The following is a 144,179-nucleotide window of genomic DNA, read 5'->3' as shown; positions in this document are numbered from 1 at the left end:
TAAATTTCCTTGTAAATTAATAATAAAAAAAACTCTAGTTAATATATCATTGTTTCAGGGTGGCGTGAGTGTCCTTTTCTCTGTATGATAGCCTGGCTATCACACATAGGTATATTATGAATTTAAACTATAAAGAAGAAAAAAAGGCTAGATCTTAGGGAGAACCTCTTAGCAACCTGCCAGCCAGTTTACCCTGTGACATTTTGTGAGGACATCTATGATTCAGCATCTACCTGCTCTCAAGCATCCTAACGATCATGGGGAAAATACATGTAACTGAGAATCCATGCACCTAATCCACCTTTTAACTTGGAAGAGAAGAGGGAACAAAGGCAAGGGTTGCTGCTTCCAAAAGCATTTATTTAGATGTACTAAGCAGGGGGGAGCAATTAGGAAAAGAGGAATTATGTGTATGTACTTGGATTTGGCTGCAGTTTGCAGCTTTTCACATATATCTTTCTTGAGGGTTCAAGCATAAGGAAGCAGTCTCATCATTTCAGTTGCTTTCGGTTTGCTTTTTTATTTGTTCTTCCTTCAAAGGCTTTAGCAAAAGCAAGTTAAACAAAGAAACTTTGATCAAAGAAGCTTTATCTCAGATTAAAATGTAATTGCTTATAGCAGTTGCTACTAAGGATTTTGTCTTCTAGAAATTTCACAGTCCTTGAAAAAAAAAGATAGAAAAGTAGATTTCACAAGTAGAATTTATTTATTCCACAGAATGCAAGGTATATTAGGACAATTAGCAATGTGATGTGTTAGGGATGAGCATTAAAGAAGGTCGATATTAATTTAACTTATGGAACTAAAAGAAAACTAAAATGTACTGAATTTGTTATTTTGATCCTAAAACAAATGTAATTTATCAAAAGAATATATTAATATAACATTTTAGACTTTGATTTTAAAACCTTAGTATACATGATTATATAATTTCAACAGAGCCTCCTCTTAAATGAATGATTGTGTTGAAATCAATAATGTCTAGAAACAGCAGTCAGCAAGGTAGAAATTGTGGCATAGTTGTCATTGCCTGTACATGGAAAACCACTAAAATGCTGAATCTAAACTTGCAGAAAGTGTAACAGTCGTTTGTCAGAAATACCAGAGATAATACTGGAGCAGATACATCAGTGAAGACACTGAATCATACAGTGTTTAACAAAATTCCTGATTATAAGATTCTCATAACTGCAAAGTTGTCTCAAGAGCCCATTACTAAGGAGTTTTAATTCTTTTGTGTGTAAATTTTTAGGAAATGTTATATCATCAACATTTTGAGGCTGATATTAAAGACTGAATTAAAAAATCTGTCAGAGCCCTGGATGGTGTGACTCAGTGGTTGAGCCTGCAAACCAAAGCATTGCCGGTTTGATTTCCAGTCAGGGCACATGCCTGGGTTGCAGGCCAGGTCGAGAGGCAACCACACATTGATGTTTCTCTCCCTGTCTTTCTTCTTCCGTTCCCCACTCTCTAAAAACAAATAAATAAAATATTTTTTAAAAATTGTCAGAAAAATTGCAGGCTGATTATATAAAAACTTTAGGAACAACTAAACCAATGTACTCTGATTATAGTTTCCTTATATGCATGTATAATACAATTGATAAAAATAAAACCATATTTCTAAGTCTACAGAAACTTTGCAGCATAAAATATGAGATATGAATCTAAGTAAAAATAAGCATTGAATTGTAGTTTAGTTAGCAACATTGTTTCTAGAGGTAACACTAAATCTTAGAGTAAATTATACTTTAGAGTCAATGAAATGCAATATATTCTTTAAAGCGATAGGTTTCTACCTGAAGAATGATCAAGTTACCTTTAGAAACTATAATATCAAGGGCATGCATTGGGTGGTAATGACGAGATCTAGTTGTGACACTAACTTTCTGGGAGACATTATGTGGCAAAGAAATTTTGCTTTATTTTGCTGGTCACAAATGTAAAAATGAAAACAATTGGTATGAAATAAATTATCTGGCCGACATGATTGTTTAAATTAACTTAGTGTCCCAAACATGTTTATGAACTTTTTGCATGCCTCCTTATATGCAAACAATAATTCACATGCACATTGTGACATAGTAGTTCTTTTACCAAACATGGAGCAGTGAAACTCAAAACAGCAAATTTCAAACTGTCTACAAAAAGCTCAGATATAATATCAACTCTTAAATCAAGGAAACTATCTTTTCAGGGGCCAGACATAATATGATCCTTCTGGAAAACCTAGAAAAACAAAGTAAACCATTTGTTTCTTTGATGATAGAAAAATAATAATTATTATAATTAAACAGAAATTATGAGTAAAGTGTCATTTTCTCTGTACCACAGATAAGGTAGCATCCTAGTTATTCCCTGTCACCTACTTCTGCCTTATTGTGGTCATTGCCTGCATTATATTAGTATTTTATATTTTTATTTATTATGACCTTTTCTCAAAAGAGAGCATAATCTATATGAGAGCAAGAGATAGGTCAAGTTCTTTTACTACTGGGCTTTTGTCTCCTAGGAAGTTCATGATATACAGGAAGTTTTTAATAAAAATACCTGTATAATGAGTGAATATATTAGGTGTTTGGAAAAATCTTTAGATAGAAACACCAAGTACTACATAAATGCAATATGTTGTTGAGAATGAGACACAGGATGGCATGAACCTTATTCTATATTTAAGAATAAACAGCTTTAAGTGTATGTGTGTATTTGCTTTGAGGCAAGTACTCTTATCTGTGATGTCCAAGGAGAGAGGTATTTTCAGTCTACAGGGTAAGGCAAGAGTTAAAAAAATCAAACTTGATTTTTCTTCTGTTCTCTGGCTTTTCTTGTTTTCCATTTCTTCCTGAGATAGTTTAAGAAAAATTTTAATGCCATCTATTTTATGACATAGAGCAATTCTGTGATGGCTTTAAGAAGAATTTTGAGAATAATTTTTGTGTCATACTGAAACTTAAATTACTCTGTTTTCTTTTAAATTGCTATGGTTATGTATTTCTATCATAAACTCTCAAAAATGAGGTTTCTTTAACTTTGCAATTTTACCTTCTGCTTAAACTATGAGTAAATGTTTCAAATAAGTGTTAAGTAAAATTACTTATCTATTTGCTAAACAATTTAAACAAGTTACTGTTTAATGTTTTTCTTTAGATCTTAGTATTATCCATAAGTGAGATAATTACTTATAATTTTATATTCCTTTGTGTTTGTATTACACATTTGACCTTAGGCTATAATAAATAATTTTGTAAAAAGCATTTAGTGGATAAATAATATAATATATGGACATATAGAGAAACTAACCAATCTTAAAAATGTTTTCTTTTTTGCAATAAGCACTGGCAAGTATATTTCACATCTAGAAATGTATCTAATTACAATTACAGAATTAATTAATTTTTAAATTATCAGTCACTTTCATATGTTTTCATTCATTATGCACTCCCATGCAGAGAGAACATTAATGCATTCCTGTTAATTAATCTTTAGAATTTAAAAAATTTAACATCTCAAGGTCTTAGAGTATTACTTCCACTATGATGAAAATTAATATAATGAAGCATCTTCTACAATGATTTAACAAAAGTTGAACACTTTCTTACCTGGCTCTCTCTAAAAGTCAAAACTTTTCAGGCCATAATAATAATACTAACTACAATGAGCATTTTTGTTAAATTTTAATCTTTTACTTGTATTATTGATTTTAGAGAGGGGGAGGGAGAGAGAGAGAGGAGAGAGAGAGAGAGAGAGAGAGAGAGAGAGACATCAAAATGAGAGAGAAACATCAATTGGTTTCCACCCTGAATGGAAATCCAACCTACAACCTAAATATGTGTAGTGACCCAGAATCAAACCCACAACCTTTTGGTTAGGGGTAACTATCCAACTAACTGAGCCACTCTGACCAGGGCACAATAAACACTTTTTGTCCTAACTAATCACTAATCACTAGTTTAACTGTGTGTAACTAAAGCACCAAATATTCTACACATACTACATCATTTAATTTCAAAACAATCCTATGAGGCAGATAATATTTCAGAGTCCAGGAAAAGCAATATGGAGAGGTATGTTGGAAAAGCCTACAGTTCTACAGTTGTGTGTTTCTTTTTTATTTTTACTCTGAACACTTCGTAAACTTCTGGTTGCTGACTATGTGGGGGATTTGCCTTACACATGCAATTCTCCACACACCAGCTGGTTGTCTTACAACTCAATTCTGACACTCTCTACCTGGAGACAGCTTAAGGGCTCAGTCTCAAAAGACTGCTCCCACCGTACTTCAGATGTCAAGTGCAAGTAATAGGTCCTCAGGTTACACACAACTCTATCTGAATTAGCTACAAATTGGAAGTTCCCATTACCCCCTCCTTGGTTTCCATTAATTTGTTAAATAGACGTACAGAACTCAATAAAACCCTTCCTGTGTGTTTATCAGGTTACAAAGAATATGAAGTAAACAGCCAGATTAAGAGGTACTTAGGATAAGGTGTTGGAGGGTCCCAAGCACGGGGAATTCTGTTCCTGTGGAATTGGAGTGCATCATTGTCTTTGTACATAGATATGTACATCAACCTGGAAACTCCTGGAAGTTCCTACCTTTGGGATTTTAAGGAGGCTTCCTCACATAAGCTCAATCAATTTGTAACTCCATTCCTAGACCCTCTTTCCTCTCTGGATGATTGGGGGAGGGGCTGAAATTTCCAAGCTTATAATCATGACTCAGCCTTTCTGGAAATTAGCCCTCATCCAGGAGGCCACAAAAAGCCACTTCAGTAAAACAAGAGTGCTCCTTGTGATTTTTTTGGTATTTTTTTTCCATTGTCAATTACCTCCATTAAACCTCTTTCTTCCTTGCATCACCACAATGTTGTCCATGTCAAGTCCTTTTACCTTCTTGCTTGATCCTTCTATCCCCTAAATTCCACCCTCCATAGCTGTTATCCTGCTCTCTATCTATGAGTCTGTCTCTATTTTGCTCATTAGTTCAGTTTGTTCATCAGATTCCACATATAAATGAAGTCATATGGTATTTGTCTTTCTCTGACTGGCTTATTTCACTTAACATAATGTTCTCCAGGTCCATCTGTACTATTGCAAAGGGTAAAATTTTCTTCTTTTTCACAGCCAAGAAGTATTCCATTATGTAAATGCCCTGTAGTGGTTTTATCCACTCATCTGTTGATGGACACTTGGGCTGTTCCGTATCTTCAGTAAATATTGCAAAGAGCATAGGGGTACTTAACTTAATCACAGAGATAACAACATCAGGTTGTACTCAGCAGCCTGGATTCAGTTCCTCAGGGTGGGGCAGAGTGATTCTTGTGGGTGGGGGACTATTGCTTCCCCTTCAAGCAGATGCCATGAGTGGAGTGATCTGCCTGAAAAAGATGGCTTCTGCAGTATGGGACATGACTCAGCACAGGGTTCCTGGTAGCTCTTTCTTCAATTCTCTCCCCAGAGCCATCAGCCCAAAACCCTCCTCACACATCTATAATGTACTCTGCCCTCCCTCTGCTGGAGTACAAGGTAAGGGACTGCAAACAAAATTTTGTGCATTGGCCTTTTAAGAAGTTGTCTGCATCTCTCGCCATCTCTCCATGGTGGACAGAAACTCCACTGCTTTTCGCAGCCAGATGTTATTTGGGTTCTTGTTTCTGGTGCTGTGGGCTGGGGATCTCAGCTTGGAGTTTAGACCCCACACTTCTCTGGGAGAACAATCTGGCCTTTGAAATATCTCTCTGGATCTTTAGCTGCCACCCGTGTGATCCCAGCCATCCTTCTCATGCCTCCTCTGCACTTTGTACCAGTCTCCTTGTGGTGAAGTGGTTTCTTCCATATGTTCTTGTTTATAAAGCTTCACTCCAGCTGGTGTTCTTGGTTATTCAGGATGATTTTTCTTTATTTTAGTTGTATTTCAATTTGGTCCTAGATGGAGGTTAGTGTAGCTTCTGCTTACTTCACTGCTATCTTGTCAATCTGCTCCTTGTATTCTTACAGTGTAGAAATTTACAAAGGTTTTAAGAGCTTTGTGCCAGAAACAGGAAGTAGAAACTCATATATATTTTTATATTATTTCACAACATAAAGGGACTTGCCTCAGATTAAAGAGCTTTAAACAGAGTACAAGTTGTCTCCAACTCCCAAATATTGACCATGGTGCTATAAAGAAATGTTATGGGGTAATTAATTATTTTACATGGTGCAACTTTGTTAGTAACACAGAAGCTTGATTACAGTAGAATGTGGTTGATGAATACTGTTGCTTTGGTTATCTCTAACAGTTCTGTATCTCAGACCTCTGACTTGAAAGGATTTAAACTAAGCTATATTTGAGAAAATATCCCTAGTAGTTAATATACTATCATGGTAGCAAAAATATATAAGCTACTATGATAGGATATCTGTTAATTAAATGAGATCTCCAATATTTCTTCCTCTGTTATTCTAAGTAAAATATCACATTGTGTCTTTAACACATTATAATCTAGCTTTAAACTTTTAGCACAGATGGGTTTTTCCTTTGACTCTTTTTATTTTTGGTAATCATTAGTCATTTGCTGTACAATTTATCAAACTATGTAAATATATTTGAATGTAAGCTCATTCAATGTATGCAAACCATATTCATGCTTTTTTACATTTCTAGAAAAATTTTATTTGAGCCAGAGGATATGCCTTGAAGATCTCAACAGGCTTTGAAAATGATTTCTAGAATGACAGTTTGTAGTTTCTTTTATGTATTCATACTTAGAGAGGGAACATAAGGAAGAGAACATTCAGGCAGGATAAAGCAAAGCAGGGATGGGATTACACAATAATTATTATGTGTTCTCTCTTCAGGGTGGTTTTTCTTCTGAGAGGTCTGAAAAGAGGCATTTCAAGTGTATTAACCTAGATGCACAGAAACAACTGCACAAGGCTTGCTTAAGGCAAAGATAAACCTTTTATTAAAGAAGTTATATGCCTGGGGCACAATTACTCACTGCTACTAGCCCATTTAGTAATTTATAGTCAGATCACCTAGTGAGGTTATTTTCCATAAAACCACTTTTTTTTTTTTGTCCACAATGTTTAGATCAAGGGAAAGGGAGTTCCAGAACATATTCATTCATATTCTTACTTATAGATCTTGACATTTGTTATATAATAAATATTAAATAAATATTTTTAATAATGAACAACCGTAATAATGATAGCAGAAATCAAGAGTTAAAGGTTTTAGCCTTAGTTGATAGGCATGGGTGATTAATGCATGCGGAGACTGTTATTCCAGGAACTGGATGGAATGCATGACCACAGGACTCCAGGAGGTCGAACAGTAGTTCACCCTTTGTGCCTCAGGGGGTCTGCAAGCAATAGAGATGGTATCTGAGCCATTATGTTCCAGGGAGGGAATGAAGGTGATGTAAATAAAGAATTTTTGAGCAACAGATAAAGAAGTACTAGGAAAACCTCTGCAGGAATACAACTCTTTTCCAATTAAACTTTTTCCAAACTCCTTACTTAACTTTTCCTGATAAAAAGTTTGGCTTGAAATGAGGTGTTAAGACAGTTTTTGAAGGTACATAACCCTCTGTCTTCTCAGATCACCAACCATCTAAATAAAGCACCCATAAAGATTTGATCCTTGTCTCAACTTATTGGTTCTGGTAATGACAGGCAGTATGGACACTGACTTTTCTGGTTTCAATAAGAATCAGAAAGGTAATTTTTCAGAAAAAAATAAAAATAAGTCAGATGTTCTGTAGGGAACTGCTTCACATGGTGTGGAAATGTAGCTTAGCACTCACGTGGAAAACCAGTGGGGAGCAAGTGGCACACAGGACCACACCTACGAAGAGGTTTTCCCGTGGGGAATCAGGATTGCATAATACCCAGACTGCTATGAGACATGCTGTTGCTAAAACTCCCTCACCCTGAATTGAGGCAGCAAGGGCTTACTGCAACTTCCTAAAATCTGAGCTAAACCTGCCAAGTATGGAGTGTGACCAGTTCAACCACTTTTCCCCCTGATCTGCAGCATCCTTCTCTTTGAAGTCATTAGGAACATTCTTTCCTTTGTTATCTGTAAAAGGTAATCCCCTGCAGTGCACCTGTGATAGTAAATGAGGACTACCCTCCGTGTAGTATACCCAGAAAAGCAATAAAAGCCTGTCCAGGCAGGGACTGGCCGTCTGGCCCTCTCGCCCTCTCTCTCTGACTTAGGGAGCAGATGTGCCATCCCTTTTTTTCCACAGGATTCCTATAGTCCATGTGTATTTGTTCAGGAGCAGCCACAACATACTCGGATCCTGCCAGCCAGGATCTGCTACAATGTTCCTGTAAAGTATCTATTTGTTAGCTCTGCAATTTTCTCAACATGAGAGAGCTTCGATGCAGTATTCCCATTGAAGCAGATAGATTACTTGAGTCCTGTGACAATTTTTTTTAGGTGGAATTCTTTTAGAAAGCATATTTCACAAAAAATTGTAAATATTATGCTTAGATTCCTTTATACACACTGTGCATTTTCCTTACTTTTTAATTTTTATTTTCAATTTTTTACCTTCTTCCCTTTTTTAAAATTCCATTTCCAGGGAAGGGCTTGGGTCATTAGCAGGGGTATTAACATATCTATTTGGTACTGTTTTCTACAGTTTGTAGGTTATCTATTTTCTACATATTTACTTTCCTTAACTACATAGTAACATAAACACAGAATATATTAACAAAGAAAATGAGGGGAAAAGATTAAATATAGTTCAACCCATTGTGTGTTGTGCCTGTAGACAATGTTGGGCATCTTCATGGAAATATATAGGTTAGGCCTGTGAAGAGGTTTGACATTTGGTCCATTAGGCTAAGATACATGCATGAAAATGAGAAAAAACAAAGAACAGCAGTTAACAAGCTAATGAAAAAATTCTGTTGAGATTAAATCCTAAATAATTACATGATAGTTGCTGGTATTTTTCTTATTGTGTATATTTACCATTAAAAAATCTCTGTAATGTTTTAAGGTTTTCTGGTAAAGTAAATTTAAAACAAACATTTCACAACAAAGATGTCAATCTGAGCATTGCATTTCATATTTTACCCTGAAATACTTGTGAGTTCTCTCTCCCCTTAAATCTTTACCCCAATAACCTTAAATATCCCGTGAGATTATTCATGTTAGTGCTTGTTGGTTAATATTTATATTTCAGCAACAAATACTCTTATTTTAAAACTATTTATGAAAATGTTAAGCTAGTTTAGAAAATGAACACATATTTTTCCCTGATAAAATATTTTAAAAAATAAAATAAAGAGGTGGATTTATGGGTGTATACCAAAACATCACTAAAGCTTAGGTGGTTCTGCTTACAAAGTCAACTTAATAATAATCAGTAGAGATCACTGGCAAATACATTTGACAATAGCAATGAATGTCAGTAGTAAAGATAGTCAAAATCACCCCTCCAATTTTCTTGCTTCCTGGCCCAACTACACAACTGGGCAGTCATGGTTCCAGATATTGAATTTTCCTCTAGAAGCCTGGTAAATTTCTATGTAAAAGTAATTCTGGTTCATTGCACATGTTATCAAAATATTTTTAAAAAGTGAATAAAACACAAGGAGAATAATTTATAAGGGCAAATGTAGGTGTTTTTAAAATATTCTAATAGTCAACATAGTTATCCATCAACTCAACAAATATTTATTGGGTGTCTACTCTCTGTGAAGCATATAGCTCTGAGAAAGAAGGACAGTGCTACTGACCTGCTGGAAACACATGTAAACAGGTAAACAAATTGAATTATTTCAGAGAGTGGTAAATGCAATGAAAACTTAAGATGGGGGAGGAATGAGGTGAGGTGTTTAGGGAGAGTCTCCATTAGAGATGACTTTTGAATTGAGATTGTGATGGAAAAGTTGCAGATGCTATGAAAAGTTTGGAGAGAAGTGTTTTCCAGGCAGAGAGAACAAATATGATAGACTAAAAGTGAGCTAAATGAGCATGGTTGCAGAATGGAATGAGGCCAGTATGGCTGGAAATCACTAAGCAAAGAGGAATGTGATGTGAGTTGAATTAAATCATGTAGTGCCTTGTTAACTATGGAGAGAGTTTTTCTTTTGTTTTTTGTTCACTGTACTTTGCTGAAAGGTTTCATGGTGCAAGCAACACAATACATTTACTTCACACATTAAAAAATAACCCAGGTATCTATAGAAAAGGTCTATACTGGTGGGGAAATATATCTTTATTACACATAGTTTTCTCTTTTTTAAATTAAATTTCTCATTGAGAAATGGAAACAAAAATATAGTATGTTGAATTACCGTTACAAGGATATACATACCTCACTTTTCATACTTTGTCACATATTTGCAATTTTATTCATGTGCATTGCAAATACAAACATTTTGAATCATTAACTTTTATCTTAAAGACATCCACTTCTTCAGAACTAACCTAAATTTTCCTGGATTCTGGGCGGGGGGGGGGGGGGAATTAATGACAATTACTCCAGCCCAAGGATACTATTTTCCATAAAAGCAACCCCAAGATCTCAGTTTACTTTGGCCCTTTTCAGAGAAATGCACATTAACCCCGGGTGATTGCAATGGGTAAAAATCATCACTAGTTCACGTCCTGTCCTAATGTTCCTCTAAAACTAAAACTTGATGGGCTAAAAGTAAATTTAAAATCTAAACCACAATGTTATATTAATTTCAGTTTTGACATTTAGTAGATTTTTTGTTCTGCAACAACAGATGTGACAGAAATAATCGATCTTGTTGATTTTGTTACCCTGCATAAATATATAAATCAATATTAACAATGCCATTTAGCATTGCACATTCTGGCAAAGAAGTTTTTATCATTCATAAAGTCAGGTTGAGATTGTTCTCTATTGTAGTGTCATAGCCTACCTCTAATGAAAAAAAATTGTCTTCAATTGACTAGTCGTTTATCTTGGTGAGACATCACAGGCAGTAGATGGTATCAACAAGTAGGTATAGGAAAACTGCCATCATTAATAATGTTGAAAACAGGAATTGGGATCCCTGAACTTCTACTGGCTGACTTAAAGGAAGGTAATACAATTTGTGATTTAAATACAATTAAATATAATATGTTGTTAATGTCTTCTTTTTACAATCACTTCTTTAAATACAGGGTCAAGTCTAAGTCTACACAATGGTCAGTAGTATGCAACCCAATTTGGGGGTACTTAACCTGGATTTACCATTGGCTTTGCATTCAGGCTTCCTAAAAATTTCACGGCAATCACCTGTGTGTTATGGGTAACTTTAACAAATTCTACACACATTAAAATAAATAAATAAATAAATAAACAAACAAACTCAAAGACCAAAAAAGTACACTAAATACCATAGCTTTTCTCCCACATTTGATTGTAGATGATCAAATTGCAAGAGGCATTTGCAGAGAAACACTAAGTTTCCACTTCTAAACAATTTTCATAAATGTTATTTAAAATAGAATTATGAATTAGCATCATTATTTTAACAAAACATAGTTTCAGAAAATGAAATTAAATAAAAGATTATATGAAAAATTTTATGCACCTTATGTTCTTATCATAAAATGTCCAAATCTAAGTGGCCCTAGTAACTATTAACCAATATTAACTTCACCATTTATGATTTTAACTATTGTACATTATCTTTTATACTGTATAAGCTTTAGTTTTCAAATGCATTTCTACTTACGCATATGTATATACATATTGGACTTGATTTTTTACTAATTTTTCTATTTGATGAGTTCTATGGCATTTTGCAATGCTCTTCTTTCCATTTAAATTTATTCATCTCTTAATATTTTTAATCTATTTAGCAATAAACTTTAATTTTGGCTTAATTGTCTATTTTTCATCTTTAAATATACCCTGGTATTTCTATTAACATTTGTCAGAACTTTTTTATACTGACTAATCCATTTTTACCTTTCTTAAATTAGAAAAAAATAATTTTCTAATAAAATTCTGCCATACTGCCCATTCAGAAAATTCCATGATTGCATAAATTAACAATCTTGTCACAAATGGATTTTCCTACTGGATTAAATGTAAAATATTTCACAATATATAAGATTGCTTTATTAAAATCCTAAGTTTACTTTCAAAAAGATTAATTTATAGTGTTTTGTTATAAATCAGTCAGATATATAGAAACTCACTATTTACCTGTCATCTATTAATATTTATATTTATTAGTTAATGTATGTGTGTGATGTGTATGTGTTTTACATAATCAGTTGGTTTTATATTTGGAAATTTGTTGGCTTGGTATGATTATCTTAAAGTTATGTTTAACCAAACACTATGAGTAATAATTTAAAAATTTGTATGCATCTTTTGTTTATATTACTTTCCTCTATTTTCTATTGGCCAATTTCTATAAATATTGATTAGTACTGGGGCATACCAGCTAATACTAATATTAACACTGTTTACCCACTTCAGCAAAGATATTGGTGTTTTCTCCTACACAGTGTTCATACCTGTAGCAACAGGAGTAACTTGGGCACATTACAACTATTTTTTTTTTAGCTGTGAGTAGGGTGCATTTGTGGAGTGGACACAGAAGAATAGGAAAATAGCAGAAGTCATTACTCTGCTTATAGAAGCCCTTTTTACGTAACTTAGCATCCTGTTGTTTGGCTATTATTGGTTGAAGTAAAAAAAAATTTGAGACAAGGCCAAAATTCACTCAGTTTGACTACCATTCTTTTCAGGCTGGGGCACATTGCTACAGGACTGATTTTAATGTAGTTAGTTTATCTTCTCTATCCTAATCTTCTCCATTCTCCTTCCTCTCACAGAGAAAAACAAAACAAAACTAATCAATAACTTTAGATCCATCAACCAATGAGCACATCTGTATAAAACACTATACCATTAACAGCTTTGTAGCAATGTGCCCTTCACCCTATTAAAGGAAAACAGCTATTTCCTTTAGCTCAAAGGAGCCTATGGTTAAAAATTATTCACATTTTCAAGCCAGGATCTTTTCCAAGACAATCCTTCTCCATTCCTACCTGGTGTTCCATCTTTCATATCCACAGAAAATTTGTATTAGGAGATGGATGTGATACAGAAGAAAAAGATACTCCCTGAGCATATAATTATTTTCCTATAGCCATAACTCATCTAGTGAGCCTCCTATGCAAATATCCCTACACTTGTATTATCTCATGTAATCCTCACAGCAGTCTTGTGATGGAGAAAGATAGATGAGGAAACTGACATTCAGAGGTTGTTTTTTGCCAAAGCCTACATATTACAAAGAGACAGATCCTCTATATGAATTGTATTCTGACTTTAAAGTCACCGTTCCCTCCTCCCTGTCCAAAACCCCTGAAGCAAATCTCAACACAGCTGACAATGTAACAGAGCACAGTGAACTACTTAGTTCTTTTATTCTGCTCTCAAAGAGCTGTTTGGTCTGATTATACAGCATCAGTTTTTGTTTAAAAAAAAAAGCAAAACCAATGAGTCAGTCTTGTGCCCATTAGAGTAAGATGTATGTATATTTAAAATGTTTTAATGTATTTCCCAGTGGCCTTCCTCTGATAGCTTCAGATTCCAACCATCCTAACTTATTCATTCACATTAAGCATTTCCTGCTCATGTTTCAAGATGCAAATATTTCTGGAACAAGTAGAGCACGGAAATGGGTGTTAGCTATTAAAGTTTCCTACATAATTGGAAAGGTTACAGGAAGGGAACACTGTACAAACTTAAGTGAGAGACTGGGTAGAATTAAAGATCATACCTTCTAAAAGGTTTGTCCAGCTCACAATTTCCCTGATATTTGACCTTGCTCATAAATCAAGAGATTATACAAGTTAGAAACATAACTAGTTCATGAATGTCTTTAAAACACAGTGATGCATACAGGTTTTCAAGAAAAACTGGTATTTCAAAAGCTCTTTTTTGGCCCTTGGGTTTAGCATCAAGTACAACCATGTCTCTCCATGGCAATTTTGCTGTGTCCCACTATGAGACAGGATTCAGGTAAGGGCAATGACCAACCAACTTAGTGTAGCAAATATCACATTTTGACCTGTGCACAGCCTCTGCTCTTATGATGCCATCTGCCAAGAAATAAATCATCTTAAAGTTGTCTGAGTGTGTCCTATGCTCATTTGCTTGACTGCAGTTGATATAATTGACTGACAACACTAAAAAAGAATTAGAAAAAGAGGCATCAGTATTGTCAAGTGGATGTCACTTGACCTATAACTTCCAAAAGATGGTCAGAACACAGATGGCCTGAGAGGAGAGAAGCTGCCTTTCAAGGAAGGTATAGACAAGAGCACAGAGTGTGACAATGTGGCGTCTCTCTCTGTGTTGGGAGAGGCTGCATGTGTAGAAGAAAAAACCAGGAGGGGTATTTTACACAGTTAGAAGGGTAGTCTCATTGAAATAGGTAGTTCATGTTAACTAACAGGAGATCATTTTGAAACTGTAGAATTCACTGAAGTTCTTAAATATCATAATGTGGGTTTATTTTTATGCTGCATTTGACATCTCAGCACAGTAGCACTTACAGCACACTGAGGAAAAATTGTCTTTAATGAGCATTCTGTATAGGCTATTACTTTCATGCTTATTACTCATCTGTATAAAAGAATTTGAAGCTAATAGAAAGTCAGTGTCCAACCAGAACAGGACACTTCATATATACTAAGAGTTTGAGGTGTTTTTTGGGAGAACTGAATTAAAAGAAAGAATATGTAGAAGACAGCTGAACCTGTATGTGGTGTGAGAGTCAAGTGCATGTTACTCCAAGTATTTACACATAATGAATTATAACATCAACACACTGGAATTTGTTATATCCTTTAGTTCCCTCTCTACCACCACCCGTTGAAGAACTAATAGAAAACACCGGTCAGAATTTTTTGATGATCCAATTGGATTTTTTGCCTGTACATCTCCATTTTGCTTCAGAATTCTCATTACTCATGATATATTTCCTTTTTTATATAGTATTTTTATTTTTATTTTTATTAATTATTTTATTATTGTTCAAGTACAGTTGTCTGCATTTACCCCCCACCATTCCCCCCACCCCAGCCATCCCCACATCTCTTCCCTGCTTCCATGCCCCTCGTTGGTTTTGTCCATATGTCCTTTATAGTTGTTCCTGGAGAGCCTTCCTCCCTTCTCCCCCATTATCCCCTTCCCCCTCCCCTCTGGTTACTGTCAGATTGTTCTTAATTTCAATGTCTCTGGTTATATTTTGTGTGCTTGTTTGTTTTGTCATTATATATTTCTTAGCACTTTCTTGTTAATCACTTCAAGCACTTTTGAAGTTTTAGTTTTACTTTTCCAACTTAAGTATATTGTGTATGTGGGATTGTTCTTTGCTTAGTAGTCTTCTAAAGTGAGAGAGAGAGGATTTTTTTGATCAAACTTCTCTTGGGCTATCTTGTGAATAGTCAATCTAAAAAGAAAAAAAAAAACCTGTGTAACACTTGTATATCTTGATTCCCTACCTTTGAATTTTCCCAATCTTACAATCTTAAATACTTGAAACTTTGTTTTGTAAGTAGATTATAGGGGCATCTTCATTACTGTAGGGTAGCAGACTATGAAACCCCAAATATGCCACTTTAACATAGGTATTATTTTGAGCTCAAGGCAATTAAGAAGAATTATATACAAAAAGTTCTCTGCCCTCCCCTATTTGTCTAAGAGCAGGACATGTATTTACAAAGATGCCCATCCCTTTTCCTGTCTCTGCCATGAAGGACAAAAGTCAATCATTGAAAACAATTTTAGACTCTAGCAGTCAGGAGACAGCACCAAAGGAATTTACATACCAAGCTTTACCAACTAGCCTCTAACTGCCATTAATTTCTCATATATTTGCCTTTTTACAATTTGGTACCTCTAGAGATTCAAGGTCCTTTCCATTTCCTTAAAAATGTGATAGTCTTTGGTAAGGTGATATAAAAGGCTAAGTTCTAACCAAATTTTTGAGGTATATCTTCAGCTAGTCTTATGTGTTACATGTGTCATGAACATGTGGATAAACTTTTGTTTCTTCTTCCCTTATTAATCTGGTCTTGGCCAGTCTAATTTAAAGGTCCCCAGCTAAAGAACCCAAATGGGTAGTGAAAGAAATTTTTCTTCTCTGACTTCAGTTCATTTCAAGATTCTGTCTATTTCTTTGTAAATATGTATGACTATATAATTTCAATATGACATAATATTCAATGTAAGAAACTTGAGTCCCAGCTATACAATGCACCTAGCCTTGCCATATAATGTAGGTCTAAAGATGGATAGCATGAACAAACTTAGTGAGCTCTCGTGCAAGGAAGTAAATGGAAATGACAGCATGGCAAATAAAAGAAACAACTAATTAATCACTCAGCATTGACACTTGGTGCTCTAAAGTAGTTAAATAGTAATGTTATGCCACATCATTGTGACATCAGGGTTAGGAAATTTGTAGCAGGATTAAAGATGAAGGAGTCTTAGAAGCAAATATGTAAGGTCTTGTAACACGTAAAAACCAATGAAGCAAGCACATGAAGAAAGACTGAAGGTTACATGTTCTGGAAATAGGAGATTTCACTTAAGAGAAGTTTCATCAAGACAGAACCTGAAGTAACAGAAGATCATCTGTTTATCTAACAGAAATGTCATGATTCACTTAGCATAAGGGCACAATATAAGGGATGAAAAATAAAAGTTGTTAAAACGCTGCAATTAAAAAAGCTTTAAAATTGTGTTTCTTACTGATAGTCTGTTGACACTCTGTACATAATAGGTGTCCAGACAACACCAGAGAATTATTGTGTGGGCAGAATAAATGATGCCACTTTAAAAGCGAAATTGTGGCCTTTCTCCCCTGAATATGTTTTGACTTTGGAGATTTAGAATGAGCAATTTTCATCACTGGTAGAGGACCATACTCTGAATATTGAGTTTAGATCTGTCATGTGCTTGAGCAACATTATAATAGTTTAATATTTAAAACAACACTGCTGAAATAATTTTCATACAGAAGCCAGGTAATAGAATAGATTGTGATATAAGTTAGAAGAAAGTGCAGTACATTTCTTTAGGGTGCAAAGCAAGTGCAGTTATGTCTCTGCATGAGTCTCTGATGCTCATGTATTTTAAATGTAAGTTGTTTTCTTTTAAGAGAAAATATTCTATTGCATATTGATGCAAAAAGATTACATTTCTGTTTCATTTTTCTGAGTTGTGAAACTCATTTTCTAACCCTAATGAGAGTTCCATAAAATATTCCATAATTTTTGTAACCAATCTGTCTTTTAAGGAAGCCTATTTATATAAATTACAACTAGAATTTTTCTGTACCTATATGCAATTTCTTTCTCACATTTTATTCAGGCTTATGATGATTTTATCTATAGCTTTATTTAAGTATGTTTTGAATGGTAGGGAAAAAATTAATATTTGAAATTGAACCAAGAATTCAAAGTGTGTTACCAAGGCAAACACTTCTTAAATACTAAATTATAGGTAAAATAAAATTCTCCTGAAAAGGTTGAACTATATATACAGTATACATCTGAACAGTTCAAGTTGTAACCTAGTAATGAAGACTTCTTTGTATCACTATCTGCAATTATCATCATTAAGAAGAGTGTGATATCATATGCAAATCAATGGCCAATATAACTCCATTTTAGGAGTTCCCTGGCTTATACAAATGGACACATTTAAATCTGAACATCATCATACATTTTTCTTTGTTAAGTTTGGGAATGTTTCTGCTGGAGATAGAACTGGCTTCCAGATGGACAGAAAGAGCTATATCTTTATCTCTGGTGATGACTGGATGTCTGATTTTTGACTTGGCCTAGGTAAGGGCAGTGGAGTTTATAATGTTCTACTAATGGTAAAAAATCCTGTGATGACAACCCAGATTAGCTTCTTCACTGAAACTTTGTAAATGGCTTAACCAGTTCAATGAGCCTGGCTTAACTACTTAAAGTGCCACTGAGTGCTTTTGAAGGGAGCTCTCCCAAACACAAAATTTTTCATGCAGACTTTGGCTGTTCAAGTCAGATACTCAGCCCAGTCCCAACATGCAGAGGTTGGGCCAAAAGTGAGCTCATTCTGTGATGGTCTTCTGGATGCTAGATCCTTGCCTGCATTCTCTAAATAAAAACCTCAAGTCAGTGTACTCTGTGTTCTGGCGAGTCAGTTTCAATATCTGAACTGGTAAAGACAATACAGCCCCAAAAGTAGAATAGCTGAGTCATTGGGTATGTTCCTTTTTCATTACAGTAAATTAAAAAAAAACCCTCCAAAATGTCTTTACTCGACCATTTTTCCTCATGCTCTCCAGTTCCAGATGTCATCTGAATTTTTAACTTCTACCAATGTGATTGATGTAGATTTTATTTCAGCATATCTTTAAAGTGTGTATCTTTTAAAACATGTATTGCCTATTCAGGTTTTTCCTTTTGAATTGCACAATTTAATCCCTTACTCATTTTCTTTTTGTTCCCTATTTTTCTGAGGAACTCCTTACATATTATCAATGTTAAACTTTTTCTAATTTATTACTTTTCTGTTAGCTGGATCTAATATATCTCCACTTCAGTTTCCTCCTTTGTAAACTAGAAACAGTAATGGTGTTTATAACTCTTTTTCCCTTTAAGGATTGAATGAGATAATGCAGATAAAACACTAATACAAATGTTTGACACTTAGGATTCAATATATAGTAGTTTTTTATTAAGCCTCTTTCAAATTAAACTAACACTTTTGTTGGACCTAGATATACATGTAAACTTAGATTTAAATTTAATTTAGTCTAGATTGAATGATTTGTCCCATACTATATTTAATTCTGGACCAAAATCTCAGGGTAGACACAAGGTGTTTTTAGAGTGTGCACTGCAGTGATATGAGGAGGTAATGTGGCTGGGAAACCAGGAGTCATTAGTCTGCTCTTGAACTCACATTAGCCTGGCACTCTTGTGTGTGTGGGAAGTGACTCTGCCCTTAAACCTGACCTACCTTTTTGCAACAAGCACCTGACCTGCTGCTGATGGAGGGACCCGCACCATCTGCATTGGGACACAGTTGTATTCATTGAAGCCACGCGCTTATATTTTCAAAACTGCAACACTTTCATCACCATTAGTCTTGCCCTTAGTGCATGATTTATCACCCAACATGGCAAAATATTTTGAAAAAAAATTATAAAATATAATGTCTAAGTTGTATCTGATTTTTTTTTAACTGAGAAAGAACAAACCTAGAAAGGAAAGAAAAAAATCACACCTCTAATGTCATGACAAGAACTAGAATCATAGATTCATAACCTCATGAGGCAAAAATGTTTGAAAAATTTATATTGCAGATATTGGCAAATAGAAACAGATATGAAAAATGAGGAAAGCGAAATGTTATTATAAGTGTATGGAGTTTTCTCTTAGTAGTAGAAACTTTTCCTTTTAGTTATTACTAAATAAATTCTGTAAACATTAAAAATGTTTCAGAAGTTCTCAGGAAATAATTATTAAAGCAAACTGCTAGTTTTTGATACATTCCCACTCCAGTGTCCTTTTTTGGCTCTTTCAATCAATACCTCTGTTCTTGGCTGTATTCTTTACTAGCAAGTAGTTCTGGGGAGTATTTTGTATTCATGTATCTATATCAGATTAGCCTGCTGTGCACATTGTCCCTGGCTGTGTGTGCACTGTCTAGATTGGCAAAAATGCCCCATCTGTTAAAGTTAATTCCTGAAGAACTCTGATAAGATGAAAAAGCACATCAAGGAATAGAGGAACAGAAGGCTGTGTGAGCTCCCCTGGCTGTGACTAGCACAGGTGAGGGGAAAAGGAGCAGTTTCATGTGTGTATAGACTCTTCTCTAGAACCTTCTCTGACTTCTCTCACATGGGATCATCGTTACACTTCCCCATTTCCATTGGGACATACTTTCAGAATACTTGGAATCATTAGTTTTAATCATGTTCTCTGAAAACCTAATAGATTAAATATAAATATGAAAGGACTGCTTTTTGGGGGGAAACTTTCAGATAAGCTAAGGACCTTTATTATATTAATCAATAAATTTAATTAATTAATCAAGTAGGTTACCAGGTATTGTTGATTTAGAGCATGTGCTAGGTCTTTTCAAACAAAGTTAACCCTCTTACGTGCTTCCGTGGGTAATAAGTAACTCCTACTGTTTGGTTTGGATTATTAACAATAGCTTAGGTAGCACACTGTTCTGTAAACAATATGTCAATAGGCTCAAGCCTCACAAACAAAAGTGCTCCTTTTATCATGTTCTGTAATTGTACTGTAATTCAGATAGAGACAAGAAGCAATAGTAATAGACACTAGTTATATCTCATATATCATGAGACATTCCTTTAATAAGCAAAGGCTCTGGGTCAGCTCTTAGGCAAAGAGGCAGAGTTACAAAGAATAAGCTTTTCATAAAATTTCTTCAGCAGCAAATATAAGCACAATATTTTTGTGGGCATACACTGGAAAGAATTAGTTCTTACTATGTGTGTATATTTTCCCAAATGCACCTATGATGGCTCATAACAGAGGCAGCGTTATTTTTGAGAGTCGGCTGTGAGGGTGTGATAATGAAGGAAGAAGCTCTGATAAATCATATTCCTTTTCCTTGTGCCTCTACAGCTAGAGTTTAATAGTGGGTGGATATATTTATTAATCTGAAAAAACTATGTTGTATTTATTGGTGGAATTTTCTTCTGTCTTATTAATATCGCATACCTCTGTAATGCTTTACTTATAAAATTTTGTGATAGTAAAGTTATAGACTGAAATATAGTCCAAATCCTTGAAATTAAAGGATCTCAAAACTCAAGATTTTAAAATTGAACATATTATGTGTGTGAAATAACTTTATTCTTTGTGCACCTCTTGTGTGCCTATTTATCCTAAGGTCCCATGTTCATTTCCAATAATGTTGGGTCAGGACTGTAAACAGAATCCTAGATTCATGGTTCAGAGTTTTGTTTTATTTTTTGTTTGTTTGTTTTTAATTTTCTATTCCATTGTCACAATGCTTCTTTTGCTCTTGATTACAAGTAGTGATGTTTTAATATATTTAATTTATGAATTTATCTGGTTAATAATATATCCAGGTAAATGGAGGCAATGCAGAGGCAATCTAATTAATTAACTTAATTAATAATATTTGAATATCTACTATGGTAAAGGCAGTATAAAATGATAAAACCTCATGCTCAAGTAACAAATAACCTAGAAGGAAGGTAATCATGCTTATGATAAACTGAGAATTCAGCCTGTGCTGAGGGCTATAAAGAGCAGTACAAAATGTGCTGCAAGTACAAAAACAAAGGGACTCATGTTTATTAGTAACAAAGGAAAATACTGTGGAATAAGACTGGAAGAGAAGAGACAAGGGTGAATGAGAAGGGAGATTAACCTGAGATTCTCACTTTAAAGGAAGTGATAGGAAAAACTGGTCTTTTTTACAGCCTATAGGGGCTGTAAGCAGAGAAGACTGTTTGGATTTGCCAATTAGGAAATCCCAGAGCTTTACCAGAGAGGAAATTCAGTAATACAGAGAAAGCAGAAGTAAAATTTAAAAGGTGCTGACCATTTAGGGAGCACATTAATGGCATCTCTACTCTGATCTTCTTTCTGAAGCCAAGAGAAAACTAAGAAGAAAACTTACAAAGAAAAACGTTAACTCCCTTTATTAGTATAGTAATAGCTATAATTCCAAACCACAAGTTATGAAGAATAGCTGCTGAACACAATAAAGTTTCAGAACTAACAAGTCTGGCTGCAGGTAGTATATTCATATCTCATGTGGGCCCTGGAGTTCTCTCAAGGCAGGTGGCGTGGTCCAATGGGATGCAGTACAAATACCTTATCCAGAGCAGTAATTCTGGAAAATTGGATAGGCTGGGGAGTAATCTCTAAACTCTGTCCCACACTGAGCATTGGAAAGAGACATAAGACTGGAGAATGAAGTACAGAGATCATCCATTATCATAAGAAACTGCAGTCAATATGGCAGTGGAGGAAACAGTGCAGCAATTTGCTATATACACAATAATAAGAGTTAGCTAAGTCATCTCACAACACAAAAACCTGGGTCACCTGGACCTAAGCTCTAAGACATGCTGGTGTATTGCATTAACAACAAGAAAAAAAGAATTAAACCATACTGGGTAGATAAATCCCCTCATACTTCCCAAACACCTCAGTCATGCTTCTGAGTTATAGAAGAATTTAACACTCAAAACATAATTCGTTAAATAAAATATCATGGGAAGTATTATAAAATAGACAATAATATCTGACTAGACTATAAAAGAAGGCTTCACATTTTAGATAAAAATTCAAGTTGATTTTTGGAAGAGTCAGTCAAGAGATAAAAGAATATTTAAGCCAGAAGGAGGTAAACTGCATAAAGGAAAACACAAGGGTTGTGAGAGTTGGGACAAATTCTCATGCTGGGTTTAATGTAGCTGGACTACAACACCCATGGGGAGAAGGGCCCGAAAAGAGACTCTGGGGGTAAGTGGAGGCCAAAACACAAAGAGCTTTGTAGAAGACGTCAAGAACTTCATACTTTCTGAATACTGTTTTAAAAGGCCTTTTACAAGCATTTTAAGACATGATTGGAAATATTAATCTGTGGATGACTTGGAGTTTAGATTATAGGGAAACATATAAAGACAGAGAAAAATGTTAGGAGGCTGCTCAAAAGAAGTCACATGGTGATGACAGGTTAGACTGGCGCAGGCAGTGACAGTGGACATGGGGTGGAGGGAATGAATAGACAGTCATACTTGGACAAAGTGAGGGTTTCAACACTTTATGTAAAGTAAGGGTACTTTAGGTAGAGTGAAAACTTCATTTTAATTCTAGCAATCAGAACAAAATATAGCACAATTCCACATAGTTTTCCAAAAACTAAAATCTGAATGACATTTCTCTTACAGTTTCTCAAGGTAGGGTCATGTTTTGAGGTAGAACATATATAAACTGAAATCCATGCTTCTGCTTCTTTTATTCTCTGCGGTTCTCTTGAAAACAGAATGACAAATTGGAGTTCTAGAAGAGCCAATTCATTAAGAAACAAAAGAAATTGGGTTCAAGTTGTAAATCAAACAACTAAGTCACTGAGAATTCAACTGGTTTTACCATGTTCCTTTAATTGTCCATGATGTCTGAGAATATTCATTCATAGTATGTCTTTCCTTTCTCCAGGGATATGTGTGTTTAGTTGGGGCAGAGTACACTTTACATAACTTCTTTCCTATGTTCTTACTTCCACAAGTTTATTTCATTTTATAGAGAATGTCATTCCACTATAGACTCTCTCTTCTTCCCATCAGATCACACTGTGCTGAACAACAACCCCATTCTTTTCTTCCCACCAAATATAACACAGACACTAGACTTGTGGTTGGAATTTTAGATGCAATAAAGCTCACACTGCAGGACAACATCATGAATAAGCATCAAGCTTCTCTGTCTCTCTCTTCTTTTCTTTCCTGGCAGGTCACTTTCCGCCTGCAGGAATCTTAACACTGTTTCCAATTTCAAATGCCAGAGAAGATGGTTTGACTTTGAGTGGTGGGCACACAGTACAATATACAGATTTCGTATCATAAAAATGTATACTTGAAACCTATATGATCCTATTAACCAGTGTCACTCCAATAAGTTAAATAAATACATAAATGAGTAAACAAAGTGGCAGAGAAATGTTGCTTTCTTTTTCTCCCACTCTTAGTTATATTCACTTTACAGAATGAGATGCTTTAGGGAAAACTTTTGGTGTTTGTTTGACCTTTTTCCTCAGTACTCAAAGGATTGAGAGGGCAAAAACTTGTCATAAACTTTTGAAAATATTGTCATTTCTGAGTCACTAAATACAGTTGGGTTTTTTGCCTCACCAAGAGGGTAATAGTAAGGTCGAGGTGAAACATAGAATATTGGAAGTTATTCCAAGTTAATGTAAAAAAGATCATGATTTTTTTTTTGTATAACAGCATAATATTCCATTGTGCTGGGGTTTTTTGATTAGCCTCTTATGCTTGAACATTTAGGTATTTTCCAATGTTTTTCAAATAAAAATGATGCTACACTGAAAAATTAAAAATAAACATTAGTAAACTAGTAGATAATGCCACATTTAAGGAATATGGTACTGTGCGGTCATTTTGTTGTGTTTGGAGGCATATGAATATGTGCATGTTTACATAGAGAGAGGTATTAAAGGAGAGGTGCTCAGGCTTTGGGTTCATATGGTGGCAAACACTGAAGATAAATTTGTCTTCTCATTCAGCGATCAGCCTGTTTTTAGGAACTGCTACATACAAAATCAGTGGAGAATGTTTGAGGCAGATAAGTCTTGTGCCAATATCCAAAAACCAGGTTTAATAGAAAACAATACCTTAGGGTTCCAAATGCAGTCCACACAGAGAAGGTGCTGATATGCTTTCAGGATATCTCTTCAGGAACCTGAGGGTGATAGTCATTAATCACCTTGGCCAATACACTCAGAGTTCTTGTGACTTCTACATCTCTCTGATAAGCTGTCCAGGCCATGTGAGGCTGCTATGTGGCCTTTCGCATACCATCACCCCAAGATATGCTGATCTCAAAATTTCTCTTTCAAATACGTATTTAGCTAAATGTAAGATGGATAACCTTAAAATAGAGATATTCTTTGACCTTGCTGTATAGCTAGATAAAGAAATGCAAAGTAGTATATAGATATGTATTTAGCTACATGCCTTTTAGATGATACACAAGATAAATGACACCAAAAGGCTGAATAGGAGGACATGAAAATGTCTACAAAAAAGGAGATTTACCTTATATAGTAATATAAAAGATCAAATTCATGGTAAAGGGTTTTAAATAATAAAAGGAAATATTGTTTTGAGTAATATGAATATGAGTGTTAATAGTTCTTTATATTCAGAATATTAATTCACATGTATAATATATATATCCTAAGTATATTTCCCAATTTGTCTTTGTCTTCAGTTGTTGTGTGGGATTTTTGTCCAATTTTTTGTAATATAAAGGGGATGTTTTAAATTTATTGTTACAAAATCAAATTTATCAAATTTTCTGGTACTTCATTTAAAGAAAAGATAAGGAATCCTTTCTTCTTATCCAAATTTTAGAGAAATTTAAGGTAAGAACCAAGTAGAATTGAATCAAAATTTTTATAATGTACAGATCTTACAAGCTATAAACATATTGTTCTAAAAAATAAAGTCTGTATAACAAGATAAAACAATTAAAAATAAATGAATTTTGAAAAGCAAAAAAAAAAAAACAAACAACAAAACCAAAGCCATGTAAAACAAAACAAAATATGCTAAAACAATGTAACAAGAAATATCTATGCCCTGGCTGGCATAGCTCAGTAGATTGAGTGCGGGCTGCAAACCAAAGTGTCACAGGTTCGATTCCCAGCCAGGGTACATGCCTGGGTTGCAGGCCATAACCCCCAGCAACTGCACATTGATGTTTCTCTCTCTCTCTATCTCCCTCCCTTCCCTCTCTAAAAAAAATAAATAAATAAAATCTTTTAAAAAAAGAAATAGCTATAATTTATTTTAAACAGAATTAATACATGGGTGGGCAAAAGTAGCTTTATAGTTGCAAGTACATAAAGCAGTTTATTTTGTATTATTATTTATTATTGATTGTGTTATTTATTTGTACTGTTTGTATTCTGTGAACCTACTTTTGACCACCTGGTGTACCCTGAATAAAAATAAATAATTCTTCTAAAAACAGATACATGATATGATTCCTTATCAACTTTTTTAAAAATCTGAAACAGACTTTTGTAGCTTAGGCTCCCATCCCTATCATTTTGGAATTGAGATTAGATAATTTCAGAGTACCAACAGGAAGTCTCTTTTTCTACAGTCTGGGGTAGTTTGAATAACATTGGAATCTCCTATTCTTTAAAGTTGAGCTATGAGTTTTTGTTTGTTCATTTGTTGCTTTCAGTTTTATCTCCAACATATGAATGAAATCATATTCTTAACTTTCTCTGATTTATTTTGCTTGGCATGATATTTTCAAGATTCGTCCATATTGTAGCAAATGGCAGTATTTCATCTTTTCTGATGGCTGAGTAGTATTCTCTTGTATATATCTACCACATCTTTATCCAATCATCCATAGAAAGACATTTTGGTTGTTTCCATGTCTTGGCCATAGGGAATAAGGTTGCATTTAACATAATGGTACCTATATCTTTATAAATAAATATTTTCAAAATTTTGGAGGAGATACCCAGGAGATGGGTTTTGGGTCATATGGTGACTCTATTCTTAATGTTTTGAGGAATCTCCATATTGTTTTCCATGGTAGCTGCCTAATATATGGTGTCAGAAGATAAATTAACTTTGGTTGGTGGGCACTAAATATAATATACAGATCTTGTATCATAGAATTATACACTTAAATTTATACAACCTATTATACAATGTCACTCCAACAAAACTTAATAAAAATAAAAATAAAAAGAATGTGCTACTGACAGTCACTAGCAACACTAAAAATAATTAGTTAATTTTGATGGATATTGATTTTATAATAAAATGTGACTTTTAAAAGAAGATGTACTTAATATCTACATAATTAAAAGAATTGATGGTGAATAAAGAAAAGAAGGGAGGAAGGAAGAAAGATAGGAAAGAAGTGAGGGAGAAAGAAGAAAGAAAGAAAAAGAAAGAAAGAAAGAAAGAAAGAAAGAAAGAAAGAGAAAGATTTGACCTTCGTTGTTCAAACAATTCAAGCATAATATAGCCATCTTTATGCTAACCCTCAAAACACATTTTCAATCTCCTCTAAAGGAATTATTGTTTTTAAGTGTTCCTCTAATTCAGTCAATTTTTAAAATGTCTATTTTACTAAAAATAGTAAATAGACTTATTCCTCTCCAAATTGTAGAAAATAATTTTATAGAATAAGATATGATTCTTGTATGTAAATGCAAGTTAAATTTTTCAAATTATGGCTACCCTTTCCCACTTGTTATAAGCTTTCACTCTTTTCTAATATAATGTGCCTTCCTTATCTAAATGAACACTTAGAAACATTTTCTTCTCTCACTTTGTGATTTACCTTAATATATTCTGGATTCTAGACTAATGAAATATTCTCTGCAGTGTGCAATTAAGAAAATTTTGGAATTTGGTGTACTTTGGTGGGTATGCATTATAGCTGTAGAGGTCATAAATGGATACTAACTGTCAAAATCCATGTCCAGATGCTGGACACATGAGCAATGGGGACTTTCACAGCATTTGTTAGTGGTAGTAGAAACTTCTTTACCACTCAATCATAGGAAGAAAGTCAAATGCCACAAGAAGATCTTGGAGAATTACCTCCAAAGAAACACCCTTTGCTGCCTGTCTTGATAGCCATTCTTTATATTTTAAAAATTGTTTTAAAAAGTGTTTTAGTGAGATGTGAGTTGTTATGGTAAAAATAGAGCACTTGTGTTGTACTTTGCACTGTGGAAGAATTCCTAGTGTATAAAGGCGTTGCCTTTCAATGGAAATGTTGCATTGTCTGTTCCCATTTTGCAGAGAGTCATCACAATGTCAATAATGTCCAAATGACTCATTACTTGTGTTTCCTGTTTTACAGGAGCCTCAGGGGAACTCTAGTTATCAAGAAGATGATGATAGCAATAACAGGATTACTTTGACAAAATCTGTGTCAAAAAGAAAAGAGAAAACACAACTATGACTATAAAATGATTTATTTGAGAACAAACTCTTAATCTACAATGAAAGTTTTATAATCCTTAATGGTAATTTACTAATTAATCAAAGTTCTATATATTCAGATGTGATGATTCATTGAAGCCAGCCATGTTAAAAGTGTTTGCTTATTTCAAAATTATTTTGAAAACTCTACATGGCTCAGCTCTGATTCTTTTATTCACTTACTATTTAAATACAGAAAAAATAGATTATTTTGTGCATTTCAATTCTTCATGTAAACAATCAAACATTGGGTTAATTGACATACAGTCATGTAGTAAAGAACTATTAAAGTTGTCCGGCTAGAAAACTGTGATACATTGCCTTAAATATCTACGTGAATTTAACAGTGAGAGAGGAATTCTGATCTAGGAAAAAGGGAATGGGTCATAGGAATTTTAGTTTCTAAATGAACTTTAATCACCAACTGGCAAACTGATTATAATGAAGCTGTATGTTTTTCTCAGAAAAAAAAAATACTATGTATAACAGAAAGGAAAGCCCCTGACCATTGCTGGGAAATTTTTCTAATAATGAAAATACATACCTCATAGGAAGAAGAGAATAGATAATCTAAATAAAACCTAGTGATTTATGGGTACATGAATTTGCTTTGCTTTCCCTGCTAGAGAAATGAAGGAGAGAGAGAAGAGAGAAAAGAAGAGAGGAGGGAGCGAGGGTTGAGGAGGAGGGAGAGGAGGGGAAGAAATGGGAAAGAGGAAGAGGGGAGATGTAGAGTTAGAGGGAAGGCATGGGGAAGAGGAGATGGGGACAGAAGAGGAGAGGGCAAGCGGGGGAGAGGATGAAAGAGGGAGGAGAAAAAAGGAAGGTAAGGGGAGGAGGGTGGAAAGGAAAGGGAAAGGGGGGAAGTAGAGGGCAGAGAAGGAAAGGAAAAGGAAAGAAGGAAAAGAGCAGAGAAGAGAGAATTTTTGGTGTGTGTCTCTTGTTCTTTGTTATTTTCCCTGCCCAGATATAGACAATTCTGCATTCCTTGGCTTCAGAATAGAAATTGCTCGACCTGGCAAAGAGAAAGTCCTGACCTGGCTTCTTGGAAAGCATATGTTATGTTATATTTCTTAAGCCCAAGTGGAAAGACAGAGTGCTTGGGCGTGCAGAATGGTGAGGTGGGGGAAAACCAAGAATTCAAAGGGAAGGGAAGACAGAGAAGGAAGCCAACAGGCCAGTGTCAGAGTACTTGGCTGTGGGGGAAACATCTGGGAAATTTCCATCACCCTCTTGAAGAAGAAAGGAGAGTCCCAATAATGATTCAGATTAAATCTCCCTCTACAAAAGTGAGAAATAAACTCTTAATAAGTTTTTATTTCATTTAAACACTAAATTAATGAGAAACTTCCTACATGCTAGAGGGGAAGAAAAAAAAATTCTTTAACTTTCTGAGTTCTTAGCTGAGATCCCTGTAATAAAGGACAGATTAGCAAGAGGAAAAAGGACAGAAGCTTATTAACATATATGCTTCTGTCATGTATATATAGGAGATACACAAGAACAATGAGTAACTTACTAAGGTGGCTTAGAATTCAGGCTTAAATCTCATCTTAATGGGGAAAAGGGAGAAATGAAGATCTTTGAGGGAAAAGCCAATGATTTTTAGGAAAGACAAACAGGCCTTTGAAGAGGAAATGAGAGGTGCGAAGTTTGTGACAAAGTTTGCCTGTGTGTGTTGACATTTTTATGGTAAGAATCCAACTTCCGCAACTGATGGAACTCCTGGCAACAGTGTTTATGACTAGTGGGTTCCTTTTTGAAGATCTGTCTTTAGGCAGATAAGGGGAGTCTAGGGACAGTCTCTGCCTGCATTTTCTGTTTTCAAATGCCTACTACACAAAGTAATTAATATACCAATGCAGCATATTTTGAAATGGCAAGCTTTAAAAACCTAGTCATATGTTGGGGTGGTATAGTCTGCTACCCTTCAGTACCCAAGTTTGAGAATACAGTTCTTCATCTATCTTCTCCCAGCTGGCTTCTAAAGTTGTAGTTTTCTTTCACTTCTACAAAACACTTTTAACTGTGGGAGCTGAATTGACCACCAAACTGCACCCATTTTTACTTAACAATCTCCTTACCCATTTTTGTTTAGCAAACATTTAGAAACAGAGTGTCACAATTGTATTTGTAGCCTTGGGATCTTACAGAGACATCTTGCTACACCGAATTTAATTTGATTAATAGCACAACTAGCATCCATTGAAATCTACATTAGCTTTAGTGAACAAGCCTGAAGAAGGATGAAGTTTACAGTTTAGGAATTACCCTTTGGGAGAACAGAACTTTCCTTAAAACCCTGATGATTAATTTTGATGGAAGGAACTAAATCTATTTTTGAAAAAAATTAACTAATCCAACAGATATTTATTTAGCTTCATTGATGGGCAAATCTTTAAGGGGGATAAAATCAGTCTCTGCTGCTCAGAGATTTATGTTGTAAGCAAGATGACATACATGGAAATTAATGGAAAACTCTGAATTGGTACTAATATTTGTCCTGGCAACATGATTCTTCTCCCTGTTTTCAAAAAAAAAGAAGGGATAGAAGCTCACTTCCTTCTTTCTTTTCCCTCCACAACTGGCCCCACAGTTGGTTTTGCTTTCACTGCCCCCATGACTTGCTATCTCACAATTCCTTTCTATTTTTAGGGGTTTATGTTAATATACACAGAATATGTTCAACACTATATCACTGGCATTTAGCTTTGTACCTAGTACAAAGAATATGCTGAACACTGTTTAAAAAAATGAATGAAGGTAACAAATAAAAGAACAAAGCTTTACCAAATATAAGAAATTAGAATATAGCTTAGAACTCCAAGCGAGTTCTCTAAGAGCCACTATGTTAAGTAATGGTTTTCAAGATAATAGTTTGATGGAATGGTTTTTAACACTATTATCACAAGATTTTAGAAGAAAAAATATGAAAGTAAAAATTTCTTATGTAGATCTCTATCTCTTTTTCTATTTTTATATCATAGTCACTAATTAAAGGAGTATGATTCTCCTACAAACAATAACACACACTTCACCCCCAGGGTCATTTCCTGAATATTCAGACTTAGCAGATCATCCAAAGTTCTTATAGGAAGGCATGTAAAAAATTAAAAACATACACAAGTTTTGAGACACGCTGAATAGATTTAATGTCTTATACTTCAAACTTAATAAAATGAGGATACCATACTTATTCCTAGGATTACTGTAGAGATAGGATTGATATGAGAAAATATATTTTCTTTTCACTATTCAATTACTTACATTAAAGTAATTGCATATGTTTTATCTCCCTCTCTTAGAGACAAAAGAGAAGTATTTTTGGTCTGGTTAATTTAAAAACAAAGAGTAGGTTATTTATTTTCTTATGTATCTTGGTACAATGACTTTCTACATGCAATTATATATACATATGTATATATTATATCATATATATTACATATTATATAATTGCCATCCTCTTGTCTCACTCCCAACCTGGCACCAGAAAGGGGCAGGTGGGCTCCTCTTATTCAATTATTTTGCCAGCCTTGCATTGTTAAGGGTAAGAAATTCCTCCTGCTGCCATCTTTCCCAGGGGGGACAGAGAGCATGCTTTCAGTTACTCAGGTAATGTGGCTGTCCCTGTAAGATCTGGCACTGTCCTCCCATAACTCTGGATGGTTAGCCATCTTCCAGTGAGGCTCCTCCTATTCCCTAAACTCAGCCCACTTCTAGTAGTCTGGGCAGCCTATCTCTGTGAATTGATACTGCTTTATCTGGTATTTTGTGTGAGCTCAACAAGGTGTAGGTATACAAAAGTGATTCAATTATTCAGGCTCTCTTTCTTTCTTTGGTCTTAATTTTGAAAGTCCTTGCTATTGGTTTTTATGACTAAAGAGACAGTCATCAAAAGACCTAAGTTTGAAAATAAGGAGAAAGAGATAATGTAAGGTAGAACAATATATAGCCTACAGGCTTAAAAAAGTAATTAACTTTTAGGAAGTTTCCCAGTCTAAATTCAATGTGATTTTGAAACTTAAACTTCTACTTCCTTGATTGGCTCATTAACTTTTTAGATTTATGATCTAGGAACTGTTACAACACACATTCTGGGAAATAAGGGATAAAGGTTACCCTTATATGCAGAGTTGGGAAAGAATTTATCTCCAGCCCTTAGTCTACCAAATCCCAAAGCAAGCAAAGAAAGTGAACTTTGGAAGCTGTTTCCTGGACAAACTTTTGGTGCAGCCCACACACTAATGAGGATACCCTACTTGCTCTACAGGATAATATAAGATGTAAGTCACAGGACCAGTGGTCTGTGAAGGCAAGGAAGTGCTTATCACAATCTAAAGAGCAGAGGTGCTTAAGAAACAGAGTGCAAGTAGAGCTCCTAGGGTCTGAAATGGAAAGCGAAAGAAGCATTTTGCTGACATGTTTGAGTGTGATTGGAAATTTACAATTACGTTAGAAATGGTAGGAGGAACTAAAGTTAGCTCATAAATTCCGCCAGGGTGGACTTGGAGCAGAAGTGGTAGAACTTCAGACTCTGAGGTTTAGCCTGTAAATCTGCCAGAAACTCTTGAGAGAGTGTTTTCTTTTACAAGAGACCAGGAGCTGTGAACTCATTGGAATCTTAGCCGGTAAGCACTGAGACACTTGATATACACTCTATACACAAATATATATTCAGTGATTTTTTTCCAAAGAGATATTCTCTGTTAGTATCCTTTACACAGTTCTTTAAGAGGTTTCCTTGCCTAGGTTCTTCTTTTTCTCTAAATTATACTCACAAAAGTAGTAAAATCCCCTAATAATTCTTCCTTTACATTTCCAGAGATCATTTCTATAGTTTGCAAAATTTTGTGTCAAATAAGAGATCTTTTTCAATGTGGTGAAAAAGAATTCATGTCAATAGTTCACTGAATTATCTACTAAAAGATAAATGCTTTTGATTAATTAAAATTAATCCTGTGGTTACTTGAGTTTAAATGGTAAAATTAGGTCAAAGTTCAGATCATAAATTAAGCATTAAGTCCTTTGTTTTCTGGTAACTCTTTAGTTGTCTTACAGTGCTATTAGTCATTAATTATTTATTTAGAGGAGTAAAAATGTATGTATTTTAAACAGAGTTACTTCCACTTTGATTTCAAGAAATGTTGGGTTGGCCAAAAAGTTTGTTTGGTGTTTCCCATAAGATGGCTCCAGAAACACTTAGCTCTCTTTAACTTTATTTGAAACAATTTTGTTAGATTGCATTGTGACAGCTGTCATGTCAGTGTGCATTTAAAAAAAACTTATCAAAATTGTGTTTTTATGCAGCCATTTTAATATTGAAGATGGAATAAAATAACCAACATTCTTGTCATATTATGCTTTATTATTTCAAGAAAGATAAAAATGCAACTGAAATGTAAAAAAAAAAAAAATGTGCAGTATATGAAGAAGGGAGAGGGTACTGTGACTGATCGAATGTGTCCAAAGTGGTTTGCAAAGTTTGGTGCTGAAGACCCTCTGAAGAAAGCAATATTTCACTTACTTTATGTAACACTGCAACACAAAAAGTTTAGGTGGCTCGCCCAAGACCATAAGTGTATATGCCCATGTTCTTCATAAAATTAATGCTAAAAATGTCAGATATAATATCTGGAGTTTTGTTTAACTTGAATTGATTTCAAAATAATAGCATGTCAAATTGCTTGCAAAGGGAAAACTTAAAAAGCATAGAATTATGGCTTGTAAAGCATTGTCTGAGCTGGTGGGTTGAAGGCAGGATTAAGCAGTAGTGTTTTTTTTAAGATTTTATTTATTTATTTTTTAGAGAGGGGAAGGGAGAGAGAAAGAGAGGGAGAGAAACATCAATGTGTAGTTGCCTCTCATACACCTCCTACTGGGGATCTGGCCCAAAACTCAGGCATGTGCCCCAACTGGGAATCAAACCAATGACCCTTTGGTTTGTAGGCCGGCACTCAATCCAGTTAGATGCACCAGCCAGGGCTAAGCAGCAGTTTTTATGACTTAATAAGTTGCTTCCCTGGAGTGAGGGCATTGTGATATCATAGGCATGAAACAAGAAGTGTTGGTTAAAAATAGATGGATTCATAGTCTGTGGTGCTTTGCAGACTAAATAGAGGAATGAAACAAGTAATAAAAGTAATACAAGGAATGGGATGAAGAAATAGTACACACACACACCACACACACACACACACACACACACACACACATTATTAGGCACATCCCACCCACATGATGTGAGGCAGTCAGCACTTCTGACTCAGCACCTCAGGCAAAATGTAGTCCCACATTTATTATTTTTCTATTTCTGGTTTTTCTGCTCTGTTTATTCCAGAATTTAGTTCCTAAGTACAGAAAATAACACTGATAAGGATTATTACAAAGATTGAATAAGAAACAAATACAAAGAAGCTAATGAATGAATATGTATAATTTTTTATTAAGGAAAGTTAAATTTTACTGGAATATTATGGTAACAAAACTATCTGTATATTAATTTTGTAAACCCAATTTAGAGCTCAGACCTAACTCCAATGATGTCTCAAAATGCTGACTCTCCAAGGAAATTTCCAAATATGAGCTAAACTCTCTTGATTCCAAACCTCACTGGAAGTGCTCCTCTAATTGTTTTCCATGTGGTTGGTTCGATGGGAGAGGGTATCCTTCTAGTAACATGTCATTTGTCATGTCAAATGATTCACCCAGCTATTTTACATATTCTCATTCAACTGCCAATTTGGTGGAACACTATCTAAAAGGCATTTCTCAACAGTGGATGATAAAGATAAACTAAACAAGATTCAGGTCCCCCAAGTGGTATACAGTTCAGTATGGTAGACCAGCAACTCAATCGAGCTATGGTAAGTACAGTCAAACCTCGGTTCTTGAACATCTCCCATCTCCAACAGTTTGGCTCTCGATCAAGTTGTTAACAGGAAAAAATGTCTCAGTTGTTGAGCAAAACTTTGGTTCCCTACCCAACAACATTTTCATTCTGGTACCTGTATGATAAGTCATGTGTCTCTCAATGACAATGAAAATCCAATTAAGAAAAAAAATCTTATCTCAAACAGGTTCTAGAACAATTTAAGTTTGAGAACTAGTGTTCTCCTATAATAGGTTTATAGTAAAGATATACCTGATAGAAAGGCAGGAAAACAGCCCATGGGGTTTTCAGAGCAGTGAAGCAGGCAGCCTCCCTGGCCTTTCATGTAGTTTGTTGTAGGGAAGAATTCAGTGACTGTGCAGACTGACATGCCCTGTCTCCTTTTCAGGAACCATAGACATTCTATCTCTAGCTATGCTATTTATTACAGTTGATTCTTGTTTTCTGCTGGAATCACTTGAAACTTTAACAATCAGAGGTTTTGCATGACTGCAGAAAATGAATCACTCGTGATAGTACTCCTTCTACACTCTACCATTTTATTGTTTCTCTCTGTGATTTTTCAAATTTGCTCCTGTTTCTAAGTGAATGAAGAACTAAATCTCACAGCTCATTCCTGAATGAATTTGATTATAAAATTGGCTAAACACCATTATAATTGTTTGGTCAGAGCTTTTACAGCCAAGCTACTCACAGTCCTTTGAAAACACCATTGTCTTTAGTGGGTCATGTGTCTGAGAGCAGTCTAATTATTGGTAATCAGTCAATTAATAATGTCAAGTGGTAGAGTTATAGTCATCTCTACTCAGAAAACATTTTCTTCATTAGAAAGCTGCAGGTAGAGAACTTCTGGTAAAGATGGTGGCATAGGCATATGTGGCTCACCTCTTCACACAACTACATGGGAATTACAACCAAAATACGGAGCAAACTTGCTCAGAACTGACAGATATTGAGTTGAATGGAAGTCTGACAACTACAGAATTTACAAAACCACATCTAATCCATACTGGTAGGAGGGGCACAGATATAGAATGGGCTCGTCCCGCATCCATGTGTGGTGGATAAAAATTTGAGAAAGATATCTTGGGAGCAAGGAGTCCCAGTCTCACACCAACACCCCAGTCCAGGGTTCCTGTTCCCAGAAGATAAGCCCCCACAACTTCTGGCTGTGAAAATCAGTGGGGACTGAGTTGGTAAAAGACACTTCTAGGCCCCAAACAATTCCTCTTAAAGAACCCACACACAGACTCACTTCCTCAGACTCACTCCCTCTGGCTTTGGAGCCAGGGAGGCAGCTTGAGGGGCACCAGTGGCATGCAAGGAGAGGCATCAAGGTGAGCGGAGGCCATTGTACCTTTTTTGGGCCTTCCCATCACAGAATGGGCAGACTGGTACCCTATCTAAGATTCCATTGCCCTGGCTAACATTGTTTGATCCACCATGGAAATCCCTGGTGACTCCACCCCACCCAATTTATGGGCCCATCCAAGCTGCTTTTCCATACAAATGGCTGGTCTTAGCACATACTTCACAACTTCCTAAATCTTCACAAACAAGCAGCAGCTGGCCTCAGTGAGCCCTAGGCCCTGAACTGTCAGCCTAGATTCATGACTTGGTATCATTTGGAAATCTCCAAGTCCAGTACAGGTAGTGGCCATCTCAGATTGCTTTATAGCTCAGGCAGGGTATCCCTGGGCAAAACATAGGTGGGGGCTGAACTTGGCCTGCAACACCTGGGAAACTCCAAGGGCTCCACACCCAGTGGATAGCTATAGACCACTTTAGAGTACCGCCATCCTGCCCCTGCACAGCTGATCCTCCAAGGCAAGTAGAGGTTGATGGTAGTGGTTCTTGCAGCTGAATAGCCTGGGAAAACCCCTCCCGTTGACCTGCCAACAACAACCAAGGCTCAACTACAAAGGAGGGTGTACTCAGCCCACACAAAGGGTATACCTCAAAAACCCAGCTTGGGTAATAGGGGAGGCTGTGCCACTGGACTCTACAAGACAGCTTGTACATTAGGCCATACTACCAAGACAGGGAGACATAGCAGTTGTACCTAATATACAGAAACAAACACAGGGAGGCAGCCAAAAGGAAGAGGCAAAGAAACATGGCCCAAATGAAACGACAGATCAGAATTCCAGAAAAAGAGCTAAACAAAAAGGAGATAAGCAGTTAATCATATGAAGCTGTCAAAACATTGTTCATAAGGATGGTCAAGGAATTTAGTTAGGACCTCAGCAGCATAAAAGAGTCCAGTCAGAAACAAAGGATACATGAATTGAAATAAAGAACAATTTACAGGGAAAAAAAAAAAACAGAAAAGTAGATGAAGCCAAAAATCAAATGAATGATTTGGAATATAAGACAGCAAAAAAAAAAAAAAAAAAAAAAAAAAAAAAAAAAAAAAAGATCAGACCAAGAAGAAAAGAGAAAAGAGAATCCAAAAAAATCAGTATGGTGTCAACAGCTTGTGGGACAACTTTAAGCAATACAACATTCATTTCATGGGGGGGGGGGGGGTGCCAGAAGGAGAAGAGAAAAAGCGAGGAATTGGAAATCTATGAAATAATAATGAAAGAAAACTTCCCTAATTCGGTGAAGGAAATATACATGCAAGTCCAGGAAGCACAGAGAGTCCCAAACAAGAAGCAAGTAAAGAGGCCCACTCTAAGACCCATCATAATTAAAATGTCAAAGGTTAAATATAAAAAAATGGGAAGTGGGGGGGGAGAATGGGTGAGAGGTGAGAGGATTAAGTAAAATAGGTAGTTACAGAATAACCACCAAGATGTAACATACAATGTAGCAAAGGGAGTAACCAAAGAACTTACATGCATGTCCTATGGACATGAACAAAAGTGGGAGGATTGCCTGAGGGAGTGAGGAGGGCTAAGTGGAAGGGAGCAAAGGGGAAAAAAACAGGACAACTATAATAGCATAATCAATAAAATATAACTTAAATAAAAGAAAACTGTATGTAGAGACCCATTTAGAATTAAGTTGTAAATGTGACAAGTATGTTTGATCTTTCCCATCCATGTAAATATCAAAATAAATATAGGACCTGACAAAATGTATTACTTATTATATGATACGTTCTTGTAAGTATTATGTGTTCAGAGGAGAAGAGACTACTTTAGCTGAGACATAATGAAAGGCCTCATGAAAAAGTCACATTTCAGCTAGGACTTTGAAAGATGACTAGGATTTTAATATATACAAGGGAAAGTATAACATTTTTTGGCAAAGTGTATGTTATGAGAAAAATCCAGAAAAAAATTTCATGAAGAAAACAAATAATAATTTAGTATGGTGAGATATTAAAAGAAAAATCAAGATCAATTGTGAAGTTACTAACTTTTGTAAAGAAGCATGAATTGTAACAACTTTTCAGTTGATACCCCCTTCATGGATATCAAAACTAAAAAATAATGCTCAGATGAAGCTCAATAACCTTATCTGGGCATAATGTAAAGAATAGCCATCAAGGGAGACCATTGGCAAATGAGAAAAGAAGGGGTCAGGTAAGAATAAGAATTTAGTTTAGGGGGTAGGAAGAGTGTCTATCTGACTGGCACTGTGTGAATTTAGACATGAAGTTCTTTATTGTCTAATACTGTGTATGTGTAAGATAATTAAATTGCAATTCTAGAGTTTTATCTATGTTAGTCTTAGTCTTATCCCTAGGCATTCTAGATCATAAGTACACTCTTTGAGTTGAAAATATCAAATGTACATCTTGCGATCCAATTTTCTCCTGAGCTACAGACATAAATATTCAAGAGCCAACTTGATACTTCTACCTGAATGTTCAGTATTTATCTCAAACTTAACATATTCTAAATAGAATTCTGATTCTCCTTCTTAAAATGTTTCTTCCCCAGGCATTTCTTTAGGTATTTCTCCCAAAGCCAAATGTTACCCTTTTGCTTGCCTTCACCAGAGATTATCTAAACTTTTTCTCCAAAATACATTATAAATCCAGATAGTTCCCTGAACTTTTCCCCTCACCACATTCAATTTACCATTGTTTTACTTTTAACTGTTAAAATAGCCTTAATTTACCTCTGTTTTAAACTAATAAATTAACAGAGAGCAGAAAAAGTGATTTTCATTTAATATAAAATTACTTCATATCATTTTTCTACTTAAGATATTCCAATAATTTCCCTTTAAATTTAGAAAAATATACAAACTTCCCCTGGGCTTTGAAGTTCTTCATGACTGACTTGTACTTCTGTCTCTCCTCCATCACGCTCTCCTACTTCCTCTATTTCTCTTAGTGCATCCATTGAACGAGTCAAGTGCATCTCCTCCTTAGAGCCTTTTATCTTCCTATTATCTTAGAACCTGTTGTCTTCCTCCAAGTCCAGCTCTTATCCATATCAGAATTCAGAAATGACAATATATCCCTGGCCCATAGAGGTGCCCTTGAGCTCTCATAGTATTTATTCCATACCCCTGTGACTTTCTATCCCAGCACTCTGCTCTGTTTACTCACAGATCTTGAAACCATCTGAAATTGTATACTTTAATTATTTTTATTCTCTTATAAAGTAAATTCTACAAAAGTCACTACTTATACACTATGTTATACACTGCTGATCCCTCAGTGCATGGTGCAATGTGGTAGGTTCTCAATAAATATTTACTGAAAGAGAAAATGACTGGAAAAATGTAGAAATGATGCCAGCAAAAGTATACATATGTAAATCAAGCTAGCCTGTGGAAAACAACTGTTTTACTCTACTACCATTCTTACTCAATTTTAAAAACTAAAGCTTTGAGAAATGTAAAAAACTGTATGAAACTTGGGTAAGGTTTAAAACATGTATTTAAATCTCTATTGTTATTCATCCCTTTCAGAAAAAAATGTTTTCCTCCCCAAAAGGTGGGGAATGTTTGATGATAATTAAATGGAGTAGAGTGTGGTTTCAAGAAAAACCACAAATACCTGATTTGATCTAAGATATGGTAGTGAAAGAGAAGTTTCTCATTTTTAGCAGGAAGTAACTCTCTTTGTTCTTCATATGTCAAAAAATACTAATATTTAAAGTAAAGTTACCTTTTTTATCAACATCATTTTCATTCACATTCAAGAATTTGTTAAGGTTCTATTTTATATATATAAATTTGGATATATATCCATATGGAGATTACACACACACATACACACACACACACACATATGACCTAAGAATCACTGGAGTTGAGTTAGTGGAGGCAAGATAGGGAGAAGGACAAGCTAGGTGGGGCACCGTTCTACACTTTCACAAAAGTATCTTTGTTTCCTTCTAGTAAGGCATTTAAAAGAAAAGGTGAAATTATATATGTTTGATAGTCACTAATTTGGTTCATTTTCCAGAAAATAAAACTAGCATTTATCGAGAGAACCATTACTTAGCTGAATCCTTTCAGCGTCCCTAAGTGACCATTATTTTCTTTGTTTTATACATGAGAAAAACCCAGGCATAGAGTTTAATGCTGTTTGGATAACTGTACTATTTCTGTGATTGGGAAGATGGGAATCTTAGTTAAATCAAAAGGTGTTTTACCTAAAGAGCTAATTTTCTTCAGAAAAGAAAATAATGGTGACTTTATTATTATTATTCATTTTTAGAGAACTTGCAATGGAGCCTTTACCTTTTGAAACACCAGCTGACACAGTGCAACGCGTGGCATCGAAACTGAGATGTCACCCTACAGATGAGAGGGTTGCTCTCCGTCTTGATGAGGAAGATAAGCTGAGGCACTTCAGGGAGTATTTTTATATTCCCAAAATGCAGGATCTGCCTCCAAGTAAGAATACTAGAAATGGGTTTTATTTTTTTTATCAATTTATTAATTTATTTTTGTTACTGGGCATGTTTTCCATAAATCTTTGAAAAATCACCATTCCATTACAAATGAAGACATTGAATTGTCTGAAAAAGAGCTGGTTTCCTGGTGCTACCAAATCAACCTGTCAGCCCACCTTAGCTTCAGGTTCTTTATGTGTCCTTTCCCCTTCTGAATAAAATACTTAAAGGATGCTAAATAGAATCATCAACTTCTCTGAACAATAGAGTAACTGATTAAAAAATTATATGCCCTTTCTGGGTAGCTCAGTTGGTTAGAACATCATCCTCATATGCCATTTTGAGTTGGATCCCAGTCAGAGCACATAAAAGAATCAAACAATGAATGCATAAATAAGTAAAACAACAAATCAGTGTTTCTCTCTCTCTGTCTTTCTCTCAAAATCAATCAATAAAATATATACAGTGTCCAGCAGAAGTAAGGGCTGCTTGAGTGTGGTTGGTAGAATAATAATATAGGTGTAATAATTTATAGTTTTAATTTGAATATTTCACCTAAAATGTCATCTGGTGTGCCTGACTGTGATATTGTTATGTTACAGAATTACATACTTATGTAATAAAGGGGGGCATTATTTTTGCCCAACCCTATATATAGACAGATTAATTTACTGGTTCTTTAAGCACTTTGAGCTCAAAAAATTCCTTTTCAATATATTGGAATTAGAATATCTCTGATTTTTGTGGCAGCTAAGTTTATGATAGCATGATATTTGCCTTAGAGAAAATATAATTTGGGGACTTAGTATATTAGGAGGGGTTTTATGTGAATAACCATCATTTTGTGCTGTGAGCAAAAATGGCATGTATAAGACTTACAGAAAATAAATAAAACAATCAGTAACTAAGAAATGAGTAATGCATTTAAAAAATAATAATAGAGTAAGTAAGCTGACTCTGTTCCTGGTTAGGGAGATATTCTATTTTAAAAAGACTAGGTAACTCAGGAATACAAAATAATTTTTCGTATTTAGCTTTACTTCAATTTATTTCAATGAAAAAGTCTACCAAGTTGAATAAAATTGAACTACCAAAATGGGTTTCACATTACACTTTACAATAGAGTATATGCTCATTTTTTCTTCAGATTAAGTGAGACAGGTGCAGTTTTGGATATTCTTAATCCAGGAGAATCAGCTAAATGGTTTTAGGGTGGGATTGATTCACATAACTGTCTTAACTGACTTCTGTGTTATTATGTCAAACAGTATGACACCCTGTAGAATATCAAGAGAATGAAATAAGAGAAATCTCTATATCCAATTTAAAGTTGCTTGATACCATGTGAAAAACATATCAATACAAATGACACCTACATGAAACCAGACAAAATGGGGCCATAAGTGAAGGGTTCTGAGATCACAAAAGAAAAACTTTCTATATCTTTCTAGAATCTAGAATTAAAAGGCATTTTGATTTGAATCTTCAGGAATGAAAATAATTAATAATGGGTGAAAATGAGGAAATTAAGTCTAAGAACATTCTTTCAGTGATGAGAAGGACATGCAGAACACAAGGTAGAAGTCCTCAGAAATAACCATGACCCAACAGAGACAAGTCAGCCCCAACATACTGTGAGCTGCCTGAGAGATCTGTTGAGCTCCTATTTGCAGTATGAGAGCAGAACTCTGGAGTGCCACAGAGCTTTAGGTTGCCTTCTTGGCATGCAGCAAGAACTATAAGTCAGGAATCAGTGCTCTAGAACTTTATAACATTTAGTGAAAGTTGTCATATCCTCACAATTTAATGAAATGTGTTTTTTTTTCATTTTCATGAGTAATCAGAAAAATAGACACAAAAAAGTAAGCAAAAAAACCCCCAAAACAGTAACAGACCTTTCCAGTAAGAGTGGGTGGTGGTATTACAGAGAGAAGGAAGAACATGGCAGAAGCACTGAGGAGAGAAGTAGACCAGTGGTCCACTGTGCTTTGGGCTGTGTTGTCTTGGGGAATGATGCTAAATAACTGCCATACCTAGACACACATTTATTAGCAATGACTACTTTCTGGACATTAGCAGTGATGCATTAAGGAGTTGATGTCTTTGACTTTCTTTTTAAAAACACTTTTATATAATAATAGTCAGGATTTGTGGTAGAACCCAACCCTGAATTTCTAGACACAAAAGGCTGTTGAAATGAAGGGGTACATAGAAAGTTAAAATGGCATTTTGAATTTGTTGCTTTTTCTATTACTAAACCTAATACTTATTAACTAACATAATTTTCATTCTCATGTTGAGTCACTTTCATTCAACAAATATTTATTAGCTGTATTTTTATATTTCTCCTCATATTTTGAAACTGTTTTCTAATCTATGTCTCCTACTCCTAGCTCAATGAATTCACAACATAAAAAACTAACAAGTCATAATGTTTTCTTGAGAGCCACTATGGTCTGAGATTGCTGTGAATTTTTGGCTCTAACTCTATGGTTGGGTAAATTTTGAGAAGCAAGTAGCCTTTCGGAAACATAGTTTCTCCACATGGAAAAGACAAAAGTTATTGAAAAGTGTTTAAGGTCTTTATAGAGCATGAAAATGAGATTTAAAAAAGCCCAGAATGTTTGTCTGGACTTTTATTGCAGACTTTTAGCTTTAATAGGAATTATTAATACCAGATCAATGCAGGCCTCTTCTACTAATCTTGAGAAAAATCACAACCCAGGTAAAGATAGCATTGTACATTTAAATATTTCATTATACTAAATACTTGACTCTAGTATCCTGATGCTAAGTATTACATTTGTTTTGATCAGATATCCAATAGAAAATGATGAAGAAAATTACAGTTTTGGATAAGTTATGTGTTTTTTTCTTAAAGAAATATAAAGGGAAAGATGATGAATTGATTCAATGAAGAGTTTAACCTCTCCAGACCCTATCTTTGCTTCCCTGCCTCATACAATGAATGCTAGGGGAGGCAGAACCTCCAATAAAGACGCCTGGGTCTTCTGACCCTGATGCTTCCCATGTGAATCTGCCACAGGTCCTGCCCCGCCCCCAACCGCCTGCCGCCTTCCTGAAATACTGCAGGTACTACCTTGAAATAAAAAAAGGCTTGTAAAAGAAGAGCGGAAATAGAAGAGACAGTGAGAAAGATTTTTGATTTTGAGGGAAAAGCTCTACATATTGTTGAAAAGCTTTCAGAAGAAAATATTACAGAAGAATTCTTAAGGGAATGTGGGAAATTATCACACCTGCTCACTACAGCAGTGTCATGGATGAATGATCTATTATCAAGCTCTGTCACAAGAAGCTAGGTATTGTACCAAACAGAAATATAAAATTTCCCCTAAAACCAATAAAATCTATACTATTACTGAAGGAAAGTGTTCTTCAGCATTTTTTGTTATAAAACATCGATGTTTTTTGAAACCCAAATTCCTAAAACTCCAGTGTGGGATGGAAGAAAAGAAAGGCTGCTACAGGAAATACAAAGTGGCCATTCTGAAGAAGTACAGTTATACAGTAAGGCCATTCAAACATCAGATATTGACAACCCTGGCCATTTTCAGAAGCGGTATAAATCTAGTTCTTCTAGCACTCATAGTGATAGTAGCAGTGGTAATGAGCAAGACTTTTTTACCCTCCATTTTCCCAGGCAAAAGACCAAATGCAACAGGTGTAAGTCCACAGCTGTGAAATAAAATCACGAATAAGAAAGCTGATCAAAAAGCTCACTTCAAGCAAGAAGACAAAGAACAGTAATAGATGTTACTAAGCAGTTAGGCAATTACAGATTAGATAGTCAGGGGGAAGCTGCTACTTAAGAACTTCTTCACAAAAAATACTCAAATTACTTCAAATAGTCTTTTGAGAGAAAAAATTAGAAACTTCGGAAATGGCTCTAGTAGGCACAAGTAAGAAAAGTGCTGAGCCTTTTAAGAGGAAATTTACCAAATCAAAACAAGTTTCTAGATAAGCTTCTAGTTCAGTGAACATGCGTCCTGAAGTTGTAAAGGCAAACTCACTTTAAATTCTGAAGGAGACTTGGAGAGGAAGATGGAAGAAACTTTGAAGGTTTTACATAGCCAGAATTATGCTTCTATGTGTCTGAAACCCTGGGTTGTGCTGAGTCCCCAGGAGGGGGCTCATGAGAGGCAATCACACGTTGATGTTTCTCTCTTTCTCCTTCCCTTCCCCTCTCTCTAAAAATAAATAAATAAAATCTAAAAAAAAATTGAAATATTAAAACTAAGGATCAGAAAGTTTTATAGACAATTATGTGTTTTAAATGAAGAAACCACCTAATCACAAGACTCAGGAGCATGTGACCTTTCCACTGATAGACTCAAGTTCTTAGAACCAAATTAGAAAACACATCATACTTGAAAAATCGAGTAAAGTATTACCTGGCCTTTTGGGACTTCTTCAGATTACATTAGGAGATATTCACACACGAGTTAAAAACCTTGTCTGAATTTTTAGATTAACAAATAGAGATATCATACACAAACTGCAGAATGAGCCTTAATTGCTATGGTGTCTCTGCCATTGCTCACTTCAATTCTTGGCATTCAGACGTATTCTCAGAACAATATGGCATTTTCATACTTTATGACCACACAGCTTGAATAATTAAATTTAAGGAATGAAGACCTTGAAGTTTTAACCATCATATTTGGAAGTAGCTGTTAACCAGAGTGACATAATCCACAAAGAATGAAGAGAAAATGAACTTCTGTATGCCATTTCTAGAATTCTAGCCATAATAACAGTCTAGAGGTGACTAACAACTACATTTATTCTGAGAAAAATCTTTACTTTCTTAGAGTGCCTCCCAGGCCTTAGCTATATGGTGACTTCCCCAGACAGAGGAGAACCAACACTTTTTCCAACAAGGATAACCAAGTCCTTACACCCTTGGCTATAAAAACATAATATATTTATTTGAAAATAAAAGTTAAAGTGTTAAATTAAAACTTAAATGAATACTTAACAAAGAAGAATTTGAACAATTTATTTGTTATTCAAAACATACAGTTTTGAATGAAAAACATTTACTTCATTAACCCCAAAGTTCTCGTAAATCAGGTATTGTAAAAGTTGTCTCCTGACTAGTTACATGAGGATCACCAGGTAGTTCACTAGCACTGTAAGTTCTTGAGTTCCACCCCTGAATTACTGAGTCAGAGACTCTGCGAGGAGTCCAGGGTGCATGACTTAGGATGGTTTCATAGAGTTGGAGCAATTACTTCTTATTCTCACTTCAGGTGCTTATTATTCTCTGAGAGTTCATTTTTTCAACACATATTTTTAAGGCACTACTCTGTTCAAGAAACTATTTTCAGAAGTTTATCAGTAAACTAAAGAACAAGGTTGTCACATACATGAACTTTTATTGTGATATGTGGAAACATAATAAACATACAAACAGTGAGTAAAATACACTATACTCTCAGGTAGTGATCTGAGTGTTATGAGGGCAGCTGGGGGCAGGGAGGAGAAGTAGAAGTGTACTACTCAGGATCATCTGGGAAGGAAACACTGCAGAGACGGCATCTGAGCAGAGTGAGCCTCACGCAGAGGTGAAGATAAGCCCAGTGACTATTCAAGTTTGTACTGCATTAGAGCATTTGACTCGGAGAGAGTCAGTGTTGAAATTTCCTTTTTTTCTTTTTTGGTCAAGAGAAGAATACATCACCAATACTTCCTCTCCTTCTAAAATCTCCTAAGAACAGGCCTGGCTGATATGACTCAGTTGGTTGGACCATCATCATATAATCGGAAGTTTGCCAGTTTGATTCCTGGTTGGGACAAATTACCTGGGTTGCCAGTTCAATCTCTGATTAAGGAGCCTATGAGAGGCAACTAATCCATGTTTGTTTTTCTCTTGCAGTGCAGTGTTTCTTTCTCTCTTTCTCTCTCCTTCTCTTTCAGCAAAGTGTGCATCACATTGTTTCCAAGAGGTATGAGAGCACTTCTTTTTAAGGAAGCCCCTTAATGGGGACTTATCTAAAAACAGTGTCCCCAGAATGATCATTACAATTCCAAATTATCCAAAAGATCCCCTATTTTTTTTTTCAGAAAAGAACAAGATCCTAGACAAGGACTACATGGAATCTATTTTGCCTTTGGATTCTCTAAAACATCTTAAATGTGTTCCCAACAGTTGTTTCAAAATACCAAGATTAATGTTTCCCGTTTTTAAAAAAACAAGATGGATAACTTACCATGAAGTTTTGGCAAAGAGACAGAAACAGAAAAGTACAAACAGAAATAGAAATTAAGTGTGCATAATAAAGTTGGAGAGGTCAGAATGTAGTGAGAGCAAAGTTCACACAACAGCAACTTCCCCAGCAGTCTGTGGTCGGTGAGAAAATAGCCACTTTAGTCATCAGTTTGAGATCCGGGATCAATTCTAACAGTTCTTTTACACCTTCTAGGGTTAGATAAATTCAGACACAGTTCAGAGGTGAGCTCAGGATTTTGTGTACAACTTCGTATGAGCATTTTCTCAAGCTCTCTCTTTGCAATAAGTTTAAAACTTTCCTGCTCCCAGAGGCCTACTTTCATTTTCCTCTGGCCAAAAAACTGAAATTATAATTTACACTTTTGTTATGAACCTCATGTGACTGTGCTTGCTTCTGATGATGCAAGACATCAGAAAACAAAAGCAACCAGAGTCATACCATCTTCTTAGAACCATTCCATTATCTGGCTATAGAGAAGTGCTTTCTTACTCAATGATTCAGGTGCATGTGCAGCTGCTGCTGGTATAACTGTCACCCCTGTCACAAAGTTGACTGGTGATCACCATGGAAGATCACACACACACACACACACACACACACACACACAGATGGAAAAAAGGCCTAGAGTACTTCCCTACCCGCTCTTTATCTGGTCCTTAGTAGTTCTCTAAGAGCCAGGAATGGAATACGAGGCTCCTCTTGGAGTGCTTCTAGGCCACACACCACATATTGGGGGATTTTTGGCTACCTTAGAAAACAAGACAGGAGAGATTTCTCTCAGGTGGAAACAAAATTAAAAACTCAATGTCACTTTGGTGATATTTCAAAGTCTTTGTTGGTTTTCTTCCTCTATAACCCTATTGACATTTATTTCACAGACTTCTCAGATTATAAAGTGCTACTCAATGCACTGTAGTTACATTTAGTGTGTGTCAGGGTGGGGTTTGCTTCTCCATGCTAAGTTGTGTCTTAGACTTCTCCGAAGTATCAAATACAATAATAGGTTTTTGTGGTTAAAGAAAAAAAATAACACATCTAAATTATATTTAAAAAGAAGAAACACTTATTTTAAAATATTTTTAGAAGAATGTTATTAAGCTAGTTTTTCAGAATTGGTCCTCAGGAAATTGGAGATACAGTGTTCTTTGTGTCATGTAATGAAAGCAGTAAGTCCTGGGCTCATTGGTTTGCTTCTGGACATTATTTGTATAATGATAAAATGTTTACCTAGTTCTTCAAAAAACTATGCTATCAGAGATTAATGAACATAAACATTAATCCCATTTAATGAGTATTCCAAATTGCTAAATTCAAATCAATATTGCCAACAACCAGAACAACCAAAACCTAATCACATTAATATCACAAGTATATAGATTATAACAATTTTACAATTAGATTATTCTTATCCAACAAATTCATATTAGCTGCTTATAATTTTCTTGATATTAGTAAGGTTCCAAATATACAAAACATAAATGAAAACAAACAAGCTGGAATCTTTCTGCTTTACCTCACTAACTGTAATGTAATCAGCAGCAATGTCATGTTCACCGATCTGCAGAAACATGGTGTATCTTTAAGGAGGGTATTTTCTTTTCCTTTCTTTTTTTCTCTTTTTTCTTATTAAATTTGAGAACAGAAGCCTTCGGTTAAAAAAAATTAGGTTAGATTTCTCAAATGAGCAGTCATAATGTGTTGGAATTTTATCCTAGGATTTTTAATCAGAAGAGCACTGTGATAATGCACCTATATCTACACATCGCATGACTTTTTAAAGGAGTTTCTTCTTTTCATATACATATGGAAGAAAAAATATCTCAAATATCAATTCTTTCCAAACAAATAAGCAAATATATTTCTTGTTAGTGGTTAACTTCTACAGAGAGATTTTCTTTTTATTCTCTACATTTTCAATAAAAAAAACAGCATTAAAATCTAGCAGTCACAGCAAACAATTATAAAAAAATGCTTAACAAAGTAACTTTTGAGCAATCATAATCCTAGGTTTTGAGTCAATTTTCCTTCTTTATATCAGCTTATATCTTAGACTGTTGAAGTGTGTGACAGGTAGAAAGTGAAATCTCTATGTTCAACAGTAAATAAGTTAATTCAAACTAAATTATATTTTAAGAAATGAAACATTTACTTAAAAAAATAGATCAAGCTAAACTTCTAGTCTAATAAAAATATATAACTAATAATATTCCAACAATAAATATTAATTATGTGGAATGGATTAAATTTCTGCAATTTTGATAAGAAATATTTATACTCATTTCACACACTGAGAGTCCTATTTAATGTTGGCTTATATGTATACATTAACCCCATGACATACATATAAAGATACACATTGGTACCTGATAGATGAGATCATTAATATTTGGATTTCTTTTAATAACTATTTTATTTAAAAATATTCTTTGTATAGATAAGTCAGTTTAAATATTTTTAGAATTTACTTTGTTTTTCATCAAACCATTCACATACTTCTAGATTTTCTCTTTAATTTGTAAAAAGAAAAATACTTTTGAGTTACTTTGTAGCTTTTGTATCAATCTGCATAAACGAAGCTGCTTTCTGGGTTAGACTTAAAACATATAAATAAACTAAAAGAGAAAGCAAGTAAAGCTTAGAGTGATGGACATTTTTAATGCATTTAAAATGTTACTCAGAAGCAATCAAGTGAATTTTCAGACTTTTGAGCTCTATAGCAATCATATTGCAACTTTTTTCAAGAGGTGAGACTTCGAGCCAAATGATTCTAAGACTTTTGGCTCAAGGCCTAACTGAGGTAAGACTTGTTTGTAGAAAGCTGACACTCTTGAGTTCTTAGACCATATGAGGTCAAGTGAACCTTTAAGGAGGCTGTTACAGGTTGAATTGTGTTCCCTGAAAAGTCATGTGTTGAAGTCCTAATCACTACTACCACAGAATGTGACCTTAATAGGGTTAAAACAAGATCATTAGGGTGGGCTCTAATCCAATGTGATTTATGAAGAGGGAATTTTTAGAGACAGACAGGGATACATGCAGGGAGGACTTCTGTGATCTGAAGACAGCCATTTACAAGTCAAGCACAAAAGCCTAGGACAGATCCTCCCCTCACAGCTCTCAGAAAGAATGAATCCAACACCTTGATTTTAGACTTCTGGCCTCAAGAATGGTGAGGTAATACATCTGCATAAATTAAGATTAAAACAATGCAATACATTTCTATTGTTTAAGCACTCTGTTTGTGGAGCTCTGTTACGAACGCCCTAGCGAACCAACACAGATGGCCTATAACAGAAAACAATATTCCCAGACCAAGGAGGATTTACAGAAGACAAAGACTTGACTGACGAGTCTTTGAGTGCGATGAGTCCAGAGCAAGTGCTGACTGCTGAAACAGTTTTTTCTTGTCAAAATGCAATGAGTACAGGGTTTGATGAGTTCGGAAGCCAGTGAGTACTGAGGTATGACTTTACACATTTGGGTGAACACCAAATCCTCAAAATGCTAAACATTTATCAACAGAAAATACCCTGAAGAACAAAAATGACTGGTTTATGTCAATCAAGACATGGCTTTGGAAGAAAATAATAAATGCAATAAATGTTCTTATAAAGAAGACTCTCCCAAGACCATGAAGATATATTAAAGAAATCATCCAACAGGGCCTATAAGATGTTGAGCTGTGCAACAGCCAAGCCACTGGCACTGAACAGTAAGAAGAATTTTTGTGCTTTTCACTAAGATGACATGAAAAGCAAAGAACAAAGCTCCCACCCGTCCCAAAGCAAAAGCTTTGAAAGCAAAAAAACAGTGACAAAAGGCATCCCCAGCCACACAGAAAAAAGATCTACACATCATCCACCCCTTGATGGGCAAAGACTGTAGCTCTGAAGGCATCCTAAGTATTCTCAGAAGAGTGTCCCCAGGAGAAGCAGTCTTGATCACTATGCCATCATCAAGTTTCCCCCGACTACTGAGTCTGCGTGAAGATAGAAGACAACAATATACTTGTGTTCATTGTGGATGTCAAGGCCAGTAAGCACCAGGTCAAATAGGCCATTAAGAAGCTCTGTGACATTGACACACCCAAGGTCAATACCCTGATCAGGCCTGATGGAGAGAAGAAGGCCTATGTTCAACTGGCTCATGACTATGATGCTTTGGATGTTGCCAACCAAATTGGGAGCATCTAAACTGAGCGTAGCTGACTAATTCTAAATTTAAAGAAAAATAAAACAAAACATGCTCTCATCTAGAGCCCTAACATTCTCATAGATATTTTCCAGAAGACTCTAAATTTGGACTCTAGCTATAAAAGAACAGCACATGATTATCAGTAATGATTGATGTGACAGGCAATAACAATTATCATAATAATCTTGAGGATGGGAGTCAAAGTCTCATAGCTAACCCCAAGGTCTCGCAAATAATTGGTATCCTAATCAAGGGCCTTTCCTTGGCACAAACGCCAAATAACCCCCAGACACTCAGGGAACATATAAAGAATCCTGTGACTGACGAAGATCCAGAAGCGGATTACAATTTGAGAATGCTATGTTCAGCTTATTTCCCTTCCCTTCTATATAGGATATGGAAAGCATTCCTGGGTTGCAACAAAGAATAAAGAGGAGGGAGAGAAAAAGCAAAGGGAGAAAACTCCGATCCATATAATTATAAACATAATATATATGTACATGATGTATTCTTTGTACGGCAGCTGTCTCAGTACCCTCAAGGGTTCTTTACTGCTGTCACTTGAGTTCTATATTCCTCCCTTACCAAGCTATCTTAGCTATTGTTTCTCATAGTTGCAGATGGGGGAAATGGGGAGGTGGTGATTGTACAGTAGGTATGTATAAAGGTGAGAGATTATTCTTCCTGGTGCCAACTATTCTTCTCACATTTCTAATCTAATTATCATTTTTTCCCTAAGAAAACAAGCCATTCTGGCAGTGCTGTTGGGTGGAGGGAGAAGGGAGAAAAGGAGAACAGGGATGGGGGGAGAAAGAAAATGAATCTGTATCATCTACCAGTGTGGGTCCTGCAGGAGACATCACACAGGTGGATGCATGAGTTTTAAGCAAAATTTGTTTGAAGAGCAGAGATATGAGAAAAATTAATGCTAATTCATAATGAGTCATATTTTGGGTTGGCATGAGACTACATAACTTAGCTTAAAATTTTTCTTTTCTCTCAAATGAGCACATTTTAAAACTGACTTTCTAAATAAAAGAAACCTACTACCTATTCTTCCGTAAAAGCATCAGCAGTGAAATAACAAAATTAATACAATGGGGACAGAGGCCTGCCTGAGTGCTTGCCTCCTCATCCTTGATCAGCCATGGGGCTGACACAGAGGACATGTCTCATCCTCCATGTGTATTTATTCGAGTGCTTAGTTGGAATTTGGCACATAATACACCAATGTAAAGCCCTGAATTCTAAATAAAATCTTCCAATATTTGTTTTCTAGCTCAATAAAAAACTGTTAATGAATCCAATTTAAATCTGAGAACAATATTTACACCTCTTTTATTGGGTCAAGTTTAAATGGTCTCAATGAAAAAGAGGCACAGTATCTATAAAAACAATCAGGCTGAGATAGATTGTATGTCTTTAAAAAGTCTGGAATATGAGGTAGTCTAAAGTAAAGACAAATATATTACCAAATGATTCAAAGAAAATATAAGCCAGAAGTTACTTTTATTTTCCTTACAGTTAAGAGAAATCTTAGTAGAACACTATTATAAACATGTGTATTTCTAGGCTATAGTTTAAACATGTGGATTGATTGCTAATGAAACTGCATTTTGTACTGTCAGGAGAGTAGTAATACAAACAAGTCACTAAAGTTCTGATTTATTTGAAGAAGAATTAGATAAAGAGAACAATATTTGCCTATATGTATTGACACTATATGTGTATAGATATATAGAATGAAAAAAGTAAGAAGCCAATTCATACACTTGAGACACATATATAATCATTTAGACTTTTTTTTAACTTGGCATATCTGTAACATTGATTATTTAGGAGGCCAGTACTTGCCTAAGTTCTGGTAACTTTTCACTGTAACTGGTGAGGCTGATATACTTTCGGGAAAATTATTGTTTTTAATACTTTTCTAATTCCTTTGAGAATTTAAGATTGAGAGTAATTGATAATTTAAAATTTTCATGGAACAAATTAAATATGAAAGATCTCAGCAAAAGCTTCTATAGGGTATAAGTTATATTTTAAAGTATAAATGAAAAAAATGAATTCTTTTTCACAGAACCTAATGTTATCCTTGGAAGAAACTGAAGTTACTTATTATCCTTCTTGAAGTTAATCATGTTAATTGTTTGCATTGGATTAACAATGCCAAATGGAAGAATGTGAAGTAATTGAATAAGCATTTTGTACATTTTCTTCTATTTCAGTTGATTTATCATTAGTGAATAAGGATGAAGATGCCATCTATTTCTCCGGAAATTCTCTTGGCCTTCAACCAAAAACAGTTAAAACATATCTGGAGGAAGAACTACAAAAGTGGGCCAAAATGTGAGTATGATTTCAAAAGTTATCACTCACCATCTCATGTTAGAATTTCAAAATTCACACTAGATTGTCTAATATTTGAAAAGGTGTATAATAGAATTTTAGGGCAGAAAAGAATTTTAGTGATCATGTTTTTCAACACTATCATTTTATTGATGAAATAAATGAGGCTCAGTAAAAAAGATCATATGGCAAGTCACTGTCAGAGTCAAGAGTAAAACTTTAAAATATTAAAAAAATTAAGTCTCCTTCCTGACTTGTCACAGTTCAAACATATATAATTATTTTATTTTATTTCTTTAATGAACTAATAAAGGAGTTAACATTTAGGATTTAATTTAGTATTTTTATGATTAGTCCTTGGCTAACCTCTATCATAGTAATTTTTATAAATAAGGAAATAAAATTATTGAGGGAGGTGTAAGAAGGTGAGTCAAACAGAAGGCATTTTCTTCCCAAACTGAGCATGATTATGGGGAAGATGCTCCAATGGGGCTCAGCTAAGCAGCTTCATTCCGACCATGCAGGGATCTTAAATCAGGGTCCATTCTTTTCTCCATCCCTTCTCTTCTACTTTTAATTTTCTGCCTGAGAAAACTTTCCCACAATTGATTTACCTGAATGCTTACTGTCTTTAATCCAAAACTTTTCAAACACCCTGATATCCCTCCTGAATATCCATTGTTTTAATAGCTAGTTTAAAGATGTCTATTTTCATTAGTTCCATATTCTTAGCTACATTAGGAATACCTAATCTTATGTACTTGTTGTAGTTCCTCACTTAACTACTGATAAAGCTGAAACTAGAAATACTTTCAACATATTTGTAACTATTTAAAATGTTTTACATATTTAAAATATTAAAAATAAATAGAAATATTTTAAAACATTTTCTGATTCCAAAAAGTAGTTATGAAGGGGGAGCCAAACTTGAAGGTCAGAAACAAAAAAAATTGAGGCGAATGAAATCAAACCATGTGAGAACTCAAAAGGCAAAACACTGGGATCTCATAGAAAGCCAGAATGTCTGTTCCATCTCTCTTTATTCATTATGTCACTGGCTTTATATACTTGGAATAGTATCTGATCTTTAAAGTTAGTTTGCAGCTATTAAATAACACTGCAAAGTTCTCAGTTTCAGTGGTTAAAATATGTTCACAACTTAACACAAAAATATAGAGGTTTATATAATTTATTAAGTGTATTATAACTTTATCCACACACTTTTTATGCATACATTGGAAAATAAATATCACTACACTTGGAAGCATTTTGTACTAGCAAGTTTTAATATTTTTAAAATGATAGTCAGAGTTAATAGAAATGGATAATATTCATTTTTGGCCTTAATGTAAAAGACAGCAGAGAATTAGGTTGAATGAATTTGAACTTCAGAGAATGTCCTTGACTCTTGGATATTCAATCAGCTATGCTGTGCATTTTTATCCTCTAGGTACTTTAAAATATGTTGCCTTGCTATCCTATTCATATCCTTATGATTATCCTACTTTATTAAGGGAATGGTTGATTATTTCAAGACTGAAGTTATATTTCAGGAAAGTGTCTCTGTCATAACACTTGCCCTACTACAATTGCCTTTTAACTTTACATTTTTCCTTGTGACAATAGAATATTGCATAGTCTTAAAACTCTTTCCTAATTTTTTTAAGACAGATGATTTAAAAAGAAGGTACATTTTAATGCTTCAAGCAAAACAAACTAAATTTTTAAAAAGATAATTTCTTTTGAGCAAAAGAATAGGTAGCTAGTTTGCATGGCTTTGCTTTGTCATTGCTTTGTTTATCTGTTTTGCTTTAAGTGGGTCTGGCCAAGTCAACACCGTGCCCCTGCTTGCCCACCAATGTCAGTGGAGTGTGACATGCATGACTGCAATCCTGTGACCTCCTACCCCATCTTTCACCTTTGACCTCAAAAGCATTTGTTATTTCTTTGCTTCTAAACATTTAGTTTAAAATCTCATTCTGACCTTTTCCTTTCCTAAGGTTCTGTTGGGAGGAAAACTTTTATCCCACCAATTCTAGCTCTTTTGGTGGGGGACCTCTGCATTAGGTTAACAACTACCAGATTAACAAAAGAAAAGTTTATTTCACATGCAGAAACACTCCACAGGGAGCAATTCCCTGACCAGCTGGGAGTACAATCTTTTGTACCAAACCAACAAAAGGGGCTAGTTTTAGGGCTTCAGTAGGAAAGTACAGAAGGTTCCATTAGGGCTTTTCATGTGATGATCATGTGCAGTATCCTTCCTGGCTGGAAGCTCCAAAAGAGGGAGACTGATGGCAACTGAATTCACACCTCCTGTGCTGTGTCACCCACCCTCTAAGGGGAGTCAATGGCAGCTGTATTTTTGCAAGGCTCTGCTTAAGTTTAGATGCTGTGTCTTTGGCTACTGTTTGTTCACATGCTTCATTTTAAAGTAATCATACCAATCTTGTGAGCTGTTGTACACTGAAATTGTTTAACAGGAAAAAATAATGTTAACAATTTATAATCTTAATAGTCATAAAAATTACAGTGCTTTAACCAAGTGGGATTTTGCTCTGGAATAATAGTATCAAGTCTCTGACTGACCATCCATGACCTGTAAGGCAGGAAATGCCATTTGGTTCATGGTTGTCATTTTCCATGTCTTAATCTTTTATGGCTTATTGCAAACATCCTACCTGCTTATCTACTACCTACCTATAAAAAAATCACTCATCAAAACGTAGCTTGATCTCATAATTCACATGGCACAATCTTTGAGTGTTATACTAAAGAAGGTCAAGACTAGAGGATGCTTGAGATACTTTAGGACCCAAGTGATTTTTTCTAAAACTTCAAGTTATTCAAGGCAAAACTAAAAATACAGCACTTACCTCCAAGTTTTTATATGCTTATTGTTATTTCCCAATATCACTTTCAACTCTGTCATTTTTCTAAATTAGATTAAAACATCTACTTTAGAGAATGTATTTGTGATGTGAAATTACAATACTTAGATAATATTCTGAAATAGAAAACATTTAGGGTGATTTGACCCATTAGATATATAATAATTATCAGCAAAATGGTCTTTGATAACAAAAAGAAGCAACAAGATCAATATGCAATCAAGCAAGCTGGGGTCCATCCATGTGGCACCTTGACCCATGACCCAAAAATTAGTGTTGAAGGAAGCCGGTTTTTATTTACAGGATTCCAACCTCGGGGCAAAGGGTCTGAGAACACTTCTGTTCAGAGCCCTCTTCTCCCACATAACCCAGCACTTCCCTTTGTCCCCAACAGGCTATAAACCAAAAACATGCCCCAAAGTTCCCCATCTCCTTATCTGTTCTTAAGCCAGCTGTGCAAACAGTTTTCCGTCCCCTCTGGAAGGTACACTCATGGGTTTCAGAGTCACCTCCTCTCCCAACAGCTCTCTCCTTTAGGATCAGGGGTACATTGTCTAGGGAACATGTGCCTTGTCACACTGGATCATGGTAAAGGCCAGGTAGGCACATGTCCCAAGGGAGTGGCTTCTCTGTACATCCCTCAGAGAAGCAGAAGTATGCATTTCTGGTCATGGTTAGGTACTAATGCACCACCCATGAATCTGTGCTTGGTTAGGCAGGTCCCTGCGCAGCTCCATCAGCTCTCTGGTTACACCCTCTCCTCAGCCCATATGGCTGCCTTCCTCACTACATGAGGCCACATGGTGGAATCCTGACTCCCAGCTGGCATGGCTTCTACCTTACACACTAGCTGTCATTGTGGACCACTTCACTATAAACTTTGTAACTGCTCGCTGCTTCTCTCAGGCCTCAGGACCAAATCCCCTTTTAGCCCCCATGGTTGTTTCTCTACTCTTTTGGCACTCATGGCAGAATTCCCTTTCTTTCAGCCCACCCTTATTTTAAATGTTTGACCTGGGACTTCCTACAGGACCTCACATCTGGGCCCTCCTACAATGTGCTACTTTTTTCTGAGCTTCTATATCTTTTACCTTCTTTTGGCTGCCATCTTTGGTCAGGGCATGAGTTCCCCATGACACAAGGAGATACCAGGTCCCTGCCTCTCACACAGGCACTGTATAAACTCCCCCAGCTACACCCTGAGTCACTGTATGATTTGAAAGTCATGTAGTCCTTTTGCCCTGAGCAGCTGTCTGCTTCCCTTCAGGAAGGATGTGGCTATCAAGTTTCCATTGTTGTGAAAAGTATCTTAACTGCCACATCATCTGCTCTTGCTTCCCCAAACCATGGGCTATGGTAAATTTCTCCTATATTCTGGGGACCCATGCTTTGCACCTTTTTACAAATATGTTTGGACCCTGTGGGTATGCTAGAATGAGCAGGCAATGAGGTTAAATAGCTTTTTGAGAACATTTTCTATTAAATATTTACTAACAGTCTAGGTTATGTCAAGGAGAATAACATGGGTTAATAATTATAGTGGTAAAGTGCAGCTAGAAGGGAAAGATACATAGCAATCCTAAAAAGCAAAATTGCAACTTAAGCTATGTATATTATGTCCCTAAGTTTTCATCACAATATTTTAGGTCTTTTGTGTTGTCATATCTGCTAGATAAATGGTTTTCTTTCTTTTCAAAAATTTGCCATGGTTGTGTCTTTATAGGAATTCATCTAAAAAGGTAACATTTTACATAAGATTATTAAAGAAGAAAATAGCCCACTGAGTTACATATTGGGAACAAACATATTGCTTGGCAGATAATAACTTGCTTTATATGGCAGTGTGTATAGAAGGGGCACTGGTGAGACCTGGAGGAGAGGTGTTCTCCTACAGACACTGCAGTTTCCTTAAATGTAAGAGTTCCTTTAAGAAAAAGAAGAGTATTCTAGCCCTGGCTGGCATAGCTCAGTGGATTGAGCTCGGGCTGGGAACCACAGTGTCCCAGGTTCGATTCCCAGCCAGGGTACATGCCTGGGTTGCAGGCCATAATCCCCAGCAACCACACATTGAAGATTCTCTGTCTCTCTCTCTCTATCTCCCTCCCTTCCCTGTCTAAAAATAAATAAATAAATAAATAAAATCTTTTAAAAAAATACAATTAAAAAAAAAAAAAGAAGAGTATTCTATCTTCCTAAGTCTGGTAGCTGGGTTTGTTAAATAAAGTGACAACAGGCAAGAGAAATGATGTAAACGTTTGATCATTTTTAGTTATTATATGAAGGCATCACCAAAAACAGCAAAAGTAATACCTTGTAAATATAAGAAACATCCAAACCTGTATGACTTTTTATGAGTTTATTTGGGCCAAACTGACAACAATTTTTGGGAAGCAAAATCTCAATGGATTGAGAAAATGCTTTGGAGAATGGCAGGTTTGCACATTACAATCAAAGCAGGAGGCATAGGAAATTACATGAAGTTTATTGGTAGTAGGTTAGGGAGGCAAAGTGGAGAAATCTCTGACTAGGTAAAAAGTAAAATGGATAGACACATACTTCTTTTATGTTGGTGGAGAGTTAACATTAGACATTTACAGCCTGTAGAGCTGCTCTGCAGAGAATAACATAACAATGAGGGGTTCCTTGATCTTGTGCTCTTCTGTGAGACTGTGCCTTGAGGCACCCAGGAAAAATGGGATTACTCCAACATCTCCAGCAGTATGTTATCATAGATGCAAAAAGACAATAGATACACTCAGACAAAGTAAAGACTGACTTTTGTCAAGGAAGATAACAGTCTAGGACATGACTACCTGCTATGATTCACTTTTAGTTAGGAAGTTTTCATTTCAGACTACCCTATATGAGTACTTCAGGTCTCTGAGTTTATAAGACCCACCCTGCAGGCCTCCCCTGAGTTTGTCATGTTCAGTAAGTGGCCCATTTTCGTACACAATCCCCCCAAATCAATGCAGTTTGAGAACGTATATGTTATCTCAGTAGGGGAAAAGTGGGAAGGAGGAGACCACTTAAGACAGAGTAAATGATTTTTAGGAAATATGAATTGGCCTTTTGAAGAATAGATCAGAGGTATAGTTTTTGACAGTTTGTCTGGGTGTTGTGTCAACTTCTAGTCTCCTCTCCTGTGACAAGTGTCAATCTTCCCTGATTGATGAAGCTTCTTGGGGAAAGGATTTATGACAATTGAGTTCTTTATGGAAAATATGCCTTCAAGCAGGTTGAGGGGAGTTCAGAGACCACCTATGTATGCATTCGCTATTTTTCAAGTTTCTTCAGCTCAAAATAATCCTATGCCAAATAAGAAAATTTCACTGTAGCATAATCTGCCACTCTTCGGTATGAATAAGAGAGTACATGGCATGGCATATTACAAAGATTTTCCTGATATCTCTATTTGTGATCATCAATTAAATCACACACACACACACACACACACACACACACACACACAAGCTGTGATGTCATGAAGGAAAACTCTAAAATCATTTATTTAATTATTTGGGAGGAGGAGCTTTTAAAAGCAGGGCCACTTTTCATTTTGTAGGATGCTTAAAACATAGTCCTATTTGAAAGAGGATCATCTATGCTTGATTAGATTTTATAACCTGAAATCGAATTTCATGAGCAAATAGTGCTTCCTGGACTTTTCAGAGAACATACCACTTATGGCAATGTATGCCCTGGTGTTAGTGGTAAAATGGCACCAGAATGTTACTGGTGATTGGATCTCAGTTCAGCAACCTTGGCATCTGAGTCCCAGCTAAGAAAGAACTCCAAGCCAAGACTCGAATACAAGCAAAAATGTATTTAGAAAGTCACAGAGATAGAAGAAGTGAGCCATGGAAGGAGTGAGCCAGCTGGGCTGCGTGGGCTCAGAAAACAAGTTACAGAGGCAAAAGAAGGGTCCCTGGAAATTAGGAAAAAGAAGCCAAGGATATATGCATCTGGGGGAAGGAGAGAGGGAAAGGCTTTGCAGAGCTCCACAGAAAGAAAAGCCATGCTGGATTCTTCTTAAGGGCTTTTAAGGGTAGGGATTTTAGAGGAAGTCCCTGGGGAGGATCTCAACAGAATATTCATCAGCTTTTCAAGTATGTCCTTTCAGGGTGTGGTCTCCACTGATTGGTTGGTGCCAAGGCAGGGGGGTGGGTCAGTAGTCACTGCAGCTGGTCCAGATGTCAGCCATTGCTTTGCCCCACCTGGCCTTGATGGTTTTCTGTGCTTTGAGCTGAAACACAACCCAGGCTCAGATATTATCTTCCAGCAGTTAATGCTTAATGGAGAAGTTGTACAAGAGTTTGTATGGGGGTCATATGGGTTATTTTCTGGCCTAATGGCTAGTGACATGCCAGGGAAGGAAAGGTCAGAGGAGGGTCAAAGCTTCATGACCAGCAATATGAAAGGTCAGGGGACCTACACCACATGACCAGGGACATTCTAGGTTAGGGTAAGATAGGTCACCTTGGGTGTGTTGTTGCAGCCCATTTTTGCCCCTTGCTAGCTACCCAGGAATTTCTGCCCTCGTGACCTTGAATACCTAGCTTATCTTTTCTATTCTGCTCACTTCTGTCTATCTGTCTATTAACTTGGAGTGAATTAACTCTCTCCCATTCTCTCTTTCTAGTATTTGTAAGTTAAGATTGCAACTATGTCGCAACTTATTTTAAGCAGTTTTGAATGAGGGTGATATCTTTTTCTTAACTCTAATGTAAATGCTTATAACTGCACTCTAATCTACATCAGTTCTTTCGAATGTCAAGCCACTTTACTTTGAGTTTATTTGGGTAACAGTTTCTAAGTAGACTTTATTACCCCAGGCTAGTGGCCTGACAAAATGAAGAAGCAGACTCTGTGTATGATATTTTAAAGGGACAGAGATGCCAAAAGCGTTGCAGGAAGAAACATATTCTTAAAGATTATTACCACTACCACAGTGTCTACCAGAGTGAGAAGTAGGTGGCATAATATCCTGATATATAAATTCTCTGAGGCAGAACATACAATTTTACTACTTAAATGTAATAAGATATATTGTGCTCTCAGGGAAGGCCATGGAGCTCTGTGTGATTAAAATAAAAAAGGATCCAAGTATCTGCCTTTAACTACCATTTAATGATAATGATTTTTGTCTTTAGCATTTATATTTGAAGTCAAGCACAAGGCAAGCTGCAGGCTATGTAATAATAATATGAATAATAATAACTAACAATTGCCCTTCTCTTCCTCCTTAGATCTTACAGTTTATGCTTATTCTCACAGACAGTTCTCTTCCTTCATCTTAGTTTATATGGTAATTGAAATATTAGTTTTAAAATTGTGCTGTACAGCACATACCCATGAAAGAAAGGAATTTTAACATTAGATTCACATTAGTAAAGAAGACTCAGAAAAGGTGTAATATATAGCAGTCTTTGTTTACATGTTATTTGATTTATTTTTCATGGCAATCCTTTCAAGTGCATATTGTCACCCATTTACTTCTAAAGAACTGGAAAATTATGCCTGATAAGCTTCTAATAGAGAGAGTCCATAGCCATCAGTGACATGGAACTGGCTCAGACTAGGTGATGAAAAGCAACTGTTAACTATTCAGGATTTTTGTTGATAGCCTGAAGTCAGCCACAGTGCGGGAACTCACACAGTAAAAATCAGCAAAGGTTAAAAAAAAGGCACCTCTTCTCTAATTTTTCCACTGCTCTCTAGGGAAAGAGAAGAAATCCATGCCCTCCACCCCTCACCCCAGCCTCCAACCTTGAGTTGTTAGCTGAAACCTCTATAATAAAAGACAGATTAACAAGAGAAAAACTAACGTTTATTAACATGTATCCCTCATGTATATACACGGATTAGCCAGGAGAAAATGAATAACTCCCCAAGGTGGCTTAGAATTCAGGCTTAAATCCCATCTTAATATGGAGAGGGGCAAGAAAGGATAAATGATTTTTAGAAAAGGTGAATGAACCTGTGAATAATAGATGGGAAATAAGAAGTTTGTGACAAAGTTTATCTGGATGTGGTTTTGACTTCTAATCTCTTCTGCCATGAGTCAGTCTTCCCTGGTTGATGAAATTCTTATGGAGGGTATTTATAAAATATGGTTTCTTTGGGGTATCTGTCTTTAGGTAGAGAGAGGAGTTTGGAGGCAGCCTCCCCTGCATTTGATGTTTTTCAACTGTCTACTGCTCAAAATAATGTACCATGAGATATTTTGAGGGTAGCATATTCTGCTACCCTTCAACTTGGAGAACAGGTTTAATAGCTCACTACTGCCAGCTTACTGAATTTCATTCACAGTCTGCTCTATGCAAAAATAAAAAACAAAAATAAAAATGAAATGATAACAAAAACATGTGCTTGTTCTTTCTTCCAAGTTTACATAGGTTTTGAATCCCTAAAAATTAGGAGCTTCCTAAGATAAAAGTTTGTAACAGCACCCACCCTCCCATTCCAACCGCCACCTCCCAGCTTGACCCTTTGTTTTAAACCTTTTGTATTTTCATGTATTTATTTGCCTTCTTCATTAGATGAAAACTTGAGAGTTGAAGTTCTCTTGTCTATTTTTTTATTATTTTATTATGCCTACTGGGATACTTACTAGAATAATGAAATTAATCTGAAACATGATAGATGAAATTGCTAGAAATAAGTCAAGATGTAGAACGGACTTTATTACCAAGTTGCTTTATCTACCTAAAATGTCATCATAAGTATAATTATATTGTGTACACTTTTTAGAGATTATAACCATATTTTATAATTGAATTTGTAATCATTGTAATGTTTAGCCTCAAAAAAGTGGTGTTTTATCATAGATACTACATAAGCTACAGGTATACATGTAGTAATACAAATAATGTTAAAATTTTGAAAATAATTTAAAAAAGTATCTTAAATTCTAAAAAAAAGTAATGAAATAGTATATGGGTAATTTCCCCTATAGCCCACAGAGAAAGCAAATCAGAGAAATTTTTAAATGACAAGTTAAAAAGCAGAGTTCTCAAGGATTACTTTTGATTTTAGAAGCATGCTTTCATGTTATTATTAAAACATTACAAAACTCATTTAGAATTGTCCAGTTGCTAATGATGATATTTGAAAAATATCGCACACACAAGCAAGGGTAAGAGTGTTTGTGTCCCCTTTTCCTTTCAGGGGAGGCTACGGTCACAACATAGGGAAACGTCCTTGGATTACAGCAGATGAGGTTATTACAGGCCTTATGACAGACATTGTCGGTAAGTGCAAAACAATTTTATTCCAAAATAATTATAGAGACCTTATTATTTAATTATAGACATAGATTATGAAGTCAAAACCTTATTGAAAAACATCCTGATTTTCCATTTTAATCCATAATAGCAAAGAGCAAGCATACTTTTAATTGAGATTTCATTGCTATAGACTAAGAATATAACTAGGTTATTTGGTACAAAAATAAAACATGTTATTGCTTTTCTTGTATATTTTAAAACTAATATTTACTCTCCGGTGAAAAACACATGCATTGCATTAATTTATCATTAAACAAAATTCATAAAAATCAACTTAAGTGAAATTTCTAAGATTTCCTTATATTGGAAAATGAACTCTAGCCTTTACATGCTAAAGGCTTAGAACACCAATGTGTTTTTGTGGTTGTTGTTGTTTTGTTTTGTTTTTGGCTCCTTACAATTTAATCCATGGAGCTCTGTTGAAGATTAGAATGAGCATTATTTAAAATAACATAGTTTATGCTGTTTTTTGGTCTATAATGTATTTCCTAAAGTGAGTTATGTGTACTCTTAGTGATATTCAAGATAGTTTTACATGGTAAATGTATTAACATTTTGAAAACTATTTATTTAATTGGGTTGCATACTCCATATCGCCTGAAATTTTATATGAAATTTAGGGTTTTAAACAAATGAAAAACAATATTTAAGCAATCAAATGGTGTTATTTGGAAATATATGGAGGATTTAGGAGAATCTTGACTTTCAAAAGGCTTTTTCCAAACTCTTTCCCTTATAGGGAAGTATAAAAATATCTTTATTTTACCCTAATTGTATCTTGGCCAGTAATCAGAAGACAAAATCAACTTGAGCTGGTGAGAAAATGGAATTAGAGTGAGGAGAGCTGGGTGGCTTAAACAACAAAAATTTATTTTCTTGCAGTCCTGGAAGGAGGCAAGAAGTCCAAGAACAAAGGTTGGTTTCTGGCTTGGCCTCTCTTCCCGGCTTGTAAATGCCACCTTCTGTGATCTCACTGAAAAAGTCTTTGTGGCACTTGGACAGCCAAAGATTCTGACATTTTTTCCCCAGTACAATGGCCCAATAGAATCACCTTATATCAAATTCTATCGTGATGCAGACACCGGCCCGCAGTGTCTGTGTCATTATGGATGAAATGACACATTCACATGGACTACCAAGTGTGGTGGAGTAAAAGGGACAGAATGGCTTTTCTCTTAAGGGGAGAAAAAGCTTTGGTCCTTGCCGTGACCGGCCTTTATTGGGTTTCTAGGCACATTATGTGATGGTCCTCATTTACTATGCACAGGTTTGCCTTTGGTGGTTATCTTTTATAGAAAACAAAGGAGCCAATGCCGCTAATCACATCACAGAAGAGGGATATTTCCAAATGAAAAGGCAAAAGTGGTTGAACTGGTTACACTCATCCTTGGAAGGTTTAGCATGGATTTTAGGAAATTACTTTGCAGTAAATGTCCTTAATTCAGGGTGAGGGAGTTTTTTAGCAAGAGCAAGACTCATAGCGGCCTAAGTACATTGCAGGCCTGATTCCCCACAGGAGAACCTATCCATGGGCGTGGGTCCTGTGCATCTCCAAGTGGGAGCTGGGCCCATGCCAAGCAGAATGGTTTCCCACACTACCACATGCACAAAGAAGAGTATACTCATGTTTAAAACAGCCCAAATTACCAGACCTTTAAGGATAATCTGTCTTTAGTTTATAAAACATATTAATGTTACCAATTCAAAATATTTACAAAATAAAAAACTTCATAGAATGGTTGCAAGCAGAAGCAGGCCCTACTTCCAACTAGTTATTTTAAAGTAATCTTTATACCCTACACATTTCTACCTGTTTTATATTGTAAGATCACCATGTTGACTTCTAGTTTAAGATAATCAAGTCCAAACAGAAAATTCTTCCTTCTATTCCAAACACAGAGAAATGATAGAAAAAATAGTTAACAAACATATAGTACCTTTAAATAATTAAATTGAAATCATTACAAACCAGAAACATTGACATTGCTGAAGAAAGGAGCAGTGGAAAGGCTGGAAGGGCAGCATCTGGGGGCAGCACATGGGGCGAGGCAGAGTGTGCAGAGCCAGAGTCCAGCACTGTCCCATGAAGCCTCAGGGCATTTTAGCACAGCTGTTCATGCTGGGGCTTGGGAATGAAAGCCATACTTTTTGTCAGCCAGTGCTGGTAAAGGCAAAAACAGCATTTTCTGTCAGACCAGCCAGATTCTTAAAAACACAGCACTTCATCAGGCTGAAAGGAGTGCATATTCTAATGGAGGAACTCACCAACTGAACAAGCCTGAATTGTGTCTAAAGACATAGTAAATATTTGTTTAATAATGCTTTCATCTGTGTTCACTTTTTAGAAGCCACTTATATTCATTCAAATGTCTAACATGTAAACAAAAAAAAACTAAAATAACTCCTCCATTAATTTGACCTGAGAATATATATTTTTCTTAGCTGTAGATCTTTTTTCTCCCTCTAGGTTTGCTTTCAGAATATAAATTCTATTCTAATCCTATTACTTTGTGCTCAATATTTACCATTCTCTAAAGAGGATTTAGGATGTTTATATCCAGTCCAGGGAGGTGGTCAGATGATATTATTTAGTGAGATTTATTTATAAAGCCAATAAACCCTGCAAAAAGATCTCCTCTGACCATTTAAAAGTATGTAGCTCTTTTGCTGTGTAGTAAATATGCATGTGTTTTGTTGCCTAGTAAATAAATATATGTCACAATAATCCCTGAAACTTCAAACCAGTCATCCCTCATTATCATTTCTAAGGAAAATGAAAAAAAAATTCAGATTTGTTTAGAAGGGTAAAGAGACTGAAGTTATTTAATTTTTTAAAGAATATTTATGAACACTAGCCTTAGAATGTCCTGCTAGTCTTGGAAATACCATACAAAGTTATAACACGTATGGAACAAACTCCTTTTAATTATCTGTGTTTCTGTCATATTTCCTTTGAAATGTTGTCAGTGAATAAAGGTAATCTTTATTTTAATTATTATTTTATTGTTTTGTTCTTTTTTGTTCTTGACCAGAGAAATACAAATTGACAGCATCTGCAAAAGTATATTATGAGCAATATTTTAAGAGCTTGGTATTTTCTTTTAATTTGAGTATCTATTAGGCCCAAATTCTTTTACTCTTAAAATTGTGTGTATTAGTCAGAGAAATGGTTCAAGTGGAAAAAAGTCAAGTGGAAAAAAATGAGTGATTTCACTTTGCTTTAGTAGAAACACATCCTTTAGTAGGTGTTGGCATGTATTGATCTTATTTGTTGCAAATCCCATGCAAGTACCTTTTCTGTCTCAGTTACTAAAAAGTTCTCAAAAAATTTGGTCAACTTTAAAATAACAAAAACTTTTAATCACTGCTAAATTGGTTTTAGTTGCATATACTATACTCTGTATCTACTTTTATCATTTTTTTCACATTGTAATACTAAAATCCTGGAATCCTCTTTGAGAGCAGAGTTGGTAACAATCACAAAATATTTAAAATAACAATGTGATAAGTATGGCAAAGAGCAGCAGAAACCAAATTTGCTTTTGCTGCTTACTAGGCAAATAGACAAGTTGTGTATTTTGTTTTATGATTGACTCCTCCAGGTTCCTAAAACCACAGCTTTTATTTCATCATAAAACATCTCAAATAGAAGTAACGGGAGCCCTGGATGGTGTGGCTCAGTGGACTGAGCGCTGACTGAAAACCAAAGTGTCACTAGTTCGATTCCCAGTCAGGGCACATGCCTTGGTTCTGGGCCAGGTCCCCAGTGGGAGCCACGTGAGAGTCAACCACATGGCTCCCAACCACATTAGATGTTTCTCTCTCTCTTTTTCCCTCCCTTTCCTCTATAAAAATAAATAAATAAATACATCTTTAAAAAAGAAGTAACAGGAGGATAATAAAAATTATTACGCTCTACAAACTATCTGATAGAGTGGATAGAAAGGAAGAAGAGACAATGAACAAACAGTATTTATTCATAGACATAGAAAAGAATATCAGTGTCAGATGAGAAGAATATATATTAAGGAAATATTTTATAGAGAGCCAATGATTCTTCAAAACATGTAATAATGTTATCTTATAATTAATATTATATTATCAAGATGCTAGAAATAGAATTGCTGAAGAATATTGTTAGTATTATTACTAAGCCTACTTCTCCCTGAGTACATAAAAATCACAAAGGTCTAGATACATGCATCTCAGCTTATAATATTGTTGTAATGTGAACATAAATTTGCTTTATGAAATTTGGAATTGACCCTCAGAGAAGCAATAATCCCTAAAGGCTCTCTCCAAGGAGTCTGAGTGCTCACCCATGCACTGGCCACCATGAGAAGCTAAAGGAATTTGCTGCTTGAAAGATAAAGTGGAAAGTTCTCAAGCTTCTCCCAACCACAAACTTTACATCCACAATAATATTTGCATCTGCTTAATAAAATAAACAGAAAAGGATATGGAAGCTGCAAGACCCATCATGAACCCTGTTACCAAATGTGAAGCAGCCAGGCACCTTGTCATGTTCACTTTGCAAAACATTTGAAATTAAATTACAATTAGAAAGATGCAGGAGAAAGTCTGTGAGTAACATGGCCTCCTATATTTGATGTACAGGGAATAGACAATTTTCGTATAATTGTGAACAAAGACTTTAATTACATTTTTTTTCTACGAGAGGCTAATTATTTGTCTTCTACTTCCTGAGAGACTTTGGGCAAGTTAGTTCATATCTTTGGACATCCATTTATTCATTGATAAAATATGAAAAAACTAAGTAGATAACCTTATCAGTTTACTATGAAGACTATGTGAGATAATACATGTCACATATTTAAAAGTGTTGGCGCATAGTAAGGGCTCAAAAAACATTAGCTTGCCAGGCAAAGAGATAAGAAGGTATTGCTTGCATATATATATATGTTCAACAAATAAAGAAGCAGTAATTCACTTTCCTGATGAGAGATGTGATTCACACCCATCTCAAATGAAGTGATTCAGATCTTAACATGTACTGCAGTGAGTTATAGGATGATCTTCAAAGTGAAGACTCTTTTAAAGCCTGATAAGCTTTGGGGAAGCTTTTCAAAAGAATTTTCCTCAATTCTTGTTGATGATGCAACATTAATTTTTTAAAAGCTCTTTTAAAAAAGAAGAGAAACAACGAAAAGCAACTTAAAAGTTTCAGGTTTTATTTTAAAAATTCATTTTCTTAAGGAATGCTGACAATATTTAAATATGTTAGAAAAACAATGATGGTTTCAGAAATACAATTAGAACTGGAAAAGACATGTCCATTGGGTCACTTTTCTATTTAAAATACATTAAAATCATTTTTGGTCATTTGATGTTAAGAACATTTGATTCTTCAGTGCCTTTAGCTTACATTTGTAATGAACATTTCTGTTAGTGTTCTGCAGCTGTAGTCTTAACACCACGCTCAGGTATACATATGTGCGTGTGTATGTATGTCAGACTGACCCTGTTCTTGACAAACTTCAGTAGCATGTGAGGACAGAATTTTGAGAAGCACCTGGTTGAATTTAATTTAAATGTCCCAAGGCAGATAATTTTCATGTGTATGGGAAGACAAATTATTCTAGTGAGGGATTCTTTACAAAAAATTGATTCAGTGTTAGTTTCTGAAGGGAGGAAAGCACAATGCCAAGTGTGTATCTGGATTAATTCATCTCCATACATCTGGTTCATCACATTCCCATGCAAGAAAAAATGTAGGTAACCTCAGATGAATGCTGCATGGTATGGAGGACTAAAATTTTTCAGGAATCTATAATCATTTTAATCAGAACATAATCAAAATTGGAATTAAGCAAAAATAGAACATCTGAGCTTCTATAGAAATTCTCCTCTATTCCATCCTGACTCTTCCATTTCTTTAGTTTCATTTTGTGATTTTTTTGGTGTGTATTTTCTTCTCCTTATTCTTTCAATGCTTCCCTTTCTATTAATTCATTGTCTCTTTACATAACTTTTCCTTACTTCTTCCACTCTCCCTGCCATTTTAATGAAATAAATGATTTTCAGAAACCATTGTAAATAACTAACAGGAAGTTAAGGATAATATCAGAATACATATCTTAGATAATGTTTTGTTGTACAAATAATAGCAAAAATTTATACTGTCATGCAGAGAAACAAACGTAATAGAGCTGGCATCATTTCTTTTACCAGATTTCAAAGAGATTATCATATGATAGGAGATACATGCAACTGTATACATCATAAGCACATCATAGCCATATCTATGTAGTATGTTTAAGATACATTTTACTTAGTCCTTGGAATGTAGAATCATATTATTTCTATTGCCCCTTGACTTCAGACACTCTATGCCTCACAATGACCAGGCATACACCCACCTTGCATATCAAACCCTGCATATCAAATGGGGAAATCCATCTGACATTTGCAACAAGAGGTGTTTTTTTTTTTTTTTTTTGGTCTGTGTGTTTGTTGTTACTCTATGAAGACATAGGTTCTTTCCTAAATGGCTATGTTGAAATTTAAATGCATAAGTTGTACAATTACTTCTATTGGCCTCTTAAGTAAACTAATCCTGTAATTTATCTATTATTTAGAATAATTATTCCAATTGCTGTCTCTTCCTCTAGTAGAAGCATCTCTTTGCATGCAAAACAAAGGACTTGTATTATATATTTTTTCTAATATTTAGTACAGCTTTACAAATATTAAAGCTCATAGCCTATTTTTCCCAGTGATGGTAAAAGAGGCATTATTCCTATTGCACAGATCTAATTGGTTTTAAGAGACAACATAAGAACTAAAAATAAGGAAAGTATTATCATCGTTGTTAATATGCTCTGAGTTTATTGTCCAGTATGTGCTCTGGGCCTGTTTCTACCACCAAAACCCTCAGTAATAGAAATTGGATCAGATATAATTGTGTAGTGGATATCTTAATTTTGCATGTTTTTTTTCCATCGGACAATACTTATCTATGTTAATTATCTTATATCAGTGTGTATAAATAAGCCCCAGAGCTATTTAGATATTTGTATTTTTACTTGCTAGCTCCTTTGTCTTCTAAACTATCACATAGCTCACTGGAATAAAAGTGAATTACATTTGGTGAAGCAGCCTTCTTTTATGAAAGGTGCATTTTAATTTGACATTAGAAACAATCAGCTTTAAAAATGTGATTGGCCTTCATTTTATTTACGATTTCTTTTGGATACACACTTACCACAAAAATGTGCTCTGTGGGAGTTTGACCAACTAGCTAATAATAGGATAAATCATTTTTAGTTTACAGGAAAAAGCAAATGCTTCATTATTTTGGTGTTATTACTTACTATATAAAAAATAAAACATATTTTTTAGCTAGCTATGTGCATTAAGTCCAGATACTCTTTGATAAAATGAGTCAAGTGGGAAAACTTCCATTTTTTCCATCAAATGTGTTCTTATCCCTAAAGACATTAAGGAGGAAAGAATGAAACCTTCCTACTTTGTTTTCTCAAGTAGCTTTAGCACTAATAGAAACATTTTAATTATGACATGTTTACTTTGCAGGAGCCAATGAAAAAGAAATAGTCCTAATGAATGGTTTGACTGTTAATTTACATCTTCTACTGGTAAGTTTCCTTTCCCACCAATGTTTTGTATACATTTATTACATAATCTGACATGTTTTTATCTTTAATTCATGAGTATCTGGTGGTTTACTTGCTTAAAAATAAGTCATGAGGTTATTTTCATTTTTAGCAGGAAATGCTGGACCATGATAAAATGGCTTCTTCATATTTGTGGGAGAGTTGACTCTTGCAAAGAGCTTCAGAATAATGAACAACTCTTCTCTCAGAACATAAGGAATAAGAGTAACAGTGGGTGAAAAGAAAAACTGTTTGCAAGCACACAAACTAATGATGTTCAAATGCTAGCAAACACTGAACTTTATAGAGAGGTAGTTTTTCAATATGCTGGAATTTAGCAGGAGAGGATTATGGATCAGTATGGGTCAGTAAATTAGTTTTTTGAAATAGGTTTAAAAATTTGAAAATAAGATTAAATTGGAGAAAAGGGACCTAGTACCCGAAATGAGTTGCTGTGCTTAAGGTGCTTATTATACTACAAGTATTTAATAAATGTCAAATATTAGATTGGCCAAAAAGGCTGTAAGTTTTTTTTTTTTCTGTAAGATGGTTTGAATAGCACTTAGTTGTCTTTAACTTCATGCAAAACAATTTTGTTAGATTTTATTGTGACATTGTTACAGAACACAACAAGGGGGGCCTGGGATGATATACTATTATTGAAAGAGGGCCCCGGGTCCGTTATGTCTGCCGCCAGAGGAAAGACATCTCTCAATGCCAGAGATTCGTGAAAAGGAAAGGAAATGTTTATTTAATGCTATACAAACTTAAAGTAGTGACCTAATGTCTTTACCAAAATCCCAAAGTCCTTAAAAACACCCACAAACACACAGTCCTTCCTTCCTTCCCCCTTTGCCCAGTCCAGAGTACCATATCTCAGGGAAGGAAATAGAAGTCCATGGCTCAGGCAGTCCTCTGGTTCTTCCCAGTTAGTACTCGTTCTCGACTGGGAGACCTCCCTGGGTTCCCAGCACCGTCTGCTGAGTCGCCAGGATCTCTGCTAAAACCAGGTGGTGGTTCCCCCTTCTAAAGCTGTGGGGGCCCCACTCTGCCAGGCCGCGTGGTTCTCTTCTCAGGGCTGCAGGAGTCTATACTCCATCAAGTCCGCGTGCTTCTCCTTCTCAATGGCCGCACATGGCTCTCCTTCCTAAAGCAGCACGGTTCTCCCCCAAATGGTCGCCAAATCTGGGTTTTAAATCCCCGCAGCCAATCTTCCTCTGCAGCCTCATTTCCAACCCCTCCCACACTCGGCTTCACATGCCAGAACTCGTATCCTTCCAGCTTTACTGGGCTGCCATCCTGAGTCTGGGCAGGCGTGGCCCCATGTCCTGAGCCAATCCTCTCTGAGCTCCCACGCAGGCGCTATAACGCAGGGGACCTCCCCCCCCCCCCCCCCCCCCCCCGCCCCGCCGTTACATCTAGGTGGGGAAGTTACTTCTGTTCCCCTGTCTTAGAGCTGATCACAGCTACTTAACATATCTATGCAACCAGCCAAAGGCTATAGATATGTTAAATGACCACGCCAGAGCTTAGCTGCAAGGCTTTTGCTATGCTAAACAGCTCTCAATGGCCCTGCTCCATTTGTCCCTTCCCCCAACCCACACCCTGGGGTGGGGTATGGAGACATCCCAAAATCTCCTGGACACCTTAAGTTCTGGACCCCATTTCAAATGCCTATTTGGGGGCCCCCCTCTTGGCTGCACCCTGTAACAACATTATGATAGCTGTCATATCAGTGTGCATTAAAAAAAACTTGTCAAGATTGCTGAATTTTTGTGTAGCTATTCTAATACTGAATATTTTTTACCATATGCAATATTTTTACCATAGTATTTGAAGAAAGACAAAAATGCAATGGAAATGCAACAAAAGATATGGAGAAGGTGCTGTGAGAGACCAAAGGTGTCGAAAGTGGTTTGCGAAGTTTTGTGCCTGAGATTTCTTGCTGGATGATGCTCATGGTTGGGTAGACCAATTAAAGTTGATAGCAACCAAATTGAGACATAAATTGAGAACAATCAACATGATACCCTATGGGAGATAGCAGACATACTCAAAATACCCAAATCAATGAAGTTATTAGTGAAAATGAAAAATGTGTCTTTCATTTTATAAAACAAAACAGATGCACTTTTTGGTCAACCCAGTATATTCTGGATTTGAAGTATAACATCTATAGTAATTGCTTGATGTTTTGAAATTTCTTTTTAAGTTTTTGTTAACATGTCTACATGACCAAGATGCACAATGAAGATATTAATATTTTACTTTAGTAAAATGGAGAAATGATAACTAATATGACTGAAGAAACATACTTATGGAGTATGTTAAATATCAAGGTAAAAAGCATAGTTTTAAGTTCAGACACCTCTGGGTTTGACTCCCACCTAAGTTACTTAATGCCTCATTGAATTTGGACAAGGTTATGGCATTTTTAAATCTTAATATTATTCTTTGTAAAAATGAGGAAAATAATAACTACCTTGTAGGTATGTACAAGTGTGAAATGCAATACTGTGTAAAAATTGCTTTAGCACTCACACCAGTGACTGACACTGAATTAGTGGTGGTGATCATCTTTACTACTGTTACTGTCAGTCCCCCAGGAGCTGTGGGGAGAAATAAAAGGGCCCCACTGAATAAATGAGCCACTTCTCCCTGGTGCCTCTAGAAATGTGAAATGTTTCATATTAGGGCTTAGGTACATTTTAGTTGGACCTAAAATAAAATCCCATAAAATAATAAAGCAGTGAAAATATTCTGTACTAGAAACCAAATCTACAGTGGAAGATAAGTCAACATAAATAAGACATGTATAGGCTATGAGATTTCAGTCTCACAATAGAGAAATTACCATTGAATGCATTGGGAAGATGATTTTTGATTAAAATTTAAATAACTTTAAGGGTTTATATTTTGTTATTCACATTTTGTCCTGTGTTGGGAATCACCCTGGTATCAGGAGCTGAAACCCCCACCTAGGTTAAGGCTAAGGGAACGCCCTTGGAACCCTAAGCCAGCAAGGAGACAAAATCTTATCTCCCTGGCAGGATTGCTGCTTCTGCTGCTTCATTCATAACTGAACCCCAAAAAGCTTGGTCAGTTAGCCAAAGATGGGTAAGATTCCCCATGGGGGGAATGACCTAAGACAGGCACGATCACTTTGGGAGGCCCCCCAAAAGAAGGACTTGGGGGGCTGCAGCAAAAGGGGGTGATGGACCCTCACTCCTCGGCTTTGACATAGCCTGAGTTCTCATCATCTGGGAGAAAATCTCCTTATCTCTTGGTTGCCTTAGTTCCCCTGCTCCACCTAAGCCTGAAACAATGACAGGGTGGTGCAGCTCTGTGCAGAAAAGGGCGGATTCCCTGGGTGATCAGGCCTAAGAAAGAATATGTAAATTACTGTGAAACCTTCTTTGTTTAGAATGCTCTCAGTTGAATGAGAGGGGTCCGAGGAGAAAGTTGGTTCCTCAAAGTCTTACAGCTCTTTGATCCCGACTCAAAATAGACTGGCAGAGTTCCTTGTTTTCTATAGTTTCTTACTTCCCACTAATGAGTACTGTACTTTACCTGAATTATTATGCAAAATGAGCCCAATAAAAGCAGGTATGGATGGTAAATCCGCGCGCTCCTCACTAGAAGGGGTGGCCATTTCATCCCTACTTCTCCAGAGAAACTAGTTTGTCTCTGTGCATGTTTTTTCTCGTGTGTTTTTCGTCCAGCCATCCGCAGTGTTCCGTGATCACTGCTGGCCAGAGACCCACGCAACACTCCTGAATTTGCTTCTACATCAATAAATATAATGAGCCAGTATTTTTTTTCTCTTTATAATTCATTGGAAACAAGGCTAATTGGAAAAGATATGCTTGACAGACACCTAGATGTGTAATTAATACATTTAAAATGCTGAAGATTATAAAATGGTGTGTAGTTATAATATAAATAAATGTATAATTGTGCATTAATTCTTTTATCAATAAATCCATTTTGTTGCAGTTATCATTTTTTAAGCCTACACCAAAACGGCATAAAATTCTTCTAGAAGCCAAAGCCTTCCCTTCAGATCATGTAAGGATTCTTCAAGTTATATTTATATTCTACCTATTCTTTCTAGAAGAGTGTATCACTTGCCTTACTTTTCCAAGTAAACTTAGAATAAAAAAACTGTCAAATGTTCTAATTTAGGCATTTTTTTAAAATAAATTGTATCTTTATTTCTTTTGTTCATGTAAAGCACATGCTAAGAAAGGTAAGAATTGAACAGGCACATTGATTTGTTAGTGTTTTTTTATGACATTGAACAAACTGCTCCTCTAACTCTAGTGTAGTTAGAAACATTTTGTTACTTCACATTACTCTTTTATTTTATATAAAATCAAATTGATACATACCCCAGTGCTTAACCCTTTAGGTACAAATAGTTCTGCCCATGTTAGTAGTCATTGCTATAGTTAAAAAAAACCTCAATTAATATCTTGAAAAAATTCAATGTCACTGTAATTGCAACCCATTCAGATCTTGTACTCTCAAGGAAGAGAAATTTTGATGTTCTTTCCTTTTACTATCTTGCCTTTTCTAGGGTAAGCCGTTTCTATATGCTGTGTTCTAGACTAGTAAATTGACACTACTCACTTTGGTTATTTTGTAAATTCTGGTTTTGACTTTTATAAGTGATTTAGTATCCTATTCTAAAAGTTTCTTGTATCCCCATAAAGTCTAGATCACTTCTGTGTTTTCATGTATCTTATTATTTAGTGTTTTAAGAAATGTTCAGATTCTTGAACATGTAAATTAAATTAAGCAGTTCTTCTCTAATGTGTTTTGTTTATCATTTTTAACCTTGACCTTGGATTTAATATAACAGTACACTTTTATTGTTATTTTATTATGTATTTTCAGAGTTCATTTCAAAGTACTTCTATATATTTGACTTAATTCAATAAATTATCCCTCTTTTGTAGTATGCTATTGAATCCCAGCTGCAACTTCACAGACTCAGCATTGACAAAAGCATGCGGATAATAGAGCCAAGAGAGGTATATGAGAAACAAATAAATATTCATCATGCCTCTATTTAATATTGATTTTTACAATTTTCTTCAATTTATTGTCTTCATTATTTCAATGGAATTTTCAAGAAGGTATAAAAGACCTATGTTTCTGTAACAGATCATTTTGCTAAAAATGGAGAAGTAACTTGGATATATATTTATTTTTATTTTTCAAAGGCTAGTCATATTACAAGCATATTGTTTTACTGCAAATTTTAATTTCAAATGTCATTTTCTACAGATTAAAATAACATTAAAAACTAGTGATAATTTTTTGAAACTGTTGAATAACGCCAGTCTTTTATCTCTTCTTAATCTAAGGATCAAATGTTTTCTTCTGAGCTCAGATTAAGGGGCAGGAAGGGATGTCATATAGTAGAAAAAGCTTGGGCTTTATAAGTGGCCAATATAAACCTGAGAAATTTCATACCCACCAATTTACTGGTTAAGGGACTTTAGGAAAGTTACTTTATCTCTCTGGGATTCCTTCATATTTAAACACATAACAAAGGAAATACCTAAAATATTTGAGCATATGTTCAAGATCTAAAATATTGCTCACTTTACATTAATAGAGATATGTCTAAACTGTAGAAACTTTGACATACAAACCCTGCAGCTTGTGAAATTTCACACTAAGAGATTCACATAGAATAAATTTTAGTTTTCACAAACAATGCTACCAGGCTGTTAAACCAGTGTTTGAGCACTTGTTTCTCTCAACTCAGAATACTTGGAATTAAAATCTACTTCATTCACTTTATTGATCAATATGCAATAAATCAATGAACCAGAAAGTTCCCACACCTGTGAGAGGATATGTTTTCATAGGGCATGTATAAATAGCTAATGTCAAACAAAAATGAATATAGCCACCAATATATCACATCTTAATTTTAAAGATGACAAATGTTATGAAGCCTCATTAGGTAGTCATCATCTTGGGGGCACTTTTGGGCACTACTAGATTAGAGCAAGTCAACACGAAGGAGGACCATATCCTGGGAATTTTCAACCTTTTCCTCTCATGGTACACATAAACTGATTACTAAAAGTCCGTGGCACACCAAAAAAAAATGTTATATTTTGGCAATCTGACAAAAAAATAGGTATAACACTGATTCTTTCTCATTGGATGACTATTGTCATTTTTTTATTTAGCAACGTAAAGGAAAAGAGGTCAGCATTCATGGCTAAATAGTTGAGTATTGCATGTTTTGAAATTTTTTGCCACACACCAGTTGAAAGTTGTTGCCATATTCTATATTTAATAAATATATTTATTTGCTTAATACTGTGTCTTAAAATAAATAACACATATTATTATATTGAGTACTTTCCCTACTCTTTTTGAAATTATGGTGGGCTCATCATATTCGAGTCTTTTAGGAAAAAAGAGTTCTATATTACTGCATTATTAATTTTACTTAGATTTTCTCAGAGTTACTGAAATCATTCTTTTTTGTATATAAAGTATGCATCACTTAACAACTTAGAGACTTCAATATCAATATTGTTTTCATAGATTCCATTTGGTAAGCAAGTTTTAAGCTTCTTAGGGTGTGCATTATGTTTGTGATATACGTAACTTATGTCTGACATGGGATGCAGTAATTAGCAAGCAGCAAGAATTACCAAAAGTTAAACATAACTGAAGGAACACTTATGAATACAATAACAAGTTTTCCTCAGATATTAATACAGTTAGTGATGCTTTGACCTCACAATCATGTGAGATTCAGCACTGGAGAAGAGTCCTTAATACTTCATAAATAGATAAAACTTGTTATGAAAGAAGTTGATACTTCCTGTGTAGCTGATTTCTTTTTGTTCATGTTGTTTGTAAGACCAAATCTAAATTCATTCACAATTTTCACTGAGTAACCAATCATTAATTTTAGCTAGGGAGATGTGAAGAAAAATAACCTTAATAATTGAGTTTTATTGATATTTTTCTTCATGTTTGGGTTTTGATCTTTAGATTTCTTTGGAGGAGATTTAATGCTTGTTAATAGAAGATATTGGTTAGGTTATATTCAGATGAAAGGTGCATAAGTTTTTATTTATAAAATATGTATGTGTTTTTATTTGAACTAAAAAACATATTATATTGAAATACTTATTTCTTAAAAATTATCTCACTATTGAATATTTCATGAAATTTTACTTCCTGTATTTTATTGAATAGGAATAGGAAGGAAATGATTTATAGGTAAGCATATAATAACAGTTAATTGAAAAACTGAAAAATAAATCAATTAGGGTTCTGTAAAAATATACACTTTATAAACTCTTCCTACTCTTCCATTATTATTACTTAATAATAAGACAAAACATGCTCAAATGCTGTTCTCTTGCCAAATTTTGGAAGATCAATAACCTGAAAAGAATTTACCTTTGATTTTACTTATGGTGGGAAAGAGACCATGGAAAATTTTAGGTTGGGAAATATGAAGAAAGAAATTTATTATTGTGAATATGATGTAACTTAGACTTTACTCAACTTTAGGGGGAAGAGACCTTGAGAACAGAAGATATCCTTGAAGTAATTGAGAAGGAAGGAGACTCTATTGCAGTGATCCTGTTCAGCGGCCTGCATTTTTACACTGGACAGTTCTTTAATATACCCGCCATCACAAAAGCAGGGCAAGCAAAGGTATGCGCCTCATTTGCTCCTTCCTATCACACCCAAACATCACTCTACTGAGAAGTATGCTAATTGCACCTCGAGTAAAGAGCATTTTTCTCTGTGTAAAATTATTTAAAAAGTTAAAAAAAGAGAAAGATTTGCATTTAAAAAACCTATAATCTATTTTGCTTTAGGCATCTCTATATAAACCTTTTTTTGTCACTTCTCTGGTCTCACCTTTTTACTAGCATCTCCTGTCTCAACCTTTACCCCTAATAACAGAACAGGTGAGCTTCCTGCAGGTAGTATTAATGGTAATGAGCTGCTTAGTCAAAAGAAGTAAATGGAATGTTTAGGATAGTAACTACATTCTAGGACTATTTGTCCTAGTGTGACTCGTTTTAAATATAATTCACTCTCTATTAATCCTAGATATCTGAAGAAAAAGAAATGAAGAATAAACATTTATGAGTAGATTGAGTTTTGCACAGTTTATGTTAAGGAAGATGTTCCCCCCCTAAAAATCTTAAGAAATGATTCCACCTATCACAATTCCTTAAGTATTACTAAATCACATTAAACTGTTTAGCATTTTGAAATTATGTCTTTTTATATATGTGTTTATAAATATGTTATTTTAACATTTGTTAATCAGAGAGGACCAATACTCAACATTTAAAATTTGGATTTAAAATCTTTAAATAAGTTTTATTTGATTTGGCAATCAAGTCTTGTATTCAAAAAGATGACAATCTAATTTTATTCTGAACATTAATAAGTTATGGGAGCAATGTACGTGTGAACTCTAGTGAATGTATTCAGTTATTGAAGCTAATGAATGGAACTAATGAAGAGAAATTTAGCACCATTACCAGCAGTCTCTAGGAATTTCCAACCACGACTTCCAACTGGTTTGATGGATAACTGTGAAAGTGGTACATTACAAAAGATATAAAGATAATGTCTTCTTAATTTAGATATTAAATGTTAAGCACCAAAATAAAAAGAGGCCAATAAAACATCATGTTTTAAAATGTTATACAAGAAATCAGCAGTCCCTGAGTCCCTCAGTATACATGTACATCTCATTAGCCTTCACAGAAACGAACACAAAGATGCAGAAGTAAGACCATGGGTTTAGGAGTCAACCACACAATCTGAGGTTCAAATCTTGGCTACATCATTTTTTATATAGTCTCAATCAAGTTACTTGACTTTTCTGAGTCTCTGCTTTCAAAAGGATTATTTTGGAATGCCAAGAACCAGTTCATACATTTTGTGTAGATGTGGAAGAGTACAGAATATTGGTTCAGTTGTACACATTCTGGTGTTAAGTGATGGCCACCTTCCACCTTCTCCTGTCCTCAGCAAATATGAAGTTAGGGAAAGTGCTCAGATGTACATTTTCTTTTATTTCGCACTTGAAAGTAAAATGCACTTGTTTACTTAGGTGTTATATGCTATTCTCACTCTTAACTACTTGGGGTGCTAAAATCATTCTCTCAGAATTTTGCATGCTTTCTTTCAGTTAAAAAATGTAGTAAGTGCCTGCCAACTGAACTTCTTTCGGAGCTTTCAGTCAAATAAAGATAAAAGCAAGAATTTCCATCTAAATGAAACCACAAGAGTATGATACACTATGGGAGTTGAATGGTGCTATAGTAGACTTAGATATATCCATTTTAAAATTATTTTAACAAACATTTATACTCTTGTTATATAGTTCCCTTCCCCCTATTTTCACTGGATGTTGAGAAAAGTTCTTCAAAATGGAGGCATGCATAGCTCTCTTAAGTGGTGTATAAAGATAAACCTGAACGAGAGGCAGAGAGAATATTAAAGGTGTCAATCAAGAAAGAGATAGGAAATTCTAGAAAAGGCTGTTAGGAATGGCTCAGTGAGATTAAAAAAAAGAGGAAAGCTTTCAGAAATGAGGTATGGAAACAAAAATCATGTTAGTATGGAGCAATGGAAGTCAACAAGAATAGATTTTGATGTATGGCTCTAAATTATTTAAAAGGAAATTGAAGACAGGAATTTTGAATAACATATTCATTAAAGAAATGCATGCATGTGAAAAAGAACAACAATCATCAGTGGCTTGATAAGTTATTTTGAATCCTTAAAACCATCACACCTACATCAAGAAACTTCTAGAACATTTATATTACTCAGAATCCTCAGTTGTACCTTCTAAATACTGCCTGTTACCACTTTTCCAAAGGTATCACTCATCTGACTTCTAACTTTATACTAGCTTTGTCCATCTTTGAACTTCATATAAATGGATTAATATATTTATTTTGTGTCTGGCTTACTTGATGACTATTGCATTTGTAATATTTATCCATGTTGCATGTAGCAGTAGTTATGTTTTTTTTTTCATTTCAGTGTATTATTACAGTATATGAAATAGATCACAATTTATTTTTATCCATTTCAATCAGGATAGATATTTAGGTTTTATTTTCACTCCAGGGCTTTTAAAATAAATGCTACTTTGAACATTTATAGGAAGCATTCATATTCTTTGGGTAGGCATTCATACACATGTCTGCTAAATATGTAGCTAGAAGTGGAATTCTTAGGTGTGTGTATGATGATTTTTAATCAATAATGCCAACTTTTAAAAGTGTTGTATCAATTTGGCATATACTACTACCAGCTTGAATAAGACCCTCTGTTGCTCTCAAAAGCAGATCTAATTAGTTTGTAATAATAGCTACATTGCAGTTTTTTTCTTGATGTATAACCAACATATATATTATCCTATTAGTTTCAGGAGTACATCATAGTGATTTTATATTTATATACATTACAAAATGAACTTTATAATAAGCCTAGTTACCATCTGTCACCATACAAAGTTATTACAATATTATTGCTATATCCCCTATCTTTTATATTATACACCCATAACATTATCTTAAAACTGAATGTTTATACCTTTTAAACCCCTTCACTTATTTTACCACCCTGCATACACTCCCCTCTCTGGTAAACACTACTTTGTTTCCTGGCTCTATAAATCTGTTTAGATTTTGTTTTGTTTGTTCATTTGTTTTGATTTTTAGATTCCATGTATCAGCAAAATCACACAGTATTTGTCTTTCTCTGTCTTATTTCACTAAGCATAATATCCAGGCATGTCCATGTTCTCATAATAGAAAGATTTCATTCTTTTTATGCCTGATTTATATTCCATTGTATAAATGTAGCACACCATGTTTGCCCATTAATCTATTGATGGACACTTTGTTTACATACCTTGTCTATTTTAAATAATACTTCAATGAACACAGGGGTATGTATGTCTGTTCAAATTATTGTTTCAGATTTTTTGAATAGATGCCCACAAGATAAATTGATGGATCATATGGTAACAGTATTTTTAATTTTTTGAAGAACTTCTCTACTGTTTTTCAGCAGCTGCACCATTTACATTCCTACCAGCAGTGTATGAAGAATCACATTCCTCCACATCCTCACCAGCACTTTTTTTTTCTTTTTGATAATCGCTGTTCTGACAGATGATATCTCATTTTAGCATTTCCCTGATGATTAGTGATGTTGAGCATGTTTTCATGTGTCTGCTGGCCATCTGTCTATCTTTCCTGAAAAAAAGATTATTCAAGAACTCTGCCCATTTATTATATGTTTCTTAATTATTTAACATGTGTAGAAATTGTGTTGTCATCTTTATCAGGTGCTTATCCATTTTTTTGTGTCACCAAGTTTTTAAGTGCTGTCCCAAAAAAACATTTTCTCCATATGCCTGTGGATTTTATTGCACAATATTTTTGAGTGGGAAGGGAAGATTTCATTCATTTATTTATTTATATTTTCATTCATCACCCTCTCCCTGTTGTCAACCATCAACTTGTTGTCTATATCTCAGGTTCTATTTCTGTTTTGTTTAGTCATTTATTTATAGATTGCCCATGTAAGTTAGATCATAGGGTATTTGTCTTTCTCTGAGTTAACTCATATAGCATAATAACATCTAGGTCCATTGTATTGTTGTAAATAGTAAAATTTAATTCTTTTTTATGACTAAATAATATCACATCTTTATCCATTCATCTACTGAAGAATATCTATGTTGCTTTCATTTCTTGGATATTATTAATAATGCTTTAAAGAACAAAGGGGTGCATATATCTTTTTGAATTAGCATTTTTGTTTTCTTCAGATAAATACCCAGAAGTTGAATTGCTGGTATATATGGCAGCTTTAATTTTAATTTTGAGGAATCTCTATACTGAATCTACAATCCCACCAAGAGTGTACAAGGGTTCCCTTTTCTCTGCATCTTTGCAGTATTTTTATTTGTGTATTTATTAATGGTGGTGATTCTGACAGATGTGAGTTGATATCTTACTGTGGTTTTTTAATTTTTTAAAAGATTTTATTTATTTATTTTTAGAGAGGAAGGGAGGGAGAAAGAGAGAGAGAGAGAAACATCAATGTGCAGTTGCTGGGGGCCATGGCCTGCAACCCAAACATGTGCCCTGACTGGGAATCGAACCTGCGATGCTTTGGTTCACAGCCCGCACTGAGCTACGCCAGCCAGGGCTCTTACTGTGGTTTTAACTTTAATTTTTCTGATAGTGATGTTGAGCACCTTTTCATATGTCTGTTGGTCATCTGGGTGTCCCCTTGGGGAATATATATTATATATAATATAGGTATATTATATGTACTATATATATTTTTTTCAGGTCCTCTGTTTATTATTTAATTGAATTGTGGGTTTTTTTAGTGTTAAGTTGAAAGAATTTTTTTTATATATTTTGGATATTAAACCTTTATCAAATGTATCATTTGCAAAGATCGTCTCCCATTTAGTAAGTTGTCTTTTCATTTTGTTGATTTTTTCTGCTTTGCAAAATCTTTTGAGTTTTATGTAATCCCATTTGTTGATTTTTGCTTTTGTTGCCCTTGCTTGAGGAGACTGCCCCAAAAATTATTGCTAAGAGCAATGTCAAAAAGAATATTGCCTATGCTTTTTTCTAGGAAATTTATGGATTCATGGATTTACATCTTACATTCAAGTCTCTAATTCCTTTTGAATTTATTTTTCTATATGATGGAAAATAGAGGTTTAGATTTATTCTTTTGCATGTAGCTCTCCAATTTTCCCAATATCATTTATTGAAGACACTGTCTTTTCCCCATTGTATGTTGTAACCTCTTTTCTTATAGATTAATTGACCATATACATGAGAGTTTATTTCTGGGCTCTCTGTAGTCCATTCATCAATGGGTCTATGTTAGATTAGCATAGTAACCACTAGAAAAATCCCTTATGAAAGAGCATATTTCCATTTTACACCTAAGCGTGTCTCTTTCCCAATAAAAGTATCACCACCATGTGACTAATGAATTATATGATTGCTTTCAATCCACTTTATAACAGGACAGGCACATAAAAATAGGTAAATAAAGCTTAAAATTCAATGTGCATTCAAGAAGTTAATTGACCACTGTTGGAAAGGTTGCATCTCTTATTCGATCCCCTGCCTTGCATTTCTTCCATGTGATGACCAGCATTCTTTTTCTAACATTTATGGGAAAAAGTTCAAATCACTTTAGCCTTTTATAATTTTGCATACCTGAAGTTCAACACAACTTCCACTTGTACTATTGACTCCTGCACAGAAGGACAGTGCCAGCTGGCTTAAGTACTTACATTCATGGTGTAGTATTCTTACAATAAAGGGTAAAGCAAAGTATTTTTATAGTCCAAATTCGTATATTACTTGAGTAACTCCTGTAGAAACATGAGTGTTCAATTAGTGACCATAAACAAAATTTCTGTGCTCCTCTGTCAAGATAAATATCTCTTTCAATTATATTTTATAGCATGATGTATTATTGCACTGTCTTGCAATTATTTCTATGCCTAACTTAACTTTCAGATTTAAGAAGATTATGTCAATAGAGTGTTTAATGACTGATTGAGGGTGGACCCTACAAAAATCACAGATTTATGCTTGTGTGTTGCATATTGTCATTTATATTTAAATGTACACTTGTTTGGCCAGTGGAAGAATAAGTGAGTGTGCATTAGCAAGAGTAGATCAAACTTTTATGGATCATATATTGCATAAAAGTCACAACTCTGTTCCCATTTAAACAGATTCAAAAACTCCTGAAGAGTGACTTACATGATTAATTACTCTAAAAATCAGAATACATTTTTATAAATTTTGAGTTATTTTTCCAATTTCATTTTTGTTTGTTGGCACACTTAGAACATGCATAGTGCTTCATTAAGTCAGTAAATATTAAATTAACCTTAAAATAACCTAAATTAACCTTAAAATATTACCTTGAGCTATTTTTCCTATCTTCGGTATCTGAAATAAATCAAACTATATTTTGTGTGAGGTCCTTATGAGCAGCAGACAGACTCAAGAAGATAATCCATTTTATTCTCTCCTTAAGTTTTGTACTTATGTTGATAATAAACAGAGAAGACAATCACTGTTTTCCCAGTTAAAAAACAAGTTGGCATTTGTTTTTAGAAGCACTCTTTTAGATTGTAAGATGTTTTCATCTACAAATTACTAAGGTCTTCAGGGTCTCAAGATCTTTTTGTTTTTCCTATTTCCCAAGTCCTTTACTCTTTCTCTGCACACAGCTGTTAGCTCTGTCTCATACCATCTTAACTAATACATTCACCTTATATTTTATTATCAAAATACTACCATGCTCCCCACGTCATATTTCTCATCTCTAGATTTGCCTGTCTCATCAATATCTCCTTTAAAATAATCTGTCTTAAAGGATTAATCTAGCTTCTACATTAGTGCTCTGTGCAAATATTATACATAGGCCCTGTGTATAATATTTTACTGGTTAAAACTATATTTAGTATTTTGTTAAAGATGGCAAGAACAAAACACATGATATTATTTGTTTTATTGAGATAGATTTTGAACATTTTTAAATGACTATTTTCATTTTTATTTTATCTATTTTTTAAAAGACTTTATTTATTTTTAGAAAGAGGGGAAGGGAGGGAGAAAGAGAGGGAGAGAAATATCAATGTGTGGTTGGCTTTTGCACACCCCTAGCTGGGAAACTGACCTGCAAACCCAGGCATGTGCCCTGAATGGGAATCAAACTGGTGACCCTTTGATTTTCAGGCTGATACTCGATCCACTGAGCCACAACAGCCAGGGCAAGAAATTTCATTTTAAAGGCTGCTTTCTCAATAGATTATGCAATAAAATTATGACAAAAAGAAAGGACTTCAAAGTAATATTCTTTTAAAATATAACAGTTTAAAGAATATTTGACAATTTTATGATTTTATTATTTGTGTATTCCTTTATTTTTTCAACAATAATTTGTGTTTATATTGTGTAAAAATAGAGGTAAACTGGCTATAAGATATCTGTGCAAACAGGGCTGTAAAATGAGTGAGAAGAGAGAGGCTTTGGTAAAGGCATGTTTCCATAGAAGTTACATTGTGATCAAAATCTGAATTCCCTAGGCAAGTGAGGAAGGATAGTACCCTAGAGACATAGAAGGATTTATGCAAATAGAGGGAGATATGTATGGGGTACCCCCAACAAGAAAGCTGGAAAGGGCCAGATTCGATACAGTGAAAAGCCATACCAAAGAAAATGAGTTACATTCTGAAGTTAATAGGTGGTTCTTTGAAGAGGTACGGGGAATCACACAATCGAATGAGTGGTGTAGGAAATGTATTGGAGGAAGGCAGGCTGGCAGTACTTAGAATGGTTAGAAGACCGCTGCAGTACTCTGGGGAGTGACTATAAAGCAAGGTTCTCAGTGGCTGTATCAGTCTCAGAGTGTGACCCCTGTGTGTAATTTTATTAAAATCTTTTAGAAATATCTGTTTATTTGAAAATTTGCATGAAGTAGGTACTCAAGTATGGGGTTTACATTTTATCCCAATCATATTTTTTTACTTACTCTTTTAACTAAATTTAAATTTAAGTAAGTACAAACTTTATTCTTAAAAGTAAAATAAAAATTTTAGCTGACTACTTGGGGAGGTTTGTGGGAACTGTGAGTTCTTTATTTTTGTGATGCTGCCATCTAGTGAACTTTTGGTGAAATCACTTTGTGATAATCAAGTTTGTAGCTTCTGGTCTTTTAATCAATTATGTTTGATGCGGTTGATTAGGAAAGAATTGTACACACATTAGAACATAATGTAGGAGCCACTGGTGTTTTTTTTAAGGTGGTGTCACAGATGTGACCACAAGGCTTTTAGTAAGGGGTTAAGTGTGAAGTTCCATAGGTCCTCATTGTGCCCTTCTTTATAATAAACTGATAATAAAATAAAAGTGCTGTCTTTTTTATTCCTCGAGTTTTCTAAAAGAAGCGTGATTTGCAAAATCATATCTATAAAACACTGAGTTAGTCTAAAGTTTTAGTTAAGACGAAAACTCGTTAGTCTGCAAAACCAGGTTTTGATAACCTCTAAATCTTAATAAAAATTAATTGCATTTTCTTTTCTATCATTCCTAAACCTTATGTTAGAATGGAGAATCTGTTGTAGTTTTTTAAAAGATGAAATAGAGTTTTTATATTTTTTAAGATTTTATTTACTTATTTTTAGAGAGGGAAGGGAGGGAGAGAGAGAGAGAAACATCAATGTGCAGTTGCTGGGGGCCGTGGCCTGCACCCCAGGCATGTGCCGTGACTGGGAATCGAACCTACAACACTTTGGTTCACAGCCCATGCTCAATCCACTGAGCTACGCCAGCCAGGTGAAAATTTGCTGTATTTTTATGCTATACATTACTTATTTTTCATGAGAAACAAAGCCCAAATTTATACCCCTGGAACATTAGTTATTTTTTACCAGTAAAAACTTTTCTGAGATGCCACTTATGTCCAATAATGAGCAAGATTTCTAATTAACTAATTCTTCAGTATATTGATGTTTGTAAAATAGAAACTATGCTTTATGGTAAGGATCGGAAATTCCTTCTTTTCTGCAACAGGCGGGATAGTAAATAATTTATACTTTGTCAGCCATAATGTCTCTGTTGCAGCTACTCAATTCATTTGCAAAAGCATCAACAGATAATATTCAAGCAAATGAGAAGTTTGTGCTCAAATATAACTTTATTTATTAAAAGCAGGTCATGGGTTGCATCCTCTGTTCTAGGTGCAATTGCTATAATAGCAGTTTGGGGTTATTCTTAAGCGATGTTAAAACAATGTAAAATCAGTCCCTCTGCAATTATTTCCTTCAAAATATCAATTGGTGGATGTTTCTTCAAAGTTGCAGAAAATCTAAAGTTTTGAGAATGTAACATACATGCTATTAGTAAACTAACAATACAGAACTCAGAGGTAAAACATTTTGCAAGACGAACTATCACCCTTATTTAATGATCAGTTGGTTTTGTCTTGTCTTATGTTCATGTAAAAAGTTGTCTCTTTTAAAATATTTTATTTATTTACTTTTAGAGAAAGAGGAAGGGAGGAAGAAAGAGAGGGAGGAGAAACATCAATGTGAGAAAGAAACATCAATCAGTTGCCTCTCACACCACCCACACCAGGGATCAAACCCACAACCCAGGCATGTGCCCTGACCATGAATCAAACCAGTGACCTTTTGCTTTGCAGAACGATACCCAACCAACGGAGCAACGTGGGTCAGGGCACAAAGTTGTCTTAATGTGAAATGAATCACTATATTCTCTAAGTAAAACTTAACATTATGATATGCACAAAGCTAAATGGTTTTGATGGTTAGCTATTAATTTAGCAAATTGCTACTTGGGTACAGTTTGGATAATACAAATTCACTAATCCATGTTGTCCTTCTGGAAGAACTTGTTTCTAAAACACTGAATTCTACTAGGCAGACATGCAAAACACTTGAAGCCATACGAGTAAATAAGGAGAATAAAGTCAGGCAATATGAAGCTGTTAAGGGTTCAAGTCAATGTACAGAGAAAATGCAGTGTAGAGGCAAAAGTATTTTTACCAGTTGTGTGGGGGGAGGAACAAACTTTATCATCAAGGTTCTTCTGGCTAATTAATAACCAAACAGATGAAGGACAGATTAGCAAGAGAAAATAACTAAGTTTAATACATATGTATGTATGTGTGGGAATCCTGCATATGTGTTAGAGTTGGAGACCCCACATGCAGAAATGGTTCAGAGGTAGCAAGGGAATATGGGCATATAAGACATGCAGAGCTAGGACTGAGGTGATGTGCCTGTGAGGCTTCAAAGGGTCAGTGGAAGATCATAATAAAAGATATTTATTAAATAGAAGTTATATCTGATGATCTCTTATTATGAGCAAAACCCCAAGTTCAATTTTTTTAGGTAGTTAAAGGGAGGTGCAGGAATTTCTCTTGAATCTGCTGCTAAAGCTGACATTAGCTCTAAGTAATCTGCATATTATTGAGGCACACCTTTTTTAAAAATTCTTTTTGACATCCAAGTCTAAGTACTTCAAAGTGTTTTTAAAAAATATGTTATTTACTTATTTTCAGAGAGAGGGGAAGGGAGGAAGAAAGAGAGGGAAGGAAACTTTGATCTGTTCCTTCTTGCCCATGTCCCCAACCCAGGATTAGGCCTGCAACCCAGGCACAAGCCCTGACTGGGAATGGGACTGGCCACATTTTGGTTTACAAGCCAGCACTCATTTCACCAAGCCACACAAGCCAGGGCACCGCTGTGGCTCATCTTGGTGTGACTTGTTCTCAGTGCCCCACAGTTCGTTATCTTTGTGTCAGCTGATTGAGGCAGGACTTGGTCTCAGGATCCTGCTAGTCTCAGCTGAGCTCATTCGTGTATCTCTAGCTAACTAGAGGAGGGTGGAGAGACAAGCAAATGCAGGCTGAGCTCACTAAGAATGATTCTGATCTAAATACATTTCTTCCATCTTCCATCTGGGCAGCAGGTTGGCTCATGCTGTTCCTTCTCACAGAGGTGGCAAAGGGCAGGGGAGAGCAAGCCTATCCACTGAAGTGCTTTTAGGATTCTGCTTGTAATATAGGTGTTAACATTCCTTTGACCAAAACAACTTACCTGCCTCACTCATCCCAGTGGCACAGAATTGAACCCTGTCCACAGTGAGAGGGACTGAAGTTATTTGTCAAGGAACATGAATATAAGAAGAGACAAAGAAGCACAACTGTTAAGGAAATTTGTCACAACATGTATACACTTGAGTCAATTAAATTAAATGTGGGCTTGATGTGAGATTAAGTGATAAACTAAAAACTTTCATTAATTCCTTCAGTTTAGTATAATACACTACAGCTATTATTCTTGAATGTTTCAGTAACACAAAGCTTTTATAACTTTAAAAATCATAGAGGACTCAAAAAGGGTTTCATCTTATATTTATATCTATTTGTATTCAATGAAATTACAATTTCATTGAATTTGTAATTCAATGAAACTTTTTTGTTTTCATTTTTAATTTTTTTAAATTTATATTTATAAATTTAAAAAAATTTATGTTTTTTATTTATTTTAGCATAGCAAATTAAAAACCTGTTACATTTTAACATAAATTATATATTGTTAGGAAAACAAACTTCTGAAATGAGTGAAAAAATAATGTTTTATAATTGACAAATCTTTTTATTGTTTGGTTTAATAAAAGACAGCTATTTTTTATATCTACTTCTTCATTCAATCTCTTGCTTTTTTTATCTTTGTGAAGAATATGAAGAAAATCGCTCCTCATGCAGATATAGAGTCAGAAAAAGCAGAAGTTGTTTAATTGAGGATATTTTTTGATAATGCACCAGAATTTGGCAAGTGAGGGCTTCTTGGAGTAGTAGTGTGGGATGTGAAACAAAATGACTGAACTTTCTGTACTTTGTTACATGAAAATGTATTGGTTAATTTGCATTTTGAATAGAGCTTAATCCATGATACATAACATTAAGTATTGGTCATTTGGTTTTCTGAGCTATGAAGATTTTCCAAATATTTACATACTTCATTATGTATTATTTTTAAATTATATATCACTACTAAGCTAATCAGAAACATTTTTAAATACTGGGAAAAGGTAATATTCACAGAAGTGAATACAAGTTTCCCAAAGTTCTAATATCCCTTGGAAGCTTTTTTTTTTAAATTGGAAACAAATGCTATGAATTGTTTTCTTTGAACTGACAGATTCACATGATTCTTACTATTACTTATCAGTTTCTGTTCCATGAAAAAAATGGTTCTTCACCAAGTAAAAGTAGCTTGCTGAGATACAACTCAATTTATAACATTAAGTTCACTACTTTGAGACAACCATCTTCAGAATGTGGTTGAATACTTTATGCATACTTCCCATATTATTTAACCTTAAAAATATAAAAATTTAGGTTTTGAGATTTCATCATTTGAATGAAAATAATTCAAATGATGAATCTGCAAATTCATCATTTTTGCAGATTTATCAAGGAGCCTTTTAAGTAAAATTATCTTTTTTCCCCCTGCAGCTGAATGGCTTTGGGATGCAGTGACCACTCATAGAGTTTGGTGCCACTGGCTGGATTTGTGCTAGGCCACCAGCAGTTTTGCCCATCAGTGCTTTTGCATTATCATTGCAAATATCAATGCAGTGAAGAAGGAAAAGAATGTCTTGGTATTATGAAAATTGTTTTAGCCTAAAAGAATTTTGGGAATGCCCAGAGTTTTTGTGGTTCTCACTTAGTGAACCATAGAATCAAAGGGTGATCCATATTTCTACATGTATAAGATAATATTGAATATTACAGCATTTTGTTGAAGATTCTCAAGGATATTTATACTTATTATTTCTAATCATTAAGCAAATTTAAAACTTGTTATTATGTTTTCCCCCAGGGTTGTTTGGTTGGCTTTGATCTAGCACACGCAGTTGGAAATGTTGAACTTCACTTACATGACTGGGGAGTCGATTTTGCCTGCTGGTGTTCCTATAAGGTACAAAGTAGTTAATATATTTACATCCTTTTATTCCACATTAACATTAACCTAAATTAAAAATCTGGAGAGGCAACCAATTTTAACTATTGGAATTACTTTTGCCTATTTCTTTTATTAGTGTATTTCCTGATTTTAGTTAATTATAGAGTCATACATTAGAATGGTATGATAATTAACTTCTGGTGTTTCCATCCACTATAGAGTACTTATTCCTTCAGTTCTCTGGCTGCTATGAAAAGTTGAGAGGTTATGGAAAAAAACAACAACTCTACACTTAAAAGTTAATTTAAGTTAATTAAATTTTTTAGTTAGGTTTTTTTTTTGGTATGTTGTGAAATTTCTACATGTATAAGATAATTGTTATGGAATTGAGTTGATAGTGACATTTGAAGACAATTTAATTAACAGGGAGCATAGGAATAAAACCAATTAATTTTAATTTAGGTAATTTTAAAATGTGATAGTTTTATTATTATTTAAATATTTTTGTGATGAAATAATTGAAATTACTTCAATGGATTAGATTAGATTGGCTTCAGTGGAACTATTATCTACTAGTCAGAGCAAAATCTGGCCAAAAAATAATAGCTATTTATTCTCAATTAATAATTCTATGCTTCATTTGCTTTTCTTTGAATAAAGTGACCCAAAATTCTGTTTTACTATGAATGCTTAAATAATCACACATTTTGAACTGGTTAAAAGTTGATTTCATAGCAACAAAAAGGTCTGATTACATTGTTTATCTTTGATATATATTCAGAGGAACCCATATAATTTAATTTATTTTCAATCCAGTATTTAAATTCAGGAGCAGGAGGTATTGCTGGTGTCTTTGTCCATGAAAAACATACCCATACAATTAAACCAGCGTGAGTACCGTTTTAAATTCTTCTTTGGTGATGAATAAATTAATCTGCATTAATAAAATGCTAAATTTATGTGAATCCTTTAAGATGATATCCATTATGAATCTGCATTGACTATAATTATTTTACTACTGTATTTACTACTGTACAATGATGTGCTTTATCAGAAATAAATTCAATTGGTTGAGCAAAAAAAATCACAAAAGGGAAACTCCAATGCTAAAAATGAGTTATTGTAGTCATGTAGAGCAGATGGTTTAATGCAAAGAGAATGCTTTCTTTTTCAAAAATGAGACTTCAGAAAAGTTCTGATTTCTCACATTGATGAATAAATCAAAGGCAACCAGAGATGTGCCTAATAGAGCCTTAAATGTAGTGTGTTGTTATTTAGATCACATCTACCTCTAAAGCTAGAAACATAATATGATGGTCTTGTAAGGAATATCTTATGCCCTAAAAGATTTTATAATCTATGAAAACTGAAGAAGCTGAACACTAAACAACTGATTAACTACATAAAAACCACTACTTCTATGTTATATAACTTCATTTTTTAGAGCAAGTATAAACGCAAATGTGATATGCCAACAAATTTACACATTTTTATGTGACTGGGGAACTCACAGTGTACCTTTTCCTATTATCTGATATGAGGATAAAGAAATAATATTCTTGAAAAAAAACCTTTCATAGTTGTATCCGAGTATATGTGATAAGGAGACTGAGTAAACTCTTACTAGGTAATACAATAAAGTTCAATTAATTTTCTGAATTTTCTCAGCCCCTGCCTGAGTGGTAAAATCTTTACAAGAATTGAAGCTGATTTAGTGATAAAGTTTGGGGTACCTCACATTCTGAGGTTCTATATATATAAACCCTAAAATTCTAAGATAATTTTTCTATAGTTCATTTAATTAGTTCTACAATTTCCTTAAGATTTTGAGTTTTAAAATTAAATAGATCATTGTCTCTAGACAGGTATTTTGTCAGGCAGATGCTTTCCTCTACTGACTGTCAGTACATTAGATTTTCCCTGTTCCCCTAATTCTCTGACAAGAATATAAAGCATATGTTCTAAGACTGCCATGCATGTAGGAGAAGGACCATCTAGGCAGATTCACAGGACAGCTTGACTGCTCGCTGGTCCATGATATGAAGACTGTTCCTCGGTATCTCCATGTTCTGTTCTAGCCTCTAACTAAAGAGAGTATCAGCATCTGCCTCATTGTCAATTGTGTGAGAATAAAATGGCAGGAGACACGTAAAGCACTAAGCACAGCCCATAAGTATTATATGTGATCCACATATATAAGCTAAGAACTTTGTTGCCTCTCTGTGAAGTGGCATTTTTTACTTACAGACTTTTGCCTAGTAAAGATCATTTCTCTAAAGGAAAGAACATAACCCCAAACATTATGTTTTCTGACCATTAGGACTTTATATAATTTTGTACCTATTACCAAGTTCATTTCCATAGGCCTTTGACAGGCTGACTATGTAAGTTTCCATTCCTTGATTCTCTCTTTTACCGGCCTTTCATCTTACTGGTTTCCTCACTAATTAATGAGTTGAATGAGATCTTTATGCATGTTCATTTTTTATTTGTATATGCTTTTAACTGTTTTTTTTATTCTTATACTTTATTAACTATTGTTGAATTTTAACTATCTGGCCTTGGAGACTGACAAGACTCAAATCAGTCTTGACTCACAAAACCCTCCTTCCAGAAAAACCTGGTTGTTGTAGTTTGTTAGTTTGTTAAAGCTTCTTTTATGTGATGATAGTACAGTACAGCTAGTTCCAATGATGCCAAATGATACCCTCTAGGGAAGTAACTGATACTGCTATTACAAATTTTGTTGCTTAAAAAGGGGTGACATCTAGTGGCTACCTATGTTATTTCAGACAAAGAGTATCCAAATAACATTTCCTGGTGGAGTCTTTCATTCCTTATCAAGTATTTTTAAAGTATATACATTTAAATTGTGTATTCTGCCATATAATTTAGCTACATATTTATAGTACAATAATTTTGTTGTCAAAGCCTTTGATAAAGAGGTAGAACAAGATGAAAGCAGACATTAAAGTGAGAGGTATTCTAGGTGCAAGGTTAAACAGCACACACGTGTATTCATAAAAAAAAAAATAGGGAAACAAGGACATTACTGCCCACCTGGTGTAGAGAGGGGCCCAGGATATGCAAATGTGTACTCTAAAAGTGTAATATTCAGTATATAATTTTGAAATATCTTTTATATGATGTTTCCATTAGCAATGGGTAAATTACATCTCTGCCAAGATATTTCACTTCCTTTTATGTTTGTTTGTTTGTTTAAATTAGGCATTTGGCCATTGTTCAATACTGATGAACTAAGACTTTTTCCAAGAACATTTTCCTAATAAAGGGAATGAGTAAAGGTCAGAGTCAATTCACTGCATTAAGCATCATAACTCAAGCTGCTATTCTCAACTAGAATTTGAACTTTTCCTAGTTTGTCATCACTTTATCTCATTCCAGTGTCATATGCTAAATATTGAATGTAACTATGAATTATATTAAATAGGACTGATCTTGAGTAAATACTATCTTGTACATTTTTTTCCTTGAGGGCTGACTGTGATTGTAAAGTTAGTAATTATTGCTCTGAAATATGAGCAATATGTCAGAGAAATACTATAATATTTCAACTGTAATAATTTGACAGTTATATCACTAACATAAGTACTTAAATACCTTTGCATTTTTATTTTTAACTGTATAAACATTGTTTTTCTGGTGTACTTTAGATCACTGCTTAACCTTTGGATTTTAGTGACTTCAAAGATAAATAAAGCCCATGCAACATCTTCGATAAGCACCCATAGGCTGCAATTCAAGATCCCACCATCCCCTCCCCCTAGTGTTTAGAGAAACTCGAGCATGAATGCAGGAGTGTATCATATGAGCTATTAAGATTTGGAAGTAGGGAGGGTTGGGTGGGTGGGCTGGAATGGGAGTAAAAGGGGGAAAACTGTACTTGAACAATGATTAAAATAAAATTAAAAAAATTTAAAAAAAAGATTTGTTCTACCATTTTACTTTTTTACCCTGTCCAGTGACATGACACATACTACAAAGCTGTTCTTCCTTACTTTCTGTGATGGCACAGCATACTTCCCAATGATCCCATGTATTCGATCTCCTGAGATGCTCTTTTCTCCTGGGATTTTTTAATCCCAGAATAATCCCACTTTCTGAGTGACCAAGAATGATGCCTAATAATAATTTTGATGACAATGCTAGAATTTCAAATCATGCCAATACATTTGCTTCACATCTAGAGGTGTTTGATTGAAGGCTTTAAATAGATGGCATTTTTAAAACTTTATTAAGAGATTGAGTCATCTCTTTTATTGTAATAAGTAATTTGCAGGTTAAAAAGCACCAGCCAAAGAGGTTGGCTGACTTCAGTGTGTGGCTAAGGCAAATTTTAGAACTCAGAAATGTAGTTTTGGGGGTTTTTTATTATTACCACTTGGCAACTTGAAAAAAAGGCAAATTAAACAATATTTATAAGAGCCTAAAAAGATAAAGGTAAACATCAAAATTTTAGCAAAAAGATATAAAAATGATAAGCTTGTGCCATGCTTGGCCAAACTTTACAATTCAGGTTACATGAAGAGAACATCTAAAGTGTCTTTGTTCTGGACAATGCTTACCTGGTATATTTGATCCCATATCCTTCTCCAGACAATACTGGAGAATGCCATAATCCAAAACTTATCTGTAATTTAAACTATGTTTGGTATCTCCGTAATCCTTTCCGGTTTACTAAACATTACATCCTTGCCTAGTACCTGAATAAGGTCCTCTTGTCAAGGACTGAAAGAACACAGAAGTATATGCAGCAGTAGCAAGGTATGTGAATTCACAAGACTCCGGCTTCTTTCCTGATACTGAATAGGCCAATATCAGGTGATTCTGAAGTGAGTTTGCACAGAATCTCTAGTTGAAATATGACCTAGACTTCTCAGGAAATCTGTTCTAGCTATTTAGCTTATTACTGGAGTTATTTGTTTAGTATTAATATGAATGACTTCTCAGCCATGAATTCTTGACCTCTCAGCCATATCAGATATACTTGGCCATCTCCTCTGTCATTAACGTTACCTACTACAGCTCTAAGCTTCCAGTGTACCACGTTCTCTTACTCCTGTTCCAAAGTATGTGATTATTCCTCTGTGTTCTAGAAGAATCTCTCAGTGTCTCAACCCTTGGTCCTCCTGTCCAGGAGTGTCTCTTCTACAATCATGATTTCAACAACAAACATTTGTGGAGGACACCAATTTCCACTTCTACCTACACCATTTGCTTACTTTTTAGCCCTTATTTTCATCTGATTGGAAATTATAAGAGTTCCTGATTATCAAAGCATTTCTTCAGTCCCTGAAAATACATAATAATAGAGGAAAGCAAAGGCTGATAGGAAATATTCACTATGAACCACCCATGCACAAAATTAGCATTTATTTGCACCTTTTCCCAGTTAGTATTAGCATCTATAACTATTGGCCTCTTGCTGATCATAGGTGTTATAAATATCAGAAAACACAGTGAAAACACAATGAAATGTATTGTAAAGTAAAATATTTCAAGAGATTCAGGAATTCATGATCCAATTGACATTAACGAACTACTGAATCACAAAATCATGAACAATGAGAATCTGTCAGAGTTAGAACCATTAACAGATGAAGTAGAGGAAATTTGACACAGTACTTCAAAAACAAATGACTTGAATATCAGGGATTAAAAGGAAAAGATAAATGCTTTAAAAATTTTTGTAGATATGATCATCTTTATTGTCATGCTGAAAATGTTAAATGTAAAATGAAAAAGATTATATTTTGCTATCATTGTATTTGCCAAAATACACCAAAAAAATCAAACTGGATTCGGTATTTGTTCATTTTTATAATTATAATATTATAATTTTAATCATTATATCATTAAATTTTAAGTTTAAATTTTTATATAATGTTAAATTCTTTTTCCAGAGCATATCAATCAAATATTTTATTTTTTCACCATCAATTACTGTAAAAGTATAGTTACTGGTATAAAATTTATTTTAAATAGATTTTTAAAATATTTTATTTGTAATCAAATAATGAGGACTTCTAATATATCCACATAACTTTCTAATCTCAAGAAACTTCCAGTTTAACTTATTCCAGTAAAAGTGTCCTTTCTAACATGCTCACTGCTTTATCATGTAACGAGAATGACCTGAGTGAATTAAGGACATATAAAAAATATAACCAACAAATATTTTTGTATAAGAAACTTTCATAAATGAAAATAAATATAGGATATGCCTCTGATTTTTAAAATCTTACATTCCATTTAGAGAAATACAGTTTCAATAGTCAAATAAATGGTTTGAATAACAGGTAACACAAAGTTAGAAATATACCACAAGGCAACTTCTTAGTCAGCGTGAGGTAAATTCTCGGACACTGCCATAGGAACAGCAGAGGGACAGATGACTTTAACTCAGAGCTGCTTCAGAAAATCTTGAGCAGACGGTAGGGGACTTATAGGTACAAATCCTTTACAAATTGGAATGCTATGTTAATTAAATGAATAAATTCACTCTATTACTCTGAGAGCTGAAATAGTTGCCTATGAGAGAGACTTCACTTGATTATTTCATAAATTTAAAAAAGACTTACTTAAATGACATTTCTTAAAAGTATATGTCAAGTAATCTTTTCCTTTTCATACTCTTCACTAAAATTTTTATGGAATCTGAGCTATTGGCTTAACATTTAACATTTTGCCTTTTATCAAAAAATTGTTCTTTATCCCCATTCTACACAATACTTTAGAACTATAGAGGTAGAGTTGATTTTGCCTCATGCTCTTATTTAGTTCCAAAGCCATGCTGCAGGAGTAGGTTATGCCTGTCTAACTCCTAGTGCCCAAATTCTTACTGGAAGGATTACAAAGGAAGACAAATTGATTGAAGGAGAGCTATCTATGGAATTCTGACACATAACCTACACCTCTCTTCTTTCGAAACCTCAAAATTTATTTTCTCTTCTAATATTGCAATCTAGTGTCTCTGAAGGTATATGAGGTCATTTAACCTTTAAGACAAAAAAAAAATAAAGCTTGTCAAAGAAATCCTTAAGTACAGGGACATAGTCACTTTGATCTTTACTTCCATTATCCACAATGCCTGAGAAAATATTTTTAATTTTTTTGTTGAATATATAGCTCTTTCTTTACTCTTAGCATAATAGATAAACCATTTTCTAGCACATGAAAGCATTTCTACATTTCAAGTTATTCTGAAGGGGTATGACTTGCAAAATATGCCAAATTAAATATGCATTTCCATATGCTTCTACAAAGACCAAATATATTCATGAAAACTAGCTGCAGAAACTTAAAAATATTTTATAAGCATTTAATCAACATGGCAAATAGTTTTTTCTAAAGTTCTAAATTCAGACATTCTCTCTGTGTGCTTTTAACATCAGCATTGCCTCAAAGTATTATAAACCAATATTTCAAAAATATAATATATTTTAAGAAAGTATACGCAGGAAATTTTCATAGGCTTTATTTGTTAATAAAGCTTTCATACAAAAATGACTTAGCTCTTATATGGACAACACATTACTCTGGAACTTCAGGAAACAATTTTCATTAACCAAAACTCATGATATCAGAAAGTATTTTTAAAATAACTATGCTTACCATACTGTTAGCTCATTGGATATATTTGAAGATGCCTCTAATTGATTAAGATTTGAAGATGTAATTGAATATGTAATCAAAACAATTCATATTTATATAAATAACTGCTAGAAAAGGATGAAGAAGTAGATAACCAATCAGTTATTTTGGAAGAGTGCTCCAGGCAAGAGGGAATATTTTATCAAAAGGTCCAAGGGCAGGAGCATGTCTTGAATGTTTCAGGAGCATCAAGGAGGTCCCCATGGCTGAAATAGATTGAGCAAGCTGGGGATTAGTAGAGAAAGAAAGGGCTCCAGAAATGTGGGCTCTTACAAAGCAATATAGAGACCAGGCACACACTGCCCATTTTGCCATAAAAGTGACATGACATAGCAGCTTTTAAAATGATCCTTTTGGTGGCATTGTTGGGAATAGTGTGTATGAAGATGAAGTTGGGCTATGGAAGACCTACTGTGGAACCATTATGGGAAAAAGGCAAGAAGTGACCACAACTCAAGGCAGGGGAGTAGCAGAGAGGTGATGAGTGTTTGTAGGATTTTGGATCTGTTCTAAAGGGTTAGTTGTAGCACTCTAAATGAGAATATAAACATGAATGCCAGTTAAGAGATGTTTGCAATCATACAGAAGTGAGCTGCTCATTAACCAAAATATGGCAATGCAAATGAGAGGAAGAAAGCAGGACAAGGTTCTGAGGAAATTGAGGGCACAGAGAGAAAAGTGAGGATAGGTGGGCAAGAATGAAATGAAAATCAAATATTAATTTGATGTTTTGGAGAAAAGATGCTAAATCATTAATCAAATGTCATACAGTCATTTTATTTATTAACTTAAAAGTATTTTTTGAGTATCTACTCTAAGCTAAGCAGTATGCAAAGCATTGGGGACACAGGCATAAATGAAACCCTGTGTCCTAGAACTTACTATTCAATATAAAGAGTGAAAAAGAGAGAGAGGTTAAAGAAATTTATGAAGAAGTAACATTTGAGTTGACTGGAGAAGTCCTCCTGACTCTTAGTCAGACTGAGGGAGGACAGGTAGTGATGGGGTGTTCCAGGAAGAGTGGTTTTACATGCATCCATGTCTGGGGCTGGGGCATTGAAGTCTTTGCGTTTCAAGTAAGGATTTCAATTTTTATTTTAAAGATAAATATGAACCATTGACTGTTCCTGTGGAACAAGATTACGAATATAGGTCTCTTCACCTCACCAGGTCTTAGTATGCTCATAGGAAAAAATAAATGGTTAGGCCTGAGTGATCTCTAAACTTTTCTTCCAGATTTTAAACTCTCTGATTCTCAAATGATGAAAATGAAGCACCAGAATAAGGGGCATCGCTAGTAGGAATAGTTCAGAATCTAAAACCAACTTGATCTAAACCTGTGTGTCACTGACTATTCAATGGCTTTGGTGGCCTTCTTTCCCTTCCCCTTTGTTTGAGAGGTGGATGCAATAAAGCACAGTGAGTGCAAAAAAAAATTGTAACAAACTTTACTGTAACTTGCTCATCTTTTCCCTTTTCTCAGGTATGAGAAAGCTATTTATATGTTATTCTTAGCATTTAGCAGTAAAAGTTTTCTTATGAAAATTAAGAATATATAAAAGCTATGTGAATGAATAAATGTCTCAGTACTTTCTGAATAAAACAACCTTTGTGTTACTTTTGATTTTGTGAAATGTGAATATTTGAAGAAGGTTTTAAGTAATACATTTTTACTTGAGGTTAGGTTCTAGGGGACATTGGGATGGAAGATGACAGATTCAAACTTACCCCAGTTGCTATTACAGATTTTGCTTATGAATAAAATATGTCATATCCCAAACATCCCATGTTTTTGCAATGTTATAACAGTTTGTCTGATTGAACACACTTTTTGAAACCCTGAGCATAGTAAAACTAAATTGTATTTAGTGCTAAGTTATGACCTTCAGAGAAAGAAAGAGAGAAAGGGGGGGGGGGGAGGAAAAGTGAAAGGGATAAAGAAGAGGAAAAGGAAGAGGAAAAAGAAACTTCATCTCAGTCAGGTTCATATCTCTAAGCATAGACTTAAGTTATTAAATGTTAAATGATAAATTGTTAAATTAAGAGACATTATAAAAGCAGCCTTTAATGCAATTGTAGCTTCTTAGAAAAAACTGTGATTTCATTTTTTCATTTGTTGGATTTTGCTCCAGTGATTAACTGCATATTTAACACAGGCTAAGAGAACTGGGTTAAGTTATTTTGTTTAGTTTTGGTGAAGTACAGAGTGAGAAGAGGTAAGGGGTTTGCAGAATAAGTTAAATTAATTCAGTGCATGAAATATTTAGGGATTTATACTGAAGATGCTGCCACTAAAGGCTTATTAAAGAGATTGAGGAGAGTTTGGATAATTCATTTCATAATTCTTAGCTTGCAAAATCACATTTGGTGGGTCCCTGGTGGTTTTCTCTTACTGAATCTGAATATCATGCCTCAAGATGCTATTATAATAAGTGATGCTTTCCATTGGATAATATTTATTTGAAATTTCTTTTAGGAAATGTATAATGTTCAAAGAACACTAAGCATATTAAAATCTTTCCTTTTTTATTATTTATTGAATTTCTTCCAATATCTTTTCTCCAAATTATGTTAATATTTTCATTCTAAGTAATCTAACTCCCTGCCTGATTTTTAATTTTTGATGGCAAAGGATTCAAATTTCTAGTTTATGTACTATGAGATTGCATCTTAATTGTTATTGTTCATATTCAGTTTGTAGGAATGATTCATGAGCTTGTGATAATAGCTACTTATAAACTAATTTAATGGTTTTTAATTTTACTTTATTAACTTTAGAATATTTGTTTCTTAGGATTCATGCCAAGATTTCATTTAGACTATATTTCTATTGTATTTTGATTTTACCTGTCCTGTGTTCCAAGTGGTGGAAATCTTAAAATAAACTTAACTTTTCCCTAGGTTCTTTGTGATGTATTTTGAGTTTGAATGAATAATTTCTGAAATAATCATTTCTTTATTTGACTTTAAACAGCGCTCTATCCATCTGTAAAGACCTTAGGGTATAAATAAATATGAGTGATATGCTTACCTAAGCTCCCTAAATTAGATGCCTAGTTCAGTGCATTTTGAAGAAGAGAAACTCACTATAGAAATTATAAGAGAACAGAGAAAGTCAAAAGAACATCTGTTAAGGTGAAAAAAAAAACATTGTATATGTAAAGCATATGGCTGTCATCTAGGTTGGCATTCTGCCAGCTCAGAAGCCTAAGTGCAGCATTTAAGTAATTGGAGAATATTGCTGTATAGAATTTCAGATTTGTTTTTAAATATTCTACCATAGGTGATTTTTCCTTTGATTATGAATATACTTCAGCATTCAACATTTGGGCTTCATCTGCTAATAATTGTGTTATCTCAAGCTATTTGTCAAACATCTTGAAACCTCAATTTCCATATCTATATAGTGAGGGTAATAATAATAGTATCTACTTTATAGGAGTATTTGAAGATTAAGTGATTGCTTAGAACAGTGTCTGACTTATAACAAAACTCAATTAACATTTGTTTTTGTTGCTCTCAGAATTATTGAAACAACTATAAGAACCTAATGAGAAAAAATGTACATTTCCCTAAGTTAAACTTGTTTGACCATTTTCACAAGACTTTTGCTAATGGAGGAGCCAGATTACCTGGGCTCACATTTACTTTCCATCATTTGGAAGACAATATGGCAAAAAGAATTATCTAACATGTTCTTTTAGTAAATAGATTTTTTTATATTCTTACTTTATTTAAATGAACAACGTTCTCCAAAATTTTAATCTAGTTATGCAAAGAGTTATATTATGATGGGCTCTTATATTTAAAATATATAATTGATATTGTTTTTCATGAAAATATTCAAGTAACCTGAAAAATGTCAGATATTAAAGAAGTGATCTAAAGAATATTTTTACTTCATAGCCCTGGCTGGCGTAGCTCAGTGGATTGAGTGTGGGCTGGGAACCAAAGTGTCCCAGGTTCGATTCCCAGCCAGGGTACATTCCTGGGTTGCAGGCCATAACCCCCAGCAACCGCACATTATTGTTTCTCTCTCTCTCTCTCTCTCTCTCTCTCTCTCTCTCTCCCCCCTCCCTTCCCTCTCTAAAAATAAATAAATAAAGTCTTTAAAAAAAGAATATTTTTACTTCATAAGGGATTATAGATTAAAATAAACTTTAATAAGATAAAAATGTCATTCATTTATTATAATGCCTAATTAAATGATTAAATTTTTTTATCAAGTCAAAGTGTAGAACAATTTATTTTGAAAAGATGCAATTATATCCAGAAGAAATGACATTTAGAATTTCATTTAGATTGAAGACTAATAGTACCAATGATTAAAAGAACATGGTAATTATTAATACTTAATATCAGAAGACCGATGCAAAGGGAAAAAAGCATCATACAAAAAATCAGTGACAGTCTGAAATAATTAACCAGTACTGACTGTGAAGTACACATGAGATGGAATATATTTCCCCATTTTTTAAATGGCTTATTGGCAGAAAACTATAAGAGAATTTGTATTTATCATTTGTTTAGTTATTTTGATGAATATTTTCTTCAAGTAATTGTTTTGATCAGTAGACATCACTGTCACATTTGATATGAGACTTCTGTGGTATGTTAAATAGGAAATTAATATTATTCTTCCTGCTCTGGAGTAATTTGACCCCATTTACTACTAGTTGTTAGGGAATTATGATATAAAACATGTCTATAAAATCTGTTATTTTCTTTTGTTTCTCTTACTCTAGTTTCCTTCTTTGAATAAATTCAATATTCATGTTGATGAAACTGATACTTATCTTCCTGAGTTTTTGGTTTCATTTCTTTCAGGGTTTAAATCCATTCAATGTATCACTCCTAACAGGATTTGTCAGCAACTCTGTCTTCCTCAGCTCTGCTTAATGTTGAACATACAGGTCTGAGTCCATTTTCCCTCTCAATTCTTTCCATTTCTCTATGTCCCCTGAATCCTTGCTTCTTGTTGAAGAGTCATAGGTCCCCTATAATTAAGAAGAAAAGGGTCACTCAAAGGCATGAACACTAGGAAGCAGGGATTGGGAGGGGTACCTGCCCACCCTTTTGTTGGGTTAATATTTGTTTAATTAATTCTTATCCTCAGCCACACCTTGAGGGCAGGGACCCTTTTTTATATGTAAATAAAAAATAAAGAATTCTCTTTAACAAACTGTAGTTTTTTTTTTCCTTCTCTTTCAAAAGACTTAAAACGAGATAATAGTCAATTTCTCTGTTCCAAATGATGGTAAATGGGTTACGTTCATTCAGGGTGGAACCCCTTTCTTACTTTCTCCTTTTCATGCAAACACAGTCTTAGCCTCAATAGAAAGGGTGAGACTGAGTTTTCCTTAGTACCCAGCACAGTTCCCTGCCTTCTGAAAAAAGGGGCTTTGAATAAATACACATCATAATAAACATAAACACCCCAAATAAACTAATATTTGGTATGGTGGTTTGCTTCCCATTCAATTTAGCTCATTGAAGTAGCTCAACTACCTGTTCAAATTAAGTAAGCCAGATTCTGATATGTAATACAAAAACATTTCATTTCAGAACTTTGATAAATATACTTTTAATTTTATTATTGATTCCAGTGCATTAGTAAATATACAAAAATAAAAAAGAAAGTTGCTAAATAAAAAAAGCATTGAAGTAGTCCCTCAATTATTATAGTGATCCCATTAAAAAGAAATGAAAAAATGTTGCCTTTTTATCAGAATTTGATAATTTTTAAGAGCTATGTATGTATATGTCATCAGATCATAAACTTAGATGGGCAAATACTTTTATTTTCTTCATATTTATCTATCAACTTATTTGATACAGGGAATACCATCTTGTAACTTCTAGGTAAACTTAGTAATGTTTCTAATTTTTCTCAGTGAATTCATAGTTTAAGCTCTGTCAGTAGAAAGCTTGCTTTCTGTTCTTTGCCCTTAGGAAGACATCTAAGGTGGCAGGTATGGATGATGCACAGAGCACACAGACATAGGTAAGCGAGAGGCATCTGGCTCATAGCCACTCCTGGAAGCTATTACAACGTACCTGGTACCTCTGTGATCATCTTCTCTCTACTGCTGCATGTTCCAAAACATTTGTGGAATTACCATGACCCCTTGCCCTTTATGCCAACCCTCCAGCTCCAATGAAGATGATGAGTTTTTCAGTCACTTCTACTCCTTCTCTGAGGTCACAGAAATCTCAGATACTCTCTCAGGTCTCTTGGGAAAGTACGAGTCTAGGTTGTAAATGGTACTATCTCAGGTCCATTCTCCTAACATTTTACATGAAGACTATGGGACCAAACTAGCATAGAGAGATTATATACAAACCCTTTGGAATGCCTCAGAAGGTGAGGGAACATGGCTCAGGCGATTTTTATCATTAAGTCCTCCTAAACATATCTGAAGTTCCTACTAACCTCTCAAACTCTCACCTCCCATCCCTGAGAACTTACCTGGGGGAAAGTGTGCAGCTGGGCTCAGTAGTAATAAGGTGAATCCAATCTTTATCTTCCAACTTTAAAGCTTCTCTTTCCTTAGCATGAGAAAACTTGAGTTTATTCATGGGTTACGTTCATTGTTTCTTCTATTCTCTTTTCTTTTCCTTTTTTTTTTTTTGCTGTTTACAGCATAAAATCTATGCTCAGCCATATGAGACATGAGACAATTAGAATACCAAAATATCTGTCTATTGAAAACCAAAAGCCTTGACTTTTAAAGATAACTGTCTCTGCTCTAAATTTCAAAAGCTCAATTTAGAACTCAAAGCTAAAAAGTGTTTTGGTACTATCTATAGTGCTCTCCACTTAACAAATGACCCTGAAGCAATGAAATTTACTGGTTCACTCTGCAGAAGGAGTGGTAGGAAACCAGTTGTAAATGATGAAAAAAATTCTTAATTAGTATCTTCAGAGAATTTACTATCCCAAATATTTTTCCCAAACAGTATCATATTAATAGTTGTCCCTAAATCCATACATTTTTTCAGGTGAGGAGAAACTGGGAATTAATGTGTGACCAAAAGAGCATAGTAACAGGAGAACCTAAACTAGACCATTCATTTTCTAATCAGATTTAATACTTTATTCTGGAAAATTATTCAACAACAATTCTGAAGTTGAATATTAAGCATACATCTAGAAATTTAGTAAACTTAACTCTAAAAATTAGCAGAACCCATTCAGGATAAAACAATACACACAAAAAGAAAAGTAAGAGTGGGAAAGGGAGGTGAGGGGGGATTAGCCCTCATAGTCTATATGTGCTGGAAGTATAACACAGATCAGGGAGACACATCACACAAAATGCTCAGTGAGCCAAACAATGAATTGGCATTTGGTGGTCATTCACAGTGTCCATGTATACAACTGAAAATCGGATCAGTGTGCAAATGCTAGTGACTGGATAAAGAACAAATGGTAACCACCTCTCCTGGAGGCACAAACATATATGTTAAAAGAAAGCTGAGATATTTGTTTGTTTACCTATGTGAATGATATCCCTTCTTATTTCCTAGGTAGATTTTTTTCTCTTTCTGCTTTGTTATTTTTTTTACTTGTTGATGAGGAAGAAGGTTGGTGATATGCAAGATTACTGAAATATAATCATTGGTTTTTGAGCATATAAATAAAACCATCCAAAACATTTCTCTTTAAGTCAAGACTTTTGGGATGGACAGGAATAAATCATATAGAATTGGCAATTTACATTTTACCTAGTAACAAATAGTATAGGTAGAATGTCAACCTCAAACAATATGAAATTCACTGCTGAGGTCTTTGAAATAAACCCAGTGGCCTGCGTGGAATTTCAAATAATTCCAGATAAATGTTTTTGCCTGAACTGAGGAAATGCCTTTTCTATTTTCTCTGTTTTGAAATATATCCTGTCTCCCCTACTTTTTACTGCAGACAATTCAAATTTCATCATTTAGGTCTTAGTTCAAACATCAAACACTTCTAGAATATACTTTACACTCAGAGTTTACTCTGTTAAAATTTTGGCAAGTTAACTTTTGAATAAAGCTTGCCCTGAGGTTTTGAAAATTAAAAGTGGACATTTTTATAGGTAAAGTATTAAGTCAATTACTATTAAGTAAACCTCATGGTTAATGATTGTTTTGACTGGAATGTATGTAACCATAATTCAAATTGCTTTTTAATAGATAAACCCTTAAATATGCAAACATGTATTTTAGGAAAAAAATTGGCTATTTTTAATAAAGTAATTAAGTTCTTTTTTTCTATACAGTATAAGTTCAGAATTTTTTTAGTGTATGTGGCTGTTATAAATTACTACCAGAAAAATTTAGGTATTTTGTTATAACCATCTTTTAAATTAATTCTTAATGTTTTTCAAAGTAGATATACATTATGATCAATTTCAGTATCTCATATAAAAATATGCCATAAGTTTTTTATTTTCTCTTAGTTTACCCCATGACCAGGATCAAAATGTGGTATGAACTCAAGTCTAACATGAGTTCATATTACAAGCCATGAGACTTATTTTGCTATTTTTATTTATTATTTTTCAGTTAGATTCTCTGGTTATTCAAGATATTATTTTATTTAAAAAAAAACAATTTATTAAAAAATCATTTATTTTTGTTCAGCTACAGTTGTCTTAATTTTTCCTCTATTACTCTCCTCTGCCCTACCCACTCCTCACCTGCCACATTCAATCCCCCACCCTCAGTTATCTTTGTCCATGGCTCCTTTATACATACATGTTCTTTGACATAATCCCTCCCCGTCAATCCCCTGTTCCCCACCGTCTTGTCTGGTCACTGTCAGTTCTTTATTTCCATGTCTCTGGTTCTATTTTGTTCCCTCTTTTGTTTTGTTGAGTAGGATCCACTTATAGGTGAGATCATATGGTATTTGTCTTTCACTGCCTGGCTGATTTCCCTTAGCATAATGCTCTCCAGTTCCATTCCTGCTGTTGTAAAGGGTAGGAGTTACTTCTTTCTTTCTGCTGAGTAGTATTCCATTGTGTAAATGTACCATAGTTTTTTGACCACTCATTTACTGATGGGCACTTAGGCTGTTTCCAGCACTTGGCTATTGTAAATAATGCTGCTATGAACATTGGTGTGCATAGGTTCTTTTGAATTAGTGTTTCAGTATTCTTAGGGTATAATCCTAGTAGTGGAATTACTAGATCAAAGGGCAGATTCATTTTTAGTTTTTTGAGGAAATTCCACACTGTTTTCCACAGTGGCTGCACCTGTCTTCATTCCCACCAACCACATAGTAGGGTTCCCTTTTCTGTACAACCTCACCAGTACTTGTTACAGTTTGTTGATTTGTTTATGTTGGCCATTTTGACCACTGTGAAGTGATATCTCACTGTGATTTTAATTTGCATCTCTCTGATGATTACTGACGCTGAGACAGCATCCTATCCTTTCATATGTCTCTTGGCCCTTTGTATGTCCTCCTTGGAAAAATGTGTGTTCAGGTCCTTTGCCCATTTTTTAAAAGGTTTGTTTGTCTTCCTGGAGTGGAGTCATGTGAGTTCTTTATAATTTTGGAGATCAAACCCTTGTCTGAGGTATCACTGGGTGAGGTATCATATTTTCCCATATGATTGGTTGCCTTTTCCTTTTGCTGATGTTTTCCTTGGCATTGCAGAAGGGTTTTTTTGTTGGTTTTTTTTTTGTTTGTTTTTTTAATTTGATGTAGTCCCATTAGTTTATTCTTTCCTTTATATCATTTGCTCTAGGGGACATATTGGTAAAAATATTGCTGTGTGGAATATCTGAAATTGTCCTGCCTATGTTCTCCTCTAGGACTTTTAAGTTGCCACAACTTATATTTAAGTCTTTTATTCATCTCGAGTTTATTTTTGTGCATGATGTAAATCGGTGGTCCAGTTTTATTTATTGTTTTTTTTTTTGCATGTAACTGTCCAGATCTCCCAATATCATGTATTGAAGATAATATTTTACTTCATTTTATGCCCCTGCCCCCTTTGTCAAATAATAATTGACCATAGAGAGATGGGTCTCTTTCTGGGCTTTATTCTGTTCCGTAGGTCTATGTGTCTGTTCTTATGCCAGTACCAGGCTGCTTTGATTACAGTGGCCTTGTAATACTATTTGATATCAGGTATTATAATCCCTCCTACTTTGTTCTTCTTTCTCAGAATTGCTGAGACTATTTGGGCTCATTTATGGTACTATATAAATTTTTGAAATATTTTTTCTATGTTTGTGAAATATGTCCTTCTTAATTTAATTTTTTGTGTTTTTCTATTAGTTCCATTCCATAAACAACAATAGATTTAGCAGGTTTTCTCTTTCTCCTACCTATTCTCTCATTAATCCATATTTCATCAATCTTTACTTTCTTAGAGTTTACTTTATATTTCTTGATCTGAGTATATTTCTATTCTTTTACCAGTAAATTATAAATTACCAGTGAAATAGTTCACTTCCCTCTACTAATTGCCTAGTTTTACATTGTCATATAACATTTCCTTTTTTATGTTCTGTGCTCATATTTGTTTAATCTTAGTTTAATAATTAAATGCATTCATTAGTCACCACACATCTTTTTGTCATGATTTCCCAGTTTTCTCTTGCTGACTTAAGTTTCCCCTCAGGTAGGTTTTCAAGAAGAGGTCATGGGAAAAATATTAGCTGAACTTCTGTTTGGTCAACACCAGTAACCTTTATACAGTTTGGCTTATCCAAACATAATACTTATAATTATGTTTTCCTTCTCTTTCTTTGAGAACTATAGGTGTTTCTACAGTATTCTCTGTCATTACAGTTGTATTAGATAAATTTGAAGCCAAGCTGATGTTTTTTCCTTGGTTCTGTTTTCACTTTTTTTTTGCTAGGAACCAAGTTTTTTTTTCTTCATCTGTAAAATCCAATAACACTAATAAGCTATAAATGCAATTAATGACGCTGGGTTAATTCTCCCAAATCTTTCAGAGACAACATTGCATTGTTTTCAATATGTTGATTCAAGTCACTTTTTATTTAATCGAAATTGTCCTGGATTACAACTTTTTAAAAGCGAAAGTTTTTCTTTCGCTTTTCTTCTTTGAGAGCTCACTTGTTGCAGAACTTTTTTGTCTGATAATTATATTTATAATTTTCTCCCTAAACTATTTTGAATCTTTCCTTTTTCTTTTCCTTTTTGTTTATTTTTTCCCCCTTACAGCTATCCTCTTTCATGTCTTCTAGGTAGTTTCCTGCCTTCTTTGCATCCTTTCCAAATTCTTCTCTTTTTGTGTGTTTTACTTTTATTTTCTAATCCTTTTTTGATTCTTGTGAACTCATTTTTAATTCTCCTATTATCAAGCTATATCAGTCTTATTCTTGCAATTCTACTTAGTAATTTTCTGTCTTATAGAGTATTATTTTATTAAGTTTCTATTGTTTTGTTTATTTATTCATTTGCTTTATAGTCTTTTAAAAGTAAAAATTTATTTAGGTGGACTTGGCTATCAGAAATATTATATTACTCTTTCTCCAATTTTGTGTTTTTTAAATATATTTTATTGATTATGCTATTACAGTTGTCTCATTTCATCCCCTTCACTCCCCTCCACCCTGCACACCCTCTCCCACCCACATTCCCCTGCTTTAGTCATGTCCATGTGTCATAAGTTCTTTAGCTTCTACATTTGCCATACTATTCTTGCCCTCCCCTGTCTATTTTCTACCTACCATCTATGCTACTTATTCTCTGTACCTTTTCCCCCCTCTCTCCTCCTCCCACTCCCCTGTTGCTAACCCTCCATGTGATCTCCATTTCTGTGGTTCTGTTCCTGTTCTAGTTGACCAATTAGTTTGTTTTTGTTTTAGGTGTAGTTGTTAATAATTGTGAGTTTGCTGTCATTTTACTATACATGTTCTTTATCTTCTTTTTCTTAGATAAATCCCTTTAATATTTCATAAAATAAGGGCTTGGTGGTGATGACCTCCTTTAACTTGACCTTATCTGGCAGCACTTTATCTGCCCTTCCATTCTAAATGAAAGCTTTGCTGGATAAAGCATGTAGGTCCTTGCTTTTCATGACTTGGAATACTTCTTTCCAGCCCCTTCTTGCCTGCAAGATCTCTTTTGAGAAATCAGCTGACAGTCTGATGGGCACTCCTTTGTAGCTGACTGTCTCCTTTTCACTTGCTGCTTCTAGGATTCTCTCCTTCATTTTTACCTTGGCTAATGTAATTATGATGTGCTTTGGTGTGTGCTTTCTTGGGTCCAACTTCTTTGGGACTCTCTGAGCTTCCTGGACTTCCTGGAAGTCTATTTCCTTTGCCAGATTGGGGAAGTCCCCCTTTATTATTTGTTCAAATAACTTTTCCACTTGTTGCTCTTCCCCTTCCCCTTCTGGTACTCCTATAATTCAGATGTTGGAACAAGTGGAAAGATATCCTGGAGTTTCCTAAGCCTCTCCTCATTTTTTGAATTCTTATTTCTCCATTCCTTTCTGTTTGATTGTTGCTTTCTTCCTTCTGGTCCACTCCATTGATTTGAGTCCCAGTTCTCTTCTCATCGCTATTGGTTCCCTATGCATTTTCCTTCATTTCACTTAGCATAGCCTTCATTTTTTCATTTAATTTGTGACCTAATTCAAACAATTCTGTGAGCATCCTGACCACCAGTGCTTTTGAATGTGCATCTGATAGGTTGTCTATGTCTTCACTGCTTAGTTGTATTTGCTCTGGAGCTTTGATCTATTCTTCCCTTTGGGCCATTTTTTTTGTTTGTTTTTGTCTTGTCATGCCTATTACGTATAAGGGGCAGAGCCCTAGGTGTTCACCAGGGCGAGGCAACCCAGTTGCTGGGTTATGATGCTGTATGTGGGGGCAGGGTCCAAGAGGGAACAATGGCACTTACTCTGCTCTCTGTTGAAGAGTGTCCTTTCTGCCACTTCCCCCAAGGTAACTGGGCCTTCCTGGTGCTAATTCCTGTGTTGGTGGGTTTGTGCACATTCTAGGACTCCATGGGTCTCTCCAATACACTCTCCTGTGAGGCTGGGAGTCTCTCCCTGCACCTCAACCCCCACAGGTGTTTTCAGTCAGTGTCCCAAGGCTCTATTTCCTGAGGCTGGGACCCTGGGTTGCAAGGTCTGTCCTACTGCCCAGTTTCATCTGGCTTATCTGTGTGCAAATGTGGGACCGTTCGGACAGCCAGCTGCCTTGCACACAGTGCTTTACTTCACAATCGCTGCCTCACTGGGCCTGCCAGCCACCTGTGCATCCAGGGGCCACTTGCTGTGGTCTTGCGCCCGGGATGCCTCAAGAGCCCTGTGCCACCGCTTTTTGTGCTGTGATCCCTCTCTGCCTAGTTGCCTGACTCTGCCTTTCTTACCAGTCTAGATGAATGTGTATATTTTAACTCCTTGGTTGTGCAACTTCCATACAGCTCAATTTTCTGTCAGATCTGGTTGTTATCTTGTTTCTAAACTGTTGCTGACCTTATTTTGGTTGTGCAGGGAAGCACAGTGTGTCTACCTACACCTCCATCTTGGCCAGAAGTCTCAATTTTGTGTTTTTAATCTATTTTATAATTTTTCATCTAATATGCATACATAAGCATACATGTATATGATTTTTCCTATATATCTTGTATTTTATGTCTGGCCAATTAACATTTTTATTAAAATATAAAGGCAATTGATTTCTTTAGAAAATTATTCAAAATTTTTCAACTATTATATAAGTTTTTCTATACCATTTCCCTTTAGGATTTTTATTGTAAAAATATTGTTTTAATTGCTTTTCCTTTTTGAGCTTTAGCTATGTTTTAAAATAGAAAAAACTTACCATTTTTGTTTTTCATTTTATTTTAAACAAAAAAGGTCACTGTATAATAGTTCTTTGCAAAAAACAGTGTAACTATCAATAGGAATAAATTGATTTTATCCTTATTCTTGATAAGGTTATAAGCATTCCTTGTTTTAGGATATCATATAGAATTTATATACTTAAATATTTGATGACTCATTTCACAAGTGGTTTCAATATGCAGGCCCTGGATTACTGTGTTAACTGTGCTTATTTTTGTAGACCAAAATATCTAATGATGTTATTTATATTTTAGGTTAGTGGGATGGTTTGGTCATGAACTCAGCACTAGATTTAAAATGGATAACAGTAAGTATACTCCATTTTACTTTGTAAGTAATTTTATTTTAACTTTATCTTAATTTTCATCTGTCTTTGTATGATATGTAATATATATGCCACATGGAGAGGGCACTTTGAAAATGCCACTGAGAATTTTTAAAATAAAAAATGACATTTCTAGTGTAAGACTAAGTGTTTGTAGCTTTTAACATGATTTTGAGTCTATCCCTTTGTAGGGAGATCAGAGGAAATAAAATCTAACATAAAGGGCTCAGATCTCATTAATATGGAGTATCCAAAGCATGAGGCAGTGAGGGCAAGAAGGAATTTTTGGCCTGAAGTCAGACCCAGAGAGACTTGGGTGTCAATCCCACTTTGCTGCTTAATACTTCTGTGATGCTACACAAGTTACATCATCCTGTTTCTTCTTCTTCTTCTTCTTCTTCTTCTTCTTCTTCTTCTTCTTCTTCTTCTTCTTCCTCTTCCTCTTCCTCTCCTTCTTCTTCTTCTTCTTCTTCTTCTTCTTCTTTGTCTTACATATTTCACATGAATAACATCTCTTTCAGGATTTGTTTGGGGGGTAAGGACAATTAAAAACAGCAAACAGCAGTGTTATTGAAGAAATGTTCATTTTTATCTCCTCTTCTCCCAATTTTTCCTCCTTTTGTAACTTCTGCCACTTACTAAACAGTAGCAGTTAAACCTCAGTAGGTAGAAATGAAAGTACACCAGGCACAGTGGGCTCCCAAACTGCCCTGCTTCTTTTCCTCAGTAACTGTTTTCCATCACATGGGATACAAAAAGCTTCACAAATGTTGTGAGAGTTCAATTTAAACGAACTTGATTGTTCAGATTGCTCTCAACCCTGAGAGAGTATTTTAACCCAATTCACATTTGCAGAAATCAAGATGCAAAGGATGAAGATGGGCTCTTCTAGTCAGACAGAAAATGTCTTTTTTTTTATCTTGGCTGCTGAAATAATTAGCTATGTTGCTATTCCAGTTACTTAAATTCTTTGTGTTGGATTTCTTGTCTGTAAATGAGGGAACTGGATTAGATCAGGGGACAAAGTTTTTCTATGAAGGGCTGGATAGGAGATATTTTAAGCTTTTTGGGCCAAACTGTCACTGTGGCAAATACTCATCTCTGCCTTTGTAGTGCTAAAGTCATCATAGACATACATAAATGAATGAGTGGGGCTCTATTCCAATAAACCTTTATTTATAGAAACAAGTGGTGGGCCACATTTGGCCCACAGGACATTGTTTGCCTAATTTGGATTAGATGAATCTCTAAAGATACAGAATATTCTAAATTTCTTTCAGGCAGTTTTAGTTTTAATTGGGACTCTAGTCAGCAATCTTAACTCTATTGGATTTAACTTTCTACTATTCAATCTAATTCATTCTAATTAGCATACTATCTTATATTTACCTTTTTACTATATTGCACTTAGGCAGATTGTTTTTTTAAAACCTCTTTTAATTTCCCCCCCTAAGAGAAACCATTTAACTTACAGCTGAAAGTCACCTTCATAGGTCATTTCATTTATATGTCTGCCTTTGGGCAACATTACAATTACAAGCCATTTAAATCCTGATGTTTTTCTCTCATTGACATGGTTTCAGACAGAATAGCAAAGCCTGGAATAGGACAAGAAATATGGGTTTGGGAATAGCAGAGGTCAGGGTCCAGAGAAACTTCTACAAGAGGCCATTTTTATCTTATGTCTAAGGTCTCTAGCTTTTGACAGGCTGCCAAAAAGGTGAGAGCAGGGGAGACAATCATTGCAGGTGAATGGGGAAATGTGCCAATATTTAGGTCTATGGATTTTCTCTTAAACATCACAGAAGTCTTAGGAATAAAAACATTTTAATCTTATTATTTTCTCCCTAATAATTTACTGTTATTGAAGAAAATCAAATAATGAACATTTTTAAAGACATATTCTATGAAAATCACAATATTAATTTTTCAGACCTGCAGTTAATCCCTGGGGCCCATGGATTTAGAATTTCAAATCCTCCCATATTTCTGGTCTGTCCCTTACAGGCTAGTTTAGAGGTAAGTGATCTTCACTTCAATCTTCCGGCATCTCTACCTTTTTGTTACCTGATTGGGACATGTTGTAGTACTTTTGCTGATAATCAGCAAGATTATAAGTGCTCACTGTGCACAAACGCTGTACATGAACACTGTACTAAGGGTGGTTTCTTCCTTTAGGACAGTGACTGTATGTGAATTGTTACTTTTCATGTAGATATCCAGTCCCTAACAGAGTGCTGGGCACTTAAATGTTAAATAGAACAAACCAGGGGAGACATATTTTTAGTTCCACTTAGAATTTGTGTGAACTTGAATGAGCTATTTAATCTTCTATTGGTCTCTCTATATACAAAATAAACATTCAATAGTTAATTCTCAATTAATCCCATCATTCAATATTTATTCATTAAGGAATTACTATGTGCCAGACAATGCTGTGATTACTGGGGAGTCTGCTTCTTCTAGTTCTGTGAATCAATAAACTGACAAAGCCCCATGTGACAAAGCTATAGGAGGACCAGCTTTAAGGAGAGAAAATAAGAAAATATGTATGAAAAGTCAGAATAAAACCAAGATTGGGTAAGATTGTTTCATGAACTCCAGTAATTTTTTTTTTTAATTAGGGCTTCAGTGCCATTATATCTGTGTATAATCTCTACTGTTACAGGCTGAATATTTTTCTTTAAATTCATTCGTATTTATTTACTTAAATAAAGTTACTCTTACTCTAAATAATAATATCCAAGGAATTAATTTTTTTTCATAGATATGCATAAATATTTGCTTATTTCTATATATCTAGATGTTCATCTGTATCTTTATATATTCCAGCTAATTTTTGGATATTAATTGATTTTAGAGTGAGGCTAAATTTATTTAAGTAAATGTATTTTAATAATTATATATCATACTAATATTAATAGTATGAAAATATATATTTCATATACATATTTAAGTAAAATATAAGTGTTCATATATATTTCTAATAGAGATTTCAAATATATAGCTATTCAAATAGAATTTTTATTTTCAAAAAATGAAGAACCTCCTAAAATAATGTAGCTTATGATATTTTAGGAAACTGTTGTGGAGCAACCGGATAAAGACTTTCAAAATTTCTTCTAAACCTAAAATTGTAGGAATTCATCAACATTTATAGTAGTTTCTCATTTTGCCCACTGGGTGGCAGTGCCAAGTTCCTCTGTTTCTAAACAACTACCACTAGATTTTTGATAATCCACTTGTTTCATTCCATCCCAATTTAAAAAGAACAGGTACTCAGTTTGACCACTAGATGGAACTTGTGCTGTTCAAACTTTTTAGCTTTTTTTTTTTTTAAGTTAAAATAGAATCAGGAACAAAATTTTTTTCCAGTGATATATTTTGGGGGAGAATATGCTTAGCAAATTAGATAATGATATTTGAATTGTTTTTATAATATACATTTAGAAAAATATGTTAATCATTTTAAAACAAAATAAAGTTTTGCTTACTTTTCCAGTTTATATCAGGGAGAAGGAGTTACATTATTTGAAACAGACACAAAAGCATACTTAGGAAAAAACCTAGTACTTAAAGTAAACTTCCTCTTATTTTTTCCTCTTATTTTTCTTACCTTTGTAAGTACTCATCCATCTCAAGACATTTTCTTTTAGACATTCCAATTGGGTATTTCCTCTGCGGTGGGCAGGCTTTCAGGAAGGATTCAGCCCTTCTGCAATGGGAAGAGTCAGATTCTCATTTCCCCTACCACTAGTTTCCTACCAGAATGAGTTATAGTCACCTAGACAAGGTTTATATTATCAGCTGAAATGGGAAGACTGATTTCTCTTTGCCTTTAATTTTAACTTAACCCTAGCAAAACAGCCTAAGAGCCACCAGAAGAGGGATGTGCACTTCCCTGGAGCTTCTTATCACCTAAGTATCTCTCTTTTTTAAAGATTTTATTTATTTATTTTTAGAGAGAGGGGAAAGGAAAGAGAAAGACAGGGAGAGAAACATCAATGTGTCAGTGCCTCTCACATGTTCCCTACTGGGGACCTGGTCTGCAACCCAGGCATGTGCCCTGACTGGGAATCAAATCGGTGACCCTTTAGTTCTTAGACTGACACTTAGTCACACCAGCTAGGGCTCACCTAAGTATTTCTTTGAAGCCTCATAGAAATACCTAACTGGAATCCTTCACTGTTGAGGCTGTGCTCTAACCAAAATTATATTTAAGTAATCAAACCTATGTTAAAGAAAGCTTTTTTAAAAAATTTTTCCTCCACATCATAAATTGAAAAATTCTGAAGTTACAAGCTCATACATTTCATTGCTTCCCTTTGTCTTCCTAGTGGTAAACTATTCTGCTTGCTAGATGATTTTGAGTTTGCCATGTGAGTAAAACATGAGTAAATTACTTGCACTGATACTTTGTTTAAAAGTTATTGCATGTAAAACATATATAATTGAAGCTTGAATAAATGGAAGAAATAAATATGTGAATAAAACTACCTTTCTTTGTTGTCTCTACTTCTCTTTCAAAATATATTGTACACTGCCAAATGTCAACTGCAGGAGAGATTCTATGCATAAGAATCAGTGTGCATGACCATGATCTCAGATTTACAGTATAATTTTTAAACAAAGATTAAAATGACTTTGTTTACAATTACATACATTTGATTAATACTTTTAAAATAGCACTTTAAAATCTGTATCAAACAGATTTTACTGTCTTTTTCTTCATATTGTTGCCTCTAAATCATTTATGCAGTACCTTTAAAAATATTGTAGGTCAAGGAAAAGAGCACAAGAGCCAGTTGGCAAATATTCACCCCTCATAGGGACACTAAGTGTGGCTTACAAAAATGACAACTACTTGTTCATTGTTTTGCCTCAGATTTTAAAGTGAAGATGTTTAGACCATAGTACTCAGAGGTCTCCTCAATCTTCCAATTACCAACTTGAAATTAAATATCTATATTGTAGTTTGAAAGGTCATAGTTGATCTTTTAAATATGCTTGTATAAACAACTTTCAGATCCTTCCAGAACATAAATTTAAAATGAAGTAAATAACTTCAAAATAAAAATTAGACTATTCAAATAAAATACATGGGAAGTCAGAAGAAATTTACTATGCATTGCCACAGAAAGTTATTAGGGAGTCATTTTTAAGAATTTAAGAGAAAAATATGACAATTGAAATCATCATGCTATGCTTATTTTTTCTATTTAAATTTATCTAACTTTTCTAGCTTTACATGCATTCTACTCAAGAAAAAAAAGAAAAAGAGAGAAAAAAAACAAGTAGAGTAAACTCTGCCCAGAATTTCATTATAAACTGAGTATTTTCAAGCTACTTTTTATTTTTTAATTATTTTTTCAGTACTGAAAGCACAGAAATAACAAGAAGCAAAGAACAAAAGATTATCTTTATTTCCTCTTTTATTATCTGTTAACTCCTCCTATTAGCCCATCTTGATAGTTTTACGTGAGGTTTCAGAAGAGACATTTATACTCCGTAAGAAGACTTTTAGAGCGCTTAAGAATGCAGCTACCCTTGTAGTTGTAAAGGGGGAAATAATTTTAGATTTAAGTTATTTTATTGTTAATGAAGAATAGCAGCATATTAAAACTGAGACGTTTGTTATAAAAATGGTTTCTAGTTATCAAGATAAATTTTCAAGAAGAAAACTTCTTGTAAAAAAGTATGAATTTAAATAATATTCCCCAAAGTCTTGCTAACCTATGAACACAAATGAAATATTAAAAGTACTACTTCACACATTGCCCCTGTCTGCATCTTCTGTGGCCTACATCAGAACCAGAAAATTTTCCAGAATTATTTATTAAAATTTCTTCAAATCATTATTAATCTCCCAAGTGAAGCTTCAAAAGTATCCTCTAAGTTTTTGAATTCCCAACCTGTTAGTCAAAACACTGGTGGACCACATCTTGGCTGAGGATGCACCTATACTCCATGTGAATGCTGTTTCTTGAACCAGGCTCACTTGTTCTAAAACTTGGAGGATTTCCTTGAGTCCTCATTGTGCCAGATGTGTTACATTTTGTCTTAAACAAGGAAATAAAGAGATGCCACCTACCAAACTCCATGTAACTGGGGTTACCTGAATCATAAAGAAGTATAAGGGGGAGTTCTGGCCAAGATGGAGGCCTAGGTAATAATGCTTCATTTCCTCACACAACCAAAGAAGGATAATATCCAATTTAAAGGCAAAAAAACAAGCAGAACTTCCCCCAAATCAAACTGCCTGGAACTCCAACAACCAAGGAGATAAACATTCATCCAGACTGGTTGGAGGGGCAGAGATGGGAAGACAGGTAGAGAGGACACCTGGCAAGGTAGCAGTCTACATAGGCAAGGCAGGGGCTGGTGGATTGGGTGCTCCCACATTCACACATAGATAAGCTGAGAGGAACACTGGGGAGTAAGACAGATGATGAAACCTAGGGTTTCAGTGGAGGACACTAAAGACTCAAAAACCTCTGGCTGTAAAAATCTGTGAGGGGTGCAGCTGCGGAAGAAACTCCCAGTCTCACAGGAGAGTATGCTGGAGAGGCCCACAGGGTCCTAGAATGTACACAAGCCCACCCACCTAAGAATCAGCACTTGAAAGGGCACAGTCCACTTGTGGGAAGTGAGGGAAGTGACAGAAAGTGGGGTGAGAGCAGAGCAAGTGGCATTGTTCCCTCTCTGACCCCTCCCCTACAGGGAGCACCACAACAGCAAAGAGGATTGCCCTACCCTGGCAAATAACTAAGGCTCTGCCCCTTACAACGTCACAGGTACGAGACAAAGAAATATAGTCCAAATGAAAGAAAAGATCAAAATTCCAGATAAAGAACTAAGAGATGAGGATATAGAAAATCTGTCTAATGCAGAGTTCAAAACACTGGTAATCAAGATGCTCACAGAAATGATTGAGCTTGGTCACAAAATGAAGGAAGAAATGAAAGCCACACAAAGTGAAATAAAGGAAAATATACAGAGAACCAACAGTGAAGGGAAAGAAACTGGTACCCAAATCAATGATTTGGAACAAAAGGAAGAAATAAACATTTGACCAGAACAGAATCAAGAGACAAGAATTCAAAAAAATGAAGAGAGGTTTAGGAGCCCCTGGGACAACTTTAAGCACTACAACATCCTAATCATAGGGCTGTGAGGGAAAGAAGAGAAGAATAGCAAGGAATTGAAAACTTATTTGAACAAATAATGAAGGAAAACTTCTCCAATCTGGTGAAGGAAATAGACTTCCAGGAAGTCCAGGAAGCTCAGAGAGTCCCTAAGATTTTGGATCCAAGAACAAACACACCAAGCACATCATAATTAAGTTACCCAAGATTAAAGATAAAGAGAGAATCTTAAAAGCAGCAAGAGAAAAGGAGAGAGTTACCTGCAAAGGGGTTCCCATAAGACTATCAGCCAATTTCTCAAAAGAAACCTTGCAGGCAAGAAAGGGAGTGGCAGGAAGGTATTTGAAGTCATGAAAGGCAAGGACCTCCATCCAAGATTACTCTATCCAACAAAGCTATCATTTAGAATGGAAGGACAGATAAAGTGCTTTCCAGATAAGGTCAAATTAAAGGAGTTCATCATGACCAAGCCCTTATTTTATGAAGTGTTAAGGGGACTTACTTAAGAAAAAGAAGATAATAAAAAATCTGAACAGTAATATGACAACAAACTCACAACTATCAACAACTAAACCTAAAAAACAAAAACAAACTAAGCAAACACCTAGAAAAGAAACAGAATCATAGAAATGGAGATAATGTGGAGGGTTATCAGCAGGGAGTGGAAGGGAGGAAGTGGGTGAAAAGGTACAGAAAATAGAAACATAGATGGTAGTACAAAATAGACAGGGGGAGGGTAAGAATAATATAGGAAATGAAGAAGCCAAAGAACTTACATGCATGGCTTGGACATGAACAAAGTGGGGAGAAGGGTGCTAGAGGGTGGAAGAGTGCTGGGTGGAGGTAAATAAAGGTGAGAAAAAAATGGGACAACTGTAAGAGTGTAATCAATAAAACATACTTTTAAAAATCATTAAAAATGAAGTAGAAGTGTGCACCCCCTCCCGGCAAAAAGGCAGAAATATCTTCTTGTGGGTAAGTCCCTTGCAGTACAGGCTTCCTCCCCTAGGTGAGTGTTCCAGAAACTCATCTGTATCAGTGTACCAGCTGGCTTGTGAGAGGCTGCATTAGGCTTCAGTGGCTTTTTCTGAAGACTCTTTCAACGCATTTGTCTATTTCATGATGGGTGATTTATGAGCTCACCAGCCCACACTGATCTGAGTTTTCAGTAGTTTTTGACCAAAAACAGCCTGACCCTCATGTTCCACCCTCCCTATTCACCTAATCTCACCCTGAGTGACTTGTTTTTGTTTGTTTCTCTGGATGAAAAGAAGTCCTCAGAGGGGATCGTTTTGCCCACATGAAAGAGGTGAAACAAAAAATGGCAGAAGCAATAAAAGGCATCAAAACCGATGAGTACACAAATTGTGAGCAGTGGAAAAAAATGCCTTGGTAGGAATATTGCATCAAATGGAGAGTACTTTGTGACAAATTTAAGCATGTAAGGATAAATATACCATTTTTAGTAAATAAATTAATTCCATTTTGGGGGTCCCCCTCATATACTGTGATAAAAGTTATGCAAACATGATCTCAAAATATCTGTGCTTACCCTTCTTTATAGTTTCTTTCCTTTTTACATTTTCATAAACTAATTTTTACCATAGATCTTAGGCACGTCAACATACCATTTTTTTCTTTCGTTGTTAAGAAGAGAAACTTTTACCTTTTCACTTAAAAGACAAACTTTACAACTCTTTGGCATTTCTAATTGTCAGAATCATTACTCTTGCACTTGGGAGTCATTAATAAGTAAAGCAAAACTTCCTGACTCAAGGCACCACTATACCATGACTGTCAGTCTGATACACGAGATGGTGGCTAAGGAACAAGACGCACAGCATAGAAACACTGAGCAAAGAGATGCTCACATTCTGGGCCAAAGAAGTGCAGCAGGTTTTCATCATGCTGCTTAGAATGGTGCACAATTTAAAGCTCATGAATTGTCTATTTCTGGAGTTTTATGTAATATGGTTGGACCTTTGATGGCAGGAAAAACACCATAAATATGGGGGTATTAGTGTGTCCTTCTCATTGGGATCTCAGATGCCTGCTGAAACAGAGACCAGCCTTATTTGTAGCTGACATTTCTCCTGGCTGCAGACATCATCTGTGAGGTCTGGTTGGCAGGAGAGACAGAAGCTATTCTATCCTCTTTGGGAGATGAGTGGTTCAGGCCAGAGACATGGTAAAGCAGGTAGTTAGAAGTGGTCTTATTTTAGATATATTTTAAAGACAGAGCTACCAGGTTTTGCAGATGAACTTGTGTGAAGTGTTTGAAAATAAAGGAGTCAAGGACAACACCCAAGTGATGGACCTAAGCAACTGGTAGGGAGGGAATTGTCAAAATCCGAGGTGGTGAGGGAGTAAGTGACTTTGGGATGAATATCAGGAATCCAGTTTTGAATATGTGTATATTGAAATGCCTATTATATATGTATCCAACTAGAATGTCAAGTAACAGTGGGATATGTGATTCTGGATGAGAAAGTCTTGATTGGTAAAAATTGTTTTGTTTTTCAAATCATTGTTCATAGGAAAAATAAAAGGTTAAAAAACACTGCAACTCCCTTCCTCTCCTTCAGCTAAATCTATAGCCTCCATGCAATAAGAGTGAAGAAAATGTATGCCTAAATTATTTGAGTTTTATAAGAATATCTGCCCACATATATGTGCATATATGAGTATGCAGATATAAGTGTTTTCACAGACTTTATAAAGTGCAGCTATCACCGAATGACCCTGTGTTTGCTCTGTGGCATGACATGATAAACTAAAGGGACAGTAAGTGGCATGCCAGTGCATCACACTCTGTCTGAAGTTCATTCAGTTCTTCTGTGTAGGATGTATTTTTAAACTCTACTTGACCTGAAGGAATAAGCTAGAAAAGCATGTCTGTTCTGACCTCTAATGTTCTAACACCCGTTATTGTGTGCCCTTGTCACTCATCTTAATATAAGACACCTCAGGCAGGAAATTGCAGTGCTTTCACTCCAGTGCTAGAGTTTAACAGTGAAAAAGAATGATGAAAGAAGAAAAACAGGAAAAAAAAGGAAAAAAAGAAAGCCTGCTGCTTCAGAACTAATAAATGTATTATCTAACATTTTTGCTTTCTTGTCTGATAAAACTTAGCTTTATTATTTAACTGCTTGTTTCCTTAATGTGAAACTGGAGGAGATTTAGGAATTGGTAAAACAGTTCTAAATAATATTTGTAACACCAACTTCCACATATGCGTGCACATGTAGCTCTTATTATATTGTTTTGTGGGACAAACTTTCTATTCCAATGGGAAAAGAGTCTTCTTCATTATGATTGTAAAAAATGCTTTTGGAGAAAGTGTTTGAATTTTATGATACTTAAATTTATTTATTAAGGGGTGCTTATACTAATTATACTAAGCTAATTTAAAACAACTCTGAAGGGACATTATGTCAGCTTTATTTTTAGTAGCAAAAGACTTAAAATAGCACATGTTTTTACAAAAAAAACTATTTAAAACGGGATGATTTTGGGAGATATTAAAAGTGGTCATTTCTTTGTTTTATGTATGATTTACAGTTAAGTTTTACTTCTTTGTAGATCAAAGGATTAACATTATTTATCTGACTATTTCTCATTCTACAGATCTTTAACAAAGCAACTATGAAAGCATTGAGAAGAAAGTCTATTTTACTTACTGGTTATCTGGAATACATGATCAAGCATTACTATGGCAAAGATAAAGCAGAAACCAAGAAACCAGTTGTGAACATAATTACGCCATCCAATATTGAGGATCGCGGTTGCCAGCTAACATTATCATTTTCTGTTCCGATAACATATGTATTCCAAGAACTAGAAAAAAGAGGAGTGGTTGTAAGTATATCTCTTGCTTCTACCTACTACTAGGGTTTTTCTATGCATTGCATATTAGGGATAAAATCTGGGTTATTTGGTTTATTTATTGCTTCTTGTTATTTCACATCAATCAGACAGTTTAGTAAGCATAAATTAAGTGCCGACTAAATATTCAGCACTTGCTAATTGAAAGACACAGAGATCTGTCACCTCATATAAGAGAAGAAACCACAAATTTTACATATAGAGAACAGCTTTATGTAATTTATTCACTTTCTTTATACTTGAGCAACAAATATTGTTTCATCATAATTACAATATGTTTTAAGCAGTGTTTAGTAGTAAAAGTCCTAATATATATTTATTGAATAAACAGAATTAAAGAACAATTCAATATGTTGGAAGGAAAAAGAAGTCAGTCTTATTTTGTTGCTTGATTAAACTAACTTATTTTCAACATTGTCGCTTGTCATAAAATATACATGGACATATCTCAGGAGTGTTAATATTGTATAAAATAATTTCTTTAACCATTGGACCTAAGTGGCCTTCTTAGTCTTTTGAAAAAAGCTAGTAAATGTTAACAGAATAATTTCAGGAAAAATGGTGATAACAAATCTATTTCCAGTGATAATGTAATCTAAGAACTGTTCCACTCATGTGGCCCTCCAAAACTTTAGAAGGGGTCACCACAGATTCTGGAAGCACAAATCAGAATATCAGCATTCCAAACCAGTCCCTACTGTGTACAAGCTATGTGCTCTTGAGAAAGTTAGTTAACATTTGTTTTTTGGTTGCAAATCTGAGGTTGTCTAGAAAGTATCCAGCCACACAATAGGAAAAAGAGACATTTACTGAAGATAACTAGATACAAGAAACATATTACATAGGATGATGATGCCTCAGTCCCCTTCAAATTAGGCACCTTGGGACCTCACATAGTTCTCCCAGTTACCATCAGCTGCCCTGTCATATTTTCCTGAATCTCATTGACAGTCTAAAATCTCTTCCCTTTCACAAGACATAATGCTTAAGTGGGCACATTGTTGTGATGAAGCTACTGGTCACCAGTTGCCCATAGCTGTGGTCTTCTGAATCATCTGAAGTTTCCACAGAGGAATGTTCAAGCTTAACACAATTTTTTTTTTAGATTTCATTTATTTATTTTTAGAGAGGGGGGAAGGGAGGGAGAAAGAGAGAGAGAAACATCAACGTGTGGTTGCCTCTCACACAGCCCCCACTGGGGACCTGGCACACAGCCCAGGCATGTGCCCTGACTGGGAATTGAACTGGTGATCCTTTGGTTTGCAGCCTGCACTCAATCCACTGAGCTACACCAGCCCAGGCTTAACACAAACTTTGATGAGAATTTGTTGCTGTGCTTGCTCAATCATATTGAATGTAACTGCCACACAGTACACATGCTCACTCAGTGGTGTCTACCACCCCCACTGACTAGTACAGTGAAGTTGTCATTGTCCACACACGTTCATTCCAGTCAACTCTCCCTGGCTGCCAGGTTACATTGATGTTGTGCAAACTGTTCTTGCTATATTAGCAATAATTGGGCTTTTTCTGGATAGACCTTGTAAACTTTCTTCAAGAAGCTGTTATGGGAGTTAAATGGACCTATACACATAAACCATTTACTACGCAGGCTAGCCTGTAGTGGATATCTCTTAAAATAGTTGTAATGATCTTCAGGCTCGGCCAACTTCTCTAGGCCCATATCATAGTATTTCAGCAGTCTCAGTATAAAACAAATTAATTTTCCTCTGTAGTAAATAATAAAAACATTTATTTGAGCAAAAGGAGATGCAGCCTGTGAATACAGGTTCAGGTATTAATCTAAATTGTGTTCTCCATTTCCCTGACAAAGGAGAGGCTGCCTTTTATAGTGAAAGTTTCCACCTAGGTTTCCAATTATGTCCATTTTATTTAAATAAAGTATTCAAATTGTGCTGTTCTGATTGGTTAGTGCAGATTAAAATAAGGATACAAATTGTGCTATTCTGATTGAATTGGCCAGGTCTCACTCTGTTGGTAAAAAGATAAAACCAGGTTTACCCCCAGTTGTTTACTCAGACAGTATAAACAAGCTGTGGGGAGCCAAGAGTTTAATCTGAAGTGTTTCTCGGTGTACCAAGTACTTTGTGTGAAGAGCCTCAGTCTGCTAATGGTCACCAGACTCTTACTTAAAAACCAGGCCCTTTGTTCATCCTTGACAGTCCAACTCAGCAGATAAATCTTTTTCAGTGTTCATATCAAATGAATTTTCTTCTCAAGGCTCATTCCAGGAATTCAATCAGCTCCTTGTTTGCAAGATTAAGAATTAGAGAATTCAAAGCAAGGATAATTGTCTAAAACTTTCCAGAATAGTGTTTAGTACTCATTCATTTAAATGTGTTCAAAATTCCAGGCTCCCCAGGGTCTCCCCATAGACAAATCATGTGTATGCTCTATTAAATGCATAAAGAAAATGACTACTGCCCCCTGGTTGGTATAGCTCAGTGGATTGAATGCAGGCCTGCAAACCAAAGAGCAGTAGGTTTGATTCTCAGTCAGGGCACATGCCTGGGTTGCAGGTGGGGTACCCCATGGTGGGGTATGAGAGGCAACCACACATTGATGTTTCTGTCCCTCTCTTTTTCCCTCCCTTCCCCTCTTTAAAAGTAAATAAATAAAAATAAAAAAATTACTGCTGAGTGGACTTCAGAAAGTCCTTCTGCATATTCATGTAATAACCCATTAATATTTTAGTTATAATTAGAAGGAGGGTTTCAAATAACATAGAAACACCATATTTTAATTAAAGTGAAATCAACATGACTGTTACATATAAGTTTGTCTTTAATTCAAATATTCATTATGAGAATAATGCTAACTGTTGTGACTTTATTTTTCCCCCACAGTGTGACAAACGGGAACCAAATGGCATCCGAGTGGCCCCGGTTCCTCTCTACAATTCTTTCCATGAAGTTTATAAATTTATCAATCTGTTCAATGCTGCACTTGATGCTTCAAAAGAAAAAAGCAGCAGTGTTTAGAACAAATCAAGTAAATGATATTGAAAGCTTCTGTGATGATTTCATTATTTTTATTCATTTTAATTATTAGAAGTATTAAAAAACTTACTACACATAACTAGCAATAAATTGTATACTTTACAAAAAATCTGGACTTTTATGAGTCAGTGTCCCTGAGGAATCTATGAGTAATTTCTTGGTGATTTGTGGGTGAAGATCCTGTGTTCCAAATACTATGTTTACAATCTTGTTTAGCTAGCACATTTCATGGTCAGTGAAATATTTTTATTGGTTCAATTTATAACTTGACTATTTCATGATATATATGAATTTTGTGTCAATTTTATAAATATTACTTTAGTTTTAATTTCCCAAAGACTTTTTTATAAGAACCACAGTTGAACAGTCTGATATATGCATGATTTTGCAATATTCTATCTACCTCTAATTTAAGGAACAGAAAATACTCTTTCTAAGGTAGTGGCATTCAAATGTTTTCGGCCACAGTCCACACTAAGAAATATATCTAATAACAGAAATCAATATTGGTGTGTGTATATGCCTTATTTTATTTAATTTAGTATATAATTTTTAATAATACTTTAACATCTGTGAAAGAAAAGTCTTTCAATTTTCAATCAACTGTTTCTTACAATTGCCATTGGCCACTCTTTCCCATTACCATATTTGATATTAGCATAATTCTCATAATAGATATCATCTTAGTTCCAATTAAAAATGATATCTATAACAAAAAGCAAAAGTTTTGTAAATTATTCACCTGTGTTTGATATTTATTATTCTATTTTATCTTATTGCCGTAATTGTTGGTTGAAACACAATAAATTGATTTTACCACCCACTCTTGCATGAATTTTCTGAATCATTTTTCAAGGATGTCTCTTTATATAAAGTTATCATATTTTCTCTTTGTTTAATGGGAACTTCCCCTGATAAAAGACATTTGATGTTACTCTGTCACTGAAATGGTGAAATAAGTCACCCCATGATAAGTGGATTGAGGACTGGAATTAGGAAATGACTGGTTCCTCACCCAACCTCTGTCCCAAATCGCTGGACCTTTCTTATCCACTATGAAAACTTCAGTTGCTCTCAGCTCTGCTGGATTTCCATAGCTTTTAGTTGTCAATGCCATTACCGTTATTCATGGATTGACAAAATGTTCACTCACTAAGCAAGAGTGACTGTGACATGAATATTTACCTATTGAAGTGAAGTTGAATGAAACCACTCAGAAAATGACTTTGGATGTTAGAGTTAAATAAAAAGATGCAGACCAACACCAACAACAGGAGCTACTGACATTTATCGAGAATGTACCATGTACCATGTATTATGCTACTCTATTTATGTTATCTTACTTAATGGAGTAGTTGCAAAATTGCTTTAGTAAACCTTCCCACTGCAACTTCTGGCAAAATTTATCTTTATATACAGAAAAAATCTCAAAACCTTAAACCTCAACCATGTATGACCCCATGTAAAAGAAACCGTTTTTGAGCCTCAGCAGGGTAAACAAAACAGATATGGTTTCAAATCTCATGGAATATGTAGCTAAGTGGGAGAAACAAAGAGTAAATATATAAATACCCAGGTAAATGTATAATTAAACACTGTAACCTATAAAAGACAAACATGATACTCTAAAAATATCTCAATGGTATTAATTAGGCAATTGAACAGGGAAGGTATATGAAGGTACCTATAAGCTTAAGTTCTAAAACATTTCATACTAATCAAATTAAAATTACATCCATTTGTATATACAAACCATTTATGCATGATTAGCACTATATCCTTATCACCCAGGTTAAGAAACAGAAAGGAAGAAATTCCCTTCACCCTAGCTTGTGTCCCCCTCCACTCCGTAATCCAGAAATAATTATCAAATTACATTTTCTATTAATAATTTCCTTACTTCTTTAAAGTTTTATATCCATGTGTGTACTCATAAGAATTTATTAGTGAATTTTGCCTGTGTATGGACTTTGCATAGAGGTATACTATATTTATTCTTCTGATTGTTTTGCTCAACATATTTTTGAGATTCACCCATCTGTTTCATATTCTGTTTTCATCCATTTTCATTGTTGCTCAGTATTCCTTTATGTAATTGAAGTTGTTACTTCATTCTGCAATTAATGAATGCTTTGAGTTGTTCCAATTTTAAAAAATATTGCAATAATGCTGCTATTAACATTCTTAGTATATATGTTCAAAAGTTTGTCCAGGACATATAACTGAAAATCCTGGGGATAAGGCACACACACGTTCAACCTTACTATGGACTATTAAACTGTTTTCCAAAGTGGTTGCACCAGGTTCTGATCCAAACATAGGAGGTGGCCATTCCCTTGCTCCTGATCTTGGCCAACAGTAGCTACTGATTGCTTTTGTAATGCACACAGGTTAAAATAGCCAAGGTAATTATTAAAATAAGGAAGAATAAATTTATAATTTCCACACAAGTAGAAGGGAAAAACAGAAGGAGACACACTACAAGCCCACACATACATACATGCACATATGCACACCCATACATTGCAATTTATGCTTCAGAAACCATTCTTAATCTGTGGATTGAGCCAAGACTAGAATTTCACATGGATTTGACACTTGCTCAGCTCTTTTCCCCACCACATTCTCATTATTTCCCTCCTGTATAGTTTTCTTTCTGGTGAGCACTCCTTCAATAAAACATAGTTATCTACCGGTATTTTTCAGACCATAAGATGCACCTAGGTTTTAGAGGAGGAAAATAGGAAAAAAAATTGAAGCAAAAAATGTGTAAAATATAACATAAGATAACATAAACAACATAATATTTCACCAATGTAAATGTAAACAGAACTCAACAGCGGCATTAACAACCATTATTCCTCCCAAATTTGGGGAGGGGAAAAAAGTGTGTTTTATAGTCCAAAAAATACAGTAAATCCTCACCTCAAGCTCTACTTCTAGGGAACCTGATCTAAGACAGCATTTCTGTTATTAAGTCTTCATAATCACAAGTATTTTCTATTCTATATTTAATATATGATGAATGTGTAGTTCTCTTTATGTTGGTTTTCACATACAATGTTTGTTTCCTCCTGGATATTGCAATTGTTAACTTTAAACTATTCATTTATCTTGACCTTTCCTGGATTTTTTCAGAGCTGGGTTAAAGTGTGTTTTTCAAAAGATATAGTTGTTTCCACCAGTCGCCCATGGTCACTTCTGACACAAGAACATTTTAAGTTCTTGTTTTCAGGCTTTTCAGATCACATGAATAGCATGACACTGGATATATTAATTCACACATTGGCCAATTTATAGTTACAAATTCTCAGAAGATATCATTTTCTTGCTGTATCATTTACACATTCTTTGGTTGTCAACATTATATAAAACTCTCCTATCAGCTCATTGACCTTGGCCAGTCCCAGGTGTGTTCCATGTCCTATTTAGTTATCAACACTGAAGGTCAGTGACTCTAGGATTTGGCAGAAACTCTAAGGATGAGAGCGATGTTTTACTCGTAAGTTTAGTTTGATCCTTGTTTACTTTCCAGGTTTCTGCTTTTATTTAATTTGGGGGTTCTGAGAATTTCTTTTATGCCAACTAATTTTAAAAGACTTGTTTTTTGTTGTTCATCATTTTTTTCTGGTATCTAATGCTCCATAGCATGCTAAATTGTCAAAATGTCTTAAGACTAAAAGCAAAAATATGATGTATATTTTTTCTTATGTGAATAATGAACTATGCTTTATCAGTAACTCAAGCACATTGATATAAATGCCAATACTTTTGTAGTCTTTTGTGTAGTGCTAAATTATACTTAATGTTCAAGACTTACTGGAGAAAAGGCTGGTGTGAGGTTGATGATATTTACAATTGAAAAAAATACATTTTTTTCTGCAGCTATCTCCTGTTCAGTATCTTTCCACTTACTCTTGAGTTCTACACAGGTATACATTCATATTGTGACATGTTTATTTCATAAGCTGAAGTTACCAGAGCATTTCTAATATTGCTGCATAATGATAAGAAAATAACCTGCAAATACTGTGGAAGCATCACATCATAAAGCAAAAGATGAAAATCACTAGATTAGGGGACCCTGATACTGAGATTATGGATTTAATACTTGTAGTGGCCATTATCCTGCGATTATATGTTTGAGAAAGATACATTATTTTTAATCACAATAAGATGTATTCTCTAAACCTAACCAAGGAGGTGAAAGACCTGTATGAAGAAAACTACACAACACTGAAGAAAAAGATCAAGGAAGACACAAACAAATGGAAACATGTACAGCATTCATGGATCAGAAGAATTAACATCATCAGAATGTCCATACTACCCAAAGCAATTCACAGATTCAATGCCATACCTAAAAAAGTACCAATGGCATATTTCACAGACATAGAACAAACACTTCAAAAATTTATATGGAACCATAAACAACCCCAAATAGCTGATGTAATTTTCAAAAAGAAGAGCAAAGTAGGAGGGATCATAATACATGATACCAAACTATATTACAAGGACACTGTAATCAAAACAGCCTGGTATTGGCATAAAAACAGGCTCATGGACCAGTGGAACAGAATAGAGAGCCCAGAAATAAACCCAAGTCTCTACAGCCAACTAATATTTGACAAAGGGAGCAGCAACATAAAATGGAGTAAAAACAGCCTCTTCAACAAATGCTGTTGGGAGAACTGGACAGCCACATGCAAAAAAAAAAATGAGCTTACACCATACACAAAAATAAATTCAAGGTGGATAAAAGATTTAAATATAAGCCATGACACCATTAAAGTCTTAGAGGAGAACATAAGCAGGAGGATCTCAGATATTTCACACAGCAACATTTTTACTGATATGTCCCCTAGAGCAAGAGATATAAAGGAAAGAATAAACAAATGGGACCTCATCAAAATAAAAAGCTTCTGCATGGCTAAAGAAAACAGTATCAAAATAAAAAGAGAACCAACAGTATGGGAAAACATATTTGCCAATGATACCTCAGACAAGGGTTTAATCTCCAAAATATATAAAGAACTTACACAACTCCACTCTAAGAAGACAAGCAACCCAATTAAAAAATGGGCAAAGGATTTGAACAGACACTTCTCCAAGGAGGATATACAGAGGATCCAGACACACATGAAAAGATGCTCAATATCACTAGCTATCAGAGAGATGTAAATTAAAACCACAATGAGATACCACTTCACACTGGTCAGAATGGCCATCATAAACAAAGGAACAAACAACAAGTGTTGGAGAGGTTGTGGAGAAAAGGGGATCCTAGTGCACTGTTGGTGGGACTGCATATTGGCACAACCACTGTGGAAACCAGTATGAAATTTTCTCAGAAAATGAAAAATGGATCTGCCTTTTGACCCAGCAATTGCACTGCTAGGATTATATCCTAGGAACCCTGAAGCACCAATGCAAATGAACCTATGCACACCAATGTTCATAGCAGCACAATTTACAATAGCTAAATGTTGGAAGCAACCTAGGTGCCCATCAGTAAAAGAATGGGTCAAAAAACTGTGGTACATTTACACAATAGAATTCTATGCAGCATAAATAGCTGCATAGCTTTCTTACTGCGTAAGAAAGAAGGAGCTCCTACCCTTTGCAACAGCATGGATGGAAGTGGAAAGCATTATGCTAAGCGAAATAAGCCAGGCAGTGAAAGACAAATACCATATGATCCCACCTTTAACAGGAATCTAAACAATAAGCAAACAAGCAAAATATAACCAAAGACACTGAAATAGAGAAGAGGCTGACAGTGACCAGAGGGGAGAGGGGAGGGAATTTCAGGGGAAAAGGAGAAGGGTTTAAAGGAACATGTATAAAGGACACATGGACAAAAACTGGGGGTGGGGTGGAAATGGGAGGGAGGTGGGGAGGGCTGGTGGGTGGGCCGGGATGGGAGTAAATGACAGAAAACTGTACTTGAACAACAATTAAAATAAAATTTTAAAAATGATGTCTTCTCAAAGAACAAGATAGTAAAGTTTCATTATAAACTGACTTGAGTATTTCTCATGTGTTTTTGGTTTGTTGCAATTCTTATTTTTATGAATGCTCCAGTTTTTTTAATTTTTGATTCTTTAAGGTGGCTTCTGAGTTCTTACACATTACCTCAACTATTTCTTGATAGCTTCATTGCTTGTATGTTGGCGAAATGTGGCCTACTTTGTATATTTTCTACCTCAAACTTGATATCACTCAATCTTCTAACAATGCCCAGGTCTTTTTGAATAAAAATGGTATTTGGAAACTGTAATCTTAATTGTAAGAATGATCATTGTAATTGGGTTGATTATTGTTCAGAATTTTCAATGAACACACTTGGAAAATACTTAAAGAGAAATTGTATTATTTCTTGTTAATATTTAAAATTCAATTAAAAATAAGATTTCTATTTAACTTTATTGATTTTTATCTCATGCTAAAAATCTTTGTTCTAATATATCAATTACTAGTTTTATCAGACATAAGATATATTAGTATTATTACTTGTAGATATATTTAGCTTAGATTTAATAATAACAAATATATTACAAACTATGTGATTAAAGGAGTTTAAGATTTTTTGAAGTTTGTTTTGCCTTTGGAATACATTTAATAGGAATACTAAGTCAAATACTGTGTTTAAAGGTGCTTGTAATATTGATAACTCTTCTCTGTATTGTTACCCAACCAGTTACATACATAGGTTTAGTTCTTTGGAATATTTTTCAAGTCTTATAAATTTTCTGTAAAATTTTAAGATTTTTTATAGAATAGTGTGAAATATTTAATTTGTAATATAAATCTTCAAAACAAGATATACTAAGAAATGTCTAGATTGTGTCCTTCCCCTTTACACTATTTCCTCTCACTATATCTGTGTATTCTATTTCATATTTTGGTTTATCCTATTATATATGTGCATATACATAAGTAATACCTATATAAAATATAGGTAAGTATATATATGTGTGTGTATATATATATATGAACATATTTCTTTATTAGATATAAGAAATAAGGTAGCATATTATAAATATTTTTTTCCTGTTTGGAAAGGCAATTTTTTTACAGAAAATTACAATTCTTCAAGAAAGAATAATAAGATGAGAAACTACATAGTCAGAGCATCATATTGTCACCAGCTGAACTCATTGATCAACACTAGTACCACCAACATGGAACAATCTGTAACTGATATGATACAATAATGAAGCAGGCAGAACCACTTTCTCAGGGAATAATAAGCCTGAGTCAATCAAATTTTTAGAGTTATTTTCTAGTCTATAAAAACTATGAAGAATACAGGGATAAGTTAAATGACCCCACAAGGAAGCTAATATGGGACATTCTACATTGCAGGTGATTGGTTTTTCTTTCTTTTTTTTTAACAAGTCAATGTCATGAATAAAATAAGGGGCAGGGAAGAGTGAAAGGACTATACTGGATTGTGGGACTAAGATATAACAAGCAAATACAGTATGTAGACTTAGATTGGATCACAATCCAAAGGCCAACTGTAAAACTATATTGTTGAGCCCTGGCTGGTGTGGCTCTGTGGATGAGTGCTGGCCTGCGAATCAAAGTGGTGCTGGTTGGATTTCCAGTCAGGGCACATACCTTGGTTGTGAGCCACGTCCCCAGGAGGGAGGGGGCGCACAAGAAGCAATCACACATATAATGTTTCTTTCCCTCTATTTCTCCCTCCCTCCTCCTCTCCAAAAATAAATAAATAAATAAATAACTATATTGTTGAAAGAATTGAAGACATTCGAATGAGGACATTTTTATTGAAGTTATTGACTATGATAACTACTGTGGATATAAGGAAATATATATTATATATAAATTTGGCATGTATATATAATATGTATTTCACTCATATATATACATATGTACATATATGTATGTGTATATATGTACATATATATGTATCAAGTACATAGAAATGAAATGATATAATTATGGAATTTGTTCTTTTTGTCCTCTGACAAAAAGAATATTGACAAAGGAGTTACCACAAGCTTGGTGACTTGAAAGAACACAAATTTACTATTTTGCAGTTCTCTAGATTAGAAATTCACCATGGATCTCACTAGACCAAACTTAAAGTTTTGACAGGGTTACATTCCTTTCTGGAGTCTCTAGGAGAGAATCCATTTTCTGCCTCTTTCAGTTTCTAGAGGCTGCCCATATTCTCTGGCTCTTCCTCCACCTTCAAAGCCAGCAATATTGCACCTCTGATAATTCTTTCATAGTCACTGTTCCCTCTAATTCTACTTTTCTGACTCTTTCACTTTTAAGTGACTTTGTGATTACATTGTGCTCAACTGGATTATCTCCCTATTTTAAGGCCACTAGATTAGTGATCTTAATTACATTTGCAATTATAATTTTTCTCTATCATATAATGTAAGATATTCACATGTCTGGGGATTAAGACAAGGACCTCTTTGGGGTCATTATTCTTCAGAAGGAAGGAAGGAGAGAAGGAAGGAAGGAAAGAAGGACAGAAGGAGCCTGACAAAATTTTGATAATTTAAATCTGAGTAATCATAGTTGTGATTCTCTTTAGTTTTATTAATATTTAAGGATTAAGAACAAAAAATAAATAAATGTTGATGACTTAGATGAGACTCTATCCAGGACACTTGCCTCAAAATTCATGATTTCAAGATCATGTTCTTAATCTTTCCCACCACTTATTTTTACAGTGGAAAGAATCCCTTCAGCCTCCACACATCAAAAATCATGTCCATAATTTTCTTACAATGATTTTGAAAGGAATATTATATCTTACACTGTATACACATACACATATAGCTTTCTCCCTAATTTAAAATAATTTGCTTGGTGATATGGTTAATATTGTGTTTTTCTTGGTATGTCACTCAGTTCTTACCACTGAGCTGAATATATAGTTAGCCCCTTACAAGCAGACAATTAATATGAAATGGGCATTTTTAATGTTTTATATGCTGTCCATGTTTACCTTGAAGCTACCCCTGTGTCTTTTGCCTCAAAAGAGCATCTAATAAAAAATAAATCCTTTACAATTGTCTGGTTCAGACCTGAGCCCACTAAAGTATTTCAGAAATATCTAAGATATTTAAAATACATAGATCAATAGGTACCAGTTTTCCACAGGTAGAAATTAAATTTTTATTCTTATATCAGGGTTGGAGAGCATCCTAAGTTTTTCAGAATCAAGGGCATGTAATGTATCGGTTTTATTATTTACTATTACATGGCAGCCTCTTTGGCCTTAAAAAGGCCTGAGACCCTCTCACATGTCCCACCTGGGACCCAAGCTGAGAATGGTTTCATTGCACTAAATCAAATGAGAAAAATGCTTTAAAGTACAAATAAATTGTCTTTATTTGTCTCTTGAAAGACAAGTAAAATAACTAACATTGGATCCTTGGTCCTCAGTTGAAATTTCAATCATATATACTTACAATATTAGTTTAGGTGAAGATAACTATTGCATTTTTGTGCCAATATTTACTAAACAGAGTTCTTAGTTTTCTCTTTCCCAGTATGTGGGAGCTTTACTTCATGCAGTTCTCCTTAGATTCTATTGTGTTAAAATAACAGGCTTGTCAAGAATGGAGATATTGCCATGATATATACAGGTTCTATAGGAGACATTTTCTCTATGGGTTAAAATAAGTAGTTGGATCAAAGTCAGGACAGAGATGCTGCAGCTGGTCTCTGAAAAAATGGCAATTAAGAGGAAAAATAAACAAAGAGAGAATTACAGACATCCTTTTTTAGGTAACAACAACAGAACTAGACGGTTTGAAACTGGTAAGTGACTCCAAATGTCACATTTCTCACTGAATTCTAAATAATATTGCTATTTTATAACTGTTATTTTATTGTGTTAATGGCCCTATTAACTTATAACAAACTTTTACATATATTTTTATATGCTATATTTGTTATCTTTCTATTTTGTATGTTTCTTTCTCTCAACAACAAGTATTTCAGAGGAATGAAGAGAAGCAAATTAAAAGGTAGAGAGCATTTTCTTTAAATCGTGTGCAGTCTAGTCAAAGCTGATATATTCATTGTGTTCAACTCATGAACTTCTGTACAGACTAACATCCAGTATCTAGGGGATTTTCTATTCATTAGAAAATTTTATCTCCTTTGAAGTTTTAAATATATATTTGTCAACTTGCCAATTTTTGGTGGTTGCTAGAGGGGAGGGTGGTATGGGGGAATGTGTGAAGAGGTGAGGGGATTAAGAAGTACAAATAGGTAGTTGCAGAATAGCCAAGGGGATGTAAAATACAGCATAGGAAATGGAGTAACTGAAGAACTTATACACATGACCCATGGACATGAACAATGGTGGGGGTATTGCCTGAGGGAGTGGGGAGTGCTGAGTGGAGAAGGGCAAAGGGGGAAAAATTGGAACAACTATAATAGCCTAATCAATGAAATATAAATAAAAAATAAATGTATACTTGTATGCAATTGCAGAGGGAGGGCATATAAGGGAACTAAAAAGTAGTAGAAAAACATACAATAAATTTTTCTTAAAAATAAAAGTTAAAAAAGAGAGACTAAAGCTACCTTTTTGGTTTTTACTTTAAAACTGGTTTACTTGCACAACCAATAAAAGAGACACTCAGTGGATTGAGCACTGGTCTGCAAACCAAAGGGTCACTGATTCAATTCCCAGTCAGGGCACATGCCTGGGTTGTGGGTCAGGCCCCAGGGCGGGGCATGTGAGAGGCAACCACACATCGATGTTTCTCTGTCTCTCTCTTTCTCCCTCTCTTTCCATCTCTCTGGGAATAAATAAATAAAATATTTTTTAAAAATTCATATGGAGAAATATTTGCAATAAAGTCCATGGTAAGCTAAGCTATCAATTAAATGTGAAGATATAACAAGAATAGTGGTGATCAAGGTTTTAAAATATTTTTCCCATTTACTACTTCTCAGAAGCTTCTGGAAACAACTGAGCTATGAACAGCAACAAAAAAGATTAATGGAATTATGGAATTCCCAATCTGAGTATGAAGAGAAGCCCCATATCCCATAACAACAGCAGCCCAATGTCCCTAGAGGGGAACTGCTCTGGGAGTTCCAGGGAACAGGTAGGTCTCTCTCTGTCTGTCTCTTTCTCTGTCACACACACGCACACACAAACAGATTAAATACCTAATGTGTTATGTATTTCAGAATTCTGAGCACAGTAAAACATACAGTGTAGAAAATATGCCCTGTATTTCTCAATTTAATGTTACAAAAATGCTATGTTTTCAGTATACTTTAACATATGTTCCTATTCTTTCACATGCACATAACAGCAGCTGTAAATAATATTTATGTAGTTATAAACATGCAAACAATGAATATTGATGTAATCTAAATCACGATTACACTATATTTGGAGGATGAGGGAAGAGAAAGTGTATTTGTGTATATGTTAGTGGGCCATGGGGGAGGAATTCTATAATAACTAAATCTTCAATTTGCACACCAGGAGGGAAAAAAAATGTTGCAAACTTGCAGTTGAAGAAACTGCAATAAATTCATATTATTTAAAACTGTGGAACTAAATATAAGCAGAAATAGCTAAAATAATTGAGAGCCGTTAGCTCTTGGTTAGTAGGAATTAAAACCAGGTGTGGATGGGTAAGAGGACTACTGTTTTGTGCATAAAAATTGAAACATGCATGGAAATACCCTGTGAGGGATAAGTTCACAGACTCTGAAAACAAAATATAGGTTTGAAGTATTGGCTCTAGTACCTACCAGTTATGTGATCCGATAATATAAATGCTCAGTGCCCTAATTTCTTCATTTATTTAATTAGACACTAATAGTAGTACCTCATAAAATTGTCTTAAAGATTATACAGTCTAATATATAAAATCATTTAAATAATAAGGGGTACACATTACTAATACTGGCGGTATGTGCAACTGTAAACTATTTACACAAATTACTTTGATAAAAATTAATAAGAAAGCATAACATGTATGATACATAGAAAGTGGTCAAGAAATAAAAACAATCATTATCTTTAAAACCTAAAAATCAACAAATAGTCAGTCATTAATGAAATAAAGCCAGCTTAAACTACTGAAGTATGTCTCTCATTATCTAATATCTAAACAAGAACATTTCATTAATTGTACTGAATCATGAAAGATTAATTTGAGCCCATTGTAATTATCCATATATGAACAAAGTGCCTAAGATATAAATTAAAGTAAGCTTCTAGAAAATTAGAATATCATTCACTGAAAGGAATAAAGACAGTAAAATTTATTTGAAGCTAATAATTAATGTTTTTCAGGGACTAATTAATACTTATGCTAATATTTCTCCTGTTCTGAACATTGGTCATATATCTGCTTTAAATATGCTCACATAATAGCAGGTATACCTTGAATGTTTCAAATTAATATTAAGAAATTTGTAATTCTCAATATATTGTAACATGTGGCTGTACTACTTCATGTAAAGTAAATTCAAAATTTCAGCAAAACTGACACTGAATTTGTTTTTATCTCCTCAGTGGAGGTTAAGGACATTTTTTTCCCCAAAATCAACTGTGTTTAAAGAGATGTTGTTAAATTGGCAAATAAAACAGGTAATGTTTTAACTGAAGTGGTTTTATTGATTGTGACATACAGTAAGCCATGTTTGTGCTTTTATTTATATTTTCAACATACATGTAAATAAGAACACCTCCAGATATTGTTTTGGTAAACACAAAAGCTGTTCATTTGACAGATGATACAGACAATAATATATGTAACTTAAGAAGTTCTGACGGCATCCAAATGGTTTGTGTGTAACTAAACTAAGGCTTTAAAACATTTTAAACATGTGGACAAAAAAAAATGAATCTTTATTACCGTACCTGAAAAAGGAACATTTCTGGAGAAACTAGACAACATATTGTAATCCATGCTTTAACAAGTTGAGGAGATATAAAAAACATGTCATATAAATAAAAACCATCTCTTCCCTTTATGTATTTATTTAATATATATAAACTGAGAATGAAGAGAGTTATTGGATAACATGGTATGGGATCATATATAGCCAGTACAGACATAGAACTGTTTTTATTCTGTCAAAACCTCAAGAAAGAATCACAATGAGACATATTTATCTTTGAAAATCTATGCATATACAATAAAACAAAGAAACAAGCAAAATATAACCAAAGACACTGAAATGGAGGACAGACTGACAGTGACCAGAGGGGAGAGAAGAGGGAATTTCAGGGGAGAATGGGTAGGGTTTACAGGAACAAATTTAAAGGACACATGGACAAAAACTAGGGGGAGGGTGGGAATGGGAGGGAAGTGGGGAGGGTTGGGTGGGTAGGCTGGAATGGGAGTAAAAGGGAGAAAACTGTGCTTGAACAATGATTAAAATAAAAAAAATAGAAAAAAAGAGAAAATCTATGCATACCCTGGAAATTTCAAATAATATATATTTTATAAAAATACTAAAACTAGTGATTTTGTGCATATTTATATATGTGTTGACTGAAGAAGACAACTTATTCTAAAGACAAAGCTTACTTTGTGCATTGATACTAGACATAAGACAATATTTAATGACATATATAGTAAAAAAAGTTTGAGTACACAGAAACTATCTGATAAAGAACAATTATCTTCTGAGTCCTCTATTAACCCAACTCGAATTATATCTATTTGTAGTTACAATTGAAACTATTATTAGTATACAAAGCTTAACAATATTTTAAATTTATATTCGTAGTTTCTTTACAAAACAGAAAATTAAAAAAGAAAAATATAGGAAAGAAAAAAGAATGTATTATTAGAACTGAAAAGGAGAATTACTGCTTTCCTTTTGAAACATTTGCAATAAAAGAAAAACAGCTATATTAAAGCAATATTTTAATATACTATTGATATTAAGTTACTGCCAATTCAAATTATATTGTTTTGAAGATGTTACTAGTATTTCTCAGGGCAACCAGTAATTAGGAACAAAACAAGGATGTCTACTCTTGCCACTTTTATTAAACATAGTATTGGTAGCCCTAGCCACAGCAATTAGACAAGAAATAGAAATAAAGGACATCCAAAGTGGAAAGAAAGAAGTAACACTCACTATGTGCACATAGCATAATATTATATATATATAAATCCCTAAAGATTTCATTAAAAACTATTAAAATTAATAAATACATTCAGTAATGTTGCAGTAAACAAAATTAACACACAAAATATGTTGTATTTCTATGTACTAATAATTATTAGAAAGAGAAACTAAAAAAAAAGTCAATTTTACAAGTGCATTAGAAAGAAATACATACGAATGAATTTAATGGAAGAGGTGAAAGACCTGTATACTGGAAACTACAAAACATTAAGGAAACACAAGTGAATGGAAAGATATTGCATTCACATGGATTAAACTCCTTGACATATGTCTTGGTGATGATTTTTTGAATCTGACGCTAACACTAAAAGCCACAAAAGCAAAATAAACAAATGGGACTAAATGAAGCTAAAAGCTTCTGTAAGCAAATAAAACTATCAACAAAATAAAAAAGCAACATACTGAACTGGAGAAAATATTTGCAAATCATGTATTTAACAAGGGTTTAATATCCAATATATTAAAAAAATACAACTCAATAGCAAAAAACAATGTTGATTAAAATATAGACCTAAATAGATTTTTTTTAAAAAAAGGCTTATAGATGGCCAAAGTCACATGAAAATATGTTCAACATCATTAGTCATCAGGAAATTAAAATCAAAACCAATATGAGATATTTCCTCATATCTCTTAGAATGACTATTACTAAAAAGACAAGAAATAAGTGTCGGCAAAAATGTGGAGAAATGGAAGCCCTTGTGCACTGTTGCTGGGAATGTAAATTGATACAGCCACTATACCATTTCTGGGTGTTTATCGGAGGAAAATGAAAACACTAACAAAAAAATACATGCACCTCCATATTTGTAGCAAGCAATATTTACAATAGCCAAGGTATTCAAACAAAGTGGTAAGTGTTTATTGATGGATGAGTGGATAAAGAAGGAGTGATATATATATATGTATATACACACACACACACACAAACAAAATTTCTCTGATATATGTGTGCTTGTGTATATATACACACACTATATATAGTATATATATACACATACACTATATGTAGTGTGCATATATATATATATATATATATATATATATATATATATATATATGGTGTGATGGCTTCAGCTTTGTCCTTTTTTCTCCAGATTGCTTTGGTTATTTGAGATATTTTGTGGTTTTGTGGCTATTTGGAATATTTTAATCATTTATATATGGTGATATATATACATACTATATATAGTATATATACACTATATGTAGTGTATACACATATATATATATCAGAGAAATGAATACCTATGTTAATGCAAACATATGTACAGAAATATTTATGGTAACTTTATGATTGATAAAAACTGAAAACAACTCAAATGTCTTTAAATGGATAAATGGTTTATACAAACTGTATAGACAATACTGTAGAATATTACTAAATATAAAGGAAGAAACTATTGATACTTGAAGCCACTTAGTTGGATCAAGATTAAATGGCTACAAAGGTGGAGTTGAGATCCAAATCTGACAGTCTATTCCTAGAGCTCACCGACCAATATGTTATTGTTCCTCCATTGGAAGACAGAAAATTTTGTTTAATTGCTCATAGCTCCCTCCTTCATGCATAAGTCACAATATATGTGAAAAACTCATAAAATACTAACTTTACATTCTCATTTCCTCAAATGTAGATAAGATAAAATGACTACTTACTCCATTCACTTCTCTGAAAAATAAACCAGGAAGTACTTTATAAATTCTAGAGGTCTATCACAAAGTCTTTTGCATAGATCAGAGACATCAACTGTTTTTTTTTTTTCTGTTAAAAAATGTTATCCTCCTACTTCCTTGTCCTATGGATTTTCAACTGTCACCTTTATATCCAATGCAGTCTTAACTATACCAAATTTTCCAGGCTCTGCCTCACTAAATGGAAAAGCAAACAGAATTTTTAAAGATATTTATGTAGCTAAATAATAGATACTGATTTATTGGACTGTAGTCTCTTCCCTTTAAAATGAGCATCCACAGTTTCCTGAAAAGCACTAAAGGAGGGGCAAGAACCAGAGCAGGTAAGGGCCCAGACCTCTCCTCTGCACTTCTACCGAAGACAACCTGATTTCCTGTGATATGCATAGTCATCCTCAGAAACATGGACTGAGCCCTGGCTGTATACAGACACTGCCCCATGCAGGCTCAAGTAGCAGAGTGATGAACAAAAAGGAACTTCCATCCCAGCTGCAGGGAGCTCAGAGTCCAGGGGGAAGTGCCACAGTGCAAACGCACTGCACATATTAAAGGCATAAGTTTTGGTAAGGGTTGTAAAGAAAAAGAATGGAGTACACAAAAGAAAATGGACAAGGGGATATTTTTGCAGATAGGTTGGTCAGGGAGACCCTTTTAAGGAGGTAACATTTAAATGAGACCTGGAGGGTGAGAAACAGGTCTCAGAGGGCCTGAGGTGGATCCTTCTAAACCAGGAAAGAGTCTGAGTGGT

General features: G+C 34.6%; 1 protein-coding gene, 1 long non-coding RNA gene and 1 pseudogene across 5 annotated transcripts; 2 read left to right on the top strand and 1 right to left on the bottom strand.

Annotated features, from left to right (window-relative positions):
• The first annotated feature begins 32,223 nt into the window (after positions 1 to 32,223).
• KYNU (kynureninase) lies at positions 32,224 to 128,696 on the top strand. Of its 4 annotated transcripts, none has more exons than XM_036023542.1 (15): positions 32,225 to 32,402; positions 38,231 to 38,233; positions 40,293 to 40,471; positions 53,147 to 53,267; positions 63,329 to 63,411; positions 71,002 to 71,063; positions 75,078 to 75,149; positions 76,043 to 76,117; positions 78,642 to 78,788; positions 91,594 to 91,692; positions 92,494 to 92,567; positions 113,435 to 113,487; positions 115,439 to 115,524; positions 124,278 to 124,508; positions 127,403 to 128,696. In XM_036023542.1, exons 3-15 carry the CDS (start codon positions 40,303 to 40,305, stop codon positions 127,535 to 127,537), a joined length of 1,407 nt encoding a protein of 468 aa, XP_035879435.1. In that variant the 5' UTR covers positions 32,225 to 32,402; positions 38,231 to 38,233; positions 40,293 to 40,302; the 3' UTR covers positions 127,538 to 128,696. The 4 variants fall into 4 exon arrangements, with proteins under 4 accessions (XP_035879437.1, XP_035879435.1, XP_035879436.1 ...); XM_036023543.1 differs by lacking the exon at positions 38,231 to 38,233 and adding an exon at positions 37,304 to 37,306; XM_028510056.2 differs by lacking the exon at positions 38,231 to 38,233.
• On the top strand, positions 43,063 to 45,447 carry LOC114494027 (annotated as a pseudogene).
• On the bottom strand, positions 54,933 to 57,655 carry LOC118500119. Its single transcript, XR_004902650.1, has 2 exons — positions 56,227 to 57,655; positions 54,933 to 55,723 (listed from the first exon to the last, which is right to left on the bottom strand). It is a non-coding gene; the product is annotated as an uncharacterized LOC118500119 (long non-coding RNA).
• Positions 128,697 to 144,179: the final 15,483 nt, after the last annotated feature.

This window comes from Phyllostomus discolor, chromosome 4 (genome assembly GCF_004126475.2).
Source record: "Phyllostomus discolor isolate MPI-MPIP mPhyDis1 chromosome 4, mPhyDis1.pri.v3, whole genome shotgun sequence".
Taxonomy (NCBI): domain Eukaryota; kingdom Metazoa; phylum Chordata; class Mammalia; order Chiroptera; family Phyllostomidae; genus Phyllostomus; species Phyllostomus discolor.
This window is presented reverse-complemented; position numbering and strand designations above follow the sequence as displayed.

Bases quoted from the DNA above. Each gene is read 5' to 3' on its own strand.
- KYNU (XM_028510056.2), top strand. From the start codon at position 40,303: ATGGAGCCTTTACCTTTTGAAACACCAGCTGACACAGTGCAACGCGTG. The intron at 71,064-75,077 runs GTAAGTTTCCTT...ATTTTGTTGCAG, and splicing joins TTAATTTACATCTTCTACTG to TTATCATTTTTTAAGCCTAC. The intron at 75,150-76,042 runs GTAAGGATTCTT...CCTCTTTTGTAG, and splicing joins AAGCCTTCCCTTCAGATCAT to TATGCTATTGAATCCCAGCT.